Source organism: Nelumbo nucifera, chromosome 1 (assembly GCF_055504915.1).
Source record: "Nelumbo nucifera cultivar China Antique chromosome 1, China Antique-T2T, whole genome shotgun sequence".
NCBI lineage: Eukaryota > Viridiplantae > Streptophyta > Magnoliopsida > Proteales > Nelumbonaceae > Nelumbo > Nelumbo nucifera.
Genome location: NC_142649.1, coordinates 195,638,119 through 195,782,297, shown reverse-complemented (window position 1 = coordinate 195,782,297; position 144,179 = coordinate 195,638,119). Strand labels below are relative to the sequence as shown.

The window sequence follows — 144,179 nt, the reverse complement described above, 5'->3', positions numbered from 1 at the left end:
TTCTCAATTTTTTTAATTTTTAATTTTTTTAATTTTATTATTTAATTGTGGCAACATGGATTGACCCATTTGACCCAAAAGGGTTTAATTTCTAACAACCACCTAGATGAAAACACTATTTTTCTAAGTAGATTTTAAAAGTATAAGCTTTTATGTTGTTAAGATTATTAATTTATTATGGATTTAATTAATAGAATTTAATGATGAGAAGAAACAAAAATGGCTTAAATATTTTTGAATGCATTGAATATAAAGGGGGTAAATTGAATGCATTGAATATAAACAAAAATGGCTTAAATATTTTTGAAACAAAAATGATGAGAAGAAACAAATTAATAACTTAAATGTTGGATTTAATAAAGGGAAATTGAATGCATTGAATATAAAGGGGGTAAATTTTATCCTAAAAAAATTCCAGAAATATTTTTGAACCTATTCGTGCTTTTTAAAGTAGTATACATATATAGATTGTACAAATAACCATTTATAACAATAAATGGTGAATTCACATTCATGCCCCACAGCACATCCCAAGTGTGTATTGGGAACTTCTCTCCATTGACAAGTATAGGAGATGTTCCCAATGCACACTAAGATGTGCATTTAAAATCCAACATCGGCAGCCCTCTCCTCTCATTCCCGCTTCTCCCACCTGACAAGAAAGTACTCAAACCAAACCCAATGTATTATTAATTTTGAATAAAAAACCAAACCAAGAGTATTCTTCTTGCTTAGGAAACTTGGTAGAATGTTTATCAAACTTCCCACACTTGATATAATGTTTTGAAAATACTTCAAACACATCCTACGCCATTATTGATTGGAGGATTGAAAGTACATGCCCCTGTTTTGAGAGCGCCAGAGAACTTTTACACAGGTGAGAAACAATCGGTTTTTATCAAACTTTCACCATTTTTCTTTATTAACATTACGCCATTGTGATTTTGTGCATTAGTTTTCTTACCTTTTTTTTTCTTCCCTGTTTTGAAGATTTCGAATACAACCCAATATCGACGACTATGTTTTCCCAAGCTCAAGGGTGGTCAAACATTTGGAGAGATTTTGAACTCAGACCAAACGACAATGATGTATTACGAGTCAAGAAGAATATGAAAATGGGTAATCGGGTCGGATTTCTCGGGGTTAAGAGTTGAAAAACTCATTTGTGTTCGAGGGTTGCCCAAATCCGGTCTTGCAACCCATGTATTAATGGAACCCGTGATTAATGTTCAGCGAGGTGAAAATGGCGCCTTCATGGATGTTCATTATAAATTAATGTTAATTAATGGTCCTTGCTAACTTGGTCTCTTTACAAAAAAAAAAGGGAAATTGTCCACCTCTTAAATTCACAACAATTTTTCAAATTCATCATGTTCCTAATTTGACGTTAAACAGATTAATGGGAATTAATACATTACCATTTTACCCTTCATAGAAAAATATAAAATATATACCTATATATTTTAATATTTTACCTACAAAAACATGAAAAAAAGGAAAATGTTCAAAAAATATTTTCAAATATAAAATATATAAAAACACAGAAATTACAAAAAAAAAACTATGGAAAATGAAAACAAAATCAGAAAATAGAAATTGTAGAAAAACACCTAAAATTATAGAAAAACATAGAAATTGTAAATAAATAACAAAAAAATAAAGAAAATTTATAGATTGTAGAAAATAGAAAAATGTAAAAAATGAAAATTAGAAAAAATCATTGGAAATTATAACAAAACACTAAAAATGCAAAAAATAAAAAAGACAAAAGAAACTTGAAAAATATAAAGATTGGATAAAAGAGAAATTGCAGATATACATAAAATGATAAAAATTCAAAATTTATATATTATAGAAAAAAGTAAGAAAATTGTAAAAAAACACAAGAAAGTGATAAAATTTTCAAAAAGATAATAAAACCTACACAAACATACATAAAATTATAAAACTTTAAAAATATCAACAAAAAAATAAAAATAAAAAGATTTTTCTTAATTATATATTTTAGAAAAATAAAAAATTACAAACAAACTAATAAAATGATAAAAATTTTCAAAATTAAACAAAAATTAGACATTGTATCCGAAGATTGTTGCAACAAAATTTCAAACAATCAGATAAACAATTACAAAAATATTTTTTTTGCATAAATTTGTAGAACCATCGATGGGGATTTACATTCCAGATTCAAAAGGATACTTTGCAAATGTTTCAAAACACCAAAAATCTTTGAAATTTATGACTGTCTTCTTTCAAATCTTCAAACTAGTAGATCATCATCTTCTTCAAGATCTGAGTGAGAGAGGTGTTACGGTGACAACAAGATCTGAAGAGGGTGGTGTGACGGCGGCAAGATTTAAGCAAGAGGCAGAGTGATGCGGCAACCTTCAGGAATGAGAGAGAAGGTGGTGCAACAACTAGATCTGAGCGAGAGAAGGTGGTGTGACTACCAGATCTAAGTGAGAGAGGGTGATGCAGTGATTAACTTCAAGGTCTGAGCGAGAAAAGGTGGTGCGGCGGCCAAATCTGAGCGAGAGAGAGGGTGATGTAGCGATTACCTTCAAGGTATGAGTGAAAGAAGGTGGTGTGGTTGCTAGATCTAAGCGAGGGAGAGGGTGATGTAGTGACTACCTTCAAGATCCGAGGGAGAGAAGATGGTGTGGCGGCCAGAACTGAGCGAGAGAGGCAAGGAAGAGAGAGAGAGAGAGAGAGAGAGAGAGAGAGAGAGAATTTCAGTCTAACCCTAACCTATATGACTCTTTTCCCCTAATTCACCATTTAAGGGTAATTTGGTCATGAAAAAGTGTTATTTATGCTGACATGGCCATTTATGTTAAGAAACATTAACGGTGCACTAACGGAAGGTGAGTTTTAGAAAATAAATTATATGACATGGTGAGTTTTGGATGTTTTGAAAAGTTGTGGTGAGTTTAAGAGAATTCATAAAAAGTGATGGTGGGTTTTAGACAATTTCCCACAAAAAAAATCTAATAATATAATTAATTAATTTTCGATTATAACTGGATTAATTTACTTAAACTAATTAGTAAATTAAAATGGATTAATTTGTAATTACATTGGAACAAATGGTAGGTTAATTTAGATAATATATTAACATAAACATTAATTTATATCCATTTATTAATAAAACATGTTAATTTAATTTCTATTATTAGTAAATTATAATATTTATATACTAATTTACAAAATTAAACCAATTGAACAACGAAAATTTTCAACCACATCTTAAACCCATTAAAATATGGTATTATAATGTTTTGGCCCTGCTGTCCATGTTTCTATGGGTTTAAAATTGATAATAAGTTGGCGGCTTTGGCCATAGGAGGCATCTATATATAGTAAAGTAAAAAGTGCTACATAGATGGCCTCAGCTTTCTCCCTTACCCCAAAGGAGAACTCTTATACCCTCTTTGTTTTTGCCTTTCTTGTTCTCTCATGAAGCCATGTCACGGGTGTCTTCTCCCTCTCTCATGAATCCACGTCATCATGCCTAGCCCATTTCACATTTTCTATAGATTCATGACAAAGTAGGAAAATAAGGCCACACGCTTCTTATCGTTTTCTACCCTTCTTCAAACTAATTCATTCACTCCTTTTTCAAAACTTTTTTTTAGAGTCATTTTGGACAAAGCAGGGGATGGAACGAAACCGAAAGATGTGTGTTTTATTTAGTTCTAATCTTGAGAAGAATGGCAATAGTTCTCTAGTCATTCGGAATACATCTACTGGAGTTCTAACTTCTCTAAGCGTTTGAAAGAGGTGTATTTTCATCTTCTTATTTTATTTTATTTTTTACTGTGTGAACTATTGGTGAAATCACAGTTGACTAAAACATCTTCCAACGTTTCAAATCATTGTCAACTGTGTGATGGTGAAATCTCCATCAGGTAGAATACGATGTCAAATGGTCTATCAGGTAGAGAAGATGGTGTCAAATCGTCTATCAGTGAACCGTCTTACGTGGCATATTTAGTTATAAAACTAAAATTAATATTTTGTTTTGCTCTAACGGATAGGGTTACATTGTTTGCAACATGTTATAAAATTTCATGTATAAGCCTCATGCTATATATACATGTTATTAGTTTGTAATATTTACTGAAATAATTTTAGTAATAACTTTTAATGAATAATTATTGGAATTTCATTTATTCAATAACTTTTAGTGAATAAATTGCAATAATTAAGATTAATGGCTAAATATATTCCAATAATTTTAATAATAACTAAAATGAAAGAAAATATTAGTTATAATATTTTTAGCTATTAACTTTAATATTTTTTAGATATTTTATGTAGTTTTTGGTTATTTATAGTAATTATAAATTTCATTTCTTGTTATTCAGTTATTAATTAGTGAAAACATTATTAATAGAAAAGTAAAAATGACCAAAAACCATTGTCCAGGTAGAATGGGTCGACATATGGTTTGACCATTTGGGTCAACGGGTCGTTGACCAAATTAATGGTTTTTGGCCAAGATATGGACTAAGGATGAAACGGAATTGGTTGCCTTGATGGTTTTCAGGCCAAACAGTCCGACCATCCAGTTTGAATCGATGGGCCGTCCTACCATAAAAAATTTAAAAATAATTAAAATAAGGAAAAATTCCCAATCAGTACCCTGTACTTTGGCTCGAGTGACAATTTGGTTCCCGAACTTTAAAATGCGACAATGTAGTACCCAAACTTTCAAAATGTGACAGTCTAGTACCCAGACTTTCAAAATGTGACAATCCATTACCAGTCATTAACCAATCTGTTAAAGAGCCATTAAGCGACATTTGAAAAATAAAAAATGCACTTCGAATGCCATCTCTTTGTCAACTATCCAAACATTGACAAAAAACTGAACAGTCCCAAATCCTACCCTATTCTATTAAAAAATGTTGGTGACTGTTTAGAAGAATCTAGAATTTAGGACTGTTCATTTTATTGTCAATGTTTGGGTGGTTGATAAAGAGAATCAGATGGCATTCTTGACTTTTCAAATATCACTTAACGGATGATTAACGGATTGGTTAACGATAGGTACTGGGTTATCACATTTTGAAAGTCCGGGTACTGGATTGTTACATTTTGAAAGTTTGGGTACTGAATTGTCGCATTTTAAAATTTGGGGGACCAAATTGTCACTCGAGCCAAAGTACAGGGTACTAATCAGGAATTTTCAAAGTGAACAAAGACCATTGTTTAGGTTGAACGGGTTGACGGTTCAACCATCAGAATAAATGGGTCACTTACTAAGTCAACGGTTTTTGGCCAAGATACGGGTTAAGGATGGAACAAAATTGGTTGCTTCGATGATTTTTGGGCTGAACAGTTCAACAGTCCAGTTCGAATGGACAACCCATTCTAATTTAAAAAAAATGAAAAAAAAGACCAAAAACCATTCTCCAAGTCAAACGGGCAAGGTTTGATAGTTAGCGGGTTGTTTACCAAGTCAACGATTTTTTGGCCAATATACGGGTTAAGAGTGAAACGGAACTGGTTGTCTCGATGGGTTTCAGGCTAAAAGGTCTGATCGTCTAAGTGAATGACGGTTTGAAAACCATGATATTTATCATAAATATAACAAAAATATTTAAATTATAAAAAACTGTTATCAATCTGTGAACGACTATCCACTTCAAACAATTCAGTGATTATACAGTCTGACCATTGACCAAAATGAACTATACTTTACAAAATAATGGGCTAAGTGGTAATTAAACAAAAAATATGACCAATTTTCCATTCAAAGTGCTAAGCTCCATGATCTTTGGTAGGGGAACAGAGAGAATAAACATGGATGGGGCTTTGGGGGAGCTAATTGTTGGGTGGGGGTGGGGAGAGAGGGGAAATTTACATGGAGAGGGGTAGTATAAGTAGGGATTAGGGTTCTCCCAGGTTGCGTTGGCTCTACCCATGATCATTGGGTTTGCTTTACCCTTTGCTAATGTTAGAGCCTTTTCCTTTGTGTACCCCTCCCCCTTCCCCCCAATTTGACCTAAGTAGGAATGTCATAAGACTCATTCTACCTTAAATATAATTGACAAAGCTCATGCACCGCATAGGTCCTGACTAGTACCTATTTAAGTAAGATGGGTTCAAGGATAAACCTTGAATAGGTTTAATATGAACACAGACCACAGTCCCAATAGTACTCTAGAGTCTATATTGTGGGACAATTAAACTTGACCATTGAAGTAGGATCAGCTTAAGAGAGTAAATTGTAAGCCCATGAACTGCATTTTAACAAAGTAGGGCCCACCTATTTGAAGTGGGATGGGTTCCTATTTAATTAAGAAAAATCTATATGCCAAAAATATAAACATCCATTACTTAATATTTAATAATTTAATAATTATCAATGTTTTATTGATTGGTATTTATTAGTTAGGGTAAAATACAAAAACCTCTCTCGGAGTTTCAGACAATCATAAAAATCTCCCCTATAGTTTTATTTTAGCAAAATCCTCTCCTACATTTTTAAAGAAGTCAACAAAAACCTCCCTTCCATCAATGCCCAAGACGGAAAATATTAAACCAAAGATTAATTTTTTCCAAATACCTATTTTACCCTTTTACAAATTAGTTTGCATATATTTTTATTGAAATAATACCCTTGCTGACATTTTATACTCTTTCCTCTCCCGTTGACCTCTTTACCCATGAATTCCGTCTAAAGAATAGGAACACAACATTGATTTCACCAATCCAAACCCATTATTCAGCTCTCTTTTCTTCTTCTCCCTCTTCATCATCCCTACACAATACACTGAACTGCCATAGGAACCACATCTCTGTGGGGGCAGTTCGGTGTTGTATTCCAATGCATGAAATTAATCCAGCTCTCTCTTTTAACCACGAGAGCATGAAATTAATCCAGTCGTATTCCAACTGAATAGAACATGGAATCTGATGAATCTTTGATTGAGATTTGAGGGACCATACACTACTATACTAGAAAAGCGGAGGTTGTAGGTTAACCATTAGCTGTCCTACAAACTACAATGAAGATTGAAGAATGATCATAACTCATAACATAACATGACCTCTCTCTTTCTCTCTCTCCATTTGATGTTTGAATCTGACCAATGGTCGTCATCATCGATTTGAATGCAAACTTGACGGCCTATCTTCTTCTTTAAACGACACTTGGTTGGGAATGGCGACCACCGTGGTTCCGATGGTGGTGTTATATTTGCAATGGAGATTCGGGCTGTGTGGGGGCGGTTCAATGCTGTGTAGGGATAGTGATGAGGGAGGAGAAGAAAAGAGAGATAAATAATGGGTTTGGATTGGTGAAATCAATGTTGCATCCCTCCACTTTGTACAGTGGAGTTCTCTGCAAACATGTGTAAAGTATGATAACACAGAGACTAGTTTGTTGCTGCTCAAAAACCATGAATCTTGATATGTTCCTTCTTCACAATTCTGGCCTGAACGAGGAATGGCAACACATTCTTCTATTGATCACCATGAAGTTGAATAACTTGGCCTAGCTTTGGGTCCTAGACAATAGTACCATTGCAGCAAAATTCCTTCTTTAGATCCTTGAGTATTTTGAAGTAATTGAATTCCTTCTTCAAACCTTGCATTGTTAGGATTTTCCGACCATTTCTTTGTTGTATATGTCCATGCACATACTCCTTTGCCCCAATGCCCGAGTCCTCAGCATTTGCCTCTATAAAGGGATGGAACACTGTAGGAATCTGGATGTTGAGTTTAGACATGAACCTTAGATGTTGAAAGTGGAGGATTATAAATGGAGTTTTGAAGGTATGGCTAGTTAAAGAAGAAAGAGATCGACGAGAGAGGAAACGGAGATAACATGCTCATAGGGGTAAAATAGGTATTTAGAAAAAATGATTAATCGATTCAATGTTTTTCAACTTGGCCATTGATGGAAGGGAAGTTTTTGTCGAATTCTTTAAAATTATAGGGGAGGTTTTTATGAATGTCAGAAACTTTAGGGGAGGTTTTTGTATTTTACCATATTAGTTAATTATCAACGTTCTATTTAAATTTTTCAGTTAATTATCACTATTGTCTTCCTATTAAAAGAAAAGTTGTAGAGAAGTATAAATCAGAAAATTAAGGTGATGTTTGGCATTGAAGATGATTCCTTGAAAATCACTACCACATGGAGCCGTGTCAGTGTTAGAGGAATCAATGCTGAAATTTCTTTTTGGTTGGCCAATTTTGGTGATTTTCAGGAAATCGGCCAAAAGCCAATTCTTGAAATCATCACTTTCTTAGGGACCACCTTTTTTTGGTGATTTCCTAATTTCTAGCTGATTCTCATTTTTTGAGGATGACATGGCATCCAACACCACATTGAATTTTAACTCTAATACAAAAATAATCGGTCCTTGAGAATCAGTACCAAATAGAATCAAAGCCAATTTCTCAAAAATCGGCTTACATGGCAAAAATGATACCAAATAACAGAATTTATCGATTAAAAAAATATTGATCTAAAAAATCACTGATTTTTGAAAAATCAATAAAGAAGAATCAACATCGATGCCAAACATCACCTAAGAGAAAATGAATAATAGTTAACCAAATTATTGGTATTTATAAAATACCTAACAATTGTTGTTTTTTATAGTTAACAAAAATACTATTAATTATAGTCAATGGAAATTACTATTAATAATTACTGTAAATTGTAATTTATCAATTTAATTATAAACTAAATTACAAATGATAATTTAAATTTAAAAATCCCTAAATTAAAATAAAGTAACAATAATTATAATTTAAAATTCACTAGTTTTAATTATCAATGATAATTTTATGTAATTTAATTATGGATAATTAAATTATTGTAATTTAAAAAATTAAGTGGATAAAAGTACTATAATTAAAAAAATAAAGTTGCAATAATTGTAATTGAATTTCTGCAATTTAAAAAACATTATCAATGGTAATTGTAATTTAATTATGGATAATAATTTACAACTCATGGAGAACTAAAACTACATTTCTTTGTTTTATATAAACATACATCATACATGATTCAATTATTTGTATTAAACTTTGATATATTAATTACATTACCCCTATGGGGGATTCAAACGTGTCACCAAAAAAAGATATACTAATTGTGTTGGTTTATTTTTATATGTTACAATCATGGTTTTCAAAATCGGTTCCATTTTTCCCAAAATCGGAAATTTGCAAAAACACGTTGATTTGGCCAAAAAATTGCTGATCCGTGCGGTTGAACTGTTCAAACTGTTCAACGGTTTTGACCATTTTTATTTTTTTTGTTAGAATGGGCCATCTGTTCAGTTCGAACGGTAGGACTGTTCGACTTAGGAACCAGACCCTTGACCAGTTCGTTGTTCGATTCGATTTTAAAAACCTTGGTTACAATTTAAAAAAACATTTTCCTTATTTTTCATTTTCATATATAATGGGTTGGACTCTCTAAATCCCCCCTCTCCATCTCTAATTTTATTTTCCCTTGGCAAATGATGCAAGGGTTTACATTTCCATTCAATCCCTTTGTGATCATATTGGATAGGGCCCCACTAGTATATTATATACTAGTTGGTACCAGTGCTATGCATAAAATTTTTTAACTGAATTGCGAAAAAGTATTGTTGGGCTTTTAAAGAATTAATATCCATTCTTTAATTTTTTTGAAGCCTACCCATTATTTAAAATTAATTAAATTTAAGTTTAGTATATAAATAATTATCCACAAATAATAGTTTAATTAATAACTAATTACTTAATTTTTTCTTGAAAGACAATAACTAATTAAACTTTAGGGGTTGATAAAATTTTAAATAGCTAAGTAACTAAGAAAATTTGTTTAGGAGTGGATAAAGTGATTAATGCAATCATAAAACTTAACCAAATTGAAAGTTAGGTAACTATAACATTTTATTAATGTAAACTACTAAACTTTATAGGGGAAGTTTTAGGTAATTTGTCCATTATTTAAATTTTTTATAGCCTAACCAATATTTAAAGTTAATTAATTTAATATAAATTAAGTATAAAAGTAACTGCCCATAAATAATATTATAATTAGTAATTAATTAAACTTTAGGGGATAATGATTAAGTAACTCAGTAAATAATTATATCCTTACAACAATTGATTTAAATCCTCAGGATACCTGCCACATGGCAAGTTATGGGTATTCGTTTGGTTTGTGTTAGAACTTATGTTAATATCATGTTTGCTCTGACTTCTTTTTAAATTTCTACAATAGAACATATAATGCTGTTTCATATCAAAGTATGCCAATTTCTACGACAACAACGTCGTTGGGTTTTGGTGATTGTGCACATCTTAGATGCATATAAATGTCTATGTGTAGAAGAGGGAGGCAATTCTTCCATTTGACAACAGTAAGTTTTGCATTAAAAAAATATATAAACTCGGCTGTCAATGGCATTTAAATTCACTTTTATAGTTTAGTATTGGGAGGCAATAGGGGTGTAAATGGATAGAATTCGAATTGGATTAGGCAATATCTGAATTCTAGTTCGATTAGAAAATCCGATATTTAAATTCGATTTGATATTTGATGGATATTGAAAATTAATATCTGAATTCGAATTCGATTAAATATTTGAATATTTGATTTGATTAATTAATTATTTTAGATCATTAATAAATATATAAAATAAATGTTTTATTGATATAAAGTATATAAATTATTTATATAACTTAATTATTATATACAATATTTTATATAATATATATAAGAATTAAATAATCGACCGAATTTGGATATTTATCAAATCGAATCAGGTCATATCCGAATTCAAATCCGATTAACTATTCAATAAGAATAGGATATCCGAATTCAACCAATTAGATATTCGAATTATCCAAATTCGATTAGATTATGTCGAATATCAAATTCGAAATCGGATTTTCAAATACTGTTGACACCCCTAGGAGACAATCATTTCTGGGATTTTGAGAGGGGAAAAGTTAGTTGGTCAATGGGATTGTGAATCTTATTGATCAAGAAATCCATGTTCTTTTTCAGATTTATGTGAGGATTAGGAAAAGTTTATTTTCCCAGGTAAGTGACACCCATCTCCTAGGTGGGTAAATTAACTTTCCCATCTTGGGAAAGTTTCCAACACTTGGATAGAACAAAAGTGCTCCTTTGATAGCTTTTCAAAAAGCCAAGGAGGCCTTGGTAGAAAGAGGTGGTTCCTCCATTTGACAATAGTTAGTAGTTATTTATTCAATTTTAGTTGGTTTTGATTTATGGTGGGAGGGATGGGATATGTTTTATCCATTTGACAAAACTAATGCTCCCTTTGTTTGTTAATAAGCCTTACCGTTTCCATCCGATTCGGGCGGGGTAAGGACAAGGCCTACAGTTACGCGGCGTGATCCCGAGAATTTCGGAGATGATTTTTGAGCTCCTAGGTTCAGTTACATGGCACCTCGGTGTAAGTGGGTACCGAGGTGCTCTAGGTCCTAAGAGGCCAAACACCCGAGGTCCCCCGAATTGCTGACATGGCACTATGTGCTGATTTTTCATTTGGCTGGCAAGCCAGCCGCATCCATGTGTCCCTTACATATCAGGTCAGGCCAAATCACCCCTCATCAATAGCCCCTTCTCCCCATGCTAGGGGTCCTGACCCGGTGCGGGGAGTTCATGGCCAGCCCAAGTGGATTTGGGGCGACTTCCAGGCAGTTCGGATGGCGGCTCTTCGGTCGGACCTTCATGACCCATTTGGCTCGACCAGAGAATACCCCAAATCGTGTACTGGGTACGTGCAGACGCCATGCCATTTATAAACTTCGCGGATGTGAAATCGCATACTCAACCGATTTCGATCTCGGAAGGCATGCAACCAGTTTTTACGGGAGCCGTCAGATTGTGTAGATCTTAACTGTTGAGTCCCGATCATGGTGGCTATAAATAAGGGCCAGAGGGGCCCATTTTTCTTGCCACATATTGCGTGCTCGAGTTTGATGAGGTCGTGCTTTAGTCTTCCAGGTTGGTGTTAGTTGCCTTTTGCATCCGTGGTCTTTTTGCTTCCTTCGGTCTTGTTGGTGAGTTCATCTCTCTTCGTTTCAATTTCCTTTTGTCTTGTTCCTCTAGTTTGGTATGTCTAGCGTTAGTTTAGGAAGTCTTTTTGATGGGAGTGAAGAGTTCACTAGGGCCGAGGTGGGCACCTCGGCGTAGGTTGTAGAGTTACACCTTGCCGATGTGAATACCTCATTGCGGGGTTTGGACTCCAACCCGTCTAAGGTGGACTCACCTCGGCAGGAGCACGAGGCTTCTGACAAGGGGGCCTCCACTTCGCATTGAGCTCGGGGACCAACAACTTCGGTCCTTCCATGATGACGGCTGATAGGCTCCTGTCTCTGTTAGCTCGGTACAATCTACTCGATACCCTTGTGTAAAACATTCCCTTAGGTAGTTTTCCTTGGGATCACGGTCACGACGAGATCGTGGTGTTCGAGTAGCAGCTCGTAGCTGGGTTGCAATTCCCACTTCAGCCTTTCATAATTGGGGTCGTCAAATTTTTTGACATTGCCATAGATCAACTCCATCCAAACTCAATCCGTAACATTGTAGGTACCATCTCCCTTTTTCACAACTATAACTGGCCTTTGACACTCAACATCTTTTCTTCGATCTGCTACATTAAAAGGAACTCCGCCTGTGTTCTCTTGAGCACAAGCGAAGTTATTACATGTCTCCCCATTCGGGCTACAAAATTTTGCACGATCTTCCCAAGAAAGTCCTAGCTTGGAAGAGGTGCTATTTCATAGTTCGTAATGCTCCGGGGTGGCGATTTCCAACCCACTAGAGACCTACCATTTAGGACCCCGGCATCTAGTTTGACAAAGAGACACAAGAAGTCTGATCTTGGGCGAAGCTCGGGTTGAATTTTGAAAACTTCGTGTTTGAAGAGAAGCTCATACAAGCCAGGCTGAGTCCTCCTGGTAGGTCGTAGTCTTGGTGCACACACTTGTTTTCTTTTTCGCAGCTTGCCTTGATTTTGTAATTGATTTGTTTGTTACTTTTTTGCAGGAGCCATGGCTGACATCCCTGCTACCGAGCTCTTCGGAAGCATGAAGAGGGGGAAGAAGAGGAAGGTCTCCAAGAAGGCCCGTCCCCATGAAGCTGTCACCAAATCCAATGTTGACGTTGTTGTCCCCAAACATCCTCCCATCATTGACTTGGTCGAGGAAGACCAAGGTAGGGATTCTCCGTCTCACCTACCCGAGGAGACCCTGGTGTCTGAGCCTCAGTCCACTTAGGCAGCCACCCCTTTGAGAGATGACTCTTCCCAGGCAGCTTGGAGCAGTTTGACTCCAAAGTTCGGCCTCCTCAAGAGTAATGATGCGGTCTTCGCCGAGGAGGTCGTGTAATGGGCAGATCTGCCGGTGGCTCAGCTCGGGGCCAGAACGATGATTCACTGTATGGTGGTATGTATTTGATCATTGGGTTGTACTCCTTATTATTCTTTCTTGGTACTTAGATTTTATTTCTTTCTTGGTAGGTGAACTTCGTGATCTATGCTCTTGCTTGCCAATCCGAAGTGCAACTGAAGCAGGCCCTCCAGGATGAAGAAAGCTCTCGAAGCATTCAACGTGAACTGGACTTAGCTCATGGTGAGATTCATAAGCTAGAGAAGGATGCGCAAGCTCAAAAGGAGTTGATCGTGCTGCTTAGGGAGGAGAAGAAGAAGCTCAAGGAGGAAAGGGAGGCCCTCCAGAGGGAAAAGGAGAACCTCGAGGAGCTCGTGAAGGAGTGCACGAAGATCTTCGATGACGTGATCAAGGACGCTAAGGTTCAGGCCATCAAGGAGTACAAATATTCAGAGGAGCAGCGTAAGTTACTGATCGAGACCGGCACGACGGCCTATCACAAGGGCTTCAAGCTCAGCAGGTGGTTAACAAGGCACAAGTTCTCCAAGCTCGACCTTGGTGCTATCACCACATCCAGGGTCATCGAGGAGATGGTCGGGGAGGCTGCTAATGACCTGGACTCGAAGGAGGAGAGTGATGACGACCTCCTCGATGAAGAGACAGTGGAGGAGGGAGACGGAGATGCTATCGCCGGGGACTGTACGAAGATCAACCACCTTGCCATAGTTACTAATGGAGACGAGGAGCCCTACATCGACTGATGTTCTATCTGCCTCTTTTCTTGGACTCCCTGTATATACGTGATGTCCCGAGCCTCTGAGCTCGGTTAAGTAAATGTAGCTCTTCTCTTTTTTATTTGTATATACTTCGGACTTCCTTTAGTTAACAGGTAGCTCGGCACTTAGGGGCAGCTCGGCGTATCGCAGGAAGATCTCCTGCCTGGCAATCGTACCTGACAGATCCGGAGGCCTATGCCCACATCTCTCACTAGGCGGCGCCGTGCCTGCCAGTCCTGAGAGCTGTCCCTTGACTGGTAGAGCCGTACTCTGCAGCAGCCGCCTGCACCCGCCACCTCAACTCTGGCAGTAACGGTTGCGGCAGAGAGACAGAGGCGGTTACGCCTGACTTGACAGAGGCTGTTATGCCTGATTTGACAGGACACCACTATATAAGGACTCCGACCCCCAAAGACAAGGGGGAGAGAATGAAAAAATGGAGGTAATCCCTGTTCTCTAGCTCTCTCATTTCTCTCCAAGCTCCCTACAATCAGAATGCTAACTTAGGCATCGGAGAGTCCCCGCCGGGAAAATACCCCTGGGTCCTCTGATTCAGTTCTCGCAGGTTCCTCAGCTTCCATCACCTACAAAGAGGAGGAAAAGATGGAGTTCTCGCAGGTCCCTCAGCTCCCGCCGCCTACAAAGGAGAGGAGATCACCTCATGCAGAGGGCAGTCGGGTTGTGCTACACCAGGGAGCTCCACCATCCCCTGAGTTACAGGCCGCCTAGGAGCAGGTCAAATGACGAGCCCACCAAGGTAGCTCACCGCCAGGGAGCTCGTCACCAAGTAGCGCACCACCAGAGAGCTCGTCACTATGTAGCTCACCACCCGGGAGCTTGTCACCAAATAGCTCACCACCAGGGAGCTCGTCACCAGGTAGCTCACCGCCAGGGAGCTCGTCACCGGGTAGCTCACTACTAGGGAGCTCGTCACCAAGTAGCTCACCACCAGGGAGCTCATCACCAGGTAGCTCACCACCAGGGAGCTCGTCACCAAGTAGCTCACCACCAGGGAGCTCGTCACCAAGTAGCTCACCACCAGGGAGCTCCACCATCCTCTCCTAGGAGCAGGTCAAATGGCGAGGCACTTAGCCAAAAAAAATTGATACATCACAAAAAATTGGTACGTGACCAGAAACGGTTACATCAGTTACAGATGTGAACTTAGTGCAAATTGATTATTAACTTTGACAATTAAGGAGCTGATTTATATATTGATTGGCAGTGAAGGCTGGATTTTGAAGAAATTCATATTCTCCTTTCCTCGGATTTTATACATGTGTTAAATGGTAAATTTACAAGAATAAGAGTTGAACACTTACAAAAGTTCCCCGACTACTCAATGCATTTCTATCCTAAAAATTCACCCGGTAAATGGTGAGAATAGAGGGGGGGGGGGAATGTTCAGTTTATGGCTGATGTCTTTGCTTCAGGACAAGCAAAAGCTTAAGTGTGGGGGTATTTGATGAACATACAATTTATCTATAATTTATGAGGTCTTTGCATGGATTCTTATGCCGGTTTTATTCAATTTTGCACTAATTTAGCTTAATGACAAGAAAGATTGTAGGGGTAATCAATTCAAGAAAAAGAAGGCAAAATGTAAGAAAAGATAGACCAAAAAGGTCCAAATTCAGCCTAGCCTAGCCATGGGAGCAAGAAAGTATAATTCGGCCCAAGTATTGCAAGTTAATTCCTTGGAAAAACCTAAGGAAAGAAGCCTAGCAAGGAGAAAATTTCGGCCCAGCAAGAGGAGGCCCATTCTCAGCCCAAAAGAGCAGCCTAGAGTGTAGCTAACATATGCTAAGAGGGAGCCTAATTGCAGCCCAAAAGAGCTAGGGGCGGCAACCCTTAGAAGGCTCTTAAGAGAGCACTCTAGAAAGTTCAAGAAGGGGGTGTAATACACCCCATTCTAGAGGCTTCAAGAGGGGGCAAGAGCCCCCTTGAAAATCTATATAAGGAGGCCTCTAGAGGGGGGAGAAGTGTTCAATTGCTTGAGATCAAGGCTCTCCCACTCCTAGAGGTTCGAACACCTTGAAGATAAGAGAAGAGAAGAAGGGATAGGCGCAAGGAAGAGAAGAAGAAGGGCTGGAGGAGTTCAAGTCAAGCTAGCAAGAAGAGAATGTGAGTTCGAAATTGGGGGTTTTTGAATCAGAGATCTATTGTAATAATTTCATTCTAGTTCCATTCTTTCTTGATGTAATTAAGTTTGTAAAATTTCAGATCAACAATCAATTTTTTTTTGATTCATTCGAATGGGTGTGAATTGTTTTGAAGTTTATTGAATAGGGGTTAATTGTAGATCAATTCAGCCAATTAAACTTTCAAAACTCAGATATGAGAAGCAAGATCTGAATTGCTTGAAAGAGAATTCAGATATGCAAATTTTCAGATTGGCCAAATTGATCTATGCTTGGAATTCTTAGAGTGCTTGAGAAAGACTCTAGGAATTCAGATCTATTATTCAAGAACTGAATTGGATGCAAGGTTAGAGATAACTTTCACAATTTAGTTGGTGATCAATTCAGATTTAAATTGATGCCTTAGATGTGTTTGAAAAATGCATACATGAATGATTAGATTCTTGCCAGAGATAGAAGAACCGTCACTCATGCATAGGATGAACATGCACTTGAGAGAGGCTATTCATGACCTTGGGGTATACCAAACCAAGGCTCAATCAGAATCTATTCGAATGATTCAATTTGATTGATTGCTGAATGATTAACATTAACTGTTTACTCTTCTAACCTGAATTGAAGGCAATTGGGGCAATTAGATGGATTTTAGTTTAGGATTTTTAGCTTTTGAATAAAGTTTTGATTTGTTGTTGATCAGATAAGAAGTGACCAATTTAGTATTAGCAATTGTTTCCTTAATCCTCGTGGGAACGATACTCTATTCACTACTTTACTATTTGAACGACTAGTGCACTTGCTAATGCCACAATGACATGGTCACCCCCCTTTATATAGCCTTAGGAGGGAGCAGTTTTCAACTCCTCTTAGGAGTTCTCTTTCTCAAAAATAGAAAGTCCTATTTCCTAATTCAGATATAATCTTATCCTTATCTCTAAATAGAAACTTTTAACTAAATTGGACTCTATCTCTTTTCTTTCTTTAAGATTACAAAAAAAAATCATATCTGATTAAGACTCTTAGCCAAATTCTATTAGGAATGATGAGTGGGCCCTACTACAGCATGCTAAATTGGGCTGGTTTTCTCTAGCGAACTAGTTCTCTGCGAATTGGGCTTTGCTACAATCTAGGGCTCTCTACGAATTTGCAGAGACTTCGGACCCGATTTTGACCTCAATGAGTCAGAATCTATCAAAACTCAAAACCTGAAAGTTGTAGAGTTTTTCCTTTTTTTCCAATGCATCTTGAATCATTTCAATCGGAGTCCGGATGGGAGAGTTATGCCCAAATTATCACACGGCGCCGAAATTGTGCAAAATTACCCGATTAGCCTTATTTTTCACCTAACGCCTCCTTTCGTGCCCTAAATCAAAATATAAAAATAGTGAGTCCAATTAAGCACTAAATAAGTATAAAAGACTGAATATTAAGGGATAATGATATGATAATTTTCATTCTCATCAGTCCTTACGAGAGCAAGGGGAGCCTCCCGCATCCCCACCTCTTACCTAGCTAACCAAAGGAAGTGGTGTAATTCCAAGTGAACCTAAGAGGATTCACATTGGTTGAACCATTAGTATAGAAAACCTTAGGTCAGCCTGTAGGTCGTGTGTTTAAATTGCTTGCGTTTTACTTAAAATTTAAGAATTCAAATTTGAATTTAAATTTCAAAATCTAAATTTGAATTTAAATTTAAATTTTCAAAAAAAGAGAATAAATTTTTTTAAAAAATTTTCAAATTAGAATTTAAATTTTAAAATCTAAGTTTGAATTTAAATTTCAAATTTCAAAAAAAAGAAGAAGAAAAAAGGACTTCTGAGTTATATGTTGGAAAGGAGATCTCTGAGGAGAGAGATAGTAGAACCCATACCTAAGATAGAGAGATACCTCTATCACCAACAACGCAACCAAATGGCCAGGATCAATGATGAACAACCCAAAATGTTGAAGGAGAATGTCACTTCGACCTAGTATAGCCCTTCATTCTGCATACAATTACCGGATACTCAAGCCTTGCAATATGAGATTAAATCAAGCACAATCCAGATGCTCCCCTCTTTCTACGGGAACCTGAGTGAGGACCCATACAAACACATAGATGAGTTTCTGAAAATCTGTTCCACTGTAAGGATCCAAAACTTTTTTGACGATGCCCTTAGACTAATTCTATTCCCCTTCTCCTTGAAAGACATGGCCAAGCACTGGTTGGGAACTATAGGGAGACCTATTAGAACTTGGGCAAAAATGCAGCAATAATTCCTTAGAAAGTTCTACCCTATATAACGAACCAACACCATGAGAAGAGCCATCATTGGATTCACCCAAACACTGAGTGAACAAATTCACGAGTCTTGTGAGAGAATGAAAGAGTTGTTGAGAAAGTGCCCACACCATGACCTGTCCAAGTGGAAAATTGTCCAAGCCTTCTATGAAGGTTTGACTGATCAATACAAGCAAATGGAAGATGCAACTTGTGGGGGGCATTTATGAGAAAAAGTGAGGATGAAGCGTATGCTCTTTTTGAGACATTGAGTGAAAATTCCATCAATAAATGCATCATTGTATTCCTATGAGAGGTCGGTGGGACCCTCAAAGAGGGCGGGGCTCTACGAAGTCAAGAACAGTATAGAGCCCAAGGCAAGAATGGACCTGAATGCAATCTCTAGAAAATTGGACAGGGTAGATCTTATAGTCCAAAAGCTTGATCAATTCTTCACCTATAACCAGCAATCGGGGCCATCTACACCATATCCTGAAGTTTGTTCCATTTGTGCCAGCCTAACCCACCAAGTTGATGATTGTCCAACGGCGGCCCAGTTTTCGTCGTTTATCTAAGAACAAGTTTAGGCAGCCCAGAGTTTCTCGAGGCCTAATAATGACCTATTTTCAAATACTTACAACCCTGGGTGGAGAAATCACCATAACTTTTCTTGGAGGACACATCAACTTAACACACAGTCCCAGTAGTACCATCCATCTAACTCTATGGCCCAGCAATTTCAGAGAACATAAGTGTAGAGCCAATTCCAGCAGGCTTACCCTAGGAACCAATCGGTCCAACCTTATCAGGTTTACCCACAACCTCCTCAGACCACTATAATCGATGACAAATTCATGCAGCTTCAGCAGCTGATCCTAACTCAACAGCAGTCCATTACTAGATTAGAAAGCCAAATAAGACAACTAGCTGAAGCCAATGCGAGGAGAGAAGTAGGTCAACTACTGAGTCAACTGGTTGTGAATCCTAGAAATCAGCCACCAAATTTTCCTCCACAGTAGGTTCAACCCCCTCCTAAGAACCCTTAGTTTGAAAATGCTAAGGCTATTACAACCTTACGGAGTGGAAGGATTTTAGAGGACCCATATGAGAAAAAGAAAGTTAATGAAGAAGAGAAGGAGCAAGAAGATCATAAGTTGGGGGGGGGGAAGAAAAAGGAAAGGAAAATTTAGAAGAAGTACCTATAGTGAATCGACCTATAGTTCCCTTTCCAACCGCACTCGCAGCCTGGCCGTTGCGAAAGAAAGAAGACTCACAATGAGGAAATCAGGGAGTTATTCAAGCAAGCCCATATTAACATCATTCTCCTTGACGCAATCCAACATTTCCCGGCCTACGCCAAGTTCTTAAAAGAGTTGTGCACTCAAAAGAGGGAGCCACGATCAGCTCCACAAAAAGTGATGCTCTCGGCAGATGTTAGTGCGGTTCTCCTAAATCAACTCCCCCGAAAATTGAAAGACCCTGGTGCTCCTTTAATAAGCTGTGTCATCTCTAGAATCACTTTTGATCGGGCCCTATTAGATCTTGGGGCCAGTATAAATCTGTTCCCCTCTACCATTTATGAAAGGTTCAGGATCGACGAGTTAAAACATACCCCGGTAATTCTACAACTCTCTGATCGGTCAGTCAAGACTCCTCGAGGTGTTATTGAGGACGTCATTGTCAGGGTAGAGGATTGTTACTTCCCAGTGGATTTTATCGTCCTAGACATGACCCCAATCGAGGAACTGAACCATAACCCGATAATTTTAGGACGTTCATTTCTAGCAACAACCAATGCAAACATTAAATGTAGATCGGGAGAAATGGACATTTCATTTGGGGAGAAGAAAGTTCAATTAAATGTATTTAGTGCCACTAAGTATCCAAACCTAGGGGAAGATGAGTTCAAGGTAGATATAGTGGACGATCTTTTAGATGCCCTGTCTACCCCTTGGTTATTCCAATCTAAACCCTGTCTGTGTAAAGAAGAAGAAAGCAAGTCTGGGAGTATAGATGAGAAAAGTGAGTGAATGAGTCTGGCTGAAGATGTTAAACTTAGCGTTGGTTACGGGGCAACCCAACATTTTTAAGAATTAATGGCTTTTGGCTGAAGACATTAAAATTAGTGCTAGTTGGGAGGCAATCCAACGTAGTTGTTTTTAGGATTAGAGTTTTTGATTTCTTTTCTTCATTCGAGACCAGTTGGCAGACCTTGAACCCCTTGGGAAAAACCCTCTTGATTGTTCCCTTTGGCCCAAGTCCCTTTTGCATTAGTTTAGTTATACCATTGGGGGCAATGTTATTTAAGTTGGGCGGGGGGGAGGAAAGAGAAAAAATTTTGAAAAAAAAAATTGAGAAGCTAATCTTTTAAATATGTAGAATTAAAATTTCACTAAAAATTTTAAAATCCTTTTTTCATTAAAAGAGATTCCCGAATAGAAAAAGTTGAGGAAACTAATAAAAGAATATTGAATTTGTAGAAATCGGTAGTAAGTGACAGGAGTTAAATGTCTTATTTGAATATTGTTGAATCCGTTTAGAAATTGAAAATACTCCCAAGTTTGCCCCTGTAAAGATAAGAAGAGAAAGATTGAGAAATTAGACAAAAATTCTTCAAATTGATAGTGGGTTACCCTAAACAATGTTTCAAAAAAAAAAAAGAGAAAATAAAAGGTCAGTGGACACCCTAGACTTAGTAGCCATGTCTCTTCACCTAAGTTAAGTGTCGAGATTCATGTCAAACGGGAAAGGGAAGGCCAGAGACACTTACCTAACACTTAGTAATCAGGTCTCTTCACCTAAGTCAAGTGTCAATATTTGCGTCAAACGGTAGAAGGTAGCAATAAAAATGTGTGTGGATATCAAGTTTAGGGGTAGAAATCCACTGTCAGAAATGATAAGAAGAATACCCGCCTGATTTTAAAAATCAATCTCATCTTATCAAGACAGTTTGCAAATGGAAGGGTATATAAGATTTTAAGCCAAATTTCTATAATGTTCAAAGCAGGACGGTTTTACCCCCTAAACCCAATATTGATCTATACAAAGTTTGAGAATTCTAGAATCAGGATACTTGGCTGATTTTGTCAAGGATGATCTTGCAATGAGAATGATCTTTTTACTCAGTGTAATTTTAAGGCTGAATTGCTAAGGGACTAGCAATCATTAAGTTGGGGTGTGATAAATTTGTATTTTGATGCCTTAACGGGCATCATTTTAGGGTTACCTAGGCCTTAGAATAGTCAAAATGTGTCATTTTTTCAGTTAAATTCAATATTGTGACTTTTGAGGGTCCCTGTGCAAATCCTAGGAAAACTAGGAGAGTTTCAAGGCTGAAATGCAGTTTTTGGGAAGCTGGTGTGAATTCCAACTGAGAGGGTGGGTGTTTCTGTGAAAAACTTAGCACAGGAGGGCGCCTCATATCTGCTATACCTAGAATGACGCCCCTCCTACTATATTAGCATACTCCCTTCTCCTTAGCAAACCCTAGGGCACTTTTTCACTCATTCTTTTCACTTCTAACAAACCTTAACTGCCCCTAACTGCTAAATCCTCACCTTCCATTCCTTTTAATCTCCACTCTCCATTATAGGGCACCCTCTCTTTAGCATTCTATCCCTAGGGCGCCACCTGACTTCTAATGCCACCATTCATCCTTTAGCCGCTAGATCTCAGCCCTTTATTTCACTCTCTATCTCAACCATTCACTCTAGGGTGCCACCCACTCCTTTTAATCTCCAACTTTCACCCCTAGGCACCTAAATCTCCACCATCCAATCTTAGGAGCCTAAATTTCAGCTATACATAATATTGGGCTTCCTCTCATTCTCTTCTCAGCCTTAGTATCACCTTAGACCAATTATAACACCCCATTCTTAACCCTAAGGCGCCCATATTTCTGCAAAAACCTAACTGCCACCCCCCTCTTTCTCTCTAATCCTAGTTATGACCACCATTCTCTATAAAAATGACCCCAGAGGCCTTGGAGAAAGGGTTGGTCAATTCACCCTATTCACTAGGCTAAGGTTTCTTAAGAAGTTCAAGGGTTGTAAAAGGAAAGGATGCCCAGATCTTGTTAGGAGGGGTTCTTGCAAACAGTCCAGCCAATCTGCAACTACCACCACTGGATTTGATCAGCCATCTTTTTCATTTTCTTTATTTTCTTTTGTGTTATTTTTATTCCAGCAATCTTTTAGATTTAATTTCTGTTCGTTTATGTGTTTTGCAGATCTGAATTTGTCCGGTTCAAGGCTAAGGTGTCTCGAGGGGTTCGAGGGCTAAACGGAGGGAGAAAGCTTGTATTTCATCTTCCCGGACAGCTACCGCCATTGGATCCGAATTTTGGATCACTTTTATTTATTTCTTTTTGTTGATTTCAGTGTTCTTAAATTTTTGAATATTAATTATTGTCTTGTTTAATTCCGAACCTTTAATTTCAGAATTAATAAATTTTATTTTCTTATTTTCTACAAATCCTAGATCCATTTTCCTTTTTATTTGTTCGAAACAAAAAATAATAATTTTTATTCTTGCTTCCCTGTGGGTTCGACCCCTTCTTCACCACATTCTACGTTGTTTAAGGTTTCGTGAGGATTGGAAAAATTTATAAATATCTAAACTAGTGTTCCTAACTGGTTAACGATTCCGGCTACACCAGTTGGCAGGGGTAGGCAGTGAAACGTTTAAATTACTTGATCCTCCAAACATGATGAGTATAAATGGGGCCAACAACCGGTTCTCATTTTACATTCGATGTAAATTTATTTTTACACCTCAGACAAACTTAGCCTTAGTAAAATGGCAAGTATGATTACGTGGTGGCTTTGATGATGAAGTCCCACAATAAATTTTTCCTCTAAAATATGACAATGCATTCTTATCATTAAAACAATAGTCCAACTAGCAGATGGGCCCATGTACGTAGGGGCTGATGGATAAATAATTTATTAGAACAATAAATGATAAAAAGTAAAATTTGTTTTATCTTAGTTGTAAATTTTGAAGTTAACAACATATAAAAGTTTTAAAGAAAAAATAAAAATCAAATTGATGCCAAAAATAATATTTATATAGTCTAATGTTGTTGAGAACAAAACTATTTTGTAAAATATATTAGCTAATATCCTACAAACAAATAAACTAAAAATAGATGATCCAAAATAAAAGTAATAAGATGAAAATATGAATACCCCTATGGCTTATTTTGCAATTGGGATCTGCTCCTAATACAACATGCCACACACCGACCTTACAGGCACATATATACGACCCTGCATTGGGAACATCTCCTCATGAATAATAACACTTGAGTACAAATGATGTTCCCAATATACGGTGAAATGTGCCAGTGAGATCAATGTGAGGCACGCTGTGTGAGGAGCAGATATGGTCTCCTTATTTTAGGTTATCCCTACTTTCTTGTCGGTTTACTTATTGACTAAACTGAAATTGACTGACCCTAAAGCAAAACCGACCTAAACATGAAGGGTCAGTTTGGGTCAATTTATCGGTTTAGTCGGTTTTTATATATATTTTAAACTAAAATATCTATCTCTAAATATCTATTTATATTTAAGTTTATTTCTTTTTAGTTTTTATGCAAAATCAAAATATATATTTAAATCGATTAGTTTTTTATGCAAAACTGTTTATTTGTGAATATATATTTAAATTTATACAAAACTGAATTAAATAATGTACCGTTGTATTATATTTTTATTGGTTTTACATTTTTCGCTTTTATCATAAATAACCATTTTTTTTCAAAGTTCAAACAAACACAAATAAAATATATCAACCTTTAACATATAGGATATGGACTAATGAATAATTACTTAAACAGTTAAACATATAGGACCGATTCGGTTCGGTTCAATTTGGTTTCGGTTTTCATGTATGAAAACCAAAACCGAACCGAGCTATTGGTTTATTTTTCATACAAACCGAAATCGATCGATGGTTTTAAAAAACCATCCAACTCGGGTTGGGTCAGACCAGTTTAGTCAGTTTGACATTTAATATGAACACCCCTACTACTTTCCTTCCCTCTCACCTATTGCAGGTATGGAGATTTTGCTTCAAGGAGATCCTATTGCAAATGGGTCTCTCACTCTCTTGTAACATGTATTATAAGTGTAGGTGTTTAGAGAGATAGAGAAAGCTGACATGAGAAAAAGGAAGTGTAATAATATAGCACTATAGATAAACTAGTTTCCCAATCATTTTGAAAATCAAAGCTAAAATAAAATAAAAATATAAAACTGGAGTATTATTATTGCATTACAACTTTATTTAGGTGTATTATTATTATTATTATTATTATTATTATTATTATTATTATTATTATTATTATTATTATTATTATTATTTTGATGTTGTTGTAAAGTAGATAACTTAATTTAAAATTTTCAAAAGTTATAACATTACATTCCAAAGTTGCATAATGAATAACAAAATAACCCATCACATTAAAGATATTATTTGGTCTATTTACTTTTTATTGCTCCATAATGTATACTTATCAATCATCTTATAAACTTCAACAGTACTGATATAAGAGTCATATAATGTGTATATACAAATAGAATAAATATATAAATTAACATTATAAAATCAAATTTAACTTTTATGATATGCTCAAAAACCAAGTTATTATAAAATCAATCACCTATAACGTCTCATTTTTATCACTAAATCACTCTTTTTTGCTTAGGGGGCGATAACACAACCCCATTAACCCCCTTGTTTTGTAACAAATATTTCGCCTTTCCCAAAGTTTTTACATTCCAGCACTTTGCCCCTGACCTGCTAAGAGGGCTTATTAAAGTAAAAGTTATTAACATGCTCATTTAAGATTTCATGGGCTTACAGAATGACAACAAGGTGGGTTCGGGGCGGGAATCATATTCCCCATCCCCAGCCCCGATTTTGAAATTAACTCCATTCCTGTCTCCGATCCACCAACGGGGATGGATTCCCCGTGGGGACCCAAATTCCTGAAATTTTTTAGATAATTGTATTAAAAAATAAATAAATTTATTTAAAATAAATAAAAATTTTAATTTATAAATAATATTTTAAATATATTTTGATATATATATATAATCGGGGCCGGGGTGGGACAGGAAGCTCAATCCCCATCCCCGACCCCGACCCCATTCGAGGAAGTCGGGTCCCTGTCGGGGATTGAAAAAATTGCCATCCCTTACAACAATAAATATCAAAATATCAAAACTAATCATTGACAAGGCATTCTCCCAACGTTGTTAAATGAAACTTCGGAGAAATTGACATGCGAGATTTTAGAAAAAAAACTAAATTGAAAGGCAAAATGATCTCAATAACATACGGGTAACTTGGAGTTTTACAAATGTTAAAAGGAATATTCCATGAAACTAAAATGCTAACAGGGACAGAGTGCCGAAATCCATAAATTAACTGGAATTGGGATCTTATCCCCATTATTAATAAATACAAGGAGAGATGTTCCTAATTTATGGACTGGACATGCTGTGAGATCGGTGTGAGGAGTGCTCAGTGATGAGCAGGCCACATTATGGCTGTCCTTAACGTGAACTTTAATATATCAAAGTAGGAAATAGAATATTGGAAGTTCAAACTTAAAAGAATGAATTTTAAATGTCGGAATTTTTTTTGATACAGTCGTCACTGATATATAATAGACAGCACAACCAGACCGCTCATCTTTTTTTCTACATGGCTTGCATGGGGCTGCTACTTATACATATTAGACACGACTCTAGACGATCTTCTCATGTAACTATTTCTACGATCAGTTAATGAAGATCTCTCTCTTTTGATTAAAAAAAAAATTAGATGGATTTATTTCAGCCAAATATTTGGATTTTGTCCATTTATTTTACCTGATCTTTGGAATATTATTAAAAATATATAGACTTAATTGTATAAATATAAGTCTGTTATAATTTAGTTAAAATATTATTAAATACTAGCAGGGACCCGTGCGATGCATGGGAAAATCTGAAAATTTTAATAATTTTATTTTTCATTTAACGTTGATTTATAAAAAAATATTGTTGTTAATTGAATATGAACAAATATTTTTTTAATAAATTTAGTTTTATTAATAATTTGTTGTAATTTTAATAAATTTTATTATTTTTATTAGTTTTAAATGAAATTTTGATTAATTTTAAATAAATAAAAATAATTATAAAAGCTAACATTTTTTTATTAATTCCATTAACAATTAACAATTATATAGGAATGACAACGGGATGGGTTCAGGGCAGGGCACCCCATCCCTTTCCCTACCCCATAGTCAAGGCACTCTACCCCATCCTCGCCCCATCCCCAGTGTCACGCGGGTTCAAGGCAAGGTAACCACTCCTCAATGCCGGGCGAGTTCAGGGGCAAGGCACCTCACTCCTCATCAAGGATGGAGAATCCTTGAATTTCTCTGCCTCGTTCCTAGTATTGGGCGGGTTCAAGTAGAGGTGTAAATTGGGCCGGGTTGGGTTAGCACGACACAACCTGCATGTGGCCCACAGAAAGTGCGAGTTGTGCCTGCTGACCCACGAGGCATCTTGGGTTGTGCCTCCTTCCTGTAGGATAATTTGGGGGGTCGGTTCGGCATGACCTACAACTTGAGCCCGCACGGACCCATGTCGTGTCGTGGGTCAAGTTGGCCCATGGGCCGAGCCTTGGGCCAGGCCAGGCCACACACCAAGCCAAGTTCAAGGCAAGGCACCCACTCCCCGTCCAAGGTTTTTAAAATTGGATCAAATAGGAAACCGTTTTGGGGTCAAAATGTCAGACTGTTTGGTACGAATGAATGACCCACTCTAACAAAAAAAAAATTAGAAAAACAAGAAAAGCCAAAAACTGTTGTCCGAGGTGATGGATCGACTTCCCAGGTCAGCAATTCACTAACCAAATAAATGGTTTTTGGACAAAAAGCGATTTTGAGGTGAAACGGTGTCCGGTTCTCAATTTTTTTGGTCTAACAATCAGGTTGGTCCAATTTTGAAAGCACTGTCCCCGTCAACCCAATATGCAATTTGATGATAGAAATGATCAAAAGGATATATTGAGTATCAACCCCATTTTAAATTTTGAGGTGAAATGGTGTCTGGTTTTCAATTTTTTTGGTCTAACCATCTGGTTTGGTCCAATTTTGAAAACACTGTCCCCATCAACGCAATATGCAATTTGATGATAGAAATGATCAAAAGGATATATTGAGTATCAACCACATTTTAAATTTCTAAAAGTACACTAAATTGTCTTTAGTATTCAAAAATGTAATTTAATGAAAATTTATTGTACTTGTGTAATTTTGAAAATTTATTCAAATTATTTAAGTTTTTATTAAATAATTTATTTTTTTAAATGATTTACTTAAAAAATTATACTAATTTATCTTATAATTTCTAATGTAAACTAACCAATAATTTCCTTTTTCCAATATTATACTAATTTATCTTAATAATTTGTGTAATCATTGTTAAATATAATTCTCAATTCTATAGAAATTAGTTTAAGAGTTTTCAATTTCTACAAAATGTTGTTGATGAGTTAATTAATAACAATATTTATTAATTTTTGTTAATTTACTAACCATACTAATAAGAATATTTAATTTTTGGTAATTTACTAACCGTATTTATTAACTTTTGATAATAACACTATTCAATACTCATTAAATACAGGTGGGATTAAATATTAACCATATCTAACTTTTATTAATTAATATGAATATTTTAAATGAGGGAGAGTGGATATAGATTGGTGGGATGCATTTTAGGATTTGATTAGGGAGTGGGGCAACATGATACTTTCCTATTGATTTAAATGAGATACCTTAGGAGAGATATTATAGGAATATTTTTAGGTAGTTGGGTGACATGGCTTAATGGGAGGGGTGGGAAGGGGAGAGGAGAGAAAGGCAAAGAGAATGCAAGGTGGGGATAATGGAGCAAGGAGAGGCATGGTGATGGGGACCCTTGCTTTGTTAATCGAAAGTTAAACAATAGACCCAAATCGATACAACCCGAGTTGGTGGGTTTTCGCTAATGGTCAATCGGTTTTGAGTGATAAACTATGGACTAGACCAGATCGATTTGGTTGGCGAAATAACTTGCAGCTGAACTGAACCAATCATTGAACACTCCTAATTTCAACTAAATTTATAGTCTAATATCTAATAAATAACAATAGTTTAATCTCCAATAATTATTGAAAATTTATAGCAAACGTACACAATCATTGAAAATAAGTTTATAATGAAAATATAATAGATATATAATAAAAATTCAATAATTACAAAAATATAATAAATACTGAAAATATATTAAATTAGTCAATAAACAGTGTAATCTTAAATAATAGTTTAATCTCTAATAAGTATTAATCTATAAATTATAAAAAATATATAATTACTAAAAATAAATTTATCACAAAAATATGATAAATACGATAAATTAAATTTCAAACATTAAATAATAGTTGTTTAATCTCCAATAATTATTGATAATCTTCTATTAAATAACAAAAATGACAATACATTTATAAATAATTAATGAAAGCATATTTATATAAGAAATATATAATTAATGAAAATAAAATAAATATTAATTATTGTATATATAAATATATAATGAATAAACACTAGTATTGTAAAATTATTACTAATAAATATAATTTTGTTGATAGTTATTTTCTATGATTATTAATTGATATAAGTGAAATTAGTTATGTACAATATTATTTAGTTATTGAAATAATATTGATACTTAAATTCTTAATATATTAATTATTTAATAAATTTAATAATCCATAAAATTATAATTGTACCATTATTACATAATTCGTTATTAATTTTTTAAAATATTAAATTATTATTAATATGAATATTATGAATTCTATTATAATTTATTACATAATTTCGTTATTTTAACTATTTGATTGTCATGTTAAATATTTTGTTATTTAAATATTTAAATAATATGTAAAATATTTAAAATTTTTCATTATTTGAATTTTATTTATTTTAATTTTATTTCGTAATATTAAATATTTTGTTATATTATTTAGCTACTTTTAATGCTTTTTATTTAAGATTTTTAGTTATTGAAATATTTAAATTATGTTTTATTTTTAATGTTAAATTTTTATTATTTGAATAACATTTAAATTGAATAATTCGTAAAATTATAATTTATATTGTTACTTCATAATTTCATGATGAATTTTGTAAAAATATTGAATTATTAATAATATGTATATTATTAAATCTATTAATTTTTTGTGTTCTGAATAAATATTTTAAACTTAGTATATAAATTCGTTATAACATTTAAATAGTTCTGAATTTTTTTTTAATTGAAATTTTCTTTAGATAGATATAGATAAAAAGTGGGGCAGAGGATAAATAGGAATTAGAGATAGTTTAGGAGATAATCTCTCTACTAAATTAGAGATAATTTAAGAGATAACTAGGAGTTAGAGATAATTTAGGAGATAAATAGGAATTAGAGACAATTTAAGAGGAAACAGGAAAAAGTGGTGTCACTTGGCTAAACATTCCTCTTTCTTTATGGTTGTTAGAAATAGTTAAGCATATGTGATTTCCTTATTGATTTAATGGGTAATTTTGTGGAATTAAAAAAATAAAAAATTCAAAAAAAAAACAGAAAATTAGGAAGGGGGATTTAAAGCAAGGAGAGGATTGTTGACATGGCAAGACTAATTTTAATATATATGTAGAAAATTAATGAACATTTTCATCCAACATTCCAAATTTTTGACAGAAAAAGTCACAAACGAAAGCACTGTATATCTGTTCTCTTTAAAAATGTCAATATACGATGCAAATTCTCTATCAATATATATGAATAGGAATTTTTCACATACAATCATCGGCAAATATTTAAAAGGAATATTTTACACAATGCTTGAGAATGGATATCTGGGATCAATCTTATCAAATGGTCAAATGGAAGAGACCTCAGTTTTGGATTTAATTTGTTTGAAGTTACTTCAGTTTTTTGTTAGGCAACAGTAGCATACACCCTCTCCACATAAATAAAATAAAATAATAAGGGTAAATTGCTGAAACCTCCTTTGAAGTTAGGTAATTGCAATTATATCCCTGAACTTTCTGACATAATTGCAAGTAGACCCTTTCTATTAGAATCCTCTAAAAAGAGGCATAAAAATGTCTAAAATACCCATACAATTATTTTGACCAAAATGTTCATTTTTCAAGTTTTCTCTACATATGAATTGCTACCAAACCCTTCCAATCTCTTTTCTGTAATTGATTTATTTTCCAAATTTGTCCTTCATATCAATTGTTCAAAGGTAAAGTTGCAACTTTAAATTCTCTCTTTTTTTTCATAAAGTTTGTATTGTTTTTTTTTTTTTGTACAAACTAGTCTCAATAGTAACTGCATGGGTATTTTGGATATTTTCATGCCTCTTAAGAGGATTCCAATAAAGGGGGTCTATTTGCAACTGTGTTAGAAAGTTCAAGGGAGATGGTTGTAATTATCAAACTTTAGGAAAGGTTTTAGCAATTGCCCAAAACCTTAGGGGAGGTTTCAGCAATTTACCCTAAAAATAAAAATAAATTACCACTTACCAACCTCTTTAATCATCTACTAACATACAAAGTGATTTTCAATATCGCGGAGAAAATTCATTTGCCCAAGTCCAATATTGGATACTTCACTTCTATCATAGGACAAGCCAGTAAGGGATCACAGACTTTCGTAATGGGGTAAAACTTGGGTGTGTCTAAGTGTCTAACTTGTGATGTGCAATTTATGCAGAGATCAAACTAGTGCCCCACAAGCACTCCAAAGCACCTCTTAGTCGTGTATTGAGAACATCTCCCCATGATAAGTACTTTAATGCATGCTAAAATGTGCATGTGGATGTGATCACATTTCTTCATTTTGTCAGAATCAATACTTTGACTCATAAACATGTTGAGAGCTCTTTTTCAAATTCATGGGGTACAATAGACGCCCAAACAAAACCAGTAACATTAATAAGGACCAAGGCCATATTTGGGAGTGCTTAAAAATAAGTTCTTATTTGGGCCATTACGCACTTATTGGTATTTGGGAAATAAGCCCGAAATGAGTACTTATTTGAAAAATAAGGGCTTATTTTTTAATTCCAAATTTTAGATTTTTTTAAGTGAGCTCAGTCCACCTCAAAATTCATAATGTGATTGTACAGTTCATGTCAATGTCAAGGGGAGGAAAGATTCTCTATTGGGGGTGGCCATAAATACATTTGGGAAATTAATTTATGAATTCTAAGGTGAAGTGGACTGTAAAAAAGCCCTGTAGTAATAATTCAAATCATTTGTCTATATTGACCAACCTAAAACTTTACAAGTAAAAGTGACAATGATACCAAACACAACCTAAAATTCAAAGGAACAGTAATCACATAGGCCGTTTTAACTTACAAGCATTACTTCTGCTTTCACCATTACCGACCAGCTAGTAATCAGTAGGATTGGATGAATTGAACAAACTAGCTTGGCACGGCGCAAATGCTGAGTTATCTGTTCCAGGGCTGGCAGTCGAGTGACTGACTGCTTTGGAATGAAGTAAAATATTAATAATTTGAGAGCATTCTAGGGTACAGAGACCGGTCTCAGTACAATACCATGAAACATTGTATAACTGCAAATGTTGCAATACTCTCACTGTAATGTTGTAACCTGAAACTACCTAAAATGAGTGCAAAAGTGCAACATAACATGGATGTTATCAAAGATGGAGTTCAACATCACAGCGTGGGTGTTGCAACATTTACAGTTCTTCAGATTTCTACTGAGAAAGGGGATAGGGTCAATTATATACATGCTCACTTACTTTAGATGGACTTTCTAACGAAGAAACAGCCATTTCTTGAAGTTCATACACGCGATTCTTCATTCTTGTATGAATGGATTATACATCATTCATAGTCCACTTACCCTAAATTAACCTACTCCTTCAAGCTGCTGCGGCAGGCCTGCAAACTGGTAGGTCCTTCTCATAATTTGGTGGCATTCGGAGAACGGGATTGCTCTCAAAGAAATTCACAGGCTTCAGATCGAAGCTTGACGATACAGTCGGCATGATTGGGAAATCCTCCTGGCATGGTATGTGATGAAATCCTAGTGTGTACCACAACACAATGTCTTTGTTCTCGATCGGACGGTTCCTGCAAATTTGTAGGGTCCATTAATTTTGTATGCTCTTGACCACAATATGGGCCACTCCCCAGTTGTGGTTTGCGGTAGGGCCCACCAAGTCAAGGAAAATTGATGACAAGCTCTTACCTCTCAGACCATACAGCTAAAGTGTCTTCTCCCTGGCTCTGGTACACAAAAACCCCACCCGCCCATTGCTCACTCCGGTTATACCGTGTCACCCAAATCTGAAAAAAACCCAAAATTTCACAACTTTTAGAAACAATCATTCGGGTATCCGGGTATCCAGCAACTTCAACATTGTAATTGGTATAAAATTCTAGTCTAGGCGCTTTACCTGGTTGTTTGTGAACGCGCCTCGCAACTGGGGAGGGTCCTGGTGATCAAGAAGGCTAGCAGCTGTACCCCCGGGTACAACCTTATACCCGACCGGGTTACCAACTCTGGTCTTTTTATTCGAGTTAATCACATGAAACTCTGAAGGGTCATAAAGCTTCAACTTGATCTGTGCATCCTTCTCGGTCTTGGCAACATGTCTCGTAGCCTTCAAGTAGCTCTTCCTAGGCGATTCTCCTGGCAGGGTGTCTTGCCTCGCCAGGTTCACCTTCACAAATGAATTATCGGAGCCGTCGATATCCATATCTAGGTAGAATGTGATGTAATGATCATGGATGACACCGATGACGTTTTCCGACAAGAGGGTACCGTAGAGGTCCTCTTCCTGGGGCACCTTGTTCATGTTTCCGTATGGGGTACCCTTCACCATTAGGATACCGCTGAGCCCAACCTGTAATCGCCACAGATGCATTGATTATAATGGATAAATTTCTCTTAGTCATGGGTCAAAGGTCCATCTCAAGCCCAAGCGGCCAAGCGTAGTATAATTTCCGGCCCGGCCCGGCCCATGATCACTGTTTCCAGTCAGATGGTCACAACTCACAACTCACAACTCACAAGCGGGGACCGTGAGGGAATATGCAAATAATGAATTAATCAACTGATTAAAGATTCCACACGAACCTTGATTCGGATTAGTCCATCAGTCTGAAACTCCCAATCCACGATATAGTCGTAGTTCGCGACTGATGCTGCCATGCGGACCACCAACGTCACTTTTGGCCTCACCTCCCGTATCTGTCAAAACGTTGACAAAGATGATGCACCAACTCACTATCTGAATTAAAAACTAAAACGACAAAGACGATACTATCTGAATAATAACCAAATAATCTGGATCCTTAGATGAAGATTAAACGCCTCTAATCGAATCTATTTTCTCCATACCTCCATGCCGGTGATCGGACTCTCAGAATGCCGCCAACCGATATCACCCGCATAGCTCTCGAACACACAAATCATGTTCGACCGGACGTACGGCTTACCGTCGGCTGCCGCGAATACACCGTCCATGTAATAAGCGTTTCGTGGGCAGTCGTTAAGCGGGTCGAGCGGCATCGCCTGGAGACCGAAGCCGTACTCGCCGGCGTCCATGTACGTCTTGAAGTACCAAGCATCTGTTGGATCCATGTAAGGCACAAACAACTCCGACGTCAGCCCCTTGTACATCACGCTCCTTAGCTCCCCTGTCTCCGAATCCCGAACCATGGCTCTGGAGATGATCACACCGGCTCTGGGGTCGGGCTTGAGGTGGAATTCCCAGTTCGCCCACTTCACCATGTGCTCGTTCTCGATGCTAAAGCTCGGCCCTTTCGGCTGTTCGATGGAGATTGGGTTCAGAGGCTTCATTCGTAGCGGCTTGTTCTGCGCTGCGTATCGGTAATCGGTGTTGGCAGCTTGCGGAATGGGAATGTGTTGGCCTTTATCGGAGATCTCGACCACCTCCCTGGTGTCCATATCGAGAAGGACAGTGAGACCTTCGATGGGTCTCATGTAGAAGTTCGCGGTTCCTTCCATGGAGTAGCACTGAACCTTGATCAGTCTCCTATTTTCTTCCTTCTTCCCGTACCATCCCGTCGATATGGGGAGGCAAGCAAGATCAGCCAAATTTATCCCTCGGTTGAGGATCGTACGGTTGAAATTAGCGTCGGCCAGAGGAGCCCATGTCGCCGAATTCATATCCTCTATGGTCATCATGGGGTACCCGAACGGCGAACCCAGGTCGTGTCTGATGACTTGGCTTGAATCCAGGTCGACGGTGAGCACATGGGACTTGCCGTTGACGAGTGCTACGACCGAAGCTCTCCTTGGTAAGAGAGGATCGCCTTTCTTCCAAGAAAGAACGAGGGGTTTCTCCGGTTCCTGGAGAACTAAGGAATGGATGGTGAAGGAGGAAGAAGAGATGAGTGGGTAGGATAAGAAGATTGTAAGGACTTTGTTGATTTCTTGGATGGTGAGTGGGTCTAGTGGGTGGTGTGGAACTTGGGCATTGTGGTTGCGTTGCAGCTTCGTATTTTCTGGGTTTCGGATGAGATGGGGCTTGGACTGGAAGCGATTCTTGGAGGTGCACCACGGCGAGTAGGAGGAGCAACCGAGTAGCTCTGCCTTGTCGAAGGACGGGTAAGGAAGATCAACCCATAAGCGAGTGAAGAGGAGGAAAAGAAGAACGCTCAGAAGAAGAAAGAGGAAAGGAAGGAACCCTGTGGATTCCATCTCTGTTGCCCTCTCACGCTGTCGCAGAATACTTGCTCCTCGGCTCAGCTTGGAGTAAGCTGATAAGGGCTCCCGAGGGAACTGATAAATACCGGATAGCCAGTGAAATATCAGGTGATTCTGTACTACGTGGGTTGTACAGGAGTGATGGCGTCCTCTTCAGATGGACGGAACGATTAAGTAAAACCTTTTGATTGGAACATTTTTACATTGGGGTTCGATAGTATGATGTAAATTTCATGCGAAGACTGTAGGGAATCTTCTGTTCCGTCTCACGGTCACGAGGAATAGAGATAGTTCATAGGTAGGATCTTGGCATAGGAATATCAATTAAGTAATAAATCATTTTTTCGGTTGCAAAATCAATCAAACCAAACGGTTTTGGCTTAAGTGGACAGCCTTAATAAGGAACACTCTTTTGGGCAGACAAATGTGCCCAACTTCTGGCCAAATTACTCTTCAACTCGTTAAGGAAGTTCCTTCGCAAATCCACTACAGACACTTGGCTACTAGCTTCTTACTTCTGATAAGACAGAATCTTTTATATTTGACGGCGGAAATGCACCGAATACAGTAACTACCACGCGGCTATGCTCGAGGGCTTTTTCGTCAAAAAAGAAACAAGGGCACTTTGGTCCAGAGGATTTGTCGATCAAACGTATACAGGTTGCAAGAGCCCAGTTATGGGTCTTTAGGTTGAATTTCATTGTATTTCATGTACTTTGTCCATGACTAGAAACTTTCTTTTTACACACGCTATAAAGTTTTTCAACATTCTATATACAAATCTAAGTCTATTTAAAATTTATTTTAATGGCACTTTCACCCTCAATAAAACTAATAAACCAAATTAACCAACGGGGCTAAATTTTACTTTCTCTCATGCATCCTTATATCACCCATCAATAAAAAAAGCAAAACAAACAAAACAGGCATTTTTTACATTTAATTAAGGCTGTATTTGAAGAAGCATTTGCTTTTGTGTTTTTGGAGTATAAAAATATATTTTGTGCTTTTACAATTTGGTAAATATCGTTTTTAAAGCAAATTTTTTAAATTAAAAGAGGCTATGTTTGATCTGAAGGAAAATGAAGGGAAAGGGAAAGACATGGAAACTAATACAAGAGTTGTAAAGCACATGTGACATGATAAAGTCCGATATGCCAACTTTTTATTTGTTGAAATTTAAAATATAAAAATGTTACATGATCCATAGTTATGCCATGTGACATAAATTAATGCCAAGTGGCATATATTTTGCCACATTTATGGACATCAAAACTTGCTATTTATTTTCCCATGTGTCGCAAATCTGTCATATGATGCACATTTTGTCTCTAATCAGGCCCCATAAATGGAACTATATAACATTCCAAATGGGCCTATCATTTCATATCTTTAGTTCATTGATATGCTTCTTATAAATAGTTTGATAGCTTTAATGTTTTTAAATGAAAAATGGATGTCGTGGTAAGTGTCTTACCATTTTTCTCAAAAAAGTAAAAACTAATAGTTTAAATCAAATGAAACTCTCCATGCAGTATGAGAGCCATGATTTTGTCTAGATGATTGAATCACAAATAAGTTGTAATGAGAGCAACAAATTTCCTATGTAGTACTAATAAATTATTAGATTCACCTAAATTACCAAAATTACGAAAATTGATTTACCTAAATCACCAAAATTAATTTCCAAAATAACCAAAAAATTACCAGTATTACCAAAATTTATTTATCAAAAAATTAAACTACTAAGAAAATCAATAATGAAATTAACAAATTTAATAAGAAAAGAATCACAAATTATTTAATTTCCCATAGAACAAAATTACTGTACAAAATTTACCCAAATTAGCAAAATTACTTCATTTTCGAAAATTAATAATTCACCAAAATTAACAAAATTATCGAGATTAATGAGCTAATAATTTCCCAAAATTATTCATTAATAAATTAGTAAAAATAATATTTTTGGTTAATAGTTAACTTACCAAAATAAGTCAAAATTAATTTTTTGGAATATACCAAAATTTAACAAAATTAAAAAAGCTAATTTAACTAAATTACCAAAATTACAATAATTAAACTACCAAAAATTACCAACATTACCAAATTTTATTTACCAAAAAATTACAAATTTTAGGAAAGATAATATTAAAAATTTACCAAAATTAAGATAACGAAATGGGTCACAAATTTAATTTCTCATATAACAAAATTAATCACCAAAATTAGAAAAATTATTTCACTTTTGTAAATTAATAATTCAACAAAATTAAAAAATTAATAATTTCTCAAAATTACCAAAGTATTCATTTATAAATTATAAAAATAATGATTGTTGGTTATCTTTTAATTTACCAAAATAAATCAAAATTATTTTGTTAAATTAATTTTTGGGAATAAACCAAAATTTAACAAAATTGACAAAATTAATTTATTAAATCCACCAAAATTAATTTATCAAAATTCATTATGAAATTTACCAAAAATAATTTACCTAAATTAATTATCTCTAAATGAATTTATGGAAGCTAATAAATTAATAAAATTACTATTTGATGATTATTACAAAAATTAATTAGAAACTTTTGATAAATTATTAACTTGCCAAAGTTAACCAAAATGACTTTACTGAAATTATTTTTTCGGTAATTTTATCAAATGTTATTAATTTAACAAAGTTGTCAAAGTAAATTGCCTAATTTATCAAAATTAATTAAGAGATCTACCAAAATAATTCCCAAATTACCAAAAGTACCAAGAATTATTTATAGAATGATGTAAATTGATGAGCATTATCTTGGGATAAGCTAGCAATGTGTGGGATGGTTGAGAAGTAGGGGTGGCAACGAGCTGAGCTTTTTACGAGCTGCTCGAGCCCAATTCAGTGGCTCAATTATTAAACGAGACGAGCTCGAGCCTACTAGAGCTCGACTCGTGAGCCTCACGAGCCGACTTGAATATATATATATATATATATATAGAAAATGATATATAATAAAAATATTATAATTATTAATTATTATAATTCTTAATTTTTTAAATATAAAATAAAAAAATTATATATAATTTTTATTTTTATAAAATATTTTTGTAAAATATAAAATGAGCTGAACCGAGCCGAGTCGAGCCAAGCTCAAGCTTATGAACTTTTGACTCGAGTTGAGCTGAAGTTCAAGGTTCTGGCTCAAATCGAGCTCAAGCTCGAGCCTTATAGAATAGTCTCGAGCCAAGCTTGAACCTGGTACTATTCGGCTTGCTCGGCTCGAATCCACCCCTATTGAGAAGTGTAATCTTACACATTGTGCTTTAACTGCAGAGCTAAAAAGTGTTTCGACTTTATATTATTATGTTTTTTTAAAAACAACTCTTGCCAAATGCTTAAAGCACTTTGTGGCTCATTTTTTGTTTCCGATAGCCCAAAGCTCAAAACCAAAGTCTAGAAGCTTATCAAAACAGAGCAAAATATTCAACTTTCTAGGTATTAATGTGAAAAAAAATCAAATTGTAGGGAGGAATTTGTAATTTTGGATAAACTTTATGGGAAAGAGTGAAATTTATTGTTTAAGTACTTTCAACCATCTTTAGATAGGAATCCATTCCTCATACCATCCAATGCTCATAAGGAGTTTGGATCTATTCCTCAAAGAGCAAGCCTCACACCGACCTTATAGCATGTCTTGACTATGGTTTTTAAAACTGACCCGAAGACCAGGTCAAGGGTCCGGTTACTGGGTCTAACGGTCCGACTGTTCGAACCAAATGCTTGGACCGTTCTAACAAAAAAATAAAAAACAGTCAAAACCGTTCGAACGATTAGAACGGTTCGAACGGTTAACCGCCTAGTTTAGAGATTTGCTTACCAAAATCAATGATTTTGGGGGAAAATCTGGTTTTTGGGGAAAATGGAACCAATCACCTGACCGGTTCCCAGTTTTTCCAATATGGTCCAGTTTTGAAAACTGATGGAGGGTGATTTGGCCCGACCTCATAGCATGGGACACGTGGGTACAACCTGGCATAAGTGATAGGTCAACATGGAAGCCTGGCCATAACTCGGTGTACTGAACTCGCTAGAGCACAGCAATGTAGCTCGGCGGATGTAGCAGCTCGCCGAGCAGAAAGATCTAGTACACTCAGAATTCTCCCTAAGGGAGGAGATCTACCGAGCTCCTCCTGAGACCCGAACTCCCCCTGGTGGGCCCCGAACTCTTCCTTCTTGAAAAGGGAACACCCCGGTCTACGGGAAGTACCCCAAAGTGGGGACACTTCAGGATAATCCCATCAACGTTTCTGCCCATATTTGCCTAAGGCTCAACTCGAGCACTCGCACCTCGGCTAACCCGGCACCCCGGTTTAGGGTGGCTCGGACCATGGCAGCTTGGTGCAAAGTAGCTTGGCAACCTACAGAAAAGATCCGCCTAACAGTAGTACTTGCCGAATCCAGAGGTTGTGCCCACGTCTCTTGTTAGGTGGCATCGTGCCTGCCACTTCTGCCAGATGTGGCGCGCCTGACAGGTCCGTACCCTGCAGCGGTTAAGCCAGATTTGACATAGCTCCGGTATAAGAGAACCCCAACCCTCACGAAGCAAAGGTATTGAAGCTAGCGCAATCAGCACTCTTTGTTTTCTCTCTACGTTTCCTCAAGTTTTCTCAGAATTCTAACTTAAAAATCAGAGTGTTCCCGCCGGGAGAGCTACCCGGGAACTCTTCACATTCCTCTTTGTCTCAGGTGCCGTCATTCACAGGTAGGAGCCAGGTTCCAGCCAGCTAGGAGTGCCCGGATCGCGCAGCATCATTTGGCGTCGTCTGTGGGAAACGCTTCAAAAAGCCTTCCTCTAACTTCTGTGTAACTTTCTCCAAAGAACTCATCAGTACCATCAGCACTCATGGCTTCCTCCAGCAACACCGGACGCCGAAACGCCTCTGAGGAACAGCCCCAGCTTCCCACTGTCTGCATCGGACAGTTCACCATCCCCCTCTCTGCGGACGGAGTTCCCATTCTGAATGTGCCTCAGACAGTGGCACCCGTGATTGTTCCACTTCCCCCTACGGTCAGAACAACCTTCGCTGAACCCACCATCCCCCCTCCGGTGGCCAGCCAAGGTCAGCTTGAGGATCTGATGCAATGCATGCAAGCCATGCAGGCTCAGATGCAACAGTTCCAGCATCTTCAGCTTTATCAGCAGCAAGTGTTGCACCAGGTTTCCCAATACCAGTATCGGCAACAGTTTCCTTCACTCCCACCTCGGCATCCAGTCGCACAGCAAACCAGGCCCCGCCGCCGGAACGAACTTCCTTCCCGCCGGGGAGAGACCTCGGTGTCGTCTCACGGGAGAAAGGAGAGACCACCTACCCCCGCCTCATAGCCTGCAGTCAGGTCGGGGGCTTCCCAGTCAATTAGGCCCGCGTCGCCCAGCGTTCGCAGTTCAAGCTCCCACTTACCGAAAACCGGTTCGAGGTGCTGGCCGCCGACCTGGGACAAGGTCCCTCAGTTTGTAGCTACCAACAGCAGTCCGAGCCTTTCCCTGGGCCCATCGAGCTCGGTAATACCGAAGCCAGCAGCACCAACAACAAGCCGGCTAAGAGGCAGCGGAGACGTCGTCAAGCTGCCACCCACGATCTGCCCGAACTCAAAGGCAAGGAAGAGGTAAGCTCGGGCGAGGCAAAAACTACTCCGCTTCTTTCAGTTCCTTCCCCTCTGTCACCAGAACTCCTTGCTGTCCCCATGTCAAGGGACTTCAAGCTCCCCCCACTGGACAAGTATGATGGATCCTTCGATCTGAACGATCACGTGGACGCCTTTCAGTCCCAGATGCACTAGGCAAGAGCCAGTGAATCCTACATGTGCGTGGCCTTCTCCACCACCTTCAAAGGGGTAGCCCGCACCTGGTACCAAAACCTCGCGCCCGGTTCGATAAGAAGTTGGGCGCAGTTTGTGCAAGTCTTTACCTCCCACTTTGTCACCAGCAAGAGGTGCCCAAGAACCCAAGAGAGCCTCGTTGGCATAGTTCAGAAGGAAGGGGAGTCCATCCGAAGCTACATCAAGCGGTTCAATGATGCTTGCTTACAAATACCCAACCTGGACCCCGTAGTTCGGCTCACTGCGGCCAAGCGAGGCATCACCCACAAAGAGTTCAAGTGGCATGTGGTTATCAATCAGCCGAAGACCGTGACCGAGTTCCTCAAGCTCGCAGATCGGTTCATAGGGACGAAGGAAGAGATCCACCAGAAGGGCGACCAGACCCTTGAGAAAAGAAAGAGGGAACCAGAGCCCCCAGCTCAGGGCGACAGCAAGAAGAAGAAGGACCAAGCTCGGGGGGGCAAAGGCAAAACAACCTTTCCGAGCTCTAGCGGCAGAAAGGAACTACACACCCCTCAACGCAAAGTGGGTCGAGATCCTCATGGCGATCAAGGACGCCCCGTATGTGAAGTGGCCACTTCGGCTGAAGGCTGACCCTAATGTTAGAAATAAAAATTTGTATTGTAGTTTTCATAAAGATCACGGTCACAGTACCAAGAACTGTAAAAACCTCCGCGACGAGATAGAGGAACTCATCCGTCGCGGATATCTGAGAAATTTTGTACAAAACAATATTAGTAATAAAGCATGTCGGCAAGGGGAGTAGAATAGAGATGCTCCCGAGTCCAATAGGCAGGCAGAATAGCCGCAGAAGTAGCCCCCCGAAGAGAGACCAATCCGGGGGACCATCCATGTAATTGTCGGAGGATCAATTGTCGCGGGCTACACTTCGGCCGTAGCTCGGTCATCAGCTCGCGAGGCCGCCAGGGAAGAACAGAATCCCCCGAAGTGGCCAAGGGTGGAGGAACCGATCTTTTTCATAGAAGACGATGCGCGAGGGGTCCACTATCCCCATGATGATGCGCTCGTCATAAAGATAAAAATCAACGACTTTGAAGTCAGGTGTGTCCTCGTCGACTTGGGCAGCTCGACGGATATTTTGTTCTTAGCAGCCTTCAACCAACTCCAGCTCCAAGAAAGCGACCTGAAGCCCGAAAGCACTCCACTGGTGGGATTCAGCGGAGAGGAGGTTAGACCTTTGAGAAGAGTTACTGTACCTGTGGAGATCGGCACCTGGCCTAGCGTGGTGAGGCTCAACCATGATTTCCTGGTGGTCGTGACTCCCTCCCCGTACAATGCAATAGTAGGTCGGCCCATCACCCACGCCTTACGAGCAGTAGTCTCTACCTACTATCTAGCAATGAAGTTCCCTACAGACTTCGGGGTCGGAGTGACGCGAGGCGATCAGCTTGAGTCCCGCAAGTGCTATGTAGTCGCCCACAAAGGAGACTCACCAAGGAAAGCAACCGAACTAGGAACAATTAACCTGAGCTGAAGACCTTAGACGCGAGCTCAAGACAAGTGCTGAGGACTTATGGCGAGGGAAAATGACCAAGACCCCCGCTATTTATGGCCACTGCACTCGGGCATCAATGGTCAAGATCAAGATGATCTGACGGCTCTCAAGGAAACCAACTACGCGATCCGCGAGGCGAAATCGGTTTAGCGCATTTTTTGACGTCTGCGGAGTTCATAGATCGCGTGACGTCCGCGCGTAGACTGTACGCGACTCGGATTGCCCTTGATCGAGCCAAGCAGTGAACTAGTCTGACCCATAAGCCGCCTGACCAGGAGACCAGGGCTCCGAGCCAAATCCACCCAGCACACTACGGACTCCCCGCATTGGATCAGAACCCCCAGCACGGGGAGTGGGGGGCAATTGATAGAGGGTGATTTGGCCCGACCTCGTAGCATGGGGACACGTGGGTACAACATGGCATATGTGACAGGTCAGCATGGCAACCTGGCCATAACTCGGTGTACTGAACTCGCCAGAGCCCAACAACGTAACTCGGCGGACGTAGCAGCTCGCCGAGCAGAAAGATTTAGTACACTCAGAATTCTCCCTAAGGGAGGAGGACTACCGAGCTTCTCCCGAGACCCGAACTCCCCCTAGTGGGCCCCGAACTCTTCCTTCTTGAAAAGGGAACACCCCAGTCTATGGGAAGTACCCCAAAGTGGGGACACTTCAAGATAATCCCATCAACGCTTCTGCCCATATTTGCCTAAGGCTCAACTCGAGCACTCGCACCTCGGCTACCCCAACACCCCGGTGTAGGGTAGCTTGGACCATGGCAGCTCGGTGCAAAGTAGCTCGGTAACCTACAAAAAAGATTCGCCTGACAATAGAACCTGCTGAATCCAGAGGTTGTGCCCACGTCTCTTGTCAGGCGGCGTTGTGCCTACCACTTATGCCAGATGTGGCGCGCCTGACAGGTCCGTACCCTGCAACGGCTGCCCACATCCGCCACCTCGGCTCTGGCAGTAACGGTTGCGGCAGAGGCGGTTAAGCCAGATTTGACAGAACTCTGGTATAAGAGAACCCCAACCCTCGCGAAGCAAAGGCATTGAAGCTAGCGCAATCAACACTCTTAGTTTTCTCTCTGCATTTCCTCAAGTTTTCTCAGAATTCTAACTTAAGCATCGGAGTTCCCGCCGGGAGAGCTACCCGGGAACTCTTCGCATTCCTCTTCGTCTCAGGTGCCGTCAATCACAGGTAGGAGCTAGGCTCCAGCCAACTAGGAGTGCCCGGATCGCGCAACATAAAAAACCATGGTCTTGACCGTACATCGGGAACATCTCCCGCACTTGTATTTATTATTTATGGGGAGATGTTCCCAATACAGGGTGGGATGTGGCTCTGAGGTCGGTGTGAGACGCACTCTATGAGGAGCAGATCCCAATTCGCTTATAAGGGCCTATACCAATCTTGACAACTATTGAAAGGCACTTCAATTAAGCAATCAAAAGAGCAACAACGCAAACAACAAACCATTGTGACCATGTTGATTTTTCTTTCTTTTTATTTTTATATCTTATCGTGGAGCCGTGTAGGCAATTTCTTAGGGGTTGGGATCTTTTGCCAACAAAAGGCGTTTCAACCCTCTACCAACTTGATCTAACACTATACATCTCTACATGAGATTGTAACCCGCCATGTATGAGATGTGTGGTGTAAGATCATGTTGGTAGAGGGTTGGAACTTATTTTATTGCCAGGTGATCTGAACTCATTTTTAGGTGTTGGTGGTGGGTCACTAATATAATGTCCTTTTTTTAACTCTCTCTCTCTCTCTCTGTGTAACATCTCCTCTCCCCCACTAAATCTATAACTTTTGTCTAACTAAAATACCCCAATTTTTTATTTGGTTACTCTCTAATTGTAAGGGCAAAAATGTAATTTCAACAACTATTTTTCTTTTCATCCAAACCCCTCCCATTAATTCTTATGTTTAAGGTATTAATTCCCATTAACATTTATTGAATCCTAATTTTGTCTAGAATATCGATATTTGTAATTTGGCTTGAGGGCACAAAATGTAATTTGAATTATTACATTTTTCCTTATTTAATTCCTTCTCACTAAATCTTATATTGAGGATATTAACTCTAATTCTTTCATTGAATCATATATTAATTAACTATATTAAAAAATAAGTGTGGCAAAGAATAATTATTTTTATTGATGATAGATATAAAATGCAAATTTAAAACAAACACAAAAAATGGAGTTGTTTTCCATTTGGTGGTGAGTCAACAATTCAACCTTTTGGGTTAAAATGTGTAAACCCTTATTGTCATATTAAATAAATTATAATTATAAATTATAAAAACATGCAGAAGTGTAAAAATACAAAGATTATAGAAAACATTTGACACCTCTATAATATTGTATATTCATCATATTAAACAGAAATAAGTGACAAATAAGAATAATTTTTATAGACATAAAATATATGAAAATATAGAACTTTTTGAAAATATATTATCTATTGTCATCATTACCATCAAAAAGTGCCATGTGTAAAAAGAAAGTGCACGCTTACTGGATTTTCTTAAATATCTTTGAACCTCTTTTGACCCTCTCTAATAAAGTTGGGGTATAAATTAGATGGGTTGAACCCTAAACATGGGACCTTAGTCTCACACCAAACTGATGTCAAAACCCAAATTTGCCAATTCAAGCCTAGTGGTGGCAATTGGGCGGGTTGGGTTGGGTTGAGCTTCAACCCAAATCATCTAATCCGCCAACCCATTAATGACCCAGTTATATAAAATTAAATGGGTTGGGTTCAACCCAATCCAATCTGCCCAAACCCATTAATCTTATATTTATGTACTTAAAAACAAACTCTCTTAACAAATAAGTTGGTCATAAATTGGTGGTAATAGTAGTTGCTATTTACACAAGTGGTGAAGGTTTAAATCACATTACATGCATGTTATTTTTACACAAGCGGCGGAGCCATTTGACCACTTAGACTCAAACCGGTCAAACCAACTTGAATTATCTAATTTGATTATCTTTGAGCTAATCACATCAAGGGTGGTTGAACCGTTTAGATCTTGATCAGTCACGTCGGACCAGATCGGACCGGTTCAGTCAATGGTGGATTGAGTTGGACTGGCCCATATTAGGTTTGTGCACTTGTTTGGAATCGAACCAACTGACTCGAAATGGGTCATGAAAAGTAAAATCGGGTCGGTCCATATTCGGGTCATTTGTGTGCGAATATTGGGTGGGTCGGGCGATGCAAGCAAGTGTTGAACCATCCTGCCCGGACCCATTTTGGATTTTGGTCTACTTGTGTCAATTTGGGTCGATTGGCCAACTCAAATGAACTGAACTAAGGTGATCGGGTCTATTCATATTTAAACCAAGTTGAGCTGATCCAAACTCAGGTCAAGTTGATTTGGATTCATGTTAAATTGGGTGAAGTGTGTTGATTCGAGACAAAAACTAAATTTAGTCAATAATTAATAGAAAATTAATGCATTAATTATAAATTATTTCATTCAAATGAAGAAAATTTAACCCAATGGTTATCCACAACCCAACCCATTTAAATGGACAGATTAGGTGATCAACCCATTTCCAACCCGCCAAGTAAATGGGTGGGTTGGGTGAAAATTTGCCACCCCTACTCAAACCTAACAAGTTTTCCATTCAACCCCATATATTGCATGGATTTATTTGCTAGAGATCTCACAAACTCCATGGGACTACGTTTGATTTGATAGAAAATAAGAGAAATATAAAGTTGAGAGAAAGTTCATAACGAGTTTTATAAAACTTGTTAGACTTTCTCTTATTTCCTGTCAAACCAAACATAGCCGTAGCGGGTGTTTAGTTAGAGAAAGACATCTTCACTGCAACGATGCTTTAACCAAACACTTCTTGAAGATATTTCTGTTTCCTGTTTTCTGTGAGGTGTTTTAAAAGCGTTTCCACTCTTGTTTTTCCTTGCTGCTATGTCATTTCTTATGACTCCACCCTGTGGTAGCTATTCACTTTCTCTGTGCCAAAACTGTCAATGGAAAAGTTTTGTCAAACATAAACATAGCCGTAGTTATTCACTTCAAGGTTTATACGTTAAAAAATAAATAATAATAATAATAATAATAATAATAAAACGAAAACGTGTGGAAATAGATCAAAGAATCCTCAAATTCTAGCTATAGGTTTAGTTATAAATGAACGGTCTAAAACCTTATACCAGGAAAAGATTATAGATGTCCAATCATACTGATCAATCATCATATACTCAATTGGAGGCCTATTTGTGAGCTTTGTTGTTTTGGCCTAAGTAGGCCCAATCTTTGGCCCCAGAAATCAGCTCTGGCTATAGAGTTAAATGGTCCGAACCCAACAGTCCCGACTCAAGTAGGATAATCCGAACTCTCCACTCCAAGTCTGCAAGTGGGCTTGCATCACACGCGAATGCATTGCTTATTTAATTTAGTGGATGTAGTGTCAGATTAGGAGATGTGAATTTGAATTTTTAGTTTGGAATCTTGTTTGCTATTAGTTTAATAATTGGAATCTTTTGTTTGTTTGGATTGGAGGGCTGAACTGCTGATGGTTGATGACTCCAAACAGGGCCGTCATCAAACATACGTGTCAAGAAAGGAAGGCTTCACAAACAAAGCTAAATAAGTCTCGTAATTCATAAACCTACAATTACAATAAAGACAGATATAACAGCGACGGATTATAAAAGATTAAAAGGACATCAAAATTCCAAGAATATACTCGGGATTAAGTGCATGAACACGATGCTGGGTACAGGAATGGCCCAAAATCCAAGCCCGACTCTGTTTGGGCCCGACTTAAAAAGAGCGTAAAATTGTTGCAATTTAGGCTTAGTTTGGAAAGAGTACAAATTTGTATTTGTACTTTTTTTCGAACTGAGCCTAACTAAGGATTAAGAATATGGATAGGATATGTTTGAAACATATTAATGGCTTTTGAAACATATGGATACAGTGGATACTGCAAAGGTTTGGGCCGGGGATTTTAAAACTTTAGAGACTTTAACATCATTCTTCTAATACCTATAAAATAAAAAATAATAATAAATCACCCATATCGATATACACTGATACCTACTTGAGAGTTGAGAATATTGGATATATCGATACTTGGTTGCAACAATTAATGTGCATTAAATTTGACAAATAACAAATAAATTTGCAAAAGCAAGGATGGAATCTTTCTGCACACGCTCTAGGAGAGAAAAAGACAATCCCAACTTTGCAAATTATGAGTCTCTCGCATTATAAAAAGCAGGAAGAAAATCCAAATTGCCAATGTCCTCTGCAATCGCCTACATCATAATGAGTCACTGCCCATGTTTGCATATTTTATGTTAATGTTATGGGGTTTGGAAATTGGAATCTTTTGTGTGTGGTTAAACCAAGTAAGGCTAATTATATGCAGAGATTCCTCGATCGAATGTTGATTTGGGCACCTCCCATATTTTTATAATTTATGAAGGGAAATATGAAATTCGTAGTGCGTTTGTGATTTGTCAGTTTTATCAAAAAAGCAAAAATGGGCATGCCCAAATCACTTCCCTTTCCACTCCATTGGGGTGGGGAGTGGGGACCTATTTCCTATTTGTTTGGCGTATTCGACCTCTAAGCATTTTTAAAAGGTTGGAGCGTCGAAAGACTTGGCATGAAGAGACATATGGCTGAGAGCGATGGAAAGCGAAATGCATTGATGGGTGTAAATTGGTGCACAAGTCAAAAGATTCCCAGGGTACCAATCGGAGATTTGTGTATGACCTTTATTAATTCGGTTTGCACCAACACCCATTGAAACAAATTTGGATTGGGCTCGATTTCTTTTTTTTTTGGCCCAACCCAGCTCCACTACATATGGAAAGAGCGTGATAATGTGACATGACGCATAAGTATCAAGTGTGTGAATCATTTTCTTTCGGTTACCACCTCAACTATTAAATCTTCTACTTCGTTAAAATGCAAGAAACCCATTTTATTCGGATCCTGAACGCATAAGTATCAAGTGTATGAACCTCTATTAGTACTCCCATCTTTCCTTAGTATCAATTGTATGGAGAATCAATACTTCTAAGGACTTACGATTTGGCTGCTGCCCCTAAGGGTGTCAATGGACCGGTTTTGGATTGGATCGCGTCTAGTCCAAAATCAATTTGAATGGATTGGACGGATCAACAAGATATTGGATTGGATCAATTCAGTCCAAAAATTTATTAGATTGAATTAGACCTGGTCTGTTCGTAACAAATTTATATTGGATTGGATTGGATTAAGCCAATATCTGGTCTATAAATGAATCGGGTTTGAGTTGAAATCAAAATTGGACCAGTCCAAATTAGTCCAAAATATTCGTTAGATTGAATTAGACCTGATCCATTTATAATGGACTCACATTGAGCTGAATCAGATTGGACCAAATCCAGTCCGATTGACACAGGTCAAGTTCTATGCCTACTAGCTACTCAAAAAGGGGCGGCGGTAATAGTCGATGCCGTTGATGCCCAAACTAAACAGTTTTGACCATAGAGCTAATATGAAATGGAACTAAACACATATACACGGCCAGTGCCCAGTTGACCCCTATCTAATAGACTGCAGTCTGGATGGTCGACACCATCTTTCCATTACTCCAACTCCTCAAATTGTCCAAGAAGGTTAATTATGAGGGAAAAAAGAGAGAGAGATGATTATTTAAACTTGTTAACCGTGTTTCCGGCTATGGGACCAATCATAATGCCGCATGCCAACCAGCCATACGATAGCTTGCATGGGGTATTATTATGCCTGTTTGGGAGGGCTTTCATCGCCTCTGGCATTACTTTAAGGACCCAGAATGCCATGAAACTGTGTTTGGAAAAAACCAAAAAAAAAGTCGGAAATAGACTTATAAAAGCTATAAAATCTACTTTCCAGTGAGAGTATCTCGAATAGCTTGTTCAAAGCGGTTCAGTCAACATAGAATCCTACAACCTGAAATATAGCTATCAAGTTCAGTAAACCTGTTATGGGGAAAAAACCGTCTAGAAAAATATATAGAATTATACAAAACTATGTTCTTTCGAGGGAAGGAAGGGAATAAACCAATTTTGTTTCATTTATAGACTAACAAAAAAAAGTCATTTACTAAAACAATCCATATAATTTCACGGATTACCTAAATGCTCGTTTGGGAGGGCTCAATTGCATTGGCTTTTAGCTTTCCAAGGCGGGCCCCACATAGACAACCTATTTGCTAAAAATATCATGAGAGCCCAAATCCGTTGTTCGTTGGTCATTTGAAGGGCTGTCTTCATTAGCCTCTTTGAATAACTCCTTCAGAGCAAAACCAGCTAAGGTTTAGGTGAATTTTTATCTTAGCCATCGCAAATGGGCTATGAAACCTAGCCTATAGTTTGTGTTCTCAAATAAAGTTTAATTTAGGCTGTATTTGGAAACCATGCAAATATATAAAGTATAAAAGGGATCACATAAATTGTAAAGTTGGGTTAGTTTTGCATTGACAAATTCATCTTCTTTTCAAACATACTTTTAGGTGTAATGGATGCAAATTCGTATTCCAATAGAGAATGTCTTTTTTATCAAAAGTCCACTTGAATGCAAATTTATTTCTTTTTTATTGATGTATTTTTACATCTTATTATCAATGTAAATATGCATTGGAAATCGTGTTTTCTGTCATTTGTCAATACATAAATGTAATGTTACCAAACACCGGCAAAAGTAAATCAGAGTGCAAATTTACCCTGAACTAGGATTTACATTCCATTTGCATAAATTGTTTCCAAATGCAGCCTTATAGAAAATTAGAAATGAAAATACTACTCTTGCCCCTAGTAAGATGCATGCAACAACTGTGTTTGAATAATTTTGTTCTCTATTCAAAGAAGGAAGATATATCATTGCAACAGAACCTGGGCTTTTCTCTTCTTCATTTTTGTTGAAATCATACCTTTTTTATAAGAAATGCTAGGGGTACTTTCAAAATAAACAATCATGGGCCCATGGTCTTAAACATTTTCCACTTGGTTTAAGTGGTCATGTAACCATTAGATGACAATAAAAATGGTTCTCAACATAAATTTGATTAAGTAAACTAGTTATAAATGGTGTTTCTAGTAAAATACAAACTATAGGATAGGTTTTAATAAATCAGTGAAATTATCAGGCGCATTTTCCACTTCGTTTAAGTGGTCATGTAACCATTAGATGACAATACAAATGGTTCTCAACATAAATTTGCTTAAGTAAACTACTTATAAATGGTATTTCTAGTAAAATACAAACTATAAGATAGGTTTTAATAAATCAGTGAAATTATCGGGTGTTTTAATAAATGACCCAAAAAACTGGATAAATCGCAAATAGGTATCTTACACTTTGGGATAAGATCACTTTAGGGCCTGAACTTTCAAATGTGCCACTTTAGTACTTGAACTTCTAGAAATATACATTTAAGTCCAACTCCATTGAATTAATGTTATGGTGAGGGGTAAAATTACAAGAATGCACATATTATGATTCTCATCTTTTACTATTCATCTTCTTCTACCTTTAGACTTGGGACACAAACCAGGGGTGGCAAAATAAGCTCATCCTAGTTTGTCCATAAGGGGTAATTTCACTTTCAAACACTTACTTTGTTGCTGCTAGTTTGCATATGGAGTCCAAAAGGTAGAAGAAAGATGAGCAATGAAAAATTGAGAATCAAAACATGAGCATTTTGTAATTTTCCCCTCACCATAGTGTTAGTTTAACAAAGTTGGGGGCACTCTTCTTTTTTTGGATTTTGAGAGGGGGGGGGGAGTTGGTCAAAGGGATTTTGGTTCCCATTGACCAAGAATCCCATGTTCTTTTCTCAGATTTATGTGGGGACTAGGGAAAGTTTATTTTCTTGGATATCACTTACTCGGATAAGTGATACCCATTCCTAGGTGGGTAAATAATTTTAGCACCTAGGGGGAAGTTGCCAATATTTGAATGGGACAAAAATGCCCCTTTTAATAATAGATTTTTATGGCTAAAATGGTCATTGCCTTATATAAATGAGAAATAAAAGAATATTGGTAAATGCACTTACCTAGTTAAGTGTTTCCCAGGAAAAACTTACCCAAATAACTACATTTACCCGGATAAATAACTTAACGAAAAGCAAACGTGACCTTAATGTATATTTCTAAAAATTCAGATACTAAAGTGGCACATTTGAAAGTTCAGGCCCTGAAGTGAGACTACCCACCCCAAAGTACAAGGTACCTATCTGCAATGATTGGCTGGGCTTGGTTGAGTTGGACTGGAATAGTATTGCCAGCTATTCTAGCTAGATTGACCAGGAGATCGAGTAAGCTGGCTGCTATACCGTTGGGAAATAGGAGCAACCTTGTTCCCAGCTAGATTTCCAATTCTAAAGAGCCTAAAGCTGTATTTGGTTTGAAAGAAAAATATAGGTAGTATAGGTTTTGCTAGCTTTCCATGCCTTTTCTTTAAACCAAACACAACATAAAAGGGTTGGCCACATGAAGCTCTAACAGATCGTGTATTCCCAAATTTTGTTAGAACTCTTCCTTTCACCATTCATCTAACATATTTCTAGGTTCTGAATGGCTTTATCCCAATTATTGCTATTATGAAAGGGAAAATCTGATTAATAGTTGATAGGGTTCGACTATATTATTTGAATGATATAAACGTGATAACATGGGGTGGTTGATTGACCAAAGCTCTTATGGTATCGTGTATTTCCAGCATCATAGACTTAACCTAAATGATTAGAACATTTGTTTGATCCCTTGATGGGGCTTCCCAGTCTATGGTGTGATTGTTACTTAATTTTCACAGATGTTACTGTTTTCAACCATAAGGTTATGTTTGGTTGCAATGCGAATTTATCTTTACTGATTCAAAATTATGGTAGTGTAAATGATTTTGGTGCAGATTATGATATATTTTTATTTCAAAAACTATCTTATTTTGTTTGATAATAGTGTAAGTGAAGTAAAATAAGACCTGAAGCAAAATAAAGTAAAATCCAAAACAAAATTATAAATCAGAATTTGTATTATTTTCATTTATACTCCCATGCATTTGTACTAATATAAATAAAATTGCATTGCAACCAAACACAACCTAAGTATCATTTTTGGATTCTCCTTTTCCGATCTATCCAAACATCACCTCTTACCTTAGACCCACATATTTCAGGGTTGGATTAGTGTTAGAGAGATTTATAAGAGATATTTGAAAGACAGATTTCAGTAGTGTAAAAGATATGTAGCTATGTAAGCGGCTATCTAAGGAGAGACTTTGGGAAGGAGAATGTATGTGAACCGGAGAAAGGTGATAGATTGGACCAGAATTAATTATTGAGGCCAAGCTGGAATAATTCTTGTTTTATATGTTAAAAACTAAAAAAATGGAGAGATTTTTTTTTTCTTTTTTCTTATTTTTGCTCCAAGGGGCTACACCATGGGGTAGCCTAGGTGCAGCTGGGATTCAATGATTCAATCCCAAGTCTCCACTACATCCAGTAGGAGACCTTACCAACCAGTCATTTGACACTTTGCATAAAAGGTTGAAAAGTTCTGATTTAGATAATTGTGCAAGGTTCAAAGTTTCGCAACACATCAGACTGTATTGAGCATATACGCTATATAATAGTGTTTTGACCTTTGACAAATTTTCATGGGGGTACTGAGGCCTAAGACTGAAATCTTGAAAAAAGAAAAGTGAAAAAAAAAAAAGGAACATGCCTATCAAATGCCTAATACTCAAGTTAATGTGTACGGGGTGTCTCAATACTTTGAAGTTTGAACCTTAGGTTGTATTTGATTTGAGGGAAAAAAAGTAAGAAAAAGTAGAGAAACCTATACCAGTTTGTATAAAGAAACCTTAGGTTGTATTTGTATAGGTTTTTCAACCTTTTCCTTCCTTTCCCTACTTTTTTCCTTCAAACCAAAGGTAGTCTTAGCCAGAATTTGGCATTCCTTTAGGCTGTGTTTGACTTGAAGGAAAAAATAGGGAAAGGAAGGGAAAGGTAAGGAAACCTTTACAAATCTTGTATAGGTTCCCTTGCCTTTCTGTTCCTTTCCCTACCTTTTTCCTTCAAATCAAACATAGCCTTAAGGACTTGTCTCCTTTCTAAGGTTAAAATGCCTCTATGAACATTGAGTTTTTAACTACAAAAGGAGATAAGTTCTTAAAAAAAGGAATGCCAACTGCAGCTTTAGTGTTTTTAGTTTCATCTATATTCCTTGTATAATTGTTTGGCCTAAAGCAGCCCTAAACAGGCTATGCTTGCATGCTCATTGGCGCAGGCTGGGCCATTTGTATTATTAAAAAACAGTCTGTAAGAAGATAAAACAAGGAATGCCAAATACAGCTCTAGTATTTTTAGTTTCATCTATACTCCTTATATAATTATTTGGCCTAAAGCAGCCCTAAACAGGCTTTGCTCACATGGTCATTGGCGCAGGCTAGGCCATTTGCATTACTAAAAATAATTTGTAAGAAGATAAAATATATGAGATGTCATGTGTATGGATGTAAATGGATTTGTTAGGGTTGGGCCAAACTTTAATTGGGTTTTGGGTCTATCTCTATTGACATTGTAGTATTGTAATATTTGTAAATATGACTTTGATTGAGTATAATTGTACATGTACTATTTGTGGGACAATTTGGGTTGGGTTCAGATCCCCATTTCATTTAAATATGTTGGAGTATCTATTTTTTGTTTTGTTTTTTAACAAAAAATTTTCAATAATTATTAGAGATTAAACTACTGTTATTTAAATTTTTAAATTGAATTTATTGTACTTATTGTATTTTTGTTATAATTTATTGATTAATATTTATTAAAGATTAAACTATTATTTGAGGTTACACTATTTAGTAACTAATTTAATATATTGTTAGTAGTTATTGTATTATTGTAATTATTATATTTTTATTATAAATTTACTTTCAATAATTATCTATTTTTACTAAAATTTCCAATAACTATTGAACATTAAACTATTGTTATTTGTTAGAGATTAGAATATTAGTATAGCTGAAATTGGGAGTGCTCACGGGTAGGTTCAGTTTGGTTGCAGGATATTTGGCCAACCAAATCGACCTGGTCATGTTGGAGAGTTGGTCACTCTAAACCGACTGACCATTAGTGAAAATCGACAAACTCAGGTTTTATCAATTTGGATTGATTTTTCATTTGGTCGGCCAGTTCAAATATTTAAATTAAAAAAATAAATGTAAATTTAAAATTTTAGTGGTATTATTGAAAAATAAATTAAAAAATAAATTTTATGATATAAAATATGGAAAATTTCCTACTTTTTGTATTAAAAAATTATATTTAATATATATAGGAAATATATATTTCCTATGAAATATAGGAAATTGTAGAAACAAAGTCAATCAAAAATAAACAATACGATTGAAATTAATTATTATTATTTTTGTAGTATAAAAAATTTATTAAAAGTAGTATACAAAATATAAATAATTATTAATTATTTTAAAAGTTAAAATATAAAATAAATCTCTTATATGTTTCTATTGTTTTACTTTCACTTAACAAAACTTGTGAATGCATGAATCCCCGCTAGTTTGCATTGTTAAAAAAATTGTAAAAAGATAAAATATATGAGATGTTCTGCATAGGGATGTAAATGGATCGAGTGATAATGACGCATTAATGCAACCTGATTTGTTAGGGTTGGGCCAAACTTTAATTGGGTTTTGGGTTTGGCTCTATTGATATTGTAGTATTGTAAGATTTGTAAATATGACCTTGATTGAGTATAAATGTAGATGTACTATTTTTGGGACAATTTGGGTTGGGTTCACATTGACATCCCTAATTTCCTCGTGGCGTAAGCCAGCCCTGGGGTTTAAGTTCAATGCACGCTTAATTCTAAGAATTGGGCCTAAGGCCCGAGCTTGGACTAAGCCTGAGGTCAAAGCTGATATATCTAACCCAAGCCCCACCTATACTTAAATCTGATGAATTAGGGTTAGGTTTGGGCTCATCCTAGGCTTGGGTTGGTCAATCAGCCTACACTAAATGCATGTATACAACATATATGCATATTTAAGATCATTCTGAATTTAGACCATCTATGGGCTAGGTCCGGGTCCAATCAAAAAAATAAAATAAAAATATTCAAGCTTTTGGATCCGGCCCCAAGCTGATAACTAGACCTGTTCATGGGCCGGGCCGGGTTGGGCTTTCACTCTATATTAATAGAATTTTCTAAGGCCCGAGCCCGAGCCTGGCCTGACCATGGGGCCTACAACTTGGGCCTGAGCCCAGCCCTCATAAAAAGCCCGAAGCCCGGGGCTGGGCCCGAGCCCGAAATTTAGCCTATACTGTTAGCAGCTGAATAGATAGAGAGAGAGAGATTATAAAGGAAAGAATAAAAAATGTATATATTATTATAAATATTATATTATTTATATATTTTATATAATATATAAAATACATATTATATATTTTATAAAATATATAATGCTGTTGGGCCGGGCCGGGCTTTTTTGACAAATCCCGAGCCTGGCCCGAAACACAATCGGGCTTACTGTGTTAGGCCCGCGGGCCTAATTACATGACCAAGCCCAACCGGGGTGCGGGCCAGGCCATCGGGCTACCCGACCCATGAACAGGTCTACTGATAACTGAAAGTCCAAACCCTATCCATATAAAATTACGGGTTAGGCCAGTTTGGACACGAGATGGGCCTGTCCAATTTGCATCCCTACCAATTCTCCCTCTTAACAAAACTTTTGAGAAATAGAAGAAAAAGAAATTCATGATTGGGTCACCCGTGTAGCCAAATCAATGGCTGCATGAAAGATTAGAATAACTCATATTGAGTCTTTGTTCTATAAATATCCCTCTAGTAATATTTGGAGCCAATGGAAATTGGCACATGATCCAAAAAATGATAAGAATGATCTTATCTTATTATCTTCATATAATATGATATATATATATATATATATATATATATATATATATATATATATATATATATAGGGTGTACTCTCCATGCAAGAAATGGAATCTACTCGTGCGAGTAGATTCCTACGTGAGAGTAACTCATATCCTATTAATTATATAAATATTGTTAATAATTAAATATTAAAACGTTTAAATGGTTTTTATCGTTTTTTTTGTTAGAATGGGCTAATCGTTCGGTTCAAATAGTCAAACCATTCGACTTGGTAACTGGACCCCTAATCGGTTCGGTCTCCAGGTCAGTTTTAAAAACCATGATGTTATTTTATTCAAGCGTGTGACTCATACGACCTAAAAATGGAACCATTCTGGCCACCGGTTTTTGGGTTGATGGTTTGACCATCCGTTTCAAACAGACAACCCGTTTTGACAACAAAAATTAAAAAAATAATAATAAAAAAATGGCCAAAAACCATTGAACGTGTCAACGGATTGACAGTTCAACCACTCAGGTCAATAGGCCGTTGACTGACTCAATGATTTTTGGCCAGGGACCGGGGTTGGGGTAAAATGGAACTGGTTGCCTGGACGGTTCCCAATTAAAAAAAAAATGGACGACCCGTTCTGACAACAAAAATTACAGGCAAAAAATTGAGTGTTTGAGGTCTATTAAGTAGTATCATACGTGTTATGTCATTCGAGCGTGTGACTCATACAACCTGAAAACGGAATCGTTTTGGCCACCAGTTCTCAAGTCGATGGTTCGACTGTTCGGGTCGATGAATAGCTTGTTTTGATAACAAAAAAAAAAAAATTAAAGAAAACGACCAAAAACCATTGAATGGGTCAATGGTTCGACTGCCCGGGTCAATGGGTCGTTGACCAATTCAACGATTTTTGTCCAGGGACCGATATTAGGATAAAATGGAACCGGTTGCTTGGATGGTTCCCAATTAAAAAAAAATGGCCAAAAACCATTTTACATGTAAATGGGTCAATGGTTCGACCGCTCGGATCAATAGATAGTTGACCAATTCAACAGTTTTTGGCCAATGACTGAATCAACAGGTCAACGGGTTGACGGCTCCATTCCAACCCCTGCGAAGCAAGGGCCCCTCCGCTAGTTTTATATTATTTCATTGGACAAAGATTGTTGGTGACAGGTGGCTAAAAAGTGGTTTCTTAAATCGGAAAGAGAGATATCTGAGATGACATCTGCTGTAATCTTGTGGGCATGGTTGCAGTTTGGGATGATAATGAGCCGGTTCCGCCTTGTCCCAGGCCGGGCTTGGCACCAATCACCAGGGGCATAGCCCGAGCCTAGTCCTGCCTGCACGTTGGTTATCACTTTTATGTTGCCATTTATTGCTTATAAGTTTTTCCTGTATCATATCTTTCCTGCACCATGGTTGAAGTTACCCTGTTAATAAGTCACTTCATGTAATTAATAGTTTCAGCACAGTGGGAGCCATGACAACAAATCAAAAGGTATTGATTTAATAGTTTCAGCGAAAGACTACCACTGTGTTTTAGCAAATGTGGGTGGTCAGCTGATTTCTGGGTGAGTTCATTTTCCTATAGCAAATGTAATTAATAGTTTCAGCGAAACTATTAATTAACACAGCGGGGGCCATGACAACAAATCAAAAGGTATTGATTTAATAGTTTCAGCGAAAGACTACCACTGTGTTTTAGCAAATGTGGGTGGTCAGCTGATTTCTGGGTGAGTTCATTTTCCTACATCACATTGTTATAGACTTATAGTGCAGGGTTAAAACGGAAAATCATGGCCTTGGATCTACCATAGGGACCCCACTAAAAAGTCATTTAATCTAATTCAAGGTGGGGCCATGACAACAAATAAAAGACTTTGATTTGCTTGTTTTAGCACAGGGCTAACGAGGGGATTAAAAACCGAGTCAGGATCTATTTCTCACAGAGTTCTCCTCCCATACATTGAGAATATCTTTTGCATTTGTATGATATTATTCATTAGAGATGTTCCCAATACATGGTGGGGATATGGGTGCAAATATTTGGGAATTCGGTTTTGGTCAGGGCTTTCAAGCAATCTTTACAGCCTTGCATTGAGAATATCTCCATACTTATGTGCTATTTCGTGGGGAGATATTCCCAATGCAAGGCACTCCAGATCTGCTCTCCACTAGTTGAACCCACATCTATACCCACCAAACATTGCCGCCATGTATTGGGAACATATCTCCCTATTAATCAAAAGGGAGAGATATTCCCAATGCACAGCTGGTATGTCAGGTGAGTAGGGATGTGGTATCGGCTTCAGTCCAGGCATCCTCAGTCAAGGCACTGTTTGTGCAATTGGAGGATGTGCCACGCGTCCTCCAATTCGTATAAACGGTTGAAGCATGTGAGGGATGCTTCACGCCGTTAGTGAATTGTTCTCTCCCTTAAGTGTCACAGAGTGACTCGTTCTCTTCTCCCTCTCTCTACCCCATCCACCCGATGGCAACTTAACATCCATTACCGCTGACGACAAACAACCATATCATTGGTGGACAGATTAACCTCATGTATTGTCTTCTTTGTATCTCTTCTTCTTCCATGAAAACTAACCCTAATTGTTTTGGATGTCAACCATCATCATCGGATACCATTATTAGCGACTGGAGGTCTCTTCTCCCTCTCTCTCTCCTCCCATCCACCCAACGGCGACTTAACAACCATTACTGCCGGCGACAAACATGACTGACTGCAACTCCTCAACAAATGTTGATTTTCCGATACCTTGTGAATCACTTGCCAAAGGGAGCAAGCTTCACCATCATCTTAGACTCCTGCCACAGTGGCGGCCTCATCAACAAGGAGAAAGAGCAAATCGGGACTTTTGTTGCCAGCAGTTCACCGCCAGCCCACCACCCCAAGACCATCCTTCTGGACTCAATCCTGTAGCACTTGACTTCACTCACCAACATCGACTCACTAGATGTTGGCACCCACCTATGCCAAGTCTTCGGCGGTGACGCAAGCAACAAGTTCTGCCTGCAAAAGCCTCAGAGCAATCTAGTGGGGTCTCTGCACCCAGATGCAAGCATTCTTCTCAACAACTACCAGGCGAATGAGACATCTACGGACATGAATCCGACTAACGATGGAGACAAGGCGTATGGGGCGTTTAGTAACACTGTTCAGATGGTGTAGAAGGAGCACGAGACCATACTTAGTAACAGAGACCTGGTGACCATGGCGAGAGCTGTTTTGAGGGAACAAAGCTTCAAGCAGCAACCTCTTCTTGAAGTTGATCTGTCTACCGGTGATGGTTGTTTGTCACCGGCGGTAATGGATGTTAAGTCACCGCCGGGTGGATGGGGGGAGAGAGAGGGAGAAAGGAACGAGTCACTTGTGGCACTCTAAGGGAGAGAACGAGTCACTAACGACGTAAAGCATCCCTCGCATGCTTCAACCGTTTATACGAATTGGAGGGTGCCTGGATTGAAGCCGAACTCAACAACTAATGGGTAACAGATCTGAGCCAAGGTTGCAAAAGGCGGTTGGACCGATATGGGCACGGGTTTGCCCCGGAGGAAGCCGATCTCGATATTTGGAGGGGTGAAGGGTTTCGATCTACCACGTAGGCTATTTTTTTGGCACGTTAAACCATAGGTGACTCATCCACATCTACACGGGTAACGCTCTCGTACTCCACCCGTTCACCCTATAGCGTCGCCTCTTTCCATTCCATATATAACAGCCTATCTGCCGGGTTTCGACTTTCGAGTTTCGACCGAGAGAAGAGAAATAAGGAAAAATGCTGTCTCCAGTACTGACACTCTCTACTGTATTTTCGCGCTTTAATTTGCTTCGCGAGCCATCATTTCCTCGTTTTGTAAGAACGCTCAGAACCCATTTGAGACAACATCAAAGACAGAAACTCATTTGGTCTCCTTTGATTTCTCCCGTCAATTCTCCTGCTGTTGGTCTCTCTAATTACAGTTTCCATTCCCTCGACGCAGAGACTAGAATTTCAGGAACCGGAGATGATTTGGTTGTTCTAGGTATCGAGACGAGCTGTGATGACACCGCTGCCGCCGTCGTAAGTGTTCGTTCTCACTTGTTCTAGTTCCATTGTTAATTTGGGTTCTTATTGTTCATTTCAATTTTTTCCTATAACCTCTTAAACTGTCTTTTCGTTATTTAGGTTCGCGGAAATGGAGAAATTCTCAGCCAAGTGGTGTCTTCTCAAGTATATTTCGCGAGTTCTCTTCTGAACGTTTATTTGGTTGTTTGATTTGTTTATAGATAAGCATCTGCGTATTGTACAATCGTTTGTTGTAATTTTTCTCAAGTTACTTTTTATGGAATATATGTATTCTTGTATGTTGACTTCAACTTCATTGTTGCAATGCCTGTGAATGCCTCATCAATTTATTTCAATTTCGATGTCCTTTTAAGTTTTAGATTATGATGGTCTTAAGTTCTCCAGCGCCAGGGAGTGTATTAATCATTATTGGTAGCTTGCTCTTTACCTCCTACTGATGTACAACTTCATCATTCAAGTAATTTTGAGATTTTGAACATTTCCACCGCTAGGTTGATTTGTTCCTCAACATTTCTTGAGTTCTCTTCTGAACGTTTATTTGATTGTTTGATTTGTTTATAGATAAGCATCTGCGTATTGTACAATCGTTTGTTGTAATTTTTCTCAAGTTACTTTTTATGGAATATATGTATTCTTGTATGTTGACTTCAACTTCATTGTTGCAATGCCTGTGAATGCCTCATCAATTTATTTCAATTTCGATGTCCTTTTAAGTTTTAGATTATGATGGTCTTAAGTTCTCCAGCGCCAGGGAGTGTATTAATCATTATTGGTAGCTTGCTCTTTACCTCCTACTGATGTACAACTTCATCATTTAAGTAATTCTGAGATTTTGAACATTTCCACCACTAGGTTGATTTGTTCCTCTCAAACATTTCGCGAGTTCTCTTCTGAACGTTTATTTGATTGTTTGATTTGTTTATAGATAAGCATCCACGTATTGTACAATCGTTTGTTGTAATTTTTCTCAAGTTACTTTTTATGGAATATATGTATTCTTGTATGTTGACTTCAACTTCATTGTTGCAATGCCTGTGAATGCCTCATCAATTTATTTCAATTTCGATGTCCTTTTAAGTTTTAGATTATGATGATCTTAAGTTCTCCAGCGCCAGGGAGTGTAGTAATCATTATTGGTAGCTTGCTCTTTACCTCCTACTGATGTACAACTTCATCATTTAAGTAATTCTGAGATTTCGAAGCATCTCACCCCACTCCCCTTAAAGCAAAAATCAAGAATCTTCCTCTATACTGTGTAAAGGTGGAGAGGGAGAACCAGGATTAGAGATGAAATTACAATACCACCCTTTGATAGAAGCCCTTTTACCATCCTACTGGTTCCTCTCAAACATTTCCACCGCTAGGTTGATTTGTTCCTCTCAAAAAAAAAAGCATACATATCGGCGAACACCTCCTTAGTCAGCAATCAAGCAACTGTACATCCCAAATCTCAAGCTAACTCCAGAAGGTTCTCTACTTCTATGGCTGCATTGCCCTCACTATTCCCAAGGCTTTTTTCCCAATGCAAAGACCTCTTCAAAATCGATGACAATGCTTCCCAACTACCTTTCCTTCTTGTGTTCCCCAATACTTTCACCACCCTCCCTTGCACTCCCTGCATACCCTCAGCACTTGCCTGGACATCACCCTACAGTCCTGGTGCATTTAAGCTACACTGCTCCTAATTTCTGACCACATGCAATGAATCATGAGTGAGCACTTCCATTGAATGGAAAATTGACATGACTACCTCTGTGAAGTCTTTCCATGGAGGGCTGGGACTTTTGGTAGAACATCATAGTGAAGCCATCAGACATTGGATGCCTTGTTCCAACTTAGATTTCTGATCATTTTCAAAACTTCACATTCTACGTTCCTCTTCCGCCAACCAAGCTCCACTTCTGAAATAGTGATTAGCACGAATAAAGTTCCTCTTCCGCCAACCAAGCTCCACTTGAAAGATTCATTAACTTTCAAGTTTCAATCTGGTGATGGAGTTGGAACAACCCTAGCATATTTGATCTGATGGGAAAGAGTTCATATCCGTATCGTCTTTGTTGAGCTAAAACACTGTAGGTTTCTGCCTCTTTGAGACAATTGATATCAGAGCCTACTCCACATCTTAGTTTCAAATCATGGAAAGGGCTATATGGAGCAGAGTGAAAGGCACCAGAGGGAATGGACTACCTGCAACCAGGGTGAGATCCATCATGGAAAGGCTACTTTCTGCCAGAGTGAGAGCTGCCATGTTGGCTGCAGAACCATGGTGGTAGAGTACAGTCTCAATAGTTAAACAGTTTCGCTTTACATGTGCCAACAGTTGTAGGGTTTTCGGTTTTTAGGTCAAGAACGTAAGAGTGCCAACCTCCTGAATTCCTCTTTGCCACTCTTTCCGGAATGTAGTTAAAACACCTCAACCCCATTTCCTCTTTTTGGCAGTGGACCTTATTCCCTTCAAAACAGCTAATTCTATTCACAAGAATACAAGTAAAACAGATTACCCTAAATGTTGAAGTTTAAAAGAAGTGAGACAAAGAACTTTGGGCATGCATCACTCCTCATGGTAGGACTTCCTCACTGATGATAGGCTGACTGTCAAGATTGTACTGAAATCCAAAACTAAAGTAACTGATTTAAGTAAACAGGAAGCAATAAATAGGATGTTGTTATGTTCTGGAGGTCTACCCAAGGAAATGAGGTATGTTAATGACCATTCAAAAAATGAATGTAGCGGAGATGAGGATTCTAGAGAGATTGGGCTGAATGGGCCTTAGTTTTATTTATTTTTTCAGTAGCTTTGTTTCTGCTGAGGGACAAAGAGAGAGAGAGAGACGATCAGCTCTCTTCCTCTTCCCTTTTCTTCCATTCTCTTTTCTTTCTTCTAAATCTCTATCAAAACTTCTCTTTCTTCCTCTTTTATTTCTTCTTTATTCTATTTTCCAGATTTATTGCTGGTGTGATTTGCAATTTGATATCAGAGTAGGTTCTCATCTTCTTCAATTTATTCTGTTAGGCCCATACACTGTGTGTATGGAGAACTTATTGGCTGATTTATTGGCAGCTTATAAAGCCCAATTTGGAAGGGTTTTTGGAGAGGAATTTACTCTTAGTCTGAGGCCCAAGACAGGTTCTTGGAGATTTTCCTGAAAATCTTAGATAATTGGAGAAACCGAATTAAGGGTTCTAGAGACACTTTTAAACAGTCTCTTGGGGCTTGAAAGGAAGTTCTGTTATCTTCTTTGAGATCGATCTAGGTTGGAAAAAGTTTTGGAGTCCCTGATAGGAGCGGCTGGATTTTCTCTCCTCTCGGGTTGTTGGGTCTTGTGAAACCCTAGTTTTGGGTGGTTGAGAAGCAGTTTTGGATTTAGGTCAATGATTCTTGATTAGTAATATCCTGTTTTGATTTTCAGTTGCTTCTTTTTTAGTCATTGGAGCAAACTGGTGGTGAGACAAAATACCCCACAGACACCGGGTTTGGCTAGGGAGGGTCTGTGGAGACTTTGTTAAGAGTAGTAACCATAGTAAAGTTGGATGGAACCAATTTTTTGACATGTTCTCGGTCTATAAAGATTCGTGTCTGTAGTAGAGGGAAATGGGGGTACATCAATGGGAGCATAAATAAACCTATGGAGGATGACTCCATAGGTGTTTGTGACAAGAAAGAAACAGTCGGGTTTTCAAAAATAAGACAAGTTCCGCTGATTCCATTTTTTAGAAAATTGTGGAAAAGATGTTTTCTTGGTTATCTGGTAACAGGCTGGTTAGGCGTATAGGTTTTGAGTCCTTTTTTTGTACATGATAATCTTTATGTAAAGCAAGGTAGGGTTCAAGTCTAGAGGGAACATTTTTCTGGTCTCCTTTAGCACTTTATCTTGCTGTATATTTTGTTCATATTTAATATATTGATACTTTACTTTTCTCTCAAAAAAAAAAAATGAGAGGTGGATGCAAGAAAATTACACAATAGTAGGCTAGTTAGTAAATTCCATGGAACCTCATATTAGCCAACACTACCTATGGATGGACACTGTGAAGGAGGTGTGGGATAGTGTCATGGATACCTATTCCCAGAAGTTAAATGTTGATAGGGCTTACAAACTAAAGAATGATGTGAACAATTTAAGACAGGGGGAGAAGCCCTTAGCTATTTACTTCTCCATGCTAAAATCTCTTTGGCAGGATATTGGTCTGATGGAGATTGTTGTGTAGGGGTGCACAAAAGATGCTCAGACACAGAAAGTTGGTGGAGAGAAATTGGGTTTTGAGTTCCTCACTAGTTTCACTCTAAATATGATATTGTGAGACAAAATGTTTTAGCAAAAGGTGAGGTGACACTGCCTCAAGCCTATGCTATGGTTAGTAGTGAGGAGAGTAGGAAACAAATTCAGTCTGTGGCACCTCAAGTTGACCACTATGCTAGTGTCGGGATAAAGCCAAGGGTTAATACTAGAAAGAAGGGTGTTGTGTGTGGATATTGTAAGAAGCCCAAACATACTGAGGAGACCTGTTGGAAGCTGCATCCAGAGCTCATGCCTACTAGATTCAAGAATGGAAATAATGGTAAAAAGAATGAGAGTGTGAAAGGTGGCAATGCAAATGTAGCCACCTCCTCACAGAGTGAACAGGGGCTGAGTGTTGAGAAATCTGTTGGGGAATAGCTTGCAGTTGCTAGGGCTGAATATGAGAAATATGGTCGAATAATTAGTCACTTGGAGTCTACAACTATAGCACCACCTACTCCTTTAGAAATCGATTCTTCTTCTCCTTTTGCACAGTCAGGTATTTGTGCTACTGCAAATCATGCTACTATTTCAGGTAATCGTAAAATCCCTTGGGTAATAGATTCTAGTGCTTTAGACCATATGACTGGTGTTTCACATTTATTCACTACCTACCAACTTCTATCTGGTTGAGACAATATCCCCTGTTAATGTCTCTCTTGCCCCTATCACAGGCAAGGGAGACATCAGAACCTCACACTCCCCCTTGGATAAGCAAGCTGGGCATGATTAACATCTATGCTCAGCTTGAAGGGGAGTGTAGAGAGATTGGGCTGAATAGGCCTTAGTTCTATTTATTTTTTAGTAGCTTTGTTTCTGCTGCAGTGGACTTTTTATTTTATGGGCCTTATTACTTATTCTTTTTTATGTTCTTTGAGTCAGCCGCCCAACTAGGGGCACTCATGCCACTGTACAAATTTTGTTATTCAATACATATTTAATCTGGGGGGGGGGAGAGGATCATCTCTTTTCCTCTTCCCTTTTCTTCCATTCCCTTTTCTTTCTTCTAAATCTTTATCAGAACTTCTCTTTCTTCCTCTTTTCTTTCTTCTTTGTTCTATTTTCCAGATTTATTGCTGGTGTGATTTGCAACTAGGATGCTGAGATATATGAGTGGCAAGACTAGAGAGGACATATTAGAAATAAGTGCATTAGAGAGGACTCACAAATAGCTCCAATTAGTGACAAGATGAGGTAAAGTTGACTATGATGGTTTCTTCATGTTTAGAGATGACCAGTGACTGCACCAGTGAGGCATGAATTGGTAATTAGAAGGTTCTAAAAGAGTTAGGGGAAGACTAAAGAAAATGTGATATGAAGTGGTAAAAAATTATTTTTTACTATTCTATCTGTTCCCATTTCGTGAGGTTTTAAATCTATTTTGGTGCTTGCAAAATTTATATGTGCTAATTTTATGTTTCCACTTCATCAAGGCAGATTTGCTTGCACGATATGGAGGTGTTGCTCCTAAAATGGCAGAAGAAGCACATTCTCAAGTGATTGATCAGGTATTGCATTTAAAAATTCAAAGCACTTTGTTTGCTAGTGTTTCTTCCTTTTCATAGTATCTGTTATTTGGGAACAAGTCAAACTTTACATTTCCTTCTTGCAGGTAGTTGAACAGGCACTTGGCAAAGCAAATTTGACCGAAATGGATCTCTCTGCAGTTGCTGTTACTATTGGACCAGGTTTAAGTCTTTGTTTACGTGGTAATCTAGCTTCTACATCTTTCATCCTGCTTCATTTTTTTTTTTTTGTATTTTTGAACTCCATTTTTTTATCAGTGATGACTGAACTCTCTCCAACTGCATCTCTACCAGACACCTCCATATACATGCTCTCTCATTTATTTTCCTTGGTGGTTAGAATTGTTGCCCATAGACCACTCACTGAATAAGGTTATTAATCTTGAAAGGATTTTTTTGAAAGGAGAATATTATTTATTAATCTTCATGAAATTCTAATGTAGTTGGTGTGCGGAAAGCTCGAAAAATTGCTGGGAAGTTCAACCTATCAATGGTTGGTGTTCATCACATGGAAGCTCATGCTCTGGTTGCCAGGTATTTAGATTTCACTTGTATGAAAAAATATTTAATGTGCAAAGCATATGCACTTTTTGTATATATTTTTTTGAATAGGTAAAGTATAATTTAGTTGGATAGCATGTGCACAAGGAGAGAGGAAGAGAGATGAGTAAGGAAAATAAATGCAGAGAGAGAGAGAGGAGAAAGAAATGGATCAGGTTTTTTACATGGTGGTCTGTAGTACTCTGTACTTGAAGCCAAGGCAAGTATCGACATTATATAGCAAAAATTATATGTAGTAAAAAGTATGCACACCCGTGTAACTTGAAAGGCCAGCTATGTTGTATGGAACAAAGTGTTGGGCAGTTAAGAAACATGTCCAGAAAATGAATGTGGTAGAAATGCAAATGCTAAGATGGATGAGTGGGAAAACTAGAAAGGATAAGATTAGGAATGAAGTTATCTGTAGCAACCCAGGAGCAGCTCCAATAGGTGATAAAATGAGAAAGAGTAGACTAAGATGGTTTGGGCACACGCATAGAAGACCACCAACTATGCCAGTTTAGAAGAAGTAATTTGTTACACATTGAAGGGGCTTGAAGAGCTCATGATAGACCAAAAAGAACATGGGTAGATAGAAATAATAAGAAATGATTTAAGCACTAATAGTTTAACAGTGGATGTGACGTTGAATATAATGGATTGGTGAAACAGGGTTCATGTATCCAACCCCTTATAGTTGGGATAAGGTAATGGATGATGATTATGATGATGATGATATACAACACAAAAACTGACACAGAACAAAGTAAGGCTCAATTAGGCATGGACAGGGGCACAGGGCATTGAAATAAACATAAAAATTAGGTGCACATCCTTGAAGCCATTGCAGACAGATTTCCATGCACTGTAACTACAGCCTTTCTAAGGACCACCTTCTCTGGTGAGGATTGGTTGTCAAATATGCATGTTTCTTTCTGCATGCACCTTGTGTCGCCTTTTTGATATTAGTTCAAGAATCTCTATGGGCAACTGATATGGAATAAGCTTAAAAAGGATAGCCAAGAATGTACATGAATTATGATCTAATTGAAAGAAAAATTGTTAATAAGTTTTGCAATTATGTCTGTGGATGCCTAAGAATTTGCTACAGCGAATTGTTGATACTTGAAGAACTTAGATGCTTATGAAGTTAAATAGCACCAGGTAACTAACTTACATTGAATTCAGTATGTTGTTGTTTTCACATATGAATATGATGTGCATATTCTTGTAGCCCACCCCATCTGGCCTGTATTACCATATGTTAGCTATGATATCCATAGGCAAGGTATCTATGTCTTATGCAGTTTACGGGGGAATGTGTCAGGAATATGAATAATTTAATCTCTCTAGATAAATTTAAAGATTTTTATATTATCTTAATTGTTTGAATCTGGCTATGCAAATCCCATTTTCAGTGATACTCTATCAAGTGTCTTAATAATGTTATAAGGTGACTTCCCAAATATTTTTCTCAAACATGAATCTTCACTAGCTTCCTTTTGGGCCATTTAGTCTTTTTCCTGTTCCAAAGCACTGTTTCAAAACCTTGTTCAATTCCTCTATCAATAGTTTTTAGTTGCATATCAAAGAAATATTAGAAAATTAAGGGAAATTGGGGATAAATATGGAAAATGTGAATTTTTTAGTGGAACCCTAGGAAACATTAAAAGAAGCATAGTTTCATTTTCAAGGCCCAAGAAAATAGGAAGGATACATGCATGATAAGTACTAGAAGATTAAGAGTGCTCATCTCAACTGTATTGTATTCAGTTTCTTTCTTTCATTCATTCATTCATTTTTTTTTGATCATCATCTATTAATATAATGTCTTTTTTTTCAACTTCATTGTATTCAGTTATGAGCTCCCATACATTTTTCTCATTTCCTTTTACTTTGACACTGTCAACTTTTAATTCCTTCAAGAAATTTTCTTTCCTCTTCAGATGATTCTCCCAATTAAATCTTTGTTGTTGAAGAGGTATAACTAATTGTCATTGCACCTATCCTCTTCCTGTCCCTTTTGTTTTATTGGATACCTTTGTAGGTTTTCTTTGGTGAAAATTTCTTCGAGAAAATCTATACTGTTCAATCTTTATTTGTTATATTATTAGGGGGTGTTCGACAACATGAGTGCTTTTGTTTTCTAAAACAAAAACAACTGCCATGTAGCAACTTCATCCATTTGATCCAAATGCTTGTAAGTGATTAACATGTCTGATTATCTAAAATTTCCTTTTATCTAGGTTAATTGAGAGAGACTTGCAATTTCCATTCTTGGCCCTTTTAATTTCAGGTAAGTGTCCTTGTTCTGTTACACTATTTTAGGTTGTTAAATTTTGCATTTTGTTCATCAAATACTGGTGCTCACATGTCTTGCATTCTGAGGGTGCAATATACATACTCAGGGAGACAAGTTGGGGGGGGGCTGTGAACTGGGGATTCTGAGTCTAGGATCTGTGGGTGAAATCTCCTGCCTGGAGTGATGTGTTGCACTGTTGCTATGTGTAATGTGTTATATTCTAGCATTACATATTATTAAGAAAGGGCCTGTCACTACTCCCCGACTCTGCATAAAAAACCAAAAACTATAACAAATGAGAAGAAAGATGGCAGTTTCCCTGTGTCAAAGGGTTGGGTCATTGGGATGGGGAATAGGGATGAAAGGCACATGATCAATCTAAAGCTTGCTTAGAGGATCACTGAATCTATTACTGGCTCTCTTTTCTCTTTTTCATCAATATCTAATTCTTTCATTGTGATTGCCAAAGACAAGGATCTGTACACAATATCAGCATGAAACCCTTTAGCTTTAGCTGTAGGCCTGTAGCTTTAAGAGAGGGGTACGAAAACGGTGAAAGAAGTTAGAAACCCTATATATTATCTATTTTTGTGCAAGTACAGTGACCTGATGGAGCAGTTTCTTCAACCATGGTCTCAAACTTGACACTGGTTAGACTTTTGCTAACAAAACTCACCTTACCTGTTAATACTTGTACTAAAGTTATCCCATTAGTGGTGGGGCAGGTTTACTCTATTAACCTGCCTCATTGTTATTGCCATTTATCAATATATTATATGTAGGGTGGAGCATAAATTACTATAAAAAAATATGTTACTCTCAAGTCAATTGACACAAAGAACTATATATATATATATATATATATATATATATATATATATAATAACAAAACTCACCTTACCTGTTAATACTTGTACTAAAGTTATCCCATTAGTGGTGGGGCAGGCTTACTCTATTAACCTGCCTCATTGTTATTGCCATTTATCAATATATTATATATAGGGTGGAGCATAAATTACTATAAAAAAATATGTTACTCTCAAGTCAATTGCCACAAAGAACTATATATATATATATATAATATGGTCAAATACAAAGTTGTCGTTGTCATCAAGGTTTCAAGGTTATGAGGCACACAACTTCGGAAGAAAGTGGTTAAACAAAAACTATGAGAGGAAATAATAGATGATGCAACCTATGACTTTTTTCCTACTATCTTCAGATGAATATGTAGTTTTTTTCATTTTACTTGAAGTGGGACCATGTTATTTTGGAAATTGACAAGATTTGCCACATGTGCTCATTCAATTTTCAGGAGGACATAATCTCCTTGTTCTTGCTCTTGACCTTGGCCAATATATACAACTTGGGACCACAATAGATGATGCAATCGGTGAAGCATATGACAAGACAGCAAGATGGCTTGGGCTTGATATGAGAAGAGGAGGTGGCCCAGCTCTAGAGGAGCTTGCTCAAGAAGGAGATGCTGAATCTATCAAATTCTCGGTACCTTTTAATTTTCCTTTTTAGGGGGGAGGGGTTTTAAATTTACCTCTTACAGTTAATATCATGTTCCTTACCTTGCCCACTCAGTTTAAGATTTGGTTTGATCCATAGATCCCAATGAAACAACACAAGGACTGCAATTTCTCATATGCTGGTTTGAAGACCCAAGTGCGGCTAGCAATTGAATCCAAAAAAGTGTAAGTAAATGCAGTTAAGGAAAGCTAGTTTTGATTAGAAGTTAGTTGCATCTTTGTTTGTTTTTATCATCTGATCTTTTCATTTATCATTTGTTTGTGAATTATGCCAATTTTTTATTTATAGAAAAAGGTCTGTGGAAGATGCTTTCAAGGGCTAACGGAAAGAAAAAAGAAACAGAAACAACAATAGGTTCATATTGGTGATAAAATAACTGACTAAAATGCCAAGTTGATTGTGATTTTTATATTGTTGTTCACCTCTGGATTCTAATAGGAAGACAAGTTCAACCGCTTAACAAAACATGCTATATTTTCGTGGTATGCTGACACTAGTAGTCTAGTACATTTTATTGCATGCATGCTTGTTGAACATAATATTCAAGTTACTTTTATACCATCAGTTATTTTCCCAAGCTTTAGTGCTTTCCTTGATTTGCCAATAAAATTATACTGCATTTTATAAAGTCAAGGAATTTAAATTCAACAAATTTTGATTTTTGCAAAATTTCAACATCATTTACAATGAACAAACTAGAATGCTCTAACTTGGGCTGAGAATATCTAGATGAAATTGAAGCCTTTCATTGAAAGTTGTATTTTTTGGTTACAATTTTGGCCAAATTAAACTCTCAATTGAACTCAACCCTTATCCCAATTGTTTGGAATAGAGTGCTCTAATTGCAAATGAATGGTAGGTTCAAGGCTAAAATCGGGTCAGCTAGGCATTTTTTAGATCAATATTTTGAAAATCATAATTATCTTAAATTATAAAGAAAGTCGAATCGAATCGAATCATGAACCATATCGTAAATCGTAAGATTATTTCTATTTTATGAACTTATCAAAAAATTAAATATAGATATATTAAAAGGCTAAATATCCCAGGGGTTGGAGAATAGGTAGGAATAATATCCCAATCACTCACCTCCAATTTGTTGATGACATAATAATTTTTGGTGAAGGGAATGATTTAAGGAATGTAAGGAATCTAAAAGAGGTTATAAAGTTATTCGAACTTGTCTCCAATCTACAAGTGAACTGGAACAAGAGTTGTGCGGCAGGCTTCAACTTAGAAGATTGGGCTTTGAGGGATATTATCGAATGCTTAGACTGCCCTACCTCTTCCCTCTTCTTGGCCCTTGTCCTACTTACGTCTTCCCCTAGGGGTAAACCCCAAGGAAAGTCGTTTTTGGAATCCAATCCTAGAAAAATTTGAAAAGAGATAGGCAACGTGGAAAAAGAACTACATCTCCTTGGGGGGTAGAGTTGCCTGATAAAGGCCACACTAGCTAACCTACCCGTTTACTTTTTGTCTTTAGAATCCCCTCTAGGGAATCTAAGAGGTTAGAGAAGCTAATGAGAAATTTCCTATGGGAACCTAGGGAGGTTAAAAAGGATCACTTAGTCAATTGGGAGATTGTTTATAGGACAAAAGAGAAGGGAGGATTGGGTTTAGGGAATTTAGCAAAGAAGAATATTGCTCTTCTAGGGAAATGGCTGTGGAGATGGCCTTTGGAGAGGGAGAGGTTGTGGCATGAGGTAATTGGTAGTATTCATGGCTGTCTGGAAAATGGTTGGGATTTGATCCCTTCTGACTTGGAGAAAGGGAAAGTTGTGTCTAATTTTTTGATCCCTTTTGAGTCAAGCTTCGGCTTCGATTGGGATTTGTGTCTTAGAAGAGGCATTTGGGATTCAGAACTTGGAAATGTTTTGGGCTTAATTCATGTCTTGAAGGGGGTGGTTTTAGACTTTTCAAAAGGGGTAGTAGAATTTGGACCTTATCTCCTTCTGGTGTTTTTTTGGTGCAACCTGCCAATTCCATTGCCCAAACTTTCCCAGTGGTTTTAGACTTTCCCAAACCAGTGCATCTTGTGCAAGGCTAATGGTGAAAGATGGAAACCGTGGCCAAAGAGGGTGACAGAGCACCCTAATCCAAGATTCACTAGGCGGAGAAATGATGCACAGGTAGTTAGCGAGTCAGATTGGTGTGACTCGGAGGAAGAATTAGAGTTTTCTAGTTCGGATGAAAACTCCTTTGTTGGATGCGACCAAGGTTTGGAGCTGGAGCTAGGCGACATGGAAGCACTCTTCAAGCTTAATCTAGACGATCAAGTCGGTCAGATTCAATCTAGTCTGGAACCGGTGACAGACATAAGGTCCTCATGTGCTGTAGAAAACTTGCCATCAAAGGAGGAGGAACCAAACCAGAGCCATAAATAGCGTCAGGGAGCATCTTTAGGGTTGAGTGAGGCGAGCCAGGAGATAAACACTGACACGCCAATCAAGGCCAAAGTGCCAAACCCAGGCCAAGGCCATTTGATTCAGAAAAGACACTGACCAACCAGCAACACCCACTGAGTTGGGAACTGGGGATGCCATCTGTATGCCCTCACTATGTCATCCAATAATCAACCTAGATTTACCGGGTATCCAAGGTAACTGTGTGGATTTGGTTTTGGTTACTACTGGTGATTGTGATATCCTTGTAGACACTACAGCCGAGAACCATTTTCACAGAGGGCCCCAAAATACTGAAGGTGCCCAGACTGACGGGGGAGCAAGTGATGTGGTGGGGGAGGTAGCAGCAATTGATGCTGTGGGGGATAATAGAGAAGATGATGGTAGGAAAACAAGGTTGGTAGAAGATAGAGAGAAAGAAGTTGAGGATCATGGGGAGGGTGAATCTGATGAGGAGATAACACTAAGGAAGTGGGTTGAGAAGATGGGGCTGAAAATTTCGCAATTAGGCTCAGACAAGTTTCAGAAGGAGGAGTTGATTGAAAGGGAGAAACTAGAAAAGAGGCGGGTAAGGGATCTGAAAAAACAGAGAGGAGGGTGGGATAAGAGGGTGAAGGGTGATGGGATAGGTGGAAGGAAAGGATGAAAATAAAAGACAAGGTGGGGGTAAATGCTGTTGTAGGTTTTCAAGACTGCTATTCAGTCTTGATCACTAAGAGATTTCAGGTTCGATGAGAAGAGAAAGTGAAGAAGATGTAGAAGAAAGAGTGATGGAAGAGCAATAGAACACAGATTTTGAGGAGAAGAACAGAATGTCAATATTCTGCCGCCGCCACTTTAAGTTAATATATGTAGGTTATGCTAGTTACATGAAAGGACATATCTGCCCTTGGTGTTTACATCATAACTGCTAACAAATAACAAACAATATAAAACTGAAACTAGAAATAATAGAATAGCAAAATAACCACAGCTGTGACTAGATACATTCTACCCTACGGACAGAGTGGGACCACAGCTGTGGGGCCCACATCATTGTTCTCTACACTCCCCCTCAAGTTGGGAGTATATGTTCATCATTCCCAACTTGGATAGATCCGCCTCTAGCTTCTTTCTTGATACGGCTTTAGTGAGAATGTCTGCTAGTTGCATACTGGATGTGATGTAAGGGAGGCATACTTCTCGAGATGAGACCCTCTCTCGCACAAAATGGCGGTCAACTTCAATGTGTTTGGTTCTGTCATGCTGTATTGGATTATGTGCTATATTAATGGCGGCTTGATTATCACAGTACAACATCAGGGGCTTCTCATACTCAATACCCAACTCCTCAAGTAGAGATCTTAGCCATAGGATTTCAGCCACTCCATTGGCCATGGACCTGTATTCTGCTTCAACACTTGACCGGGAGACAACACTTTGTTTCTTACTTCTCCAGGAGACAAGGTTTCCTCCCACAAGGGCACAATATCCCGAGGTAGACCTTCTGTCATCAACACCCCCAGCCCAATCTGCATCAGTATAGACCTCCACCTTCATGTGATTGTTGTTCTTGAAAAGTATACCCCTACCTGGGCATCTCTTCAAGTAGGCTAAGATTCTTTTTGCCGCAAGAAGATGTGTGGTTCTAGGAGAATGCATGTACTGGCTGACAACACTAACAACATAAGTAATATCTGGCCGAGTGAGGTAGAGATATAGGAGCTTTCCTACCAGTTGCTGGAACATAACTTTGTCTTCAAGAAGCTCCCCACTCTCGACACTAATCCTGTGATTCTGTTCAATTGGTGTATCTGCAGTCTTGACACCTAACTTTCTAGTTTCTGCCAACAGGTCTAGGACATATTTCCTCTGAGATATAAAGATCCCCTGTTTGGATCTAGCAACCTCAATACCCAAAAAATACCGGAGTACACCAAGGTCCTTCACCTCAAATTCTTGGTGAAGAAGCTGTTTAAGAGACTCAATTTCATGGCTATCATTCCCTGTGACCACAATATCATCAACATATACTGCCAATAGTGTCAAAGAGGACTCCACCCTCTTGATGAATAGGGTATGATCTGACTGGGTCTGTACATATCCAAACTTCACAAGTGTTAGTCTGAATCTATCGAACCAAGCCCTAGGTGACTGTTCCAAACCATACAAAGCCTTGTTGAGCCGGCAGACCTTCTTACCTATTTCTGCATCATAGAATCTAGGAGGCAAACGCATGTAAACTTCTTCCTGCAGATCTCCATTCAGAAAGGCATTTTTCACGTCCATTTGGTATAAAGGCCAAGTGTGATTTGCTGCAAGGGACAAGAGAACTCGAATAGTAGTCATCTTGGCTACCGGTGCAAATGTCTCCAAGTAATCTATGCCATAAGTTTGTGTAAACCCTCTTGCAACTAACCGAGCTTTATACCTCTCAATAGATCCATTTGCATTATGCTTCGCTGTAAATACCCATCTGCATCCAACTGGTTTAGGGACGGATAGGGCTTCTTGCACTGTTCTTGGAATAGGGACATTTGAAATGGAGCTAAGGTAGGACCTGTAGGTAGGAGATAGGCGATCATAGGATAGAAAATGGGAAATACAGTGGGCTGTGGATGTGGTACAATGTCGTTTACCTTTACGGACTGCAATTGGAAGGTCAAGATCATCTGTAGGGGAAGTCTCTGTGGGCTTTGGGACTGAAGTATCTGGACCTGGAGCTGCAGATGAGATTGGAACTGGTCTGGACTGCTGATGATCAGGATCAACCTGCCTGCACCGCCTGTGATAAACCCTCAACTCCTGATCCCTCTGACCACCCTCACCATTGCAGTTCTCATCACCCAATGGAATAGGTACCTGAAGACAAGAACTCAAACCCCCACTCTCACTACTCTCCCCCTGAGGGGCAACCCGAGGATAATAGGGTGTCCCCTCAAAGAAAGTGACATCCATGGAGACCAACTTCCTCCCGGAGACAGGATCATAACAACAATAACCCTTTTGAGTTTGTGCATTACCAAGGAAGATGCATTTGGAGGCTTTGGGTTCGAACTTGGAGGGATGGGGTCCGAGAAGCCAACTGAATGTCTTAAGGGGAATAGAAAACAAGTCCTCACGTGGGTGTAGAAGCGAAAAAGGAGATTACATATCAAGAACCCTGGAAGGGACCCGATTAATAAGGTATACCGGCGTGAGGATAGCATCCCCCCAGAAGCAAATAGGGACATTGGAAGTAAACATGAGGCTTCTAGCCACTTCCAAAATGTGCCTATTCTTCCTATCGGCAACTCCATTCTGCTGAGGTGTATGAGGGCAAGAGCTCTGGTGGATAACCCCATGATGAAGAAGATAAGATGTCAATGATTTAGCAAAGTATTCCTTTGTGTTATCAGATCGGAGAACTTTGATCTTGGCATCAAACTGGGTTAGGATCATTTGGTGAAAATTTTGGGTCAGGGAAGGTACCTCATCTCGTGAACGCATGAGATAAACCTAAGAAAAGCGGGTATGGTCATCAACAAATAACAAAAAGTATCTGTACCCACCCATGGAAGGGATATGGTAAGGCCCCCAAACGTCAGTATGCACAATATCAAAAGAATTATCACTCCTTTTATTACTCAATAAATAAGGCTTTCTACAATGCTTAGCAAACTCACTCACAACTTTCACACTGTAGTTGAGACAACTCAATAGACTCAAATAAAGTAGGAAACAGACTCTGTAAAGATCGAAAAGACGAATGACCTAATCGGTTATGCCAAAGCATAACCGGACTCACACTCTGAGAAACAAAATACAACTTCTCTACCGACTCTCCCTGACGGAACCGCTCCCCGAGCAGATAGATGCCATTCGTCTCACGGCCAGTCCCAATCACCTTCTGCGTCTCCAAGTCCTGAAAAACACATCGGTTAGGGAAGAAGGTTACTGAGCAGTTCATATGCTTGGTAATACTACTAACTGAAAGAAGGTTAGTATCAAGCTTAGGAATATGCAAAACAGATGATAGGGAGATAGTATCTGAAAGCTTGATGTCACCCTTCCCTGAAATAGGAACCAGGGAGCCATCAGCAATAGATACATTATCCCTACCAGAAGACAAATGGTAAGTAGTAAACAACGAAGGCAAGCTAGTCATGTGATCAGATGCACCTGAGTCTATTACCCAACAAGGTTCAGTAGTACCTGGAGCTGAGGCATGATAGGCTGAAGCTCGAGTACCTGAATGGGCGAAGGCAGATGTGACAGGGGCTGATGGAGGCTGCGGTGGCTGAGCTGAATTTCCAACCTCCTTTTCTACCTGTATCAGGGCAGCCCGAACTGCAGCTAAGGTCTCCAAAGATGTTTCTTTTGTGCCAGATGAGGATGCTGAATCAGTGTTCATGGCTACATAAGCAGTGCCCTTCTTGTTTCTTAACTTCGCAGGAACCAAGTGGGGATGCAGTTTCCAACATGTCTCTTTTGTATGTTTGGGTTTCTTACAATGTTCACATACTACATCCTTCTTGTCTTCCTTCCTCCTGTCCTTCTCTGAATCACCCCTTGATTTGGGTGTAGCCGCTACAAAGTCTGATGTGGGTTGCATCATAACCTTCCTTCTGGTCTCTTCACTGTGTACAAATGAGTAAGCCTGAGAGAGAGTCACACTATCTCTAGTCAAAATCTGTTGCCTCACAATATCATATTCTGAGTTCAGTCCCGCCAGGAATTCAAACACTCTGTTTGTCTCGATGTGCTTTCTATGGGTCTGAGCATCTTTGGGACTCTCCCACTCAAGAGTCTCTAAGTGATCAATCTCATGCCACAGGGACTTCAAGGTAGAGATGTAGACCGACACCGGTTTCTCTCCTTGTTTAAGGGTGTTCACTTCACATTTCAATTCATATGCTCTGGCAACATTAAGGGGTTGGGAGTAAGTTTCTTTCATAACATCCCATATCTCCTTAGCTGTCTTTGCCCACAAATAATTCCGGCTAATATGAGGCCAAGTAGTTTTCTTGCATCTACTTGGTATATGTCGGGTCTCCCTTGGAAGGTTCTTTCATATCTCCCAGGAGGTACCCTAATTTACCTCTTCCACCAATAGCCATCATGGCTGATTGGGCCCATTCCAAATAGTTTGATCCATCAAACTTTACGGTCGTAATCTGACCACCCATCTCAGAAATACCACCATAACTGATGTTCCCAAGACTGCCTTCTGCCTAAATTTTAGACTCCATTTCTGTCAAGTCTCAAAACAGCACTTGAATCACCAATCACAATCAAAACAGTATAAGCCTGATCTGTATTCTCAGTGTATGTGCACAAAACCGAAGTAATTCTGATCTGAAACCAACTAGCCAACACAACAGTAGCTGTCCGTAGATCTCTAACCCCCTTAGAACTCTGAGAACAGCTTTAAAACAAAACTGATATGCTAGGGAAAGTTAGGGTTTTAATCAGTCCTGAAAGGAAGCAATTCAGTCGCACAATCCAAACTATATAGATGAGCTTGCAGTAGGGTTTTAATCAGTCCTGAAAGGAAGCAATTCAGTTGCACAGTCCAAACTGTATAGATGAGCTTGCAGTAGGGTTAATAAGAAACCCTAGAATCTGATCGGACCTACCAATCATCTTAAGAGTAGCTCTAGGTAGATCACAGGGTTCAGTCAAACACTAGGGCTTGCCGCAGATCACTTTCAAACCCTAGAGTAGAGAGAAACACAGTTCGGTCTAGGGTTTGCTGTAAAACCCTAGGAAATCGAAGAGAGAAAGAGCTAGAATGGTTCGGCCTTCCCCTCCAGATAGGTCCAACCTATCTTCTCTAAAAGAACTTCTCTTAAAAGGTAAACGACTTACAAGGAAAAAATAGTTCGCTGCCTTCTAGGGTTACCTGAACCCTAGTCTTCTCTGATCCTTCCTGACCACCAACACTCTGCAACCCTAGCAAGTTTCCAACAGCTGCTAGCACCTCTGGCGATCTCCAAGAATCAGTTTGCGAACTCCTCCTTTTCAGCTTTCAGTCCTAGGAGATTCTCATGTGGTCGGCTGGTATTAGACTCACATGAAAAACCCTAACTTGGCTCTGATACCATGTAGGTTTTCAAGACTGCTATTCAGTCTTGATCACTAAGAGATTTCAGGTTCGATGAGAAGAGAAAGTGAAGATGTAGAAGAAAGAGTGATGGAAGAGCAATAGAACACAGATTTTGAGGAGAAGAACAGAATGTCAATATTTTGCCGCCGCCACTTTAAGTTAATATATATAGGTTATGCCAGTTACATGAAAGGACATATCTGCCCTTGGTGTTTACGTCATAACTGCTAACAAATAACAAACAATATAAAACTGAAACTAGAAATAACAGAATAGCAAAATAACCACAGCTGTGACTAGATACATTCTACCCTACGGACAGAGTGGGACCACAGATGTGGGGCCCACTTCAATGTTCTCTATAGCTGTGTGATGAAATGAAGATTTTAATTAGAGGGTTGGGGAGGGTAGCAAAAAGAAGACTCATAAAGGAAGTGTAAAGGAAAGAAAAACCAGATGTGGTGATGTTCCAAGAGTCTTGAAAACCTACATGGATGGACAATGGCCCCCATTTTGTGGTGCATCAGGAGGAATAGTCACTATGTGGAATGAGAATACGATGGGATGTTTGGAGGAACTAATAGGTAGGTACTCAGTGTCACTAAAATTGCAGAATTTGGATGATAATTTTAATTGGGTGTTGATGAATGTTTATGGGCCTAATTCGCATAGGGAAAGGAATGAGAAATGTGGGAAGAATTGGCAGATGTGAGAGGTTTGTGACAAGGCCCGTGGTGCTTGGGGGGGGATTTTAATGTGATTAGACATACTGTTGAATCGAACAATCCGAGACAAAGGATAACCACTAGTATGAAAAGATTTAATAATTTTATAGACATTTGAATTGAAGGAAATCGGGATTGGACAATATATACTTGGACTAACTTTCAGGAGAACCCGATGTGCTCAAAGTTGGATAGGTTTCTTGTGTCTTTGGACTGGGAGGAACATTGGAGTAACATGGTGGGTAGGACGCTGCTTGGGTCACCTCAGATCATTGGCCGATATGTATCGGACAAGGGATGAACGGCGAAGGGCCGACGCCTTTTAGATTTGAGAACATGTGGTTAACAGTTCTGGAGTTTGTGCGTAAGGTTGAGGAGTGGTGAAAGGAAGATAACCCCCAATTTGTATGGGAAGGGATTAGATTACGCAGGTAGCTTCAGAATTTAAAAGCAAAAATCAAGGAGTGGAATCTGAATAAGTTCGGGAGGATAGAAGAGAGGAAGGCTTATCTCATAAACAAGATTGAAGAATTAAATAAAAAGGAGGAATCTAGATCATTGGGTGTAGGGGAAAGAGAGGAGAGATTTAATTTAAGAAAAGAATTGGATTCTACACTCCTTAGAGAAGAAATGACTTGGAGGCAGAAATCAAGAGTGCGCTGGATCAAGGAAGGGGATGGGAATACAAAATATTTTCACATGATTGCGAATGGGAGAAAAAGGAATAATTTGATCTCTATGTTAGAATTGGAGGGTCGCACAATAACTAATCATGACGAGATTGCAGACGCTTTGGTGGATTATTTTAAATCAATCTTAAGAAGGCCCATCTCAGAAAGATGAAAGCTGGAAGGTTTAGATTGGCCAGTCCTAGAAGTTGCTTTAGTAGGAGTTTGGAGAGAAAATTTGAATTAGATGAGGTGAAGGAAGCAATTTTTTCCATGGACCGCTCTAAAGCTCCTGGGCCTGATGGATTCACTATGGCTTTCTACCAGGACTGTTGGGAATGGCTAAAGGATCCTGATGCGAGTCTTTGTGAAGTTTTATGATAGGGGGATTGTCGGTAAAGGGGTAAATGCCCCTTTCATTGCGTTGGTTCTCAAGAGATCTGGTGCCTGCCACCCTAAGGACTTTAGGCCAATCAGCCTGGTGACAAGTCAGTATAAAATCCTTGCAAAAGTCCTCTCTATTCAGTTAAAAAAGGCCCTCCCATCAATCATATCTCAATTTCAAGGGGCCTTCATCCAAGATAGACAAACTTCAAATCAAATACTCATTGCCAATGAGTGTGTGGAGAATTTCACGGTAGCAAGAAGGAAGGGCATTGTGTGTAAGCTGGATCTAGAGAAAGCCTATGACTTGGTGGATTGGGAGTTCTTAGTTGAAGCTTTAAGGAAGTGTGGCTTTGGGGCAAGATGGTGTAAATGGATTAAAGGATGTCTTTAATCTTCCCATTTTTCGGTGTTGGTAAATGGTGCAGTTAAGGATTTCTTTGGTGCCCTAAGAGGTGTGAGACAAGGGGACCCTTTGTCCCCTTTCCTCTTCACCATTTTAGTTGAGGTCTTTAGCAGATTGATCTCGAAGGCAGCAGAGATAGGTTTGTTAAGGGGTTGGAAAGTAGGAAGGGAGAGGGTGGTGCTAACTCACCTACAATTTGCGGATGACATCATTATTTTCTGTGAGGCTGGTGAGGAGTTAGGTGCAAGAAACCTAAGAATGTTGGTAAAACTTTTTGAAAAAGTGACAAATCTAAGAGTGAATTTTCACAAGAGCTAGGTGGCAGGGATCAATTTAGCACCAAAAGAGATAAATGTTTGGGCCGAGGAACTAGGATGTTTAAGCAGTGAGTGGCCACTCAAGTATTTAGGGCTCCCCCTTGATGCAAACCCTAGAAGCATAGATTTTTGAAACCTAGTTGTGGAGAGGTTTGAAAAGAAACTCGCGGTGTGGAAGAGGAATTATATTTCTTTGGGGGAAGAATTACTCTTATCAAGTCTACCCTAGCAAACCTTCCAGTTTACTACCTCTCGGTATTCAACTTGCCTCAAGCTGTGAGAAAGAAATTAGAGAGAATAATGAGGGACTTTTTGTGGGAACCGGGCAAGAAGAAGAAAAATCATTTAGTAAGATGGGATCCTGTAACTAGGGGGAAAGAATTTGGAGGATTGGGGTTAGGAAGGTTGAAGGAAAAGAACGAGGAGGCTCTACTAGGAAGTGGTTATGGAGGTACCCACAAGAAACAGACAGACTGTGGCACAAAATTGTGACTAGTATTCATGGGCTTTCTGAAAATGGGTGGGATGCTGGAGTGTCTTATAGGGTTTCCAGTGCTTCACCGTGGAAAGCGATTAACAAACTCCTCCCTTTGTTCCTCAATCATGTCGGGTTTGATCTCAACTCAGGTAACAAAGTCAAATTTTGGGAAGATGTTTGGGTGGGTGACTCTTCTTTAAAGACTTTATTCCCTTCAGTTTTTACCCTGTCCCGCTTTAAGGGAAAACCGGTTGCTGATTTCCTGTCCCCCTCTCCCTCACAATCTGGTTTTGCTTGGAACCTGGGTCTCCGTAGAAATGTGCGTGACTCAGAGTTGGATTTGGTGTCTTCTATTATTCAGATGCTTGATGGGATTGTATAGAACCTACCAAGCAAGACACTAGAATCTGGATTCCTAACCCCCTAGGTGAGTTTAGTTGTGCGTCCTTCTTCAAAACCTTGACTTCTTTTCAACTTGGGGTCCATTTTCCATTCCGTGAAGTCGGGTGTCGCCTTATTTCCCCATAAAGTGGGTGCTTTCTGTTGGGAAGTTTACCATGGTGCAATTAACACCTGTGATCTGATGCAGAGGAGGTGGCCTGGATGGTGCCTTTCACCTAATTGGTGTTGTTTGTGTGAATCTAATGGTGAAATTGCTCTTCATATTTTTGTTTCCTGTCCTGTAGCTAGCAGCATATGGGAGTGGTTCTTTTCTCTCTTTGGATGCAGGTGGGATACCCCGGTGAGCTTGGGGAGATTGTTTGAAGCCTCCACTTTCAGGTGGCCAAAAAGAAGAGGAAAAACCTTATGGAGATGCACACGGGCAGCAGTACTTTGGATGTTATGGGAGGAAAGAAATATGAGGATTTTTGAAGGAAAGAAAAGGTGTAAGGAATTATTGATAGAAGGGATTATGTTAAAAGTGACTTCATGGGTAAAATCGATTGAGTCATTCTCAGATTTTACTGTGGATGATATAATCAGGAATTGGAGGACTGTAGCATCCTCGTCATCTTCTAAAAAGAAGGTAGTAAGAAGCTGGATTCCTCAAATTAAACTTTGATGGGAGCAATTTTGGCAACCCGGGCACAGCTGGAATTGGTGGGGTCAAAGGCAACTCCAAATTGGTGATAAGCTGGCTGAAGCAGAATGGAAAGGCTCCATGGGTATTCAGAAATGAAATTAAGAAAATTAATCACTTTACAAAGGATATGCAGGTTTTATTTCAGTGGACTCCAAGAGCAGCAAATGGGTTTGCGGACCAGCTAGCAAAGGAAGGGGCTAATAGGCAACATTGTTTTTGTGCTCTGTTGTAAGACTGTAAAGCAAATCTTAGGTGGAATGTCTTTGGACATTGGGGTAGCCGAGGCTACCCAATCTCTGTACTAATATTCATATCTTTTTATTAATAAAATCATTTTCACTGATACAAAAAAGCCCCTACCCTTTATTAATCGCTTGCCCATTTGGTTCTATTATTTGGGAGTGGTTTGTCGCTTTATTTGGTTACAAGTGGATCCCTCCTCCAAGTATACAAGGGTTGCTTGCTGCTTCTTTCTTCAGGTGACTGAAAAAGGGGGGAAATCTTGTGGAGATGTGTGAGAGCTGCCATATGTTGGACCCTGTGGGAGTAAGAGAATTTAAGGATCTTCTCTGAGAAGGAAAGGAAGAAATAAGATATCATTGAAGTTATAACAAATAGGGTGGTACAGTGGGTAAAATCACTGGAGCTGTTTGTTGATGCTTCCACAGGTATGTTGCTTAATAGCTGAAAGGAGGTGGCAAATTCTGAACATGCTCTTTCAGCTATGTGCCCTCAGTGGTAGGGGTGTCAATGATATTCGAAAATCTGATTTCGAATTCGAGATTCAACATAATCGAATCGAATTCGGATAATTCAAACATCTAATCAGTCAAATTTGGATATGACTTGATTTGATTCGATAAATATCCGAATTTGACCGATTATTTAATTCTTATATAAAATATATAAATTATTTAAATAATTTATATACTTTATATAATTAAAATATTTATTTTATATATGTTAAAAGTGTGAGGGAATTTCTGTTCTTTTATGAATATTTGTATTTGGGTCGCCTGTTCAAGGGCACCTTTGTAATTTTGCTTGTGAAGTAAAACGAAAAGTCTCTTGGTGTGAACAGTAATACACTAAGCATTCTCGACATCTTTTCTTTTCAACATCTCTAAACCTTCCAACTTGGTATCAGAGCGTCACATGATCAAGGAAACTATCTGTTGCTGGTCGTGACTCATAGACAGACCTACTAATGTCAACATGCCGCCAATTGACGTCAGTAGTTTGTACAATTGGCAGCATCCTCATGGGTTTTTGATGGTCGCTGATTCACCTTGATTTTAGGGGAATTTCGGTATAAGTTTCATGTTGGTTTGAAACTGTTTTGGATTTTTCTTGGATTTTTTGGATGAAAATTGGCGAAAAATCCAGATCTGGAGTTTAGGGATTGCATGCTCGTATTGGTGGGTTGGCTGCTACTGAAACCTCTTGTGTTTGAGTCCTGAATTTTTTTGGAGCCCTAAAGTTTTTTTGGGAAATTTCTTTATCCCCATGTTTTGCCGCTAGTACCTATTTTTCCTAGTTTTTTAGCTATAACTCATGTCTAACCTTGTGGGAAAGGTGTTTGGGAGTTTAGCTGGTGTTGGTGAGAAATATATTTTTGAGCGGGCTGTGATCGATGGACTCACACAAGGACGTTCGTACCTACCTATGTTCTCCCGGGAAACAATGACAATGTTGGAGGGCAGATTACTATTGTAAAACTTAATGGAACAAATTTTCTTGAATGGTCTCAATCAGCCAAGCTTACAATCAGTGCAACAGGTAAGCTCGGATTTATTACTAGTAAGGAAGCTAAGCCAAAGCCTGAAGATCCAAACTATTCCAAATGGGAGCAGGATAATCTACTGGTTATGTCATGGCTTGTATGCTCTCTGCAGCCACACATTGCCTATAACTATATGTTCCTTCCAACAACTAAAGATATTTGGGATAGACTAACTACAACTTATTCTCAAGCGAAAAGCACTACTAGAATCTACCAATTGCGAAGAGAAGCATGTAATATACGATAGGGGGAGAAATTAGTGGCCATGTATTTCTCCTCCTTATTCTTAATTTGGGAAGAAATTGATCATCTTGAGGCTTTGGAGCGAAAGGATCCTGTTGATGATGAACAATATAGGAAGTACATTGAAAAAAACCGAGTTTTTGATTTTCTTGTTGGGTTGAATGCTGATTATGACTTCACCGGGCAACACATCCTTAGTGCTGATATTTTGTCACTCTCCACAGCATATTCTCTTGTGTAGAATGAAGAGAGTAGGAGGAATGCTATGTTGCAAGTGTCTGTAGGTGAGCACACTACTCTTGTGTCCACAAAGCCTAAGTAGAGTTTTGGTAAACCTAAAGAGATATTTTGTGAATACTATAAGAAGCCGAAGCATACCAAGAATAGATGCTAGAAACTAAATCCCCACCTAAAACCTGAGAAGTTTAAAATTGGAAAGAAAGTAAATGCTCATGTTGCTACTACAAGTCATGATTCTCAGACTTACATGCTTGAGGGAAATCCTCCTGCTTCGGCATCTACTCATGACACCTCTGATGTGATGGAAAATTTGAGAGGCATCTTCATCTTGAAAAGAGCTGGTTGCCTACATCTACTAGTTCAAATGCTTCTTCTAGTACCTTTGCAAAATCAGGTACTGCACTTTCTTGTCATGCCCCTCCCTCTAGCTCTTGGATAATTGGCACAGGAGCCAGTGATCATATGACTGGTATGCCTTCCTACTTTACCACTTGTAGACTTTTTTCAGGGAAAGGTAAGATTACCGTTGCTGATGGATCCCAGACCCCAATATCGGGTTTGGGTGAAGTTAAACTTACCAATAACCTTTCTTTGAACTCTGTACTCCATGTTCCACAATTGCATAGTTCTCTTACAAAGTCTCATAATTTGTAACCTTCTTTCCATGTCATTGTCTTTCAGAACCTGAGCATGTGGAAGACGATTGGCAGTGGACATGAAGCTGATGGAGTTTATCTTCTTGAGCAATTTCCAATGTTAGGGTTGATGTGTCAGTCTGAGTTTTGTCATGATGAGAAACTAAATCAATTGAAATTGTGGCATCACCGTCTTAGGCATGTGTCTTTTGGTTCCTTGGAGTTTTTGTTTCCTAGTTTGTTCGAGTCCTTGTCTAGTTCTGGTTTGCAATGTGAAGTTTGTCAATTATCAAAGCAATGTAGAACCACCATTTTTGCAAGTAACAAAAGAAGTAATGTTGCTTTTCATTTAATACATACTGATGTTTGGAGACCTTATTTTATTCTATGTATGGGCGGCTATAAACTTTTCATTCTCTTTGTTGATGACTATTCGTGGTATACTTGGTTGTATTTGATGAAGAACCAAGATGAAGTTGCTTCCATTGTAAAAGGTTTCTTCAATATGGTGGAGAAATAGTTTGAGAAGAAGTTGAAGATTATTAGATCTGACAACGCCAAGGAGTACTTTGAGAAGCACTTACAATCCTTCCTTGAAGAAAAAGGAGTGATTCACCAGAGTTTTGCCCCCATACTCCCCAATAAAATGGGGTGTCGAAGAGGGAAAACAAACATGTGATTGAAGTTGCCAGAGGCTTGTTATTCCAGATGAATGTTCCAACTCGGTTTTGGGGGGATGTTGCTCAAACAACTGCATATCTTTTTAATAGACTTCTCTCACGGATCCTGCACCTCTAGTCTTTTCATCAGCTTCTTTTTCCTGATGAGGATACATTCCATCCTCCCAAGGTTTTTGGGTGTGTCTACTTTGTCCATGACATGAGTCCTTCTAGGCAGAAATTTGATCCAAAATCTATCAAGTGTGTCTTCTTGGGGTATTCTTCAATCCAAAAGGGGTATCATTGTTATGACCCTTGTTTTGGAAAACGGTATGTGTCCAAAGATGTCACATTCTTTGAGTCTACTCCCTTCTTCTCCGTCTCTCGTCCTTCTCCTCAAGGGGAGAATGTTAGTGAAGATCGGACTCCTTTTTGTATGTCGATTCTTGCAGCTGATGTTGTTAATCCTTCTTCTTCTCCTCCTCTTCCTTGTGGTGGCAGTAATCCTCCTCTTGTGTCTCCTCCCTTGCCTCCTTTTCCTTGGCCTTGGCATCAGTGGTTCGTTAGACGAAAAAAGAGGATGACTCTAGAGATTGAATGTTCATTATAATTTGACCTCCCAGACTTAGGTAATTTGTATTCCAAATCTCTTTCTGTTTCCGTTGCCTGTGTTGAATCTGTTGTTGAGCCTCCTCTTGTAGATTCTAACCTTAACCTTCCTATTGCAATTCGTAAAGAAAGACGAACATATGCTAAGTATCCTATTTCAAACTGTCTCTTATGATACTTTATCACCATCTTATTGTGCCTATATCTCTTCTATTGCTTCTGTTTTTATCCCTCACGATGTTACTGAGGTAGTGTAGTTCTCTCATTGGAAGGATGCTATGAACCAGGAAATGGAGGCACTCGAAAAAAAACCAAATGTGGGAAATTATTTCTTTTCCAGAAGGCAAAGTTCCTGTTGGATGCAAGTGGGTCTACACTGTGAAGCATAAAGCCGATGGCTCAATTGAAAGGTATAAAGCTCGACTTGTGGCAAAAGGGTACACTAAGTCTTACGTCATTGATTACCAGCAAAAGGTTGCTCTAGTAGCCAAGATGAATTCAATCTGAGTTATCATATCTCTTGCTACCCATTATTCTTGGCCCTTGTATCAAATGGATGTTAAGAAGGCTTTCCTTAATGGAGACCTTTAAGAAGAAGTTTACATGGAACTTCCTCTAGGAGTGAAGGAAAGGTTTGCCGTTTGAAGAAATCCCTTTATGGCCTTAAATAGTCCCCTAGAGCTTGGTTTGATATGTTCAGGAAAATTGTCTTAAAAATTGGCTTCTCATAATCACAAGCTGACCATACCTTATTTATTGGGAGAGCAATTGGAAAAATAACTATTTTTTTCTTTTTGATAGGAAACAGTAACTTTCATTAGATAATTAAAAAGATTACAGGCTTACCACTAATAAAAGGATGGAAAAAGAAAATAAAAAACTTACAAATAGGCCCAAAACAAAGCCTCCCTAGTAACGCCTTGCTTAGCTAAAGTGTCAACCATTCCATTTGCTGACCTTCTTACCCAATTAAAATGCACCCCAATCTCCCTTGATAAGTTAATAATCTCTCTTAAAGGCTGTCTAAGAGACCACACTCCCAGGTTTCTAGTTTGCATCCACCCTATTACTAGTAAGGCCATTACTTCTGCCCTTAATGAATCTCCCACCTCAATCCCAGTAAAGGGCCAAGACTTTTCGTTCCTTGTTTCTGTACACACCCACAACTCCCGACGGACCTAGATTACCCAAGGAGCTTCCATCAAAGTTTAGCTTCACCTTGAACTGAGGCGGTGGTACTTGAAAGGATGGGAGATCCATCATATGGATGGCCGAACCATGCAGGGTGGCTGGGCGAAATTTCAAAAAAAAAGTTTTTTCTCCCATCCGGGAATCGTATTCCCTAATTTAAAAAAACTGCATTTTTCAAAGTTTGTTCTTGAAACAAACCGGATCAGATCTGAAACCAAAAGAGGGAGAGGGATATACCTGACATGGAATCAATGTAAACAACTCCCAACGTAGGTGTTCACGCCCAAAGAGGTCACCAAAATCCGCCTCCTCCACTGAAGATGACACAGCTTATGTTGAGGCAGGATCAACAATGAGGTTCTTCAACAAGAACCGTAATTCTTCAGCAAGAATCACGCAAGGGGTTGTGAGCATGACTTTAGATTGTTTCTTCTGGCAAGAAACAATATCAAGATCTAATCTTGATCAATTCCAAGAGTGGAGATCGAACTGGGTAGGGGCAGCAAGAGCTGAGGGAGAAAACTGCAGAATGCTGAATTGTATTTTAACTGAGGAATTTGCCCCCTTATTTATAACCTTCTTTGGATCAGCTTCCTAATCCAATTAGGAAAGAGTTTCTTGATCCAAATTTGATATTTGGATCTGGATTCTTAAGTGGATAAGACATATCTTTTCCTCTTGCTGATCCTAATCAGATTATAAACCTAATTCGCCCCATTTAATTAAATCACTTAAGCCCAAATCGAAATGGGCTTTAGGCCCATTAACTCATATGGCTCACTTTCCCTTTTAAATGTTGGCTAGTTTGGTTCTCTTTGTATGGCATGGGACCCTAGCATTGATCTCCACAAAAGCCATATGGGTTTAGCCTAGCCTTTGTTACAAGGCTTGGCCGAATTCAATGTTGAAGACAATGAACCCCTGAGCGATGGGCTCTAAGTAGGCCTAACATTTACACAAAATGGTCCCTAGGTTCAGCCACCTTATGAAGGCCTAAGGACTATGGACTTATGTTAGCCCATCAAGTAAAACCCTAAATGGTCTTACACTTAACCTCTCAACCCATAATGATCAAACACTACCTGACAAGAGAGGACCTCTCCCTCGGCTGCAAGGTACAGTGTTGTACTCTCCACTCACATGGATCCCAGGAATTAAAACCTTTTGCAAACATTTTGTGAAACCATACTATATATGTATATATCTATATAAATATATTTTGCAAAACAAATCTCAACAAGTTTGAAATTAATTGCCAGTAGTTTAGGTTTCCTTCAGAGAGAGTGCATTCCCCGATCATTCACTTTGTCCGACAAAGTGGCTGATTTTGTCACTATGATCACCCACTCAGGTGAATTCTCAGACTGCTCCAATATACCTAGGTTTTGACCCCTGCTAAGGATCTCACTGATTGGCATATCAAAGACGGTCCAATTTGACACAGTGTGCAGTACCATAATTGAGTCTAGGGGTTAGGTGTAATTTTCCAATTTTGTTCATCTGTCTCCAAGGTCTAGGGCATAACTGGGAAATGGTCCGATTCAGAGTTTTAATTAAATCCACACTACATGTGCTTCAGGTCTCACCCTGGCAGTGAGACAAACCACCCCAACCTTCTTGGTAGCACATTAGTTTTAGGCTTGGCAAGATAAACCTCCCAGGTCTATCCAACGGCTGTGAAGATTCTAAACTAACACAAGTCTCATAAGTGTTCAGTTTAAGGGTATTACATAGAAACACACCATAATAACATGAATCAATTATGCACTTCATTCATTTAAAATAAATGTCAATAAGTACATCAATAATTGTCCAACAACTCCCACTTACACTTAGGTCCAATTGGGTATAAGCCGGAGTCCCATACTTTCCACGTGTTTCTCAAACACTTTTTGTGTGAATGGCTTAGTCAATGGGTCTGCCACATTCTCCACTAATGCTACCTTCTGAATCTGGACGTTTCCTCTACCAACAATCTCCCGCAGTACGTGGTACTTCCTCTCGATGTGCTTTGATTTCGAGTGGACTAGTGGCTCCTTAGCCTGAGCAATGGCTCCAGTGTTGTCACACAACAGTGGAATGGGTGATGTGTTGGATGGAATTACTCCTAATTCTTGAATGAACTTCTTAATCCAAACGACTTCTTTAGCAGCTTCACTTGTGGCAATGTATTCGGCCTTGGTTGTGGAATCTGCAGTGGACCCCTATTTGCTGCTTTTCCAATTAATTACACAGGACCCCATCGTAAAGATGTAACCAGATGTAGACTCTGTCATTTGGATCTAACTAGAAGTCGGCATCGGTATACCCTATGATCTGTAGTGAATTACAATCGAATACCAGACAAAACTCTTTTGTCCTTCGAAGATATTTCAATATGTTTTTCATAGTTGGTTTAGAACGTTCACAGCCAGTGGGTCGGTCTGGGGAGACCTATCTTGATAAAGCTGACACTGATGTGCCGCCAAGTCGGTTGGGGTGGCCTGTCTTTGCCACCAGGGTGAGACCCGAGGTACATGCAGTGTAGGATTAATTGAATCTATGAACCAGACTAGATTTCCAGTATTGCTCTGGACCTTGGAGAGGCAAAATTAGAAAGTTACACTTGACCTCTAGACTTTAGAAGGAGGAGGGGGTGACAGCCTTTAGAAGAGATTCACATTCACATTCACATTCACATCATCTTCAGAGCTGAAAACACAGAAGAGAGAATTCAGCATCACTGCGCTAAAATCTTTCTTACCGCCTCCTTCCTGTCACCGCCATATCTGCTAGTTCGATCTCCTGTTCTCAGTGGGAGTGATCAAGATTGGATTTTGATATCAGACCTTTGTGAAAGGGCTGATTGGAAGTAGTGCTCACGTGCCATACAACTGATTCTTGCGAAGGATCTGGTTCTTTTGAAGAACGCTGTTGATTCTGCTCCATCTTGCATTGCGCCATTTTTAGTGGGAGTAGTTTTTGGTTCCTTCCTTGGGCGTGAACACCTCCATTGGGAGATACTATTTCTCCGTACCAGGTATATCCATCTCCTACTGCTTTTGTTCAGATCTGGTTCGGTTCTTGGTTCAAGATTGATCTTTGAAAAATATTTTTTTTTTCTAAAATAGGGAATACGATTCCCAATAGGATGGAGAGAAATTTTTGAAATTCGCCAATTCTATTCCCCAAGATTCAGGCATCCATACGATGGGAATCGGAGCGGTGTTAATGCAGCGGGGACGACTCATAGCATTTATAAGTCATGCCTTACAAGGGAAAAACTTGTAATTGTCTACTTACGAGAAGGAGGTTCAGCAAAGTATCAAATTTCTTTGGGAGCAAAAGATTACAACCCCCGTCCAACAGAGATGGCTCTACAAGTTGATGGGGTTTGATTTTTCTATTGAGTATAAGAAGGGGGTAGAAAATAAAGTTGCAAATGCCCTCTCTTGAAGGACTGAAGTGGAAACGAATGGGAGTCAATGTATGGCTATCTCTAGACCCATACCCCTTTGGATCAAACTCATTAAAGAACTCAAATCCAGCTCAAGAATCCAGCATTTAGTACAATTTTGTGAAGCAAGAGAAGCTGTGGGCCCATGGGAGATAAAAGGATGGCTTACTTTTTTTCAAGGGATGGATATACTTAGATGGAGATTTTTCATTAATTTCCCAAATCTTAGCTCAATTTCACCAAGCCACTCATGAAGGGTATTACAAGACCTTACAACGACTCAGGGCCATTTTTTTATTGGAAGCAAATGTGGCAGCATGTACAAGAGTACATTAAGGCATGTGACACATGTCAACGTACTAAGGAGGAGCAATCACAACCTGAGCAATGTAAGGCCGAGTGCACAACATGACATACATGATCCTCCCTACGGCTAAGGCATAGGGAATCTCTCATGCCCTCAATCTCTTCGGGAGTCTTGGGAGACATACCCTTGGAGAGAGTGACTCCGTACCTAAAAGGAACATTTTCTTTCTTGGAGTTCTCCATACTGTATCTTTTGACAATCTTGTTAATTTTAGTAGATTAGAATAATCCCATTATCCTCTTCGGTCTATCTCTATAGAGTCAAAGTCCTAAGATGTAGGAGGCTTCTCCAAGATCTTTCATGGGGAATTGTTGCAAAAGCCATACTTTCGCCATGGTTAACATTCCTACATCATTCCCAATGAGTAGAATGTCATCTACATACAGAACCAGGAACGTAACCTTATCTCCCACTGTCTTCCTGTAAACACAGGGCTCATCCGGATTTTTCTCAAAGTCAAACTGTTTGATCGTAGAGTCAAACCGGATGTTCCAACTCCTAGAAGATTGCTTAACTCCATATATGGATCGTTTAAGTTTACACACCATGTGTTCTTGACTTGCAACAATGAATCCTTGCGGTTGTTGTATGTAGATATCTTCAGTAAGATCTCCGTTTAGGAACGTGGTTTTGAAATCCATTTGCCAAATCTTGTAATCATTGTATGTTGCTACAGCTAGCAGAATCCTAATAGACTTAAGCATGGCCACTTGCGAAAAAGTTTCCTCATAGTCAATTCCCTCTTTCTGAGTGTACCCTTTCGCCACAAGACGAGCTTTATAGGTCTCAATGTTACCATCAGGGCCCTTCTTCCTCTTGTAGATCCATTTGCAACCAATCGCTTTCACCCCAGCCCTAGGGGATGTCTACAAGAGTCCAGACCTTGTTGGTCTCCATCGAGTCCATCTCGGCTTTCATGGCATCTATCCACTTAATGGGTCGTGGCTTCCATTAAGTAACTTTCTTGATCATAGCCGTAACGAACTGGAGGCCTGAATGTACTTGTTCTTTTAACATGTGTTGGACATCTCCAAATCTTCAAATGTCTTACACTTAGTTTCTTATCGGTCCATAGCTCATATGGAGTCTTAGGAACAGATTTGGTTGGAACCCGGTTCAGCACGTAAATCGCAGTTTCTAATGCGAAACCTCAAAAAGATATAGGTAATTCTGAGCGGACGAGAAGTGAATGGACCATATCTATCAGAGTTCGATTTCTCCTCTCCGATACACCGTTTAATTGTGGTGTAGCAGGAGGAGTTAGTTGTGATACAATCCCATTTTCCTTTAAGTGGTCATTGAATTCGTCGGAGAGATATTCGCCTCGATCTGATCGAAGGGCCTTAATTTGTCTCCCCAACTATTTCTCGACCTCTTGTCTGAACTCCTTGAACTTTTCATAGGATTCAGACTTGTGTCTCATTAGGTACACGTAACCATACTGTGAGAAATCATCGGTAAATGTTATAAAATAAATGTGTTGGTTACGTGTCCTAACATTCATGGGACCACATACATCAGTATGTATTAGGTTAAGAGTGCCTGTAGATCTTTCAGGCTTACCCATAAATGGCCGCTTCGTTGTCTTACCCTGAAGGCAAGGTTCACAGGTTGGTAGATCTTCTATAGTTAGAAAATCCAAAGGACCATCATTTACCAACCTTGTGATATGATCTATATTAATATGGCCAAGTCGGTAATGCCACAGGCACGTGGGATTAACTGTATCACAAGTTCTTTTCTTGGGGATTATTTCTGACGTAGTTTCGATTATGTTTGTTTCTAGATAAGGATGGAAGACATAGAGACCATTCTCAAGTTCTCCGTAAGCTAGGAATTTGTTATTCAGTTTAATAGTAATCGTATTACTAAACAGAATAGAATAACCATCATTGCACAACTTTGAAATTGAAATTAAATTTCTTCTTAATGTTAGTACATAAAGACAATCTTTAAGTACAATAATGCCTTCTCCGAAAATTAGCTCTACAGTTCCTATAGTTGTAGCTGCAACTATTGCAGAAGTCCCCAAGTAGAGTGTCACTTCTCCGTCACTCAGCCTTCTACTTGTCTTGAACCCCTGCAATGTGTTACATGCATGAGTAGAAACCCCAGAGTCAATACACCAGGAAGCAGAAGTGACCAACAAATTGGTCTCTATGACAAAAGATTTGAAATTACCTTTTACTTCTTAGTCTCCAGATACTGAGGACAATTCCTCTTCCAGTGGCTGTTCTGCTTGCAAAAGTGACAGGCATCTGATGTCTTGTCCTTTTGCTTTTTAGGCTTGCTAACATTTTTTTGAGGCTTTTTCTTTGCCTTTCTCTTTTTCTTACCCGAATTGCCACCTTCTACAAGCATGGCTATTGGCTTGTCCTTCTTAATCAGTTCTTTAACCCTTTGCAACATATTGTTGAGTTCTTGAAGACTAACACTTAGCTTATTCATGTTATAGTTCATGATGAACTGATTGAAGTAGGGAGGCAAGAAATTTAGGACGACATTAATTGGTGTCATGATCAAGCCCGGAACCGAGAGCCTCCAATTCATTGATATAGCCCATCATTTTTAGACAATGGTCATGAACCTATTGGTTCTCGGTCATTTTTGCGGTCATAAACAGTTTTAGGACTTCTATCGAGTAGAACGATTATGCTCTTCATACATTGTCCTTAGACTATCCAGGATATCCTTGGACACTTCGATCTGATCGAGTTCTCTGTATCGGATTGTCTAAGGAGGCTATGATAAAGCATCGGACAAGAGAGTTCTCTTCCCATTCTTGATACTCCTTCCTACAGGTCTCAGAAGCCCTATCACCCGGACGATCCGGAGTAGGGTTTTTAGCAACCTTGTTCAATTTTTTAGACGTCAGAACCAGGTTATGGTACCAGTTAGCGTAGTTTGGGCTCTTAAGTTTATTGTTGTCCAACAAATTGGCGATCTATCCGTTTGCCATTTCTAATAAAGGCAATGCAAATTATTAGTCCACAGCTTAAATTGATTCATGTTAATTACATAGAAAAGGCTTTTAATCTATGCTCCATTTCCATTTATTCATCTCTGAGATTTCCCTCCTATCTCAGTGACGGAGACGTGGTTATGTCTCTAGAAATGTGGGAAATCATATTCAGTGCATGGAGCCAACTGTTTCAGCTGCATAACCCCACCACCTTTTATAAAGGATCATATCCACATCTTATGAGCTTTCCCTTTGGCCTCTGTCAGACAAGGTTCATTGCCATTTTACGTTAAACCTTTCTGTCCAATAAGTGCAGACCCGTTATATTCGTGAATACCAAGGTATTGTGAGAGAGTCTTTCATTTTAGGATAGGGCCCTCCCACATCGGTCTATGACGTCCCTATCATCTTATGAAGCAATCAAATAGACTCACCAGCAATGGATAGCCCAATTTTATGGTGCATCTCCTCATTACTGATAAGCCCATCTTCATGCTAATGACAGAAGGCCTTTAGAGAGTTCATCATATGAATCTCCCTATCACGAGCACTTATATATCTGGAGGGAACAAGTTGTTACGTCCCTAGATCTGATTTAGGTCAAACCAAAATGGCTCCCACTGACTTTCTTAAAGTTAGATTCAAATGGGCCCAAAACGGTTAGGGTTCCGTACGGTTCCTCTTGGGGAGGACATTGATGTGGGGCCCATTTAGAAGGGAGATCATCCAATGATCTTTAGGGCACCATGGCAATGATGTGCATTCAGCCATGGTGTGCTTAGAGAGCCACTAATCGAATGAACATGGGCCAAGTGCTTATGGCCCATGCACGTAGCACATCACAAAACATACATCCACATGCATGAAAATTGATGTAATCAATCACATAAACTTTAAAACCCTAATTATTAAAATTAAAACATTATCAGCCCATTAAAGCCCATAATATTATCAAATAACATTATCTAGGTATATGGGCTGAGTTGCAAAAAGCAATTCAGCCCATATAGCAATTATGCTGAAAATGGGCTAAAGCAGTTTTAATTCACCAAAATTGAGTTTTACAGGGGTGGGCCGAATTGCATCTTGTGATGGGCCATCTAACCCTTGGCCCATATCCGAATTCGGGTTAGAAAACTAATCCCATCGAACCATGGGTTCGGTCCAACCAGATTGGACCATACCTAGGTCAAATTCGGCCTAGGGTTTGGTGTCCAAAAGAATATGCTATTTCAAGAACATGATCTGAAAACTAATTACAGCCGAAAAAGACAATCAAGATTAGCAAGAAAATAAATCAGAGGACTGTAGTGTGATGTTCTTGGACAATCTGCAAACTTGCAAAACAAAGGTTAATCGCAGGTAGTCCAATCAATATTTGCAAATCACAGATTGCAGATCTTGTATTTGCGAAATGTCTTCTCCATGCGAACCAGCACTTCTTCCAATGTAAAAAAATAGAAAACCCTAATTTTCTATTAATTACATCAGATCAAATCCTATACATTTTGTCTAGAAAATGAAAAAATTATTTACAGACCAAAATAATAGAATAGAAAAACGCAGGGTGCATAAATCTTGGCACCATTAAAGATTTCGATCTCCATCACACATACAACCTACACATCCACGAAATAATCACAGAACCATTCCATAAATAAATCAGAATATAAAAAATTAATTTTCAAATCATACGCCCCATTTTTGAGAACCAAATTCTCAGAAAAACAACAATTTGTGTTGGTTCAAATCAGGTCTGATTTGGTTCAAGATTTAAACTTGGCTCTGATACCACTAAAAGGAGGGGAGATCCATCATATGGATGGACGAACCATGTAGGGTGGCTGGGCAAAATTTCAAAAAAAAATTCTTTCTCCCATCCGGGAATCGTATTCTCTAATTTAGAAAATTTGCATTTTTCAAGGTTCGTTCTTGAAACAAACCGGACCAGATCTGAAACCAAAAGAGGAAGAGGGATATACCTGATACGGAATCAATGTAAATAACTCCTAATGTAGGTGTTCATGCCCAAAGAAGTCACCCAAACCCGCCTCCACTGAAGATGACACAACTTATGTTGAGGCAGGATCAGCAAGGAGGTTCTTCAGTAAGAATCACACAAGGGGTTGTGAGCACGACTTTAGATTGTTTCTTCTAGCAAGAAACAATATCAAGATCTAATCTTGATCAAATCCAAGAGTGGAGATTGAATTGGGTAGGGGCGGCAAGAGCTGAGGGAGAAAATTGCAGAATGCTAAATTGTATTTTAATTGAGGAATTCGCCCCCTTATTTATAACCTTCTTTGGATCAACTTCCTAATTCAATTAGGAAAGAGTTTCTTGATCCAAATCTGATATTTGGATTTGGACTCTTAAGTGGATAAGGCATAACTTATCCTCTTGCTGATCCTAATCAGATTATAAACCTAATTCGCCCCATTTAATTAAATCACTTAAGCCCAGTTTGAAATGGGCTTTAGGCCTATTAAGTCACATGGCTCACTTTCCCTTTTAAATGTTGGCTAGTTTGGTTCTCTTTGTATGACGTGGGACCGTAGCATTGATCTCCAGAAAAGCCATATGGGTTTAGCCTAGCCTTTGTTACATGGCCTGGCCGAATTCACTACTGAAGACAGTGAACCCTTGAGCCCATCAGTATGGGCTCTTAGCAGGCCCAACATTTACACTAATAGTCCCTGGGTCTAGCCACCTTATGAAGGCCCAAGGACTTATGGACTTATGTGAGATTAGCCTATCAGGTAAAACCCTAAATGGTCTTACACTTAACCTCTCAGCCCATAATGATCAAACACTGCCTGACAAGAGAGGACCTCTCCCTCGGCTGCAAGGTACAGTGTTGCACTCTCTACTCACATGTATCCCGGGAATTAAAACATTTTACAAACATTTTGTGAAACCATAATATATATGTATATCTCTATATAAATATATTTTGCAAAACAAATCTCATCAAGTTTGAAATCAACTGTCGGCAGTTTAGGTTTCCATCAGAGAGAGTGCATTCCCCGATCGTTCACTTTGTCTGAAAAATGGGCTGATTCTATCACTATGATCACCCCACTCAGGTGAATTCTTAGACTATCCCAACATGCCCAAGTTTTGACCCTCACCAAGGATCTCACTGATTGGCATATCAAAGACATCCCAATCCAATACATAGTGTAGTGCCATAATCAAGTCTAGGGGTTAGGTGTAATTTTCCAATTTTGCCCATCTGTCTCCAAGGTCCAGGGCATAATTGGAAAATGGTCCAGTTTAGAGTTTCAATCAAACCCACACTACATGTGCTTCAAGTCTCACCTTGGCAGTTGAGATAAGCCACCCCAACCTTCTTGGCAGCACATCAGTGTCAGCCTTGGCAGGATAAACCTCCCCAGGTCTATCCAATGGCTGTGAAGATTCTAAACTAACACGAGTCTCATAAATGTCCAGTTTAAGAGTATTACATAGAAACACACTACAATAACATGAATCAATTATGCACTTCATTCATTTACAATAAATGTCAATAAGTACATCAATCTGATTGGAGCTAAGGGCATAACTATCTAACAGTACCCAACAATCTTGTACCATAGGGGAGGAAGGCGAGGATATATCTATAACACTCCAATTTCTAATTAAGTCCACTAAGGAGAAATCCTTGAAGAGATGCTGTACTTTCATCCAATGCATAACCTTGATGGTGACAACCTCCACAAGTGCTTCCTTGGATTTTTCTTGCCATAGGAAGATCCTATTGTTTCTCTCTTTCCAAATTGACCATAGGATGGCAACTCTTGTTATTCTCCACATTACTCTGCCCCTTTTCCTTGGTTGTCGGAAGAAGCTAGAGTCAAAAAGGTTCAGCACATCTGAGGGGGGGTTCCATATGTAACCAAACAAAGAAGAGAACCAATTCCACAAATAATAAGCAAAAGGACAAGATATCAAAAGTTGAGTCGTCGTCTCACCATTTCTTAAGCAAAGGTAACAAGCATGTGGGGAAAGGCTGCAGTCTGGCCTTTTTCTTTAAAGTACATTCATAGTATTGATCTTTTGAAGAGCCACTTCCCAGTAAAAGGCCCTAACTTTTGGCGGCATAGGAGAATACTAGATTTCTTTAGCAGGAAAAGAGATAGACACAAAAGAAGACTGGACTAAGGCATTGAAGAAAGATGAACAAGAGAGTCCCTGAAGAGGACTCTTTCCAAATTCTACTATCTGGGCAGGAAAGATCTAGGAAAACTGAAGCAGAAGCCAATTCTGAATCCCTCAACCCTCTTTTCAAACCCAACTCCCAAGTCCCCTCAGAAACACGAAGTGAGGAGATGGTTTTGAATTTATTTAGGGAAAGATAATACATTACCGGGAATCTATCCTTAAGGGGGGGGGGGGGTTCCCAAGCCAAAGGTCCTCCCAAAACAAATTTTTATTACTTGAACACACATCAAATCTGATGAAAGAGGGGCATTTATGTCGATGATATTATTATCGCAGGGCATGATATCTCTAGGATTGCTAAACCAAAGTCTTTCCTTGCTATTGAATTCGAAATTAAGGATCTCGGAAATCTCTGGTATTTCCTAGGGATTGAGGTCGCAAGGTCAAAGAGGGGCATTTATATTTCTCAGAGGAAATATGCCCTTGATTTGCTTTCGGAGGTAGGAAAATTGGATTGTAAATCGATTGAAACTCCAATTGATCCCAATCATAAGTTAGGACTTGTTGGTCGCCTTCTCTACTTGTGTCTGACTAGACTAGATATGCCATATGCTGTAAGTGTGGTTGGTCAATACATGCATAAGCCTAGATCATCTTATATGCAAGTAGTGAATAGAATACTTGCCTATTTAAGGGATGTCTCGGAAAGGGAATGTTGTATTCTAATCATGGGCATCTGAAGGTAGAGGTCTATTTTGATGCTGACTGGGTAGGTTCTAGTGATGATAGGCGGTCTACTTCTGGCACATGGTGTCTTAGAATTGTTGTGGTTGAAGAACTTGTTGACAAAAATGGGAGTGCAGATTGATACTCCAATGATATTATATTGTGACAATCAAGTTGCCATAAACATATGCCCACAATCCTATACAACATGATCATACAAAACATATAGAGGTTGATCGACATTTCATTAGATAAAGTTGCTAGTGGAGAGATTTGTCTACCTTATGTGAGGTCTGAAGACCAGTTGGCTGATTGTCTTACTAAAGGTGTTCCCAAATCAAAGCTCGACAACAATTTGAACAAGCTGGGCATGATAAATATCTATGCTCAACTTGAGGGGGAGTGTAAGGGCATTTCTGTCCTTTTATCAATGTTTGTATTTGGGTGCTTATTCACGGGCACCTTTGTAATTTTGCTTGTGAAGTAAAATGAAAAGTCTCTTGGTGTGAATAGTTACACCAATCATTCTCGACACTTCCTCTTCTTCTTCTTCTTCTTCTTCTTCTCTTTTCTTTTCAACATCTCTAAACCTTCCAACTATATATTTATTAATTACCTAAAATAATTAATTGGTCAAATTTGAATTGAGTCGAATTCGAATATTAATTTTTTATATCAGTAGAAGTTCAGGACTGTTATCAGTCTTGAACCCTAATGGATTTCAGGATCGAAAATAAGAAGAAAGGTAAGAGGAAAGAAGATGAAGAGGGAGGAGAAGCAGTAGAACACAAGAGTTGAAAGGAGGAGCAGAAGCTTAATGTTCTGCCGCCGCCACTTTAATTAATATTTATAGGTTATGCTCATGGAAAGGACAGATCTGCCCTTAGTCTTTACATAACAAATAGAGCAAAAAATAAGACTGAAATAAATAACAACTGAAACAACTAAATAACCAATAGCTAACCCTAGGCAGACTAGAACATCTTCTACCCTACGAACACAGTGGGACCGTAGCTGTGGGGCCCACATCAGTGTTCTCTACACTCCCCCTCAAGTTGGGAATAAATGTTTATCATTCCCAACTTGGATAGATCTGCCTCTAGCTTCTTCCGTGGTACAGCTTTGGTGAGGATATCTACCAGCTGCATGTTGAAGGTGATGTATGGGAGACACTTCTTGTGATGAGACCCTCTCTCGTACAAAGTGTCGATCAACTTCAAAGTTGTTTAGTCCTGTCATGCTGCATTGGGTTGTGTGCTATATTAATAGCCGCTTGATTATCACAATACAGCATCAGGGGCTTCTCATACTCAATACCCAACTCCTCAAGTAGTGATCTTAGCCAAAGAATTTCAGCCACTCTATTTAGCCATTGACCTATACTCAGCTTCAGCACTGGATCGGGAGATAACACTCTATTTCTTACTCCTCCAAGAGACCAGGTTACCTTCCACAAGAGCACAATATCCAGAGGTAGACCTTCTTCTGTCATCAACACTCCCAGCCCAATCGGCATCCGTATAGACTTCCACCTTCATGTGGTCATTGTTCTTGAACAGTATACCTCTACCCGGGCATCTCTTCAAGTATGCTAGTATTCTTTCTGCTACTAGAAGGTGCGTGGTTCTAGGAGAATGCATGTACTGACTGACAACACTAACGACATAACTGATATCTGGCCGGGTGAGGCATAGATATAGGAGCTTTCCCACTAACCGCTGGAACATAACTTTGTCTTCAAGCAACTCCCCACTCTCTGCACTAATCCTGTGGTTCTGTTCAATGGGTGTATCTGCAGGTTTGACACCCAGCTTTCCAGTTTCAGCCAAGAGATCTAAAACATATTTCCTCTAAGAGACAAAGATCGCCTGTTTAGATCTAGCCACCTCAATACCCAAAAAATAACGTAGTGTACCCAAATCTTTCACCTCAAACACTTGATGAAGGAGCTGTTTGAGGGACTCAATCTCATGGTTGTCATTTCCTGTCACCACAATATCATCAACATATACTGCAAGTAGTGTCAGTGACGACTCCACCCTCTTGATGAACAGTGTATGATCTGACTGGGCCTGTACATAACCGAACTTCCCAAGGGCTAGTCTGAATCTGTCGAACCAAGCTCTAGGTGACTGCTTCAAACCATACAATGCCTTATTGAGCCGGTAGACCTTCTTACCTGCCTCTGTATCATAGAATCCAGGAGGCAACTGCATGTAAACCTCTTCCTGCAAGTCCCCATTCAGGAAGGCATTCTTAACATCCATTTGGTACAAAGGCCAAGTGTAGCTTGCTGCAACAGATAATAGAACCCGAATGGTGGTCATCTTGGCTACCGGGGCAAATGTCTCCAAGTAATCTATACCATAAGTCTGAGTGAACCCTTTTGCAACTAGTCGAGCTTTGTACCTCTCAATGGAACCATCCGCATTGTGCTTCATAGTAAATACCCACCTGCATCCAACTGGTTTCTTTCCTTTGGGCAAGTCAACTAGCTCCCAGGTATTATTTTTCAACAGGGCATCCATTTCAACTTGCATTGCACCTCTCCACTCCGGGACTGATAGGGCTTCTTGCACTGTTCTCGGAATAGGGACATCAGCAACGGAGGTGAAATAGGACCTGTAGGAGGGAGATAGGCGATCATAGGACAAAAACTGGGAGATGCAGTGGGTTGTAGATGTGGTACAATGTCGTTTTCCTTTACGGAGGGCAATGGGAAGGTCAAGGTCATTTGCAGAGGGTGAGGTAGCAACAATGGAAGGAGTCTCTGTGGGCCCTGGGACTGTAATATCTGGACTTGGAGCCGCAGAAGAGGTTGGAGTTGGCCGGGACTGCTGATGACCGGGACCAACCTGCCTGCATCGCCTGTGATAGACTCTCAACTCCCGATCCCTCTGACCACCCTCGCTACTGCAGCCCTCATCACCAACTGGAATAGGTAAGGGAACAGCCCCAAAAGTATTAACCCTGTCCTCACTGCACTCCCTCTGAAGAAAAGGACCCAAATCTCCACGCTCACTACTCTCCCCCTGAGGAGAGACCCAAGAATAGTAGGGTGTCTCCTCAAAGAAAGTGACATCCATGGATACAAACTTCTTCTCTGAGACAGGATCATAACAACAATAACCCTTTTGAGTTTGTGCATAACCAAGAAAGATGCATTTGGAGGCCTTGGGTTCAAACTTGGAGTGATGGGGACCAAGAAGCTGAACAAAACAGGTACAACCAAATGTCTTGAGGGGAATAGTGAACAACTCCTCATTGGGGTATAGAAGGGAAAAAGGAGGTTTCATATCAAGAATACGGGAAGGAATCTGATTAATAAGATATACCGTTGTAAGGATAGCATCACCCCAGAAGCAAATAGGGACATTGGAGGTAAACATAATACTTCTAGCCACCTCCAAGATGTGTCTATTCTTTCTTTCTGCAACACCATTCTGCTGAGGTGTATGAGGGCAAGTGCTCTGGTGGATAACCCCATGATTAAGGAGGTACGATGCCAATGGCTTAGAAAAGTATTCCTTTGCATTATCAGATCTAAGCACTTTGATCCTGGCATCAAACTGGGTTAGGATCATTTGGTGGAAGTTTTGGGTCAAGGCAGGCACCTCATCTCGTGAACGCATAAGATAAACCAAAGAAAACCGGGTGTGGTCATCAACAAATAACAAAAAATACCTGTACCCACCCATAGAAGGAATGTGATATGGCCCCCAAACATCAGTATGCACAATATCAAAAGAACTATTACTCCTTTTATTACTCAATGAATAAGAGTTTCTACAATGTTTAGCAAACTCACAACTTTCACACTTCAACTGAGATGACTCAACAGACTCAAACAAAGTAGGAAACAGACTCTTCAAGGACCGAAAAGATAAATGATCCAATCGGTTATGCTTTGGCATAACCGGACTCACAACCGGAGAAACAAGTAACTTCTTATCCACTGACTCTTCCCGACGAAAACTCTCCCCGAGCAGATAGATCCCATTCGTCTCACGGCCAGTCCCAATCACCTTCTTCGTCTCCAGGTCCTGAAAAACACATCGGTCAGGAAAGAAGGTTACTGAGCAGTTCAAATGTTTGATAATACTACTAACGGAAAGGAGGTTAGTATCTAGCTTAGGAACATGCAAGACAGAGGACAAGGATATAGTATCCGACAGTTTGATGTCACCCTTGCCAGAAATAGGGACAAGAGAGCCATCAGCTATAGATACTTTATCCCTACCAGAAGATAAGTAATAAGTAGTAAACAAAGAGGGCAAGCTAGTCATATGGTCGGATGCACCTGAATCTATTACCCAACAAGGTTCAGTAGTACCTGGAGCGGAGGCATGGTAGGCTGAGGCTCGAGTACCTGAGTTTGCAAAGGCCAATGTGGCCGGGGCTGACGATGACTGTGGTAACTGAGCTGAACTACCAACTTCCTTCTCCAATTCTATTAGAGCAGCCCGAACTACAGCTAATGTCTCTAATGGTGTGCCTCTTGTACCAGATGAGGATACTGAATCAGTAGTCATAGCCACATGAGCATTACCCTTTTTATTTCTCAACTTTGCCGGAACCAAATGTGGATGCAGCTTCCAACATGTTTCTTTTGTGTGTTTAGGTTTCTTGCAATGCTCACACACCACATCCCTTTTATCTTCCTTCTTTCTGTCCCTCTCTGAATCACCCTCTGTTTCGGGTTTGACAGCTACCAAGGCAGGTGTAAGCGGCTGAGGTTGCATCATGACTTTCCTCCTGGTCTCTTCACTATGCACTAAGGAGTATGCCTGAGAGGGTCACACTATCTCTGGTTAAAATCTGCTGCCTCACAATATCATATTCTGAATTCAGTCCTGCCAGGAATTCAAACACTCTGTTTGTCTCGATGTGCTTTCTATGTATTTGAGCATCTTTGGGACTCTCCCACTCAAGAGTCTCTAAGTGATCAATCTCATGCCACAGGTTTCTCTCCTTGTTTAAGGGAACTCACCTCACATTTCAATTCATATGCTCTGGCAACATTAAGGGGTTGGGAGTAAGTCTCTTTCATCACATTCCATATCTCCTTGGCTGTCTTTGCCCATAAGTAATTTCGGCTGATATGGGGCTGCATAGAATTACAGAGCCATGTCATAACCAAGTAGTTTTCTTGGACTCACTTGGTATACATAGGGTCTCCCTTGGAAGGTTCTGCCACATCTCCCAAGAGATACCCTATTTTGCCCCTTCCCCCAATACCATCATGGCTGATTGGGCCCATTCCAAATAGTTTGATCCATCAAACTTTACGGTTGTAATCTGAAAACCTGTCTCAGAACCACCACCATAACTGCTGTTCCCAAAACTGCCTTCTGCTTGATTCTTAAACTCCATTTCGGTCAAGAACCAGAAATCTCAAAATTAGGGTTACTATAGTCAAAACCAGCACTAGGACTACCAACCACAATCACAAAATCAGTATAGAACCAATCTGTACTCACAGTAGATGTGCATGAAACATGTATAAAACTGATCTGAAATCAATAACCACACACAACAGCAACAGTCTGAACTGTTTTCACCCCTTTAAAAGTGTTCGAAACCCCAAAAGAAAACTGAAAAACAGTTTGAAGAACAATCTAATATGCTGAAGCCAATTTGAGGTTTTAATCAGTCCTAAAAGCCGTACACTCCAGACAATACCGTACGGATAAGGTTTGTATTAGGGTTAATATGAAACCCTAAAACTGATCAATGTTGAGGAGAACTATTATGGTTTGCCGTAGGGATAAGATCACAAGATTCAGTCCAATACTAGGGTTTGCCGCAGGGATAAGACAAAACCCTAGAGAATAGAGAGATAAAACCCTATAGTGGTTCGGCCACCTTTGCTGGATAGGTCCAACCTATCTTCTCTGATATTACTTCTCTCAGAAAATAAAAGACTTACAATAGGATGCAGTTCGCTGCCTACCAAGGTTACCCGAACCCTAGCCTTCTCTGATTCTTCCTGATCACCAACTCGCTGCAACTGTGGCACTTCTTCAAACAGCTGCTAATCCTCTGGAGATTTCCAAGAACCAGTCAACGAACTCTGCTTTCTCAGCTTCCAGCCTTAGATGGTTCTCATGTGGTCGGCTGGACTAGACTCACATGAGAAACCCTAGCTCTGATACCAAGTAGAAGTTCAGGACTGTTATCAGTCTTGAACCCTAATGGATTCAGGATCGAAAATAAGAAGAAAGGTAAGAGGAAAGAAGAGGAAGAGGGAGGAGAAGCAGTAGAACACAAGAGTTGAAAGGAGGAGCAGAAGCTTAATGTTCTGCCGCTGCCACTTTAATTAATATTTATAGGTTATGCTCATTACATGGAAAGGACAGATCTGCCCTTAGTCTTTACATAACAAATAGAGCAAAAAATAAGACTGAAATAAATAACAACTGAAACAACTAAATAACCAATAGCTAACCCTAGGCAGACTAGAACATCTTCTACCCTACGAACACAGTAGGACCGTAGCTGTGGGGCCCACATCAGTGTTCTCTACAATATCTATTGGATATCGAATTTTCTAATCAGATTTGAATTCGGATATTGCCTGATTCAATTCGAATTTGATCCGTTTACATCCCTACTCAGTTCCTAGTTTTATAAAATTAAACTTTGATGGTAGTAGTGGGGGGAATCCAAGACCTTCAGGAATTGGAGGTGTATTCAAAGATGAAAATGGGAAGGTGATTGGTTTGTACTCAGGCCCCATTGGGGTTGGTGACTCTCTTAGAGCTGAGTTGTATGTTGTTTTGGAAGGGTTAAGGAAGGCAAAGGAGCTGAATATTCAGAAGTTGGTTGGTGAAGGAGACTCAAAGTTGGTTGTAAACTGGTTAGGGAATGACAGTGGATTCTGGAAATTTGCCAATGAAAGGAGGGAGGTTAAAGTGGTTATCCAAGGGGTTGGAAGTTCAGTTTCACTGGGCGAAGAGAACTGCAAATGCATTTGCAGATACATTGGCAAAGCAGGGGGTGGGAAGGGAGCAAATGTTTTGGGCTATTTTGTTATTTCTTTATTGTTCTCTTGGGGAGAGCTAAGTCATTTTACCTCTTCCAGAAGTGCTATATGTAATCCTAACTTTTATTAATAATATGAGTTTCTGTTATTGATAAAAAACGATAGGCTACTTTGGCTTCATTGTGAAAGGTGATATCTAGCCTTCTTCCCTAATTCCAACAATTTATCAGGTATGATATTTGCTCAGGGAATCTATTAAGGTTTTGGGAAGATGTTTGGGTGGGCAACTCTGCTTTTAAGGACCTGTTCCCTTCTCTTTATTCCATCTCCTTACACAAAAACGAGTCGGTTGCTAGTTATCTCCTAATTGGGACTTTGGTTTCCGTAGAGGTTTAAGGGATTTTGAATTAGCCAATGTTGGTAATGTCTGCATAAACCCTTTGTCACCAGACAAAAGAATTCGGTCTCCTTCCCCAAAAGGTTCCCTCTCTGTCACATCTTTTTTTAATTCACTTAAGTTTTTCATGGGAAAGTTAACACTTTGGACCTTTTGGAGAAGAAAAGGCATCACTTGTTCCTTTACCCTTTCCGATGTTTTCTTTGCAAAACTAATGGAGAGGATTGTTCCCACTTATTTTTATCCTGCCCTTTTGCTGCAGTTATTTGGTCTTGGATTTTTGCTCTTTTTGAGTGCAGGTGGAGTTTGCCAACAGAAGTAGCTCTTTTGTTTGATTCCTCAGCCTTTGCTTGGCCCACCAAAAGAGAGAAGTTGATGTGGAAGTGTATCAGAGCAGCTTCACTTTGGACTCTTTGGGAGGAAGCAACAGAATCATAGTTTTCAAGGCGCCAAGGCAAACCTAGGCGACAAGGTAGCGCTTAGTCGCTAGGCGTCACCTAGTGTCTCAAAACTAAACGTATTTTTCATACTATTTCTAGGCCTGTGTCTCAAAAATAAACCTTTTCTTCTGTAATATCTCAGAAATAACCATTTTTTTCCTATTGTTTCAAGGATGGTGTCTTAGAAATAACCATTGCCTAGTAAAAGAAGGGGCTGCTCTGTTTTCATCATAGAAAAAGAAGAAAAAAAATCAACAAATAAGGAGAAAAAGGGCGGAGCCCCTTTTTTTTTTCTCAGAAAAGAGAGAGAAAATGATAAACAATATGAAGGAGAAGGGCTGAAGCTCCTGTTATTGTTTTAAAAAAATGCAAGAAAAAAACTTGAAAATGATGACTGTTTCAAAAAACAGAGAAAAAACTCAAATGGAGAACAGAAATTTTAAGAAGCGGAGCCCCTGTTTTTGTTCCAAAAAGGAATGGAAAAGAATCAGAAATTTAAGGAGAGTTATTTCTTATCCCAGGATAAGAAGGCGCTGATCTCTATTTCTATTCAAGAGAAGAAGAACATACCTGTGTTCGACTGGTGTTACTTGTTCTTTTAAGCCTTCGAAGTCTTCAAAATCTGGAAGTCTTTGAACTTCAGTTATTTACTGCTTGAAAAATCTTGAAGTCTTTGAACTTCACTGAACTTCATCTTTTATTGCTTTTTCTGGTAAAGAGCTTTGTATCATTCGAACCCTAATATAAAAACTCACAAACGCATATTGATTTATGAAGTAAAAAAAACAATATTATGGTGTAGCATGGCCTATACTAATATTTTGGGATCAAAATATAAAAATATAAAAATATTGTAATATAGTGTAAGGTTTGATATAAAATTGATTGGCGTTTAGGCGAGGTGAGCAATAAAAAGTGCCTAGTTGCCCTTGACAACTGTGAACAGAATCTTCCAAGATAAGGAAAGAAATCTCTCAAAAGTCAAGGACTGCATACTGACAAGGGCGATATATTGGTTGAAAACATCAACTTTGTTTCTTCTGTTCTCCTTTGCTGACACTCTTGGAGAAACTGGGTTGCAGTGGCTTTGAGTTCTTCCTGCAAGGAAGGGGTACTTGCAGATTGGGTGTGCCCTCCTGAAGGCTTTGTCAAATTGAACTTTGATGGAAGCAGCCAAGGTAACCCTGGTCCTTCAGGTATAGGAGGGGTGCTGAGAGATAAGGACATTAATCTCTTAGCTCAGAATCAGCAGTTTGGTGTTTCAGGGACATCCTCAAGAGAGTGTTTTAGCTAACAAGGAATATGACTGTCAAAGCCAAAGAATTTTCCAAGCCAGGGAGCTGACAACCACCCGTAATTTTGATAAATCGCCTGTAAATACCTTGTCAAGCCCAAGAAGGCCCGCAACTGTTTTATTGTCCTGGGTTGTCCGGTTGGGCCCATTGCTTTATGGTGGCCACTTTTTTTGGATCGGCTATGACCACCCCTCCTTCCTCTATATGACTGAGGTACTGGATTCGCCCTGTCCAAAAACACATTTGGTAATCTTGGCAGAAAGTTGATGCTGCCTAAGAGCATCCAAGGTTAATCATCATCTTTGTGGACTTGAATCTTGTGGTACCCAGACCTAAGATCCAACCTTGAAAATTCTTGGGCTTCTCAAAGCTCATCCAACAACTCATCAATAAGTAGTATAAGGAAACAATCCTTGATCATGATGGCACTCAATGCCTGGTGGTCTACATAGAAATGCCATGTGCCGTCCTTTTTAACCAATAAGACAAGTGAGGAGTAGGGGCTATTGGTAGCTTGGATAAAGCCTCGTTGTGGCATGTCTTGTTCCAGATGTTAGATCTCTTGGCGTTGGTAATGCGGGTATCTATAGGGCTGAATGTTTGTTGAAGCCAGCTCGAGCATAATGCGGATCCAATGATCCTGTTCCCTTTTTGGTGGGATCCCTTATGGCTCTTGGAAAACTTCTGGATATTTGTCCATGCGATTTTGTAATTGTTAGTTATAAGAAGCCATACTAACATCAGTGGTCATGGTGCCCAGCTATGGGCTGGAGTGATAGGGGCCCTATAGCATTAAAGTGGGCCGATCTAGGTCCAAGCTGGATTTGAATAGTGAGTTGAGAGTAGCTGGTTGTGGTGGCAAGGCTTTAGTCCCATTGAGTGTCAGTTCCATGGTTAAATTTGACCAACCACAAATCACCGGGGTTGGTGCATCCATTGTACCCCTAACAAGATGTCGGACGTGCTAAAAACCAAGGTGTACATGTCAACCAGAGAAACCTTCCCTTGTATCTTGGAAATGTTTTGGGCTTAATTCAGGTCTTGAAGGGGGTGTTTTAGACTTTTCAAAAAGGGATAGTAGAATTTGGACCTTAACTCCTTCTGGTGTTTTTTCTTGTGCATCCTTCTTTAAGCCTTTGGTGCAACTTTCCAATTCCACTACCCAAACTTTCCTAGTAAAAGAAGTATGGGGTAAACCGATCCCTCCAAGGATTGGAGCTTTTTGTTGGGAAGCCTTCTTAGAAAGATGTAACACCTGTGACTTACTCCAAAGGAAATGCATCTTGTGCAAGGCTAATGGTGAAAGCCCCTACCATTTATTAATCAATTGTCCGTTTGGTTCTGTTATTTGGGAGTGGTTTATGGCTTTATTTGGTTATAGGTGAATCCCTCCTCCAAGTATACAAGGGTTGTTTGTTGCTTCTTTCTTCAGGTAGCCGAAAAAGAGGGGGGAAATCTTGTGGAGATGCGCGAGAGCTGCCATATGTTGGACCCTGTGGGAGGAAAAGAATTTAAGGATCTTCTCTAAGAAGGAAAGGAATTTACAAGGTAGTTGGCTCCCATTAGCAATTTAATTGTTTTTTTTTTTGAAAATGTAAGCTAAAGTATTTCATTAAAATTGAAAAGACAAAATAAAATAATACAATGAAGCCCCTGTACAATTAGAAACTGAACAGAGGATATACAATTCTGCTCATTACAGCCCCATGTGCAAAACAATCTATCCATTCCTTGCAAAAAGGAAATTAAAAAAAAAAAAAAGAGCTAGAATGTCTACTTCTAAATAAGGGGTGAACTGCCAACCATGAATGAGTCATCCCCGGTATTTTGCTTAAGATTGCTTCCTTTGGATTCTGATTCCCTTTAAACAATCTCCTGTTTCTTTCACACCACACAGCCCAGAAAACTGCTGAGGGGAGTATGCTCCATGCTACCTTTCCAGCCCTACTTAATCCTTCTAGACACCATGCCTCTATGAATCCCTTCACATCAGTTGGTAAACACAGCTTTACACCAAATAGGCCTACCAGTCTTAACCAGATCCATTGCATAAGCTCACAGTGAATCAACAAATGGCTAGACAATTCCACATTTCCATTGCATAAAGGACAAGCCAAATCCGCCACCTCTAAGCTTCTTCTGACTAGATTATGTTTTGATAGGATCTTGTCCAGCATTGCTGACCATACAAAGAAAGCCGGTTTAGATGGTATAGCTTTGATCCATATCTTGTCACTTGGAAAAGAAGTGGTATCCTCCCTTGCTACATGTATTTTTTTTTATAAGTAAAAGATTCTTTAAAATTTCATTACATCAGAAAAGATAAGCCACTGTTACAAGCCTCACTCATAAAGAAAAGACAGCACAAAAGTTACAACTGAGCCCAAAACAATTGATCCCTAGTTACCTCTTGCTTGGCTAATGAATCAGCCATAGCATTTGCCTCCTTTCCCATCCATTGTATAATTAAGCTCATCTGTTGTGTTAACCATTTGAATTTCTTCATTTTGTTTCGATAACACCATATCACTGAATCCGGGTCTTTTAACCAGCCCACCACCACCTTGAAATCCCCTTCAATCACCAGGTTTTCCAAGTTCATCCCTTTTGCAATCTGAACACCTAGTAGGACTGCAAAGAGTTCAGCCCTTATAGAGTCTCCATTCCCCACCAGTCCTAAAAAAGTGCTATGAGGTTTCCTTCCCTATCTCTTATGACTCCTCCAATCCCATAACAGCCTTGTTTTTGTCTTATGTACTGAACTAGAAGCCATTGATAACCAGTTCCTCCAAATATCATCAAAGGAGAACTGTCTAAAGAGATCCTAAATTAGTAGCCAATGTATAACTCTGGTCAAGACACAGTCCATAATTTCTTGTTTGCTTCTCTGCTTCTCTTGGAAAATCCTAGCATTCCTTTCCTCCCATAAGGTCCAAATTACTGCTTCTTTGGTGCATCTCCACATTATTTTTTTTGATAAATAAATAAACTTTTTACTGATTTGGAAAAGTTAGCACATACAAGCAGCCCTTGGAGAGGCGTGAGCAACGATCTCTCCACTAAAGAAGAAAACAAAAGAAATAAGTTACAATTGTGCCCAATACAAAACTTCCCTCGCTGCCCCTTGCTTGGCTAGACAGTCTGCCATAGCATTTGCTGATCTCCCCACCCATTGTATTCTTAGGTCTATGTTTCTTTTCAGCACCTTAAACTTTTTAATTTCATTCCTGAAGCACCAACTTATTGACTCTGGGTCTTGCAACCAGCTTATTACAACCTTTGAGTCACCTTCAACTATTAGCTGGTTCACCCCTAATTGAGCTGCAAACTGTACACCTTGCAGGGCAGCAGATATTTCTGCTCTAGTAGAGTCTCCCACTCCTAACGGACCTGAAAAAATAAATATCGCATTCCCGACTTCATTCCTCAACACCACACCTACTCCAGAAGGACCTGGGTTTCCTAGACTGCTTCCGTCAAAATTCAACTTCGAGAAGCCTGCAGGAGGTAATGACCAGCTTGTTCTCACTTTAGTCTTGGAAGAGGAACAGCTAGCCGCTGCTGCCCAATTCCTCCAACTGTCATTAAAGGAGAATTGGTGAAACAAGTCCAAAGATTTCAGCCAATGAATCACCCTACCCAGGATGCAGTCCTTTAACTCTTGAGAGTTCCTTTCCTTTTCCAAGAAAGTTCTAGCATTCCATTCTTCCCAGATTGTCCATATCAATGCAGCTCTTGCACCCCTCCACATGATTTTACCCCTTTTCTGTTGCCAAACAAAAGCCGAGGTATCAAAAAGCGTTCTTAAATCTGCTGGCAAGTTCCAACTGCTCCCAAACAAAGAGAGAAGCCAGTTCCATAATTCTGCAGTAAAGGAACAAGAAATTAACAAATGATAACTGTCCTCACTTTGAGATCTGTATAGGATACACCAGTTGGGGGAAATACAGAGAAAAGGTCTTCTCTTTTGTAGATTATCCAAGGTATTTACTTTCTTATAGAACACTTCCCAACAGAATGCCAAGATCTTAGAGGGAACAAGTCTGCACCAAACTTCCTTAACAGGGAAGGCCTGCTGGGGGTTAGAACAGCAAAGGGATTTGAAAAAAGAACCACAAGAGAAAGATCCTTCTGATCTAGGTGTCCAAATTCTTTTGTCAGGTTCAGAGGGGTTCAAACAGACTTGCTCAAGAAGGCAGAGTAAACTGATTAAGCACTCAATCTCCTCATCCCTTAAGCCTCTATGGAACCCAAAATCCCAAGTAGGAGCCCAAGGGGTTTCCAATGAGGAGCAAAACTTGGAAACAACCTCTTTTTTGTATCGAGAAACTGAGAATAGGGAAGGGAAAAAGGTTTTCAGGGGAACATCTCCAACCCAAATGTCCTCCCAAAAGAGGACAGAGTTACCATCACACACATCATACCTGATAAGACTGAGAAACTGAGGAAGAATATTGTGCACTGCTTTCCAAGGGGTTGCTGAAGTTGCCTGCCTTGATACACCAGTATCCCATCTATTCCCTGAGCCGCCATGTATGCTTCCTATCACCTCATGCCACAACCTGACTCTCTCTAACGGCCACCTCCACAACCACTTCCTCAGTAAGGCTGTATTTTTCTGAATTAAATTCCCTAGTCCTAATCCCCCTTCCTCTTTACTCCTACACACCACCTCCCACTTAATTAAATGGTCTTTTCTATTTTCCCCCAGTTCCCAAAGAAAGTCTCTCATTAGTTTTTCCAGCTTCTTAGCTTCCCTAGTTGGGATCCTAAAGACAGAGAGATAGTAAGTTGGAAGGTTTGCAAGTGTAGCTCTTATTAAGGTGATTCTTCCCCCCAGAGATATGTGGTTCTTTTTCCATGAAGCCAATCTCTTCTCAAACTTCTCTACAATTGGGCACCAAAACCTACTCTCCCGAGGATTTGCTCCTAAAGGAAGCCCCAAGTAGATCAAAGGCCAAATGGAGATAGAACACTCTAAGCCCTCAGCAATAACCTCCACTTCTCTTGACTCCAAATTAATCCCTGCAATGCAACTCTTTTCAAAATTGATTTTCAAGTTGGACATAATTTCAAAGTTCCTAATCAGCATCTTTAAACTTCTCACCCTCTCAATCTCAGCCCCTTCGCAAAAAATTAAAATGTCATCCGTGAACTGGAGATGGATAACTGGGGTCTCATTTCTACCAACTCTCCACCCTCTAACTACACCTTCTCGATCAGCCTTATAGATTAAACAACTAAGCACATCAGCAACTAAGGTGAAAAGAAAAGGTGAGAGAGGATCTCCCTGTCTGATGCCTTGACTAGCTGAGAAGAAATCCTTCACCACTCCGTTCACTAGGATTGAATAGTGATAGGAGCTAAGACAACCTAGGATCCAATTACACCACTTTTCACCAAAGCCACAATTTCTTAATACTTCACTAAGGAACTTCCAGTCCACCATGTCATAAGCCTTTTCAACATCCAACTTACACACAAAGCCTTTCCTATCGGATCTCCTCCAATCCTCCACACTTTCTTTGGCAATCATTATTTGGTCAATTATTTGTCTTCCTTGTACAAAGGCCCCTTGGGTTTGGCTGACTAAGGAGGGGGTCACTTCTTTAAGCCTTAGAGGTAGAACCTTAGCTAGGATTTTGTAGATGCTCGTCACCAAGCTAATTGGTCTGAAATCCTTAGGACGAATAGCATCAGGTCTCTTAGGAACTAGGGCCAGAAAAGTGGCATTTACACCCCTGCTCACTATGTGATTATTTGCAAATTCCTTAAAAACCTCAACCAAAACATCTCCACATTCTCCACATTATTCTTTTCCTTCTTTTTGGCCACACGAAGGTAGCTGGATCAAACAACATCTTAATCTCCATTGGCATGTTCCACCTGCACCCAAACAAAGAGAAAAACCACTCCCAAAATATCTGCAGCAAAGAAGCAACTGATTAGTAAGTGGTAACAAGATTCACCATCCGATTTACATAAGAGTGCACCAATGCAAGGAAATACACAGAAACGGCCTCTTCTTTTGTAGGTAATCCAGAGTGTTAACTTTCCCATAAGCCACTTCCCAACAAGAAGCCTTAATTTTTGGAGGAATCGGTTGAAACCAAACTTCCTTAGAAGGAATGGAAAGAGTGATAGGGGACTGGCAAATAGCACTAAAAAAAGAGGCACAAGAAAAGAGACCTTTAGGACTTGGGCACCAAACCCTTCTGTCCGGTTTTGGAGGCTCTAAGCAAACTCTTTGCCCCTTGAGGTGGCCCATTGACTCGCATGGTCTGTGGGGAAGTGAGCCCAATAAGAATAAGGATATCTTTGGTGGATCCAACCTGGATATCATGTCCAGATTAGCTTGGGTGTCCTCAGTGGGATCAGTCTCTTGGGCCTCTTCTTTGCTTGGCCCATCAGTTTGGAGGAGGAAAACTGGTTGGTCTTTACATTTGTGTAATTGACTGAACCTCTTATCACAATTATAGTAGAGGCCTGTCTCCTTCCGGGCCTGCATCTCGACTCATGTTAGTTTCTTATAGGGGATGTCGAGCCTGAAACCTTGGGTCTCTAGTTTAGTGGGGCTTGGAGTAGGACTCCAGCCCATCTTCTCATCAACAGGTCAGCCCAGTGGTGGTGTAATAAGTATGGGATTAAGCCCTTGGGGTTTTCCGAGTGGTTTCTTAAGGCAGCCCAGTTTCTCCTCATATAGTTGAGCCAAGCCCACAATGGCCATAACGGTGGAGGGTTTCATGGATTTCACCTCCACCCTAATATCATCTCTCAACCTGCTGATAAAGCAACTTAATAGGGCCTTTTCTGGCCACCTGTGAACTGTGATGGAAAGGTGTTCAAACTCCATTTGGTACTCTCGTGGACCTTGTTTAGCGTAACTTGGAAAGGTGCTCATCATAGTCCTTGAATCCGGTAGGTCCAAATCACACACAAAGAGCTTTAGTGAAATCCGCTCAAGTCACTTGAGGGTGTGACTGGCAAAACCACTGAAGATCCATTTAGGATCCTCACTTGAAAAGTTTCGGAAAACCAGTTTGGTTTGTTTCCATGGTGTCGCCCCACTGCTGTGGTTACTGGTCTGACTGGAGCCTTCTCCTTTTCTGGCTTGATAAGGACAATAGACAAAGCGGTCTTAATCTCATTGATGTCTCCTTCTATCCAACCAATGCACTTGTCAGTGGAAGAGGACCTGGTACTCACCATTGCAATGCTCCAGTTGGAGCTTTGATACCAGTTGTTAGGTTCTTCCTATCTCAGGAGCTTCTTCGAGGGAGCTTAGGCCTCCTACAAAGAAAAAGAGTAGGGTTGGTGCACTCAAAAGATAATCCTCTTTATTCCACATATTTATGTGTATATAAGGATTACATCATGTGGGAAGCTCTTCAATTGTAATTAACTTGTTGACGCCCTCTCACATAGGTCTTCGGGTAAGGCTGGATGGGAATCATGCTAGCGGGCCGAATAGTGGGGATTGGCCTAGTGGTGTGCCTATCAAATAGTCTTCTCCCTTTGAAATGGATTGAAAGAACTCGTAGCAAATTTGTGGATGGAGTGGTGCTTAGAGTTGGAAAGGGTTCCAGAATTAAGATCTGGAGGGATGTGTGGTGTGTTAACAGACCCCTTCATTAAAAAATTTCCATCCATGCACCTAGTTTTGAATTCTCTATTTTTCATGGAGAGTCATCAATTCTCAACTTGTCCCAAAACCTTTCCAACCCCCAAGGAAAAGGATCCATTATAATGCTGATTTGGCAGGATAATTATTCCTGGAAACTGGGCTCATTCTGGGTCGAGGTTAGTTTGGTCATTTTGTCTGTTGTACATGTGGTCCAACTTATTAGTTTGATTTGTCTAGTCATAGTATAGTTGTGTTTAAATTTTGAAATATTGATCAAGTCATCAGGAAGTTATTTTTTAAGGTGGAGAATAAGTGGAAAAATCATAATTTTGAGTTTTCTTATTTAAAAAAGAGTTAGGTAAACCCTAGACTATATTGTGTGACATTGCAAACACGGTCTTCTTCTTCAATTCCATTGCAAACATGAATCAATCCCGATAAGTGTTCTCTTAGTTTCCTTCAATTCCAACTTTACACACTTGCTCTAAAGAGAATCTTATTTTATGTCCCTTTCATCTTATTAAAACAGTTTTCAAGATTTCCACTGAAAATCTTAGTTTTTCGAAAGTTTCCATTTTGAGTGCTCTTTTCATTATATGGCAAACCATCACAGAGCCTCTTGAAATTCAATCCCTTATTTAGTTTAGCACCCTAAATACCCCTTTAAATTATTCCAATCTCAAGATATACAATTTTTGTTCTCTCTCTCTCTCTCTCTCTCTAAATCTCTGTATATGCAGGAATTTCCACTCTAAATTTATATAAATCCTCTTCCGCCCTCCCCAAACCTGTCCCTAGCCCCACAAGCTCACCAGCCTTGGGTCATATCAGTCCTATACTAAGAGTTGCTGATCTTTGCTAATCATGTTAAGTTTCATTAACTTGATTACTTATCCCAAGAAAGAAGAAACTTGATCTCATTTGTTTAACTTCATTATATAGATACAACATCTAAAACTTGGCATTAATGCAAAATCTGAACTATCATGAAATTGCCTAGCTATAACTAACTGTATTTCACATTTATGAAAAATTTAGCCACTTGAGTGTATATTAGAGAGAATGCCTTGATGGCTTTGCAGGTGATATGAAGGATAAGCAAAAGGGTTGTAACATAACTATATAGTACATGCCCATATGTTTATTCTTTTTAATAAATAATAAAGGGGTGTATTAGTCTATTAGATAAATGTAAAAGGGAAACAAAAAATTACATATGCCAAAAATGCTGATAAAAATCTCAGCAAAGCATAATATTATTGTCTCTAAATATTTGACAGTTAAAGCTTCATGATTAAACTCCTTGCTTATGTCTTACTTGCATTCAACTTCTAAGTTACTGATGTTTTCATAGGTTGTATGCAGTAAAGCAGAAATTCCAATTTCTTCTGCAAGCTGTGAAGACAGAAGCTCACGAGCTGATATTGCTGCCTCTTTTCAGGTTTAGTAGTAGTATCTGGCTTAATAGAATGAGTACGTGTAATTGTTACAAAGTATTGGTAAAAATAGCAATAGGAAGGCCTTGTATTCTCTCCCCTGTTAAGTATTGATACACCTCATCAAGGAACTTTACTATGCAGCGAGTTGCAGTATTACACCTAGAAGAGAGATGTGATCGAGCAATTGAGTGGGCATTGAAGATTCAGCCTTCTATTAAATATTTGGTATGTGTATTAAAAATATTTGCTTTGCTCCTATCCTCCTGAAGAACTGCCTACTGATTTATGTCATTTGTCCTGGTTTTCTACTTTCTACCTTCTATAGGTAGTGTCAGGAGGTGTTGCATCAAATAAATATGTGAGGACTCGCTTAAATCAGATTGTAAAGAAGAAGGGTCTGCAACTTGTTTGCCCCCCTCCAAGCCTTTGTACAGATAATGGTAGGTGGTATTTATATTTTTCTTTCATTTGGTTACCATATGGATGAGATACTATTTTGAGTATCATGCATAAAAAAATGCCAACTGACAGGAAATAAAAGTATACTCATAGCCATCTTTCATTCTTTCCACCTAAGTTGGGTTGGCATCATAATCCTGTTCCTCCATTCCACACGAATGTCATTCTCTTCTGTGAAAGAATAAGCCAGCTTCTGCCTGAGTTAAGCTTTGCTTCTTGTTTTTTAATACCAATCCCAGATAATGTAGTGTTTTTTATACCAAGCCCCAATATTCTCATGAATTTTATTTTGTTTTTCAGTAAAGCACAGAATTTCTTCGCAATTTTTTTTCATCCTCTTGATTTTTTATTGGAATATGCACATGTATGTTTTACCAATCAACTTCAAAACTGTACAAGTTAAAAGCATTGAGATGATGCAATGCGTTATTCCTCCCTTGCTTATGTTATTTAGTTAAAGCCTGGTTTATTAATAAAATTACTGATAAACAAAGCTAAAGAAACCAAAAGCACGATACTTGCAGGCATTTTATATGTGAAGTTTTTATCTCCTCCAGACAAGTATAATAAATCATTTACATGCTTCTTTCCTAATGGGTTTTCTCTTTTTTTTTTTTATAATCATCATTTCTTTTTTAGCTCAACTTACAGATCTATCTGCATTAAAACTAATTGTGCCTCTTTTTGTATTAGCTACTATCAGTGTTAATAAACTCTCCTTAATGGGCAAATTGTCTTTGTCAGACATGTGTCAGATTTGGACACTCCACAGGCCCTTGAGGGGGGCACTCGTACATATGTTTTTACTCTTTTTCCTTAGCTCTATGGTATAAATGAGCATCTAATGCTCATAATGAATTTCATATTTTCATATAGAATATCTCTAGCTAACAAAGATGGACTTTTATTTAGCTAGTTGATCTTTGCTAGGCATATGATTATAAGATCCGAAAAATACAGGAACTTTTAAATAGTGAATACTGATTTTAGATTTGTTCCCAAGTCCACTTTCATCTTGTTAAGTCAGAGATTAGATGAACCGTGTGTCTTCCATGTGGCAAAATAATTTGCAGTGAGGGTCCCATGTTTAATTTGTCATGCATTGCCTGTGGCAAAAATTTTATCAGGTAGTGGAAAATGGGTCTCCTATCTTTTGGTATGGCAATGGAGTCCGGATAAATGGAAAGCCTGCTCTAACTTGCCCCCATTGGCGCAGGTTTGGTATACTCCTTACCAGGTTAGGAGCCGGGGAGAATTTCTTAGGTAAATGTCTGACCCCTTTTTAGTTCAGGTTGAGATCCAGTTTAAGCCTATTAACCCATCAGTCCATAATTAGGCAACTCTCTTCTACAGTTTACTATAACAAAGGTAAAAGAGCAGACTAACATGGAGCTTCTAGTCATGCAAATTTAGGGGTGCAAATTGGGCAGAGTTTAAGGCACTGGAAGGGTATATAGAAAGTTTGTGAGCTGGGACAGGAGGGCAGAAGGTGAATGTGCTTCAATTTGCTGAGAACATGTTGATATTATTTGCTGTTTTTGAGGCGTCTTCTCATCTGTTTTGAAGCCATTTCAGGATTGAAGGTGAATTTGCAGAAAAACATTATTTTGCCAGTTGGGGAGGTCCCACATATTGAGAAGTTAGCTTCTACCCTGGATTGCCAACTACAGATCCCAGGCCATTTGGGATCCTGTTATTGAGAGGTTCAGGAGGAAATTATCAGGTTGGACGTGCAGATACTTTCCAAAGGTGGAAAAATCATGCTCATTAAAAGTGTGCTGCCCTATTTTCCTACCTACTATCTTTCTTTGTTCTCTATGCTGGCGTCAGTGGCTTGAATTCTGGATAGGCTGCATAAGGATTTTCTATAGGAAGGCTAAATGAGAGGAAACTACACTTGTTTGCATGGGATTCATTGTGCAAGACCAAGGAAAGGGAGGGATTGGTTTTAGGAAGCTGAAACTAATGAATGAAGCACTTCTTTCTAAGTGGTTGTGGAGATATGGTGAAGAAAGGAACCACCTGTGGAGGCAAATTGTTGAGTGTAAATATGGTAGTAACCCTACAGATAGGGATTCAAACCCTCCTCATCAGCCTTATGGTACTAGTGTTTGGAAGGGGATAATGAATTTAATGCCGGAACTCTCCAAACATATCAAACTGAAACCTGGGAACAGAAAATATTCTCTTCTGGTCTGATGCCTGGTGTGCAGATCAGCCGCTTGGTGAGCTTTATACTTCTACATTGCTTCCAACCGCGAAGGGTTAGTAAGGGATCACATGGAGTTCTTGAACAGCCAGCTGGTGTGGGTCCCTCATATCCGGAGGAATTTGAATGACTGGGAGATCCCATTTCTGATAGACCTGTTTGGAAGGCTCAACTCTGTAAGTTTTAATCCCAACTCTAGGGACACCAGAATCTGTACTAGAGAGAACTCAGGCTGTTTATCCACCAAGTCCTGCTACCAAGCTTTGGTGGGACCTTTCCAGAAGATCTCTTGGGCCTGGATTTGGAAGGCTCATGCCTCTTTTCCTGTGGGTTGCAACAAGGGAAATAATTCAAACGGTAGACCTACCGTCGAGATGTGGATGGGTTTTTGATAATCAGTGGTGTGGCTTGTCCCCTGAATCTGTATTGTGAATTAGTTACAGTCACACACCAATAGACAATTGTAAAGAGTTGACGGTATCTCTCCCTCATTTATGGTAATACAAATACCTTTTGCCATACAGGTCAGCTGGGTTGGGGTGAACCCCTAACCCAACCTGAGTTGTTCAACTCTCAACCAAATGATATTGGTTTGGATTTGGATCAGGTTGGGCTCAGGTTTGGTTTGGGTTAATATAATATGTTCAGTTATGTTTTTTGTATGAATCCCAATTTTTTATAGGTTTTAATGAATCCCAATTTCTTCACTTATTTTTACTCTTGAAAAAATGTTCACTTATTAAACATAGGATTGCCCTAACTAACATGGGAGCGAGATTATGGTGCTTTAGGAGTATAATACCCTTGCAGTGAAAATAGAAAAAAAAAACAAAAAAAGAGTACTATACTTGTGTTAAACTAAAATCTTTGCCTTTAAAATTAAATTATTGAACCCTACACCAAAGTTACGTAGGGTTCTAATCCATACTGCAAACCAACTTGTTGCCACCCCTAACTATCCGTCCATTTTCCTTCACAAAATTTGGAGGAATAAACAATAGTTGTCATTAATGTAGGACTCTTATGGACACGGATTTTTTGGCATATGTAGGAAATCCAGACTCCAGAGGATTGCTTTTAATAGATTACCTGCATCACCTTTTGCAGATGTAGCCCCTCTCCAGAAAATCTTATTCTTCCCTTTCTAATCGTTTAATCTCTTCTTAATATATATTTAAAGTTATTCATGAAAGTCTAACATCATGATTTTCTTCTGAGAAGGTGTCATGGTTGCTTGGACTGGGATCGAGCACTTTCGCTTGGGAAGATTTGACCCACCACCACCTGCCAATGAACCAGACGATTCTGTGGTTTGTATTGCCATCTGTTCTCATAATAGCTACTATTATATGCCCCACTTGTTCTCATGGTATTTTTATGTGCCCCTGATATTTGTTGTATAAACTAGATTCACATAGATTTAGTGTTTTTATGTTCTTTTTCTCGTACATTTATGGTATCTCATCCTGTAATTTAGGATGTATTCATGCCCACATCATCTAGATTGCTTGTATGTGTAACACCATGTCAATATGGATCCATTGCCATTACATTTTTAAGAGAAATAGCTAAACACATGCTAAGTCCAAAAAATGTAAGACAACAATGGATAAGACCAAAAAAAAGGCAAAACCAAGGGATAATGTCAAAATATAAGATGTAGTGCTAGCAGGTAAAAGAAACTTAAAGAATCTTCTAAAAGATGGTGTTTTATCAACCTCATGTTACCTATGCAGAGATGTTTGAAAACTATATCATGGTAATTGACATAGCTAAAGAATTCATGCCAGCTAGATATCTCTGAGAATTATTCTGTTTTGTCAATGAATTAGCTAATTGTTCACTCTTTGGGGGGACATTACACTGTAATTAAATGACTGGATCATCATCATCTAAGACTTATCGCAATTATATGGGGTGAGCTACATGAATCTTGCTTTGCCATTCCATTCTGTTTAGTGCCTTATCCATTGTTAAATTATTAGCGCGTATATCATTTCTTACTACTTCAACCTATGTCCTCTTATATCTGCACCTAGCCCGTCTAGTCCCTTCAACTAGCAATAATTAAATAAATGGATATTTTTGTTATTTACAATTTCAGAACAATATTTTTAGGTGCTTCTTTACATCAGGGATGCAGATGACAAATATCATACAGGGATAGCTATAAAAAGGGCCAACATAGGTGCAAAAAACCCCTTTAGTTAACAAATTTTTTTTATTCCATCATGTTGCTTTTATCTTCATAAACCTGCAATTTCTGGATTTCTTTTGGGAGTTAATCTTCACATAAGCTGGCCAACAAAGGGAAAAAAGGTGGATATTGCTGAAACATTTCTTCTTTTTTTCTTTTAGCTGTTTTATCAATTGAAAGTTTACCTCATGCTTCTGCCATTTCAAGTTATCTTAATGTCTCTGCTGTTGTCATTTGATTATTGTCGTTGTTGCTGCTGTTATGTGGAATATTTTGATTCTCTACTTCAATCTTTTCTTGTCTATATATGATTGCAGAGTGATCGTCTCATTTGAGTCAAGGAAACACCTTGGCTTGTAATTGGCCCACATACTTTGACTTTTTTTTCTTTTTTTTTTTTGGGGGGGGGAGTATTCCAATACAGTGTGGAGTATTATGGAATTTATGCTCCGAGTTATCATTTCCCTTTTTGTATGATAAATTTCTGATTTACATTAACGAGGATGTTTTGCATCTTTCTGGGCAGTTTGATTTGCGGCCAAGATGGCCATTGGGAGAGGAATATGCTGAAGGTAGAAGCGAAGCTCGCTCATTGAGAAGAGCCCGGATACATCCATCGCTTACATCCATCATCCAAGCTTCTCTGCAACAGCAGTCGTGACTTACGTCCAGAAAATCCAATCAAACCCTTTAATGAAAGTTGCCGAAATGGAATTCACACACACTCGGCCTAATTCAGTCGCCTCTCATAGTTTTCTATGTTCTTGCCTTGATCCAAGTTTTCTATGTTCCATGGAGCGCTTCAACTGTTGAATATTACACTCAGTAAAGAAGCTCGTTGGGGACATACAATACAAGACCAAGGTCAGGCCGAGACCCATCACATATAATGCGCATTGATGCAAGGCTATATTCACTGAGATCCGCAAAAGGAGTCTTTTACATGATCTTCTGTTTTAATTGGTATTACCGTTTGATTCTAGAATGTAGATCGATCTCAACCACCTATTACCATTACTTGTTGAATGGACCCACTTCACCTATATGTATGAACATGTACAATGCATTCTTTATGTGATGATTCTTGTGGCATCCTCAACAGTTTGGTTCTAAGATAATGTCTCAAGCAAATAGATGATGCCAAAGAGTCATTAACCACCCATCATCATACATCTAAAAGTCAAAATTGGCTTATAAGACATTTTACCCTGAAATTACAATGCCCTACCGTCTCGGTCATCTAGATGCAATGGGCCAACCGTCCAAGAATAAAAGTTCTGAAATTGGTACTGTGATGATGCCCCACATGGATTCCGATTTACACACTTGAGTGTGAGCGTCGTCTCTTTCTCTCTCTCTCTCTCCACATTGTAATACCTCCTTGCGTTAGATTAGACCTGCATGTGATTTGTCAGTGGATTCAATCCACATGGTTAAACGGAAATCCTCTTTTTATTGTTCGATCCAGCTTTTATTTCTGGGCAAGCTATCTCCTTTTGATGGTCTCCCTTTTATTGCTGTGTGTGGTAAGGTGGAAATCTCTGGATGGGTTGTTATACCGGTATGAGCAGGGACACGAGTCATGAGTCACTGCAAACGTACTAGTTTGTCTGTCTACAAACCAATATATCAACCTGGACTGGATTGGATCTAGATGCAAGGGTGGTTCCCACTTCCCACTAGCCACTCCCACATTAGAACATTGATGTTAAGCTGTTAGATGAATATGTTATTTTTATATTTATTATTTTCATTGTTGTAAGTTCTAAGTTGTAAACCAGAACCCAAAAGAAGAGCAGTGAAGTGAGTGAACAAAGGGAGGAAATGTAGGGGACCCACGTCAATTATGTATTTGGATTGGAATCGTTTTGGGTCCTGGAGGGTTTGAGGGAAGGGGATTCGAAAATACCATGCAGCTGTTGCCAGATTTGGGTACAAATTTGGAGGGACCAGAGATTCCAATTCCAATTGGTAAGCTGACAAGCTTCTACGTCATCCCCTGTAACTCTGTAAGTAGAAACCACGTTGTCTAGTTTATTATGTTCATCTTCATCCGCCACGGCGAAGCTGTCCCGAATACGACCTTGATGCTCTCATTTGCGATCGCGACGTCCCTTTTTTTTCTTTGATTATATTTTATAGTTGAAAGGTGGGACCCAAAATGACCAAATGACGGTGGGCCTTCACCATCATGGCGACGGTTGATTATATGGATGGATAGAGAATTAGAGGTAATGCATCCGAGTGACTGGAAAAGTGTGTAGAGACTAGTGTAGGGATGTAAATGGATCAGTCTAAATTTTAATTTGATCTTGGATTCAGATATTTTCCTGCCGGAATTTTAGATCGAATGGAATCAGATTGAAAAAGAATGTATAGAGATTGTCGTGTTTTTTTTTCTTTTAATAATTTATTAAATTTTATAGAAATTAAATTGAATCGTATCATATTGAATATCCAACATTTTTAACAGATTCAAATCTAAATTGACATTTGTGAAATCTTGATTGGATCAAATTTGAATATATCCCGATTTGAATTCAATCCGATCCATTTGCATTCCTACCATAGTGATTCTCTTCTCTTGATAAATCATAAATATGCCCAGGTGCCAGATGGGGTCGCTTATGTTGTTGTAGTAGTTCCAGTTGTTATCCTCTCTTAATGCTTGAAAACTGCCATCTTTAAATATCCAAAAAAACTGACAACTCTCTCTCTCTCTCTCTCTGATATTAGCACTCGAGCTGTAGAACAGAGTGTCTGTTTGGGAGGGCTTTTGCCCAGCATATTCTTGCACTTCGATATGGGCCTCACATGAAAAATGCATAGGGGTAGATTCGAGCTGAGCTGAGCTGAATAGCCTATTTGAGCTCGGCTTGCCAAGGCAGTACGAGGTTTGAACTCATGCTCGACTTGAAAAAAATGTTTTATAAAAATAAAATATATATATATATATATAATATTTTTTTAATATTTAAAAAATTAAAAATTATAATAATTAGTTATTATTATACATTAGGCTCGACTCAATTCAAAGCTCGATTAAAATCGAACCAAATCAAACTTTTTACAAACCGAACTCGAATAGCTCATAAAAAACTGGACTCATGGCGACCCTTAAAAATGCAAAAGATACATTTGGTAAAAATCCAGAATGCAAACATGCATTTCAAACGCAGTTTGGAGTGCAAACATGCATTTGAGTGTAAACACGCACTTCAATAGCTTATCCAAAACACTCACACTGATGACTGAACCATCACTACTTCTCTACAGCGACTTAATGAGAATACAAAAAACCCTCCGGCTCAGTTTGGAAGTACTCATGAATGCCAGGTGGCTTCCATATGTGGCCTCAGGTTAGGAAAGCTTGTGAATTAACAGTTTGTTAAAAGGACGGATGTCAAAGGAACAGAATAGAAAGTCCAAACATCAAACAATTATGGATGTAGTAAGTTGGGTGGCAATGCTGGCTGCAAGATTCCTTTGGGAATTTGGATTAGCGACTATCTTTCTGTAGGATAGGTTTGTCTTAACTCATCTTCACTCACCGATTTCATAAATCATATTTCATATATATACGTGAGAGATGACAGGATGTGACTCGTACTGTATATAATATCCCCCTTATCTTCCTCTGCACTCTCAACTAGTCTCAAAGTTTTGTTTGTAACATAAACATTCCACCACTACCTATCAACTGTGAAAGAGAAGACGAAAACACAATTCAATCAATTATCAGATGTGCCTCTTCTGTATTATTTTAAGCCATTAGCGGCCAAACCTCATGAAAAGTAGCAAAAAATTTAAAAAAACAAAAAAATCTCCATTCCCTAGTCCCTAGTGCGTCGCTGCACTTTTTAGTGTTTATTAATACATAATAATTATTCTTAAGAATAACAAAAAAAATAGGTATCCTTTCAAAGGAAGCTACCTACGACTAGGTGACACGTCAATGAACGAATCCTGTGGCCAATGCAATCACATACAGTCACTACTACTGCACCACACATCAGCTTCCCATCATCCAATCTATAACCCATGCCTAACAGGTTCTAACTTGTATTAAACAGGTGGCAAGATATTTTGGTTTAAAAAAGTTGCCACGTGGAAGATCAGGCTAAACGATAATAAAAAAAGAAAAAGAAGGCATAAAAGGTTAGGAAATGGCACAAATGGCTACTTTATTTATACTCGTGCCAATAACATAATAACATGTGCCACTTTAACAGTATTTATTTAGAACTCGAACGCGATGTCCGATAAAGTTAAAAAAAAAAAGAAAAAAATCTAATTCCGACTATACGTACCTTTCTTTCTCTTCTTCTCTTCTATTGAACTTGAAAATTTTCGAAATGAAAATCTTCTCCAGGGCTCAACAACCCACTTTAAATAAGGCGGGAACAGTAACAGACCATGAGACTAAAAACATCTCCATTGCTGCAAAAGAAGCAAACCAACCCCCTTTTCTCTTTGTACACAATCATCTAAACACGTTTATTACAACTTAATAAAACTAACTAACTGCTCTCTCTCTCTCTCTCTCTCTCTCTATTCCCATAATAAGACAGATGAAAGAAAGAAATTCACGAATTCTCTCTAATCATCCTCTCTCTGTTCAGAGAATCAGAATTCAGAGTTCAAAGTTTAAATTTCAAAGTTCAAATTATTACTGTATTACTACTGATCGAGAGCATTAGGACCAGAACAGTAGTTCAACACAGGGTTCCAAACCCACTGAACCAAGAACCTCCGCCCGACGCCGTTCATGTTATACGTAGCCCCATCGTGGCCGTCCAGGAGTTGGCCGGTGTAGGACCCACCGCCGCCCGTACCATAGATCCCCTCGCAGAGATCGGCAATCTCCGTCGGAAAACAAGGGTCCTGCCCTGCATACCACGCGTTCACCAATGGGTTGGTTGCTAGCTCCGCAATCTCGTGGGCGATGACGCTTATCATGCCGTCCACTCCTACGTCACTGTTCGGTGACTTCATCGGTTTGAAACCCGGCATGTAGACCGGTACGGCGAACGGGTAGGCGCAGATGCCGGGACAGAGCTTGGCGGAGTTGCCCACCCAGGCGTACGGTAGCGTGTACCCCACTATGGAGGGGAAAGTGAAGTAGTGGAACCCACACACCTGGCCGCAGAAATCTTGCATGTACACGTCGTCCGATGTGAGCAGGAGGTAGAGTCCGCTCTTGGGGTTTACAGGGAGGGGCTTCGTTCGGGCCGTCACGGCGCTCTTTATCACAGACTGGATGGAAAGGCGAGTGAGCGACTTTCCGTGCGAGTAGAACCGGTCGTTCTTCTCTTCTCCGAGAACCACTGTTCGGGAAATGTTCGCTCCGGTTTGATCGGTATAGAGCTGCACAGTCTTCCACCACCCGGCCACGGACGGGGCTTTGACATCGACGGCGGAGATGGAGTTGAGGAAGCCCCGGATGATTCGCTTCTGTGATTTCTGCCATGTCCCGTACCAGATGGTGTGAACGGTGATGTTGGCAGTGAGGACGGGGCCCATGTGGTACCTCAGGTGAACGAACTCGGACGAGCCCTCGTACTTCTTCGAGCCTCCGAACAGGAGGTCAGTGGTGTTGTTGGTGGGTTGCTGATTAGGCCATGGGCGCCACCCAATGACCGGACTGACGGAAGAGAAGAGACAGATGATGACGGTCAGCCCGGCAAGCACCGGAACGGGCGTCGCCGGTGACCGACGGGGGCAGCTGTTAGGCATGTCCGTAGCTGGGTGGAAATGTGGGTGTTCTCTTTTACTTGGCTTTATATATTTATAGGCATAGCGGAAGCAGAGAGTTTTGAAGGGAAAAATAAAGAAGAACTGGATTTTATTTCAGGGTTTTTTTTTCTTTTTTTTAATTTCAATTTATTAATAATTTTGGAGAAGAAGCGCGCCATGCCATTGATTTTTGGGTTCCGGGGTATTGGAGGACAGGTGGATTTAAAGCCCAGTTGTCCAGTGGGACCCACAAGTCAGAATATAGTATCATCTCTCGTCGTCATCGTCATCATCCGATGGTCGATAGACCCCCCCCCCCTTCGCTGCAGGGGAGGGATGGGTATTTTGGGGATGACGAAAAGATATATATTCGCTGCCTAATATTAACAAATTAGTTAAGCTTTATCGGTTACCGTAAATCACCGAAATATAAAGCTTTTCATCAAACGTCGCAATATATAATAACTTTCCCTGTCTCCATCAGAATCATTGGTGGGGTTTGGTGGGTCGTATAGGTAGATAGATCATGGTCCTAGGGGGATCAGCTTTGTTCTAATTTCCAATAATGCCCTTCATTTTAGCCCCTTTTCAGACCGACGCTGACAAGAGCATTGGACCCACGGGGATGTCCTTTTTGGAAACGCGTGGCCTCTGGACAGAAGACGAGGTCGTTTGAGAATTAAGACCTTTCATGCAATGATACAATGACCCTCGGGACTATGATAATCAAATAGTGGGACCCTCCAGATGACATGAAAGACTCATCGGTAGCTAGATTGTTCTCGATCATCACCGATTTGGCAAGTTGTAATAAAGAAAGACAAGTGAGAGAGAGAAACACTTGAGATGACTTCTAGCGGTGGAAGTAATCACGGAGTGAATGGCGCTGAGAGAACATCCAACAGCTGAGATGGAGAGAGGCGGAACCCATGAGCTTACAGAGAAGCCGCTTTCCTGATTTCCTCGAACGGGGGGCACGAGTTCATGATGACCCCTATTGGCTTTTGGGGGACAGCCGGGACACTTGATTTAGCTTAAGACGGGTCTGCAATGTGGCCATCATTGTTGTGAGTGTGTGTGGTCGCCTTCTTTTCTGTGTGAGTGTAGACACTGTTGAGAAAAATTTATATGTCGCCTTGTATGCCATACGCGTATACTGACTCGATCAGTGCAAATATCAGAATTGTCTGGGAGTTTCTGAGACAAATTTGCGGAATTATAGGGATGTATGCCCTGTGACGGGGGGATCATATATATGATATGTCCTACATCCGTGACAGACATTCGGGATATCTACGTTCCTCTCAACTTGCCAGGTGGCAAGTCGACCTAGCTTTGGGTTGCTCTATCATAAAGACTACGTTATGGTTATGGAAGAGAAGGGTATGTACATTAACTGCTCACAAAGAAATTGTGCATTTCCCATTAAGATATACGGATCCAATGTCCCCCTAATTTTGTAAAACATCAACAGTAGGGAACTTAAATGGGAGTTCACATCGGCGCCCCACAACCTCTCACATTATATCCTCGCCGTGTATTGAAAACATCTTATGGGGAGATGTGGGATGTGATGTGGGACGATGTGGGGTGCCTCTTGTGGGGCGCAGATTTGAACTCCTTAAATGGAAGAAAGGTTTTCGGATCTGCTGTCACAATGCAATGCTGCTGGTCACATTCACCTAGCAATGTGCTGTGGTCAGCAGATGCAGACTTTAAGGCTGTATTTGGTTGTAATACAATTTTATTTGAAATAGTATGGGAGTATAAATGAAAATAATGCAAATTTTGATTTAATTTTATTTTGGGTTTTATTTCATTCTGCTGAGGTCTTATTTTAATTCATTGTACAGCAATCAAATAAAACAAAGTAAATTTTGAAATAAAAATAAATCATAATTTGCACTGAAATTGCATTATCATAATTTTGCATTAGTGCAAACAAATTTGCATTGAAACCAAGGTTTAAAGTATCGCTATGTATTGGCCCGTATCGGCCAATATGTATCGTTCCGGGACCCTTCCGGTATGCCCCTATAGTGGGTGTATTGGGGGTCTGACCGATTCAGGGGATGGAGGGGTCCTAGACCGGCTCCCCTGAACCAGTTTTGAAAAAAAATAAAAAAAAAAGGTAAAAAACAAGTATCGAAACGCCCAATACGCCCCTACCGGCATATCGGGCATATCGATATTTTGAACCTTGATTGAAACCAAACACAGCCTAAAGAAATTATTCCAAACAAATATGCCAATTTGGTAGGAGGGTTGTTTTGTGTGGTAGGTGGAAGAAATCTGTCTATAAACCTTTTAAGTTGTTACATACAAGGAAGATTCTGAAGAAGAATGGGATTTTTCCTTTTGTTTTCTTTCAGTTTCAAAATCTTTTAATGTTGGGGTGACAAGGAAAAAGGAACACTTCAATATTGTCCAAAAGGAAGAAATAAAACAAAATCTAGTAAGTGTAGTTCATTCCCCTTATATATGCAAGTTTTCATATAAAGGAAACGACTCCGGATCTCCTGCCCACGAGAACGCTATTCATGCCCATCCATACTACACTACCCCGTGAATTGGGAACATCTCCCCCTGCATAATACTATACAGAGGATGAGATATTTTCCATGTGTAACTGCGATTAATATGGGCAACATATCCCAACTCAAAGGAAACTATTGCTCTTTGTTTTTGTTTTCATTAATTAGGTTAATTTCTTCCGGACAGTACTCAGTAGCATATAAAACACTAAAGGTTATAATCATAAAACCAGTAATATTTATATACTGTTATCATTTAAGCGTTGTCTCAACTACAAATTCCTATTTTTCTATTGGATTCTATTTATCATTAAATTATAAGCACTTAAATAATTTCTTCTTCCATCCAAGTCGTCGATCAGTTGCTAGCTCTTTTAGCCCCTTCAACTTATATATATTATATTTATTTTTCAAACAGGTATTGTAAGTAATATATCAACTATGGCTGTCAAATTATTGCCTAAAAATTCCTTTTTTTTTTGCCTTTATTAATGGATTTGTGCTTTTAAAAAGAAAGAATTCTGGATGTACAAGAAGCTCTCTGATTTCTTTGTGCTGAAAGCTGATCACTTGGACTGAATTTTATATTGAGAATTATAGATTTTAAGATTATCCAAATATGATATTTTCTATTTTATTTATTTAAATAAATATGAATTAAAATGGGAAACCACAGTTCATACACATAGGCTCCCTTTGCATTTGCACTGAACATATTTGTATTTACACTCTTTTCAAATGATGCTTATCTTTTTAAAAATACTTAAACCATTAATTCATCCTCATCCAAGGATTGCCGTAAACTGATCAATTCAAACAACATTGTATAACCTTTTTCTCTCTCTTTAGAATAAAATAATGTCTTTACCTCTACAATAATTAAGTTGATCATATCCCTCTAATGAATTATGATTTCTTTTTCTTCTTTCTATCTTCACCTTAGATATCATCAACATGCCAAGTACTATTTTAAGGGCAAATTTCTTAAACTACCCCAAAGGTTTAGGAAATTAACTAATTCTAACCCTACTATTTCTTGAAGCTAAAAAAAATAAAAAAAAAAACTATTGTTTTAGTATTGTCTTAAAATACCCCTATTATTCTTGACAATTGACTAAATCTTCCCCTACCGTTAACTTTCCATCACACTGGATCACATATGACATCACGTGACCATTTTTTTTCAAAAATCCCAAAAAATACCCTTTGAAATCTTTCTTTCCATCACACACCACTACAACCTTATGTATTGACTTTTCTTTCATCTCTACCTCTAGTTCTCCCTTGGTCTCTCTTTCTCGTCGGGCAAGGAAGTCCACGACTGTGCAAGCACTCCTCTAAAACTAAGCTTAGGGTTCATCATACAGAAACAAACAAAAAAAAAATTGGTTTGTCTATTGTGAATAAATCGATTAACCCTAGTTTAGTTCTAGGTCTGAAGTATGTAAGAAGAAGAAGAAGAAGAAGAAGAAGAAGAAGAAGAAGAAGAAGGAGAAAGAGAGAAAGAGGAGAAGAAAAAGTCACTTCACCCAACCAACCCACTTTGTATTTATATCCTATGTATTGGATTACAAAAGACAAAGTTGCCCCTCATTAAGTATAGGACACACAACTTAAACTCAGAAAAAATAGACTATTCAACCTTAATTAGATAGACAAAAGACTTAAATACCCATGTATTGCCAATCTTAACACTCCCCCTCAAGCTGGAGAATATATATCATATAGTCCCAACTTGTCACATATGTAATCCACTCTTCCCCGACCCAGTCCCTTTGTAAATAGATCTGCCCATTGGTTTCTTGAACTCACATGAGATGTATTTATCACTTCATTGATCACTTTTTCTCATACAAAGTGGCAGTCGACTTCAATGTACTTTGTTCTTTCATGGAAGACTAGATTAAAAGAAATGTGTATAGCAGCTTGATTATCACAGTACAACCTCATGGGCCTGTCAATTGAGAACCCCATTTCCTACAAGAGATTTTTTAGCCACACTAATTCACATGTAGTATGAGCCATAGCCCTATATTCAGCTTCTACACTGCTCCTTGCCACCACTATTTGTTTCTTGCTCTTCCAAGTTACCAAATTGCCACCAAGGAAGGTACAATACACTATAGTAGACCTCCAATCTGACACAGATCTGACCCAATCAGCACCTGTGTACCCTTCTATCTCAAGAGTTCCTTCACTTTTGTATAATAAACCATGACTTGGAGCATCCTTTAGGTACTTGACTATTCTTACAACTGCTTCCCAATGCGGAACCCGAGGTTTCTACATAAATTGACTCACCATGCTTATAGCAAATGATATGTCTGGCCGGTAGGGATGGATTCGAGCCGAGCCGAGCCGAGCCGAATAGTACGAGGCTTGAGCTCAGCTCGCCTAGGAAGTACAAGGCTTAAGCTCGGTTCGAGCTAGAACCTTGAGCTCGAGCTCGGCTCGAGTCAAAAACTCGTAAGCTCGAGCTTAGCTCAGCTCAAGCTCAATTTGAGAAAAAAATGTTTTATAAAAATAAAAAATATTTTTTATTTGATATCTAAAAAATTAAGAATTATAATATTTTATTATATATATTATTTTCTATAATTATATATTTATATATATATATATTCGAGCACGACTCACGAGCTAAGCTCGGCTCATTTATTAATCAAGCCTGTAAATTAGGCTCGAGCTCAGCTTGAAGCTTGGTTAAAACCGAGCCGAGCCGAGCTTGAGTAGCTCGTGAAGAGCTCAGCTCGTGGCTACCCCTACTAGCCGATTAATAGTCAGGTAGTTCAATTTTCCCACCAGCCTTCTGTATCTTTCAGGATCATCAAACTCTTCACCTGCATCAATACTCAACTAAACATTCGACTCCATAGGTGTTTCAATTGGTTTGGAACTCAATAGCCCTATTTCTTCAAGTAGATCAATGACATATTTCCTTTGGCACAAAGTTAATTCCATGCCTTGATCTTGCAACTTCTATTCCCAGTAAATATTTCATCTTACCAAGATCCTTTATATGGAAGTGATCATATAGAAAGTTTTTCAACCTGTCAATCGCATTGTTGTCATTGCCGATTATGACAATATCATCCATATACACCACTAACAAAATTTTCCCATCTTCTAAGTCACGACTAAACACAGAATAGTCTACTTGACACTATTTTATGCCAAAATTCTTCACTACTTCACTAAATCTACTAAACCACGCACATGGAGATTGTTTTAGTCCATAGGTTGTCTTCTTAAGTCTGCAAACTTTACCATCATCCCCTTGAGCAACAAATGTTGGCGGTTGTTCCATATATACTTCTTCAACTAGATCACCATGTAAGAAGGAATTCTTGATGTCAAGTTGGAAGATAGGCCAATCATACATTGCTGCTAATGAAATTAACACCCGAACTAAACCAATCTTGGTCATAGGAGAAAATGTCTCAGTATACTCAACACCATATAACTAAGAATAGACTTTGGCCACTAACCTGGCCTTTAATCGTTCCACACTACCATAGAAGATACTTCACTGTGTAGATCCACTTACATCCAACAACATGCTTACCGGGAGGGAGAGTAGTAAGTTTCCACGTGTGATTGTGTTGCAAAGTAGACAATTCCTCTTCCATTGCTTGTTGCCACCTTGGAGATGTAAGGGCTTCTTGGACAATCTTAAGAGTGGGGAGCAACAGAAAGATAATGAGAAATAAGATGAGATGTACAACTACGCTTACCTTTCCGCAATGCAATAGGAAGATCAAAGTCAGAAGGAGGAAGATGCAATCATAGGATCCGTCGACGAGGGTTGAACTGGAGGAGGGGCCGGTGCTCTTTTGTAAGTATACACTTGTGTGATTGGTGGCATCTCAGTATTAACCTACATTGGGGAAGGCGGGGATGGAGATAGAACTAGAACTATAGGTAGGAGGTCCTCAATTGGAACTGGAAGTGGAACCAAAGGAGCAAAGGAGGGACATCAGTATTCAAGAAGAATGGAACAGACTCAAAGAAAGTGACATCCAATCACACAAAGGACCGATGAAAGCTAGGGTTATAACACTTATACCCTTTTTGGATTCTAGAGTATCCAAGAAAGATGCATTTGGTAGCACGCATATATAACTTGTCTAAACCAGTCTCTAAATTTTGAACAAAACAAATACAACTAAAGACTCTAGGGGTAAGAGGGAATGGAGAAAGAGTAGGAACAAGACTGAGAAAAGTGATTGACTTCCAAGGATGGACATGGGCATCTGAGGAAACATGATGGCAAGATAGCATCACTCCAAAAATGCTTTGGGACATTCATATCAAGCATAATGGACCGTGCAGTTTCAAGTAAGTGTCGATTTCTCCGTTCAGCCACGCCATTCTGTTGTGGGGTATAAGAACAAGAAGTTTGATGAATTATCTAATGGTGCTCTAAGTATTACTGAAATGGTGTTGAGGTGTACTCTTTTGCATTATCCGAGCGAAGAATTCTAATATGAACTCCAAATTGGGTACATGTTTCAGCATAAAATTTTTGAAAAGTAGAGAATAATTCACTTCTATCTTTCATAAGATATAGCTATGTCATCCTTGAAAAGTCATCAACAAAAATTACAAAATACTTATAACCATTGTATGTCACTACTTTGTTTGGACCCCAAACATTTGAATGGACTAAAGAAAAATGACTCAAAACACGACTATCAACTTTTGGGCTAAAAGAGACTCTATGGTTTTCCCAAGCCGACACGACTCACGATCCAACGATAGAAGATGACTTAAAGATGGAACCAACAACTTCAGAGCCTTGAGTGATGGATGACCAAGTCTGCAATGCCACTAGAGAGGAGTAAGAAATGATTGAAAAGCTAGTTTCGGGCCACCACCATCAAGATAATACTATCCACCTGCCTCATGCCCTCCAATCTTCATCTCCGTCTTGAGATCCTGAAATACACAAGAAGATGAATAAAAGGTTATAGAAAAATTAAATAACTTGGTTGACCTACTAACAGACATAAGATTAAAAGGGAACTTGGGTACATAAAAAATAGAGGATAAGGATAAGGAGGTTAGATCAACATCACCAACACCATAGATGGGAGAGGTAGCACCATTAGCAAAGGTAACTGTTTGAGGAGTAGAAGATGGTGAAAATGAAGAAAACATATCTGGAGCCTCAGACATATGATTTGAGGCTCTAGAGTCAATGATCCAATGTGAGGGTTTGGAAGCCAAGCAAGCCATACATGAATGGGCAAGAGTGGCTGTGTTCTGTTGGGAGGATGTCTGAAGGAACTTCTCGTATACCTCACGTGGGACACTCACCATTTCCTTCCCAGAAGCACTAATAGATGTAGAGGGGGTCTGATCAATCTGTCGGTTCTCACTAACTATACCACTGCTACTAGTCACACCATGGTTGGCCCAAGTGTTGGGTGGACCATGTAAATCATAACAGAAATTAATAGTATGTCTCTCTAATCCACAGTATGTGCATTTCCTAGGTCTAGTACTTCTTCCTCTACCACGACCTCCCCTAACTCTTGACCTCCACTATGGCCACCAGTACGGTTAAACATATGACCACCTCAGTTCCTTGGAAATCCATGACCACCTCCATCACCTCTGTTTCCATGACCTCCCCTTCTTGTTACACAAAACCAGACATGTCTGAGAGAGAGGAAGACTCTATAGGATCAATAGAAATCCTTCGAAGATGGGCAAACGCTTACTCAAGAGAGGGGAGAGCAGACCCACCTAATATTTGTGCTCGAACAAGTTCATATTCAGTCTTTAAACCACTAGAAACCTTGTCACATCAAGTTGCTCTCGTTGTTGTTGCTAAACTTGAACATTCGGATTTAGAGGATGATACACATTAAGCTCATTATGGAGGTTTCTCATGTTTGCATTTTATCCTTCCAAGCTTTGATTATCCTGCTTCAGGTTAAAGTACTCTTGGTAAAGTTGATACATCTAGTGGTATTACCTTGGCCGGAATAGAGTTTCTTAGCATGATTCCAAATTTTTTCTTAGTTGTATCCAAGAACATAAAATTCACACTAATTTTAGGTTCCGTGCTATTCCATAACTAGGTCATAATCTGTGCATTCTCTTGTTCTCAATCACTAAACCCTAGAGAATCAGAAGAGGGTTTCTCCTCTCTTAGATGTTTCACCTTTTTCTTGGCTCTTAAAAACACTTCCACGGATTTAGCCCATGGCACATAATTTTCACCATTTAATTTGATAGTGGTCATTTGAACATTTAAGTAATTAGGAGAAATCATAATACATGCCTTATTATCACTACCCTCTCCAATTGATGCCATTATAACAAATTCACCTCACCCCACAAATAATTCACTATGATAAACAAAAAAGTCGCCCTCTACTATTCAACACTACACCACACACCACACAATAAAATATAGTTATGACCATATTGCTGTCGTCATAAGTTCAACACTCGAAAATCCTACTGTCAATGCACATATCCAGGTATAAACAAAAAAGAAAGAAGTTCATATGCATACCTACCAATCCACACTGCCACATGAATGAAATCCAACCCAAAAAGAAGGAACCACACTCCACTATTAGAAGTTTTTGTTCACACCTATCCACAACCATCCCCCTTCATACCATTGAGTAGAGGGCATTTAATACACCACCACAGCAACTGGAGGCATATTTACCTCCAAGAAGGGAAAACAATCATTCCTTTTTGGTCCCTTATTGATCTTCCAATCTGTTTAAGAGTTACACCAAAAACAAATTCTAATATGGCAATCTCAAGAGGACGAAGGGTAATGAAAGAAGATTGAGTTTGAAACTGGTTTCTTAATGCTCTGATACCATGTGAATATATCGATTAACCCTAGTTTAGTTCTAGGTCTAAAGTATGTAAGAAGAAGAAGAAGAAGGAGAAGGAGAAAGAGGAGAAGAAAGGATTCGGTTAAGGAGAAGAAAAAGTCACTTCACCCAGCCAACCCACTTTGTATTTATATTCTATGTGTTGGATTACAAAAGACAAAGTTGTCTCTCATTAAGATGGGACACACAACTTAAATTCAGACAAAATAGACTATTCAACCTTAATTAGATAGATAAAAGACTTAAATATCCTTGTACTATTGATCCTAACATCTATGAAGTAGAGAATATCCTCATCTGCTTTGCTTGCTTGCCCATTACATCTTTGAATAACATTACAACTTCAAGTACACGATGGAGAGAAAATTGAGGGGGAAATAGGGAAAATTTCATTAAAAAATCACTCAATTGGAATCCAAAAGATGGGAGCAAAAAGAGAAACCGATAAAAAAATGTCAAACCCTGGTGTGACTAACGGTGGGAGGGACTAGATCTTATCAATGTCCTCGTCCTCAAACTCGATGTAATCATCGGTGGCTCCCTCATCGAGACTGGCAGTAATGCCTTCATCGAGCCTGGTATTCTCAAGCAACTCATCATAGACCTTCAAGAGCCTTAGGGGCCATTGCCACTGATCTCGTTGATTACCTCTTTTCTCTCTCTTCGATCCCCTTCTTCTTCTTCTTCTTCTTCTTCTTCTTCTTCTTCTTCTCTCTCTCTCTCTCTCGTGTTTTCTTTCCCTACCATAGCATCACCTTCCTCCTTTTTCTTGTGGCAGATCTATATAGATCTCTTTCTCTCTCTCTTTTTCGTTCTCTTTCTCGTTGCAGCAACAAATCTATATAGAACTATAGATATCTTTCTTTCTCTCTCTTCTCTCCCTTACTCGATCCCCTTCTTCTCTCTCTCTCTCTCTTGTTTTCTCTTTCTCTACCACTACAACTCGGGGCTCTGTGGTAGTTTATCGTAACATGTCTGCCTTTAATCCATTGATTTTCTTTAGGATTTAAACCATTTATTTTCTTTATTTATTCTATAATTATTATTATTGTTTTTTCCAAATCAAGATCTAGTTGCCATTTTCATTCTTCAGAAATCATACAGAAACCCCAATCTAAAATCCAAGCAGCTCAGACATAAAATCTGGTCTTTCTTTCATTTTGAAATTTTGAAGGAGAATAATGGGTAAAATAGTCTTTTTCATTTTCCTATCAATGGACGTTAATGTCAAGGAGGATTTAGTCAACTATTAGAAACACTAGGGGTACTTTAAAACAACACTGAAATAATAGGGGTAGAGTTAGTCAATTTCTTAAACCGTAAGGGCAATTTAAGAAATTTGCCATTGTCTTAATTAGTTAATTGTATTATACAACTAATGTTAATCATATTGTACCTTGCAAATATAAAAAAGCAATATAAACTTTGAAAATAAATAAAAACTATAGGTATTAAAAAAAAGATATTGCACTTGAGTAATATGACCATTTCTAATATTTTCATTAAGTTACTAGACATAAGGTTGTCATGTAGCAGGTATGATGTGTCCTTTTATCCGTACTAGAAGAGTTAAGGGTATAGCTTATGCTGAATTTTCTAGCCCTTTCCTAAGGTGGATATTATATTTTTCATTGATTTCAAATTCTATTCAGATTATTAGATGTATTAACTATTAAATGATAAATGCATTATCTCTCCTTGAAAGACTTATAATTTACATTTAATATCTAATCATTCCACTCTTCTAGTTTTGAAATTTGTTTTCTTTTTCTTTTGAAATAAACAGATAGAAACATGTTTTATTAATATATAAACTATATACCCCACTGATAAAACAATAATTTGAAAAATAAAAACATATCAAAGAGGGAAAATCTATGATGTAGGAAAGATATGGTATGGGAAGTGTTTTGACCAATCAAAACCCACCCATGAATTTTGATAAATAACACCTGATTGGCTATCACATTTATGATACCAGTTGATTGGTCAAAATATTTTCAGATATCATATATTTTCCATATCATAGTCGAACCCTATCAAAGAAACTAATCAATATTCTTGAAATTCACTAGTGTTTCTAGATTTTATGAATTCGTAAAATGGTGATTCAACCTCCAAATGCCTTCTTAAGAAAACTTTCCTTTCTAGAGTAATCCACTTTAATTTTTTTTATAAGAAAAATGTGTTAATTGTCACCTCTTTAAAAATTCACTTGCCTAGTCAACATGGTGTGGTCATGTAACTCACAAGAAGCATTCACTTAATTTGGCATGGTCGAATAATAGAGACCTTGAAAGCAAATGACATGGGTTATAGCCATCTCTCTCTCTCTCTGAGACATGATTTGTTTGATTCTAAGTCGTCTCATGCATTATAATGGGTTTGATATATACAACAATAAGTTCATAACCTTACAAATTAACAATACAAGATGCTAAAAGTGTCCATGCATACACATCCAAGGGGTGTTCTGAATTTTTTTCTTGGTGTGAGTTTCTAAAAACAAAATAAAACCAAATGGTTTTGAAAATAAATTGTTTTTAAACAAAAAACATGGAAACATAATCTTGAATTTTTTTGGGGGGTATAAGGAGTTTCTAATTAAATAAAATGTTTTTATCTTGTTATTTAATATCATGCTCCTATAAATCATATAATTTCTATACTACAAAATTTGTTTTTGTTGTAAAAACCATTACTTAGATGGTTTCAAAAAAAAAACATGCATCATGCATGTATTGTTTTTGGAAACAAAACAAGCTTGTTTTTACTCTTTGAAAGTTGAAACCAAGGGTAAAATATAAAAACCTACCCTAAAATTTCTGACAATCATAATAACCTCTCCTAAGGTTTCAAAATGTTAGATTTGCCCTTTTAGACTTCACTAGACTTGATGTCTTTTATAGAGTAAAATTACTTTATTATTTTCAATCTTACTTGAGGAATTTTTTTAATTAAAAGTGAAAAATTCTTTAGAGGGTATTTTAATAAATATCCATATGAATCAATAGGTGTAAGGGTAAAATGGACACTTTTGAAAAACTAATGCATTTGGCCAATGTTTTCCTTCCAAGACAATAATAAAAGGGAAGTAACTACAGGTTTTATCAATACTACAAGAGAGGTTCATTGTTTTAAAAGGCTTAGGCCTTGAGGCAAGGCACTCAGATTTTGCCTCAAGGCTCAAGCCTCACAACTTCGGTTTGAGGCGTAAAAAGGCAAAACCTCAAATATCAATATTATTTAGTGATTCTATGCAAAAAAAAACAATATATATTTTTATGTATTTGTTATAGTTCAAGATATATAGAAAAAACATTTTAATAATTGTGGGCAAAATAAAAAGAATAAAAATGAAAAAGTAATAGGGAAAATCAGGTTCTATTAGTTCATATTAGTATTAGGGCCAATCAAGTTATTAGTTTCTCTTGAATAAATCAAGTGGAATTTTTTTCTTAATATTCTAATTTAACATCCCAAGTTTGTTATTATTCTCATTTCTTTTTCTAATGGATTTATTTTTCTTTTTATTGATTAGTTTGCATAGATCAAATCAATTGCATTGTTTCTCTTCTTCCCAACTGTTGGATGACCATAAATCTAATGCCCAATGATTCTTCATATGGATAATTTCGTAAGACTTCATTTTGAAACATAAAATGTAAAGCTTATTTCTTAAAGGTTAAAAGCTTATTTCTTATAAACTTATATTTTATGGATATTTGTGCCTTCCAACATTCTAATTTGGTATATTATATGTTATTTTTATTATTTATAAATTTTAGTTATTTTTTTTTCTTACTTTTTTAGGCTTATGACTCACAATGCCTTGAGGCTTATGCCTCACGTTTTTGGGCCAAACTTTAGGGGATATTTTATATAGGGGTGGAGCCAAGTATATATATTTGGCTCCAATCGGATCGGATTCGAATAAGGGCATATCCAAATTCAATCTGACATTGTTAATTGCATATCCGACCCAATCAGAAGATATATATTTGGGGCAGGGCACCCCTGCCCCGTCCCTGCCCCGAAATCATGATACCTTGCCCCGTACCCGCCCCGTCCCCAATGGCGGGGCAGGGCATCCATTCTCCATCGGGGACGGTGAATCCCCGAATTTTCCCCGCTCCAAGGCAATTACTTAAAAATTATCTATCTTATGGACAATTTATACATAGGATATAGGAATTTTGGGGTATTTTAGAATTGAATTATAATACTTTAGGGGTAATTCAAAAATAAAATTATAAGATCCTAGGATTTTAAAAATTTAGGAAAAACTTAGAGATATTTTAAATATCAATATTAAACCTAGAGATATTTTACTAATTTACCTTCGGGTTCGGGGCGGGTTCGAGGAATTATATACAAAACTCGTCCCCGCCCCGTACCCAATTCAGGGAAAAATTATTTTCCCCATCTCCGCCCCGTCCTTGTTTAGGGTCAGGGAAAACGGGCGAGGCGGGGCGGGGCCTCAGTTTTACGGAGGAAATTGCCATCCCTAAATAGGATCAGATCTCGGATCAGATCATGATCCGATCCATTCACACCCTTACTTTTTAAACCCATTATTTATATAGGTGGAGGCAGACTCAATAACTTAATTAAATGTGTCCTAAAATTAAAAATATATTTATTTTTTGTTAAAAGAAAATATGTAATAGATCCAAACCTTTGTGCTCCATTTCTCTCAAAACCCTACCCCATCTAGTCACTATCTCATTTTCTTGTTATTTTTCTTTATCTTACAATTTCAAAAACAAATGAAAGCACTTTAGCATAACTAATTACGCCAAGTTCTTTCTCAATCACTTTTAGTGGAAGACGGGTATTTTTTATAAGAATACTTTTCATGATGTCAGGATTCAAGAACAAATAAGCCATGAATTGAATTGCTAATGACCCCTTCTGAAAAAGGAGGAATAAGTAAAAGAAATAAATAAAGAAAATAATAGATGATAGAAATGGTTGACAAGTTCTTGATATCTGATAATTAATAGCAATACCCATATTTAGAAAAAAAAAAGAAATATGCAGGCACTAACATTTTTCAGTCAAATGAATTAGTGAGCTTGTTTTGGAAATTGATGTAACCTTAATCCAATCACATCTCCTTTTACTTTGAATTTTTCAAACTTCTCTTTCTTTCAGATTAGAGTTTCAGGTTTGCCAAAAGCCCAGACCCATATATACCAGCAAAATTGTATGCAGAGATAGAAAGTAACTTAGGCTCAATTTGAAAAGAATATAAATACAAATATGTATAATACAAATACATACAAAATAATACAAAGGTTTTACACTCTACGTATTTGTATATGTACTCCTTCGATCCAGATGGAGCTTTAATCATTTAGATGAAGTAAGAGCTATCTAATAGCTGGTTCCTAAGAGGCAAATGACGAATAAAAGGTTCCCAATGTGAAGAAGATAGCTTTTTCAGCTTTTGTAAGACAAATAAAATAATAAAG

The 144,179-nt window shown here is 38.7% G+C and overlaps 3 protein-coding genes and 2 pseudogenes across 3 annotated transcripts; 2 read left to right on the top strand and 3 right to left on the bottom strand.

The window, feature by feature from the left end:
• Positions 1 to 7,400: 7,400 nt before the first annotated feature.
• On the bottom strand, positions 7,401 to 7,739 carry LOC104602258 (protein translation factor SUI1 homolog pseudogene; annotated as a pseudogene).
• Positions 7,740 to 32,405: 24,666 nt separating this feature from the next.
• Positions 32,406 to 35,621, bottom strand: LOC104602256 (amine oxidase [copper-containing] gamma 1-like). Its single transcript, XM_010265873.3, has 5 exons — positions 34,042 to 35,621; positions 33,778 to 33,891; positions 33,095 to 33,544; positions 32,887 to 32,984; positions 32,406 to 32,768 (listed from the first exon to the last, which is right to left on the bottom strand). Exons 1-5 carry the CDS (start codon positions 35,365 to 35,367, stop codon positions 32,558 to 32,560), a joined length of 2,199 nt encoding a protein of 732 aa, XP_010264175.1. The 5' UTR covers positions 35,368 to 35,621; the 3' UTR covers positions 32,406 to 32,557.
• A 23,809-nt stretch (positions 35,622 to 59,430) lies between these two features.
• LOC148804321 (metacaspase-9 pseudogene) lies at positions 59,431 to 60,100 on the top strand (annotated as a pseudogene).
• Positions 60,101 to 60,400: 300 nt separating this feature from the next.
• Positions 60,401 to 124,654, top strand: GCP1 (glycoprotease 1). Its single transcript, XM_010265871.3, has 13 exons — positions 60,401 to 60,779; positions 60,885 to 60,929; positions 66,499 to 66,573; positions 66,678 to 66,774; positions 67,035 to 67,125; positions 69,378 to 69,427; positions 70,749 to 70,939; positions 71,051 to 71,136; positions 118,625 to 118,700; positions 118,840 to 118,923; positions 119,024 to 119,138; positions 122,588 to 122,676; positions 124,090 to 124,654. The coding sequence occupies exons 1-13, from the start codon at positions 60,495 to 60,497 to the stop codon at positions 124,222 to 124,224; spliced, it is 1,419 nt and encodes a 472-aa protein (XP_010264173.1). The 5' UTR covers positions 60,401 to 60,494; the 3' UTR covers positions 124,225 to 124,654.
• Positions 124,655 to 127,910: 3,256 nt separating this feature from the next.
• Positions 127,911 to 129,375, bottom strand: LOC104602254 (protein EXORDIUM-like 3). Its single transcript, XM_010265870.3, has one exon. The coding sequence runs from the start codon at positions 129,297 to 129,299 to the stop codon at positions 128,244 to 128,246; it is 1,056 nt and encodes a 351-aa protein (XP_010264172.1). The 5' UTR covers positions 129,300 to 129,375; the 3' UTR covers positions 127,911 to 128,243.
• Between the last annotated feature and the right edge of the window lie 14,804 nt (positions 129,376 to 144,179).

Coding starts and splice junctions, on each gene's coding strand:
- LOC104602254 (XM_010265870.3), bottom strand. CDS start 129,299: ATGCCTAACAGCTGCCCCCGTCGGTCACCGGCGACGCCCGTTCCGGTG.
- LOC104602256 (XM_010265873.3), bottom strand. CDS start 35,367: ATGGAATCCACAGGGTTCCTTCCTTTCCTCTTTCTTCTTCTGAGCGTT. Junction 32,985..33,094: donor GCGCGTTCACAAACAACCAG/GTAAAGCGCCTA, acceptor GGTTTTTTTCAG/ATTTGGGTGACACGGTATAA. Junction 32,769..32,886: donor TTAGCTGTATGGTCTGAGAG/GTAAGAGCTTGT, acceptor ACAAATTTGCAG/GAACCGTCCGATCGAGAACA.
- GCP1 (XM_010265871.3), top strand. CDS start 60,495: ATGCTGTCTCCAGTACTGACACTCTCTACTGTATTTTCGCGCTTTAAT. Junction 66,574..66,677: donor ATTCTCAAGTGATTGATCAG/GTATTGCATTTA, acceptor TCCTTCTTGCAG/GTAGTTGAACAGGCACTTGG. Junction 66,775..67,034: donor TTTAAGTCTTTGTTTACGTG/GTAATCTAGCTT, acceptor ATTCTAATGTAG/TTGGTGTGCGGAAAGCTCGA.